The sequence below is a fragment of the Scomber scombrus genome, chromosome 10, assembly GCF_963691925.1.
Source record: "Scomber scombrus chromosome 10, fScoSco1.1, whole genome shotgun sequence".
Taxonomy (NCBI): domain Eukaryota; kingdom Metazoa; phylum Chordata; class Actinopteri; order Scombriformes; family Scombridae; genus Scomber; species Scomber scombrus.
In genome coordinates this window covers 3204607-3348208 of record NC_084979.1, presented here as the reverse complement: position 1 = coordinate 3348208, position 143602 = coordinate 3204607, and the positions used below count along the sequence as shown (strand labels likewise).

At 40.0% G+C, this 143602-nt stretch overlaps 10 protein-coding genes and 3 non-coding genes across 16 annotated transcripts; 8 read left to right on the top strand and 5 right to left on the bottom strand.

Moving 5' to 3' along the window:
* Positions 1-8365: 8365 nt before the first annotated feature.
* On the bottom strand, positions 8366-11665 carry crebzf (CREB/ATF bZIP transcription factor). Its single transcript, XM_062427649.1, has 3 exons — positions 11481-11665; positions 8955-10029; positions 8366-8534 (listed from the first exon to the last, which is right to left on the bottom strand). Exon 2 carries the CDS (start codon positions 9971-9973, stop codon positions 9188-9190), a length of 786 nt encoding a protein of 261 aa, XP_062283633.1. The 5' UTR covers positions 9974-10029; positions 11481-11665; the 3' UTR covers positions 8366-8534; positions 8955-9187.
* Positions 11666-12769: 1104 nt separating this feature from the next.
* las1l (LAS1 like ribosome biogenesis factor) lies at positions 12770-15732 on the bottom strand. Its single transcript, XM_062427334.1, has one exon. The coding sequence runs from the start codon at positions 15461-15463 to the stop codon at positions 13754-13756; it is 1710 nt and encodes a 569-aa protein (XP_062283318.1). The 5' UTR covers positions 15464-15732; the 3' UTR covers positions 12770-13753.
* A 395-nt stretch (positions 15733-16127) lies between these two features.
* haus7 (HAUS augmin-like complex, subunit 7) lies at positions 16128-21697 on the top strand. Its single transcript, XM_062427581.1, has 9 exons — positions 16128-16403; positions 17164-17279; positions 17370-17431; positions 17581-17642; positions 18335-18525; positions 19815-19929; positions 20805-21017; positions 21129-21240; positions 21357-21697. The coding sequence occupies exons 1-9, from the start codon at positions 16287-16289 to the stop codon at positions 21416-21418; spliced, it is 1050 nt and encodes a 349-aa protein (XP_062283565.1). The 5' UTR covers positions 16128-16286; the 3' UTR covers positions 21419-21697.
* Positions 21698-22763: 1066 nt separating this feature from the next.
* mrpl49 (mitochondrial ribosomal protein L49) lies at positions 22764-23504 on the bottom strand. The gene has a single exon (XM_062427625.1). It carries the CDS (start codon positions 23484-23486, stop codon positions 22959-22961), a length of 528 nt encoding a protein of 175 aa, XP_062283609.1. The 5' UTR covers positions 23487-23504; the 3' UTR covers positions 22764-22958.
* Positions 23505-23819: 315 nt separating this feature from the next.
* Positions 23820-25178, top strand: LOC133987268 (THAP domain-containing protein 2-like). The gene is made up of 4 exons (XM_062426572.1): positions 23820-23902; positions 24150-24342; positions 24416-24517; positions 24769-25178. The coding sequence occupies exons 1-4, from the start codon at positions 23823-23825 to the stop codon at positions 24943-24945; spliced, it is 552 nt and encodes a 183-aa protein (XP_062282556.1). The 5' UTR covers positions 23820-23822; the 3' UTR covers positions 24946-25178.
* Positions 25179-34361: 9183 nt separating this feature from the next.
* Positions 34362-39079, top strand: si:dkey-93l1.9 (uncharacterized protein LOC562339 homolog). Its single transcript, XM_062427668.1, has 4 exons — positions 34362-34493; positions 36354-36588; positions 38283-38418; positions 38504-39079. The coding sequence occupies exons 1-4, from the start codon at positions 34431-34433 to the stop codon at positions 38568-38570; spliced, it is 501 nt and encodes a 166-aa protein (XP_062283652.1). The 5' UTR covers positions 34362-34430; the 3' UTR covers positions 38571-39079.
* A 481-nt stretch (positions 39080-39560) lies between these two features.
* Positions 39561-45376, bottom strand: emd (emerin). Its single transcript, XM_062427719.1, has 7 exons — positions 45289-45376; positions 44560-44638; positions 43455-43550; positions 41888-41922; positions 41767-41792; positions 40404-40463; positions 39561-40312 (listed from the first exon to the last, which is right to left on the bottom strand). Exons 2-7 carry the CDS (start codon positions 44636-44638, stop codon positions 40114-40116), a joined length of 495 nt encoding a protein of 164 aa, XP_062283703.1. The 5' UTR covers positions 45289-45376; the 3' UTR covers positions 39561-40113.
* A 1905-nt stretch (positions 45377-47281) lies between these two features.
* On the bottom strand, positions 47282-101307 carry flna (filamin A, alpha (actin binding protein 280)). Of its 4 annotated transcripts, XM_062426553.1 has the most exons (49): positions 101293-101307; positions 92375-92857; positions 76229-76483; positions 74909-75006; positions 73341-73488; positions 72909-73027; positions 71908-71985; positions 70931-71093; positions 70644-70844; positions 67829-67966; positions 66779-66905; positions 66561-66697; positions 66248-66444; positions 65977-66090; positions 65668-65811; positions 65454-65577; positions 64846-65006; positions 64638-64728; positions 64080-64249; positions 63369-63486; positions 62979-63091; positions 62583-62732; positions 61528-61846; positions 61166-61339; positions 60892-61054; positions 60637-60797; positions 60176-60343; positions 59933-60056; positions 59622-59778; positions 59344-59533; positions 57570-57593; positions 56788-57035; positions 55687-55761; positions 54689-54788; positions 54457-54597; positions 54225-54353; positions 53894-54067; positions 53579-53740; positions 53284-53487; positions 53027-53179; positions 52813-52935; positions 51867-52133; positions 51630-51767; positions 51251-51366; positions 50179-50311; positions 49881-50057; positions 49569-49787; positions 49264-49461; positions 47282-48772 (listed from the first exon to the last, which is right to left on the bottom strand). In XM_062426553.1, the coding sequence occupies exons 2-49, from the start codon at positions 92742-92744 to the stop codon at positions 48588-48590; spliced, it is 7638 nt and encodes a 2545-aa protein (XP_062282537.1). In that variant the 5' UTR covers positions 92745-92857; positions 101293-101307; the 3' UTR covers positions 47282-48587. The 4 variants fall into 4 exon arrangements, with proteins under 4 accessions (XP_062282537.1, XP_062282539.1, XP_062282540.1 ...); XM_062426555.1 differs by lacking the exons at positions 55687-55761; positions 101293-101307 and having other exon boundaries at positions 92375-92675; XM_062426556.1 differs by lacking the exons at positions 57570-57593; positions 101293-101307 and having other exon boundaries at positions 92375-92675.
* Positions 101308-125255: 23948 nt separating this feature from the next.
* rpl10 (ribosomal protein L10) lies at positions 125256-129115 on the top strand. Its single transcript, XM_062426872.1, has 6 exons — positions 125256-125375; positions 126360-126418; positions 126909-127016; positions 128070-128208; positions 128366-128528; positions 128898-129115. The coding sequence occupies exons 1-6, from the start codon at positions 125353-125355 to the stop codon at positions 129051-129053; spliced, it is 648 nt and encodes a 215-aa protein (XP_062282856.1). The 5' UTR covers positions 125256-125352; the 3' UTR covers positions 129054-129115.
* On the top strand, positions 126593-126725 carry LOC133989402 (small nucleolar RNA SNORA70). Its single transcript, XR_009926541.1, has one exon. It is a non-coding gene; the product is annotated as a small nucleolar RNA SNORA70 (small nucleolar RNA).
* LOC133989404 (small nucleolar RNA SNORA70) lies at positions 127873-128005 on the top strand. Its single transcript, XR_009926543.1, has one exon. It is a non-coding gene; the product is annotated as a small nucleolar RNA SNORA70 (small nucleolar RNA).
* LOC133989403 (small nucleolar RNA SNORA70) lies at positions 128667-128799 on the top strand. The gene has a single exon (XR_009926542.1). It is a non-coding gene; the product is annotated as a small nucleolar RNA SNORA70 (small nucleolar RNA).
* Positions 129116-132364: 3249 nt separating the features above from the next.
* On the top strand, positions 132365-139731 carry dnase1l1 (deoxyribonuclease I-like 1). The gene is made up of 9 exons (XM_062426871.1): positions 132365-132396; positions 135117-135301; positions 136239-136327; positions 136460-136549; positions 137014-137126; positions 137234-137346; positions 137482-137639; positions 138876-138972; positions 139333-139731. The coding sequence occupies exons 2-9, from the start codon at positions 135143-135145 to the stop codon at positions 139447-139449; spliced, it is 936 nt and encodes a 311-aa protein (XP_062282855.1). The 5' UTR covers positions 132365-132396; positions 135117-135142; the 3' UTR covers positions 139450-139731.
* Positions 139732-143602: the final 3871 nt, after the last annotated feature.

Genomic DNA, 143602 nt, shown 5'->3' with positions numbered 1-143602 from the left:
CATCTCTCTCTCAGTCACTCGGTCCGTTCTGTTTGTTTGATTCCTTTTCTTCGACTCGCTTTTTGTCTCGTCTAGTCCCTCGCGGTCTTTCGTTGGTGGGTGTGTGAAGCATTAACCCTTTAAATGCCATCAAACACACAAATGCACAGGCGATGGCCCTTTAAGACTAACATGCACTCACCTCTAAACCCCGCTCCCGCCCCACGTGCCATCGGGTCGTCTCTCATCGTGTGCCCGGAGCCCCTCTCCATGAGTATTTTGGACAGGGACGTTGTTTCATTTGACGTGTTGGGTCTGGTCATTTTTCCAGAGAAGGTTAGAACTTTAAAAAAAACAAACACTGTTTAATGTTGAAAAGCAACCAATTAATTCAATCAGGCCTGTGTCTAATGTCAGTGTTTGGTTTCAGCTGCTGAAATCTATCAGGTATAACCAATGAGAGCTCATGTGTCATCGTGTCAGATACTGTGCGTTCCCTACCATCATGATGTCCAATTAGAACAGCTGAGAGTTACATGAGAAGATCAGTACTCATATCTATTGGGAGCGGTACTGATCTTCTCCTCTAACCTTTGTCAAGAAAGTGAAGAAACATCTTTTCCAAAAATCCTTAATTTTTCCTTTAAGGATTATTTTAAAGGTATCCAAAGTAATAGGGTGTAACAAAGTGAATGAACACACCCCAAAAACAATGTAATCTAACCCCAAAAAGCATTTCGATAAGCGCCCATGTGACGAAGGGTGCCACGCTCGTGACATCAGACACCTCCACCGTCAGCTCCACCTTAACATTCCATGGAACATACATTCCAAAAACCTGCATCACATTCCAAAACCCCGGGGCTGTGAGCGCGCCCTCTTGTAATCCCATGTTGCACTAGGTGTGGGTGAACCGCTGACTTCATGTTGCCCTGGAAGCGCAACTGCAATGCAATGCAAACCTTGGAAAAGCCCCCCTTCTCAAACTCACCCACCCAACCAATCACACACACACACACACACCACCAACTATCCTCATCCCCCACCTTCCCCTCAGTTATCTCCTTGTCGACTTCCCTCTGAGTTCTCAACTGGTCCCACCACCAGATAAAGGCAAGGGCAGACAATATGCAACAGACTGCCAACGTCGACACGTGTACCCAGATTAGAAATACGGTGTATAACAGGGACGATCACACATGCAAAACACAGCGAGAGAACATGTCTGTCCTGCTAGTTCTGTTTTCAGGATGCGCGCAGGGCTCTCTGGGAACAACCTTACCTGTACAGAACTCTGTCTTCTTGAATGCTCATCATCATCGCCGCCACCTGAGCCTGACCCCGTCCGCAGGCGGGTGGTGACATTGTATTGGTCTGTCTGTTTTGAAGCATGCATTTGGTATCATTAATGTCACTCTATGTGTTGGTAAATCATTTAGGCTACTGTCACTACTGTGTGCTATGATCTCTCCACATCTGCTCTCTTCCCCTCTCGCTCTCTCTCTCTCTCACACACACACACACACACACACACACACAAACATATCCTGTTCAAGTCTAACCTATTCTATTTCAGCACCTCTTAGCACAGCTCTATCAGTGCTTTCTGCGGTATACAACACACAAACACACACACACAGACACGCACACAAACACACACACACACACACATGCGTACATACACCCAACAGGCGGATTAATCTACAGTGGTGTAAATTTGACTGTCCAGTTCCAGCCATTTCTGTCCATCCGTCCAGCCACGTTATATCATGATGTTGTGAAATAGTTCACAGAAGGCAAAACACAATGTGAAAAAGAATATATTATATTTATCAAAAATTATAAATTGTACAACTGCACCACTACTGTACAGATTGCCCCAAACGTGCACATGTGCATCTTTGATTTACAGGTACTATGTTCCTGTTACACTTTTTTTATGTTTCTTTCTTTTAATCCTATTGCTTTTTGTAAAGAGAGGAACAACAAAATGGAAGCGCTTGTATATTATTATTATTATGATTATTATTGATTTTCTCCACCAGTGCTCCCACTGATGGGAAAAAGACAGTTGCACATTCTCCTGAGCATATTCTGAGGGCTGTGTTTTCTGTCCATTGAACAGCCCTTGAAGCGTGCAGAGGTATAGAGATGCTTATAGTCTCTTAAGACCAGAGACACCACTCTGTAAATAGGGAACAGGAGATACAAATGTACCTCATTATGATCTACAGGACTGGACAAAGTGGGGAACCCGGGGAGGATGGAGAACCGGAGGGTGATGCAGAGCTACAGACTGCAGAAGTGCAATGCATCCATGGCGTGCATTGTTTAGGCTGCTCTTTTAGATCTGCTACAAGTATTTACTGCCATGTTACAATGGGAAGACATTTAAGGTTTTACATTATTCATTATACATACTGTTGTAAATATTGTGTGCGGAATGGTCACCCTTCTGGCACAATGCAGTGCTGTTCTGCAGACAGAAAATGCAGCCTTAACTGTGCTGAAATGATGAAAAAAAGACCAAAAAAAAAAAAAAAAAAACCTAAACATAAAGACTATTGAATATATTAAAGAGTTACCTGCCTGTTATTTAAGCGAATAAATATATATGAGAAAGAACACACCTGTATACTGTAGACTAAATCTGTATGGAAATCTAAGAGAATTTAATGGGAATTAAGTCCAACACCTTTTGTCTGTATGAAAGAAAAAATACATCAAAGTATTCTACAATAATAACTTTGACAAAGTCTGTGTGGTACTGTGTTGTTTGTTCACACTGATACAAGAACGTACTCATGGCTGGATTTACCATACGGGCAATCTGGGCAAAAAGAAAATATGTGCACTTTTCTATCGTCAGACTTCACAGCGAAACGACACAAGGCTCGACTCTTTCTCTTTATGTAGATAATTATGGTCACTGTCAGAAATCTTATATGTCTAAAACTAAATATGGAGTTACAAGGTTTCCACCTGACAGCAGCGTTATCCAATCAGAATAAAATCTAAATTATAGCATTACAGGGGCAATGGCAGTATTAATCTAGTCTTGACCATGTTTACATTTGATAAGTAATAGTAATAGTTTTTTACTGAGCATACATATACATACATAACATAACATATTGAGCCCACTTCTCATTGTAATAAGAATGTATATTTTCCAGCTTCACACAAATGTAGTTTTGCTCATTCTTAACAATGATAAATCTTCAGGTGCACATCACTTTACCACAAGAAAGGTGGGCCCCAACCAACACAGCTGTCATGGTGAAGGTGCCTTTTTCTAACAGAGCCTTTTCATAGCAGATGTTATGATTTGTGAAATACAGGTATAATTATTAACATTCAAAATTGCTTCCATTCAGGTGTCAATCAATCGATTCCATTCAGGTGTTTCACTTCCAGACTGGCTTGGTAAGATAGAGCAAGAAGTTCAACCCACAGGTAGCTCAGCCTGAGCCCAATATTTTGGCATTGAAGTTAATATCTATGTCTCGCCTGCATGTCGTTACTTAGTTTTTAAGGATCTGTGAGTGTTTGACAAATGTATGCGCAGACAGATCTTTTGGTATTCTACAGGGGTGTAAACTCATCATGGGTGAAAAAGATGACAACTTGTGAACTTACCAGGGAGGTCCAAAGGCATGCCAAACCAGGAAGAACATTTTTAAATATCAGCTTTAAAATGTGGATTTACAGTTAATTTTAGCATGAGGATAAAAGGGGGAAAAAATCACCCTAGAATTAATGTAATCTTACTGCTACAATAGTAACGTAAGAAGGACATCAGGTCAGAGGGCACACAGTCAAGAGAACAGACCTGGGTCCAAGATTGTTTTAAGTGCATGGCATACACTATACAGTAAAGTTCATCAAATAAAATAAAAACACTATCAAATGTAAAACAGAGCTTATGTTATATTTTTGTAGAGAGAGAGAGAGAGAGAGAGAGACACACCTGGATTAATGCAAAAAATATATTTTAAGCTTTTTTAAAGGTTGCACCTAAATCGAACTCCCCACCTGCAATTTGTAAAAAATCTTACTTATTTAATGAGTTTGACTAATTTTCATAATTTCATAACAAAAAAGGTTATAATTCTGAAATAGGCTATATTGTATGTGGGTATGTATTAATAAGTTTCATTCTGATTGAATAACTTTATTTTGTCCCCATTCAACTGTGGTGCCTAACACACATCCACCCATATTTAGGTTTTTAAGAAATGTCACATAGGCTTGTTTATGTTGCAAACTGGGCTGACTAGTAAAGAAAACATATGGTATAAAATAGAGATGTCATTGTTATAATGAATCAATAATCGGTTAGTTACCGTTAATAATTAAACCGATTAAAAACATATTAACAGAGAATGCAGAGGACGAGTGTGCGTGCAGTACGCGGCTGTGCGTCCAGGTGGAGCCTTCTACTTATTAATGAGATTGAGGTACAGGTGTGTTTGGTGACCGCCCGTACGGGCCGCACAAACTAAAACAAACGCACCTCCATGCCTTCCGAGCTAGAATAAAGTCACAGCGTGCGCAGATCTGTTCACTGTGACAGTGTGCTGAATGAATATCTTTTAGAGATGGCAGTAAATAAACTGCTAAAATCGGGGAGACAGTATTTCAGTCGATCCATCAGTTTTATTTATACAGCGCCGAATCATAACAAAAGGCACTTTACATATAGAGCAGGTCTAGACTGTACTCGTTCATGTAATTTGTGCGTCTGTTGCCGCTGAGCAGCTGTTTCCAGCAGCTGGATTAAAATGATCTACAGTGAACACACTCAATATTGGTCGGCTAAACGTGAACTTGCCACCTTGACCTCTTACAACAGTAACATGCTGCTTACAGATTGATGCATTAGTATTAATTAATTGTAATATGCTGTTTTCTATCTCTTTGCAGAATAAGACTAAAAGCTTCCCCAACCCCTCTGCATTATCCTGCTTAGTGTAGCATCGTTCGCGTGATTAGTTACACCTGTGCCTTTTCTGATTTGACGTGTCAACACGTTATGAAAAACATTAGTTATGGCTTTATAACCAAATGTATAGTGCATTCTTTCTATTTACCGAACTCTCATTGTGGAACCTGTGTATCTAATAACACTGATTATGGCTGTGATGTTTTCATGTTCATGATGTTCAATGGCACACCTGAATTGAATGCAACCTTTATTAATATAATAGTTCCACCTGTCATGATAAATGTCAGTTGGTTTATAGATGCAGCCCCAAAATTGATCTCATCCCATGATTGTCAATTACAATTAAATACAGCAGATGTGCTGAGCAACAAAGTAATGTGGATGTAACTTTTGTGTGTAAAGTGTATTTTGTAAGTATATAACCTTTCAGTGCCGTTCACAGTAGACATCTTAACTCAATTACTCCAGTGATCAATATGCACAGTACCAAGGGCATCCTCTATCAACAATGTGTATGTAGTTGTGTGCTTAAACCCATGAATATGCTCATTTCTATGCATAAGAATTCAATTTTAAATATAGATGTTTGACATTGTGGGGGCGTTTCTGTATGTGAACAAACATACAACCATCATTAACAGGTAGGCTTTATTGAGGTCATTGCATGAAGTTGTGTGTTTGTATGTTTAACACTTACTTTGTTTATACAGACATGTCCATCATACAGTTACAGGCCCAGTACCCTGATATCAGATCAGCTGACTGGAATTCAGCATCCAATTTTATTTCTTGCACTTGTACTTTTCCTACAGTGAAATATCAAAAATATTACTTAGGACATGTGTGCACTGTTGACTGATTGTAGCACAACTTTTAGACTGACACCTTGTCAGGAAGTGTCAAAACTTTATGTAGTTGAAAATGATGCAGCGCTCTCTGCCTAGACCTGCAAATGGGAATCATTTCTGCACCAAGCCAAGCATCAATAAATAACATCCCATGTATAAATGCTGGAGGTGAACTCTGACCCCTCTGTGTTCAGCACCTACTTGCTTCAGCAAAACACACAATTCTGTCAGGTGACTCCTGCAGCTTAAATCATACATTGAAACTAAACTTTTTTCAGTCAAGCCAAAATACTTTTTGTCAAATTCAGTGAATATCCTCTCATGGTGTGCTGGCTGTCCCTTCTGTATGTGCACTAAGAACAGTATACATTCATGGGACTGGTTCTGTAAATAGATATGTAAACACACTGGCTCAGCATGCACCACAAAACACTACTCCAGCCAATCAGCAGGGGGGGTTCACGCTTGTGCACAGACAGGACAGGGAAGTCATCAGATCAGCTATCTGTGAGGACATGACAGTCTCCTGTCTCCAGCAGTCATTGAATGTTGGAGTAGGGCTTACAAAGTGGAGAGAGGCTGTTGTCAATTAACATAGAAAGCCTTTTCTCACAGTACAGAAACACTTCTATTTTATTAAATATATCAATCCACAATGAACCTAAACATCTCATAGAAGTTACTCTATAACTGACACATAGCTCTGTATTCTACATATTTTTCTTTAGGTTGTTGCCTTGCCAATGTGTCCATTAATCTGGGGGGCAGAGGAAGGAGCACAAAGAGGGTTGGAGGTACTTGGGTATTTGGTTAAAATAAACATTTTTCTCCATAATGGCACTCTTCCTTAACTGTTCTTCCAAACACCTGAGGAGCTGAAAACAAGCTGAGCCATGGGGACGTCATATATATTTCTTTCAAAAAACAAAATTGTCAATTTTGTCTCGCAGTAATTTAAACACAAGAAACTGGGATTTAGGATTTCCTTATTCTAATATTATTCCAATGACACCTACCATCCACACATCATCTGTCAACTTCACAGTTAATGCAAAGAGGCCATTTATAATCTGTCATTACAGCGACTGTTACATTTACATTGTCTAACATATGTTTTTGGTAGCTTCTGACAATTCATGGTTTTTTTCCTAATCTTTCATGTAGATGATGACATTCTGCATCTCAGAGCTTTTATTGTTCAGGTTTTAGCCCACATGCTACAAGTCACACAAGCTAACAAAAACAGGATTTGTTCTGAATGCATTTCTGCTGTATGGAAGTCAATGAAATTTAAAACTAAACAGGAAGTGAGGTAATCAGAGGACAGCATGTACTTTATATTTGTCATAGTGTAGTAGTGCAGTTGGAAAGAGGTTCCTCTGAAGTCTTGGGGGGGGGGGGCTAAATAATGACAGGAAGCTCTGAAACATGAGTTAGCCAACTAAAACTGCCTGAACTTCTATCTCCTTTATAAATGTGTAAATAAACTGTCGTGCGTCTAAAATTATATCATGAACATAAACTGAGGATGGAAACCTGATTTTAACATCCAGTACCTTGTTCCCATACTGCGTTATTTATGCAGTAACTAAAGATCCAAACAATGTTAGGACTATGTATAATATTCTCTAATTCCAATGGTTATCAATGTTAAATGTTTTTAAAATGTGTCTTCATAAATTGTTTTTTTAAAAACAATTATTTGCCTTGATTCTTACATTTGCAGTGTTATTTCATGTTTTTACCAGTGCTACAATTAGTTCAATTACTGTAAATGTTCAGCTCTCAAGGTCTGCATGGATAAAGAAAAGATGTGCTATGATTCTTACATCATAGCCAATCTTAAACAAATTGATACGGAGAGCCATTGTAAAGTTGTTGTTGTGCTATTAAAGGAACACTTCAATAATCTGTAAAATATGCTTATTTGCTTTGTCTTTGATGGGAAGATCTATACTGCTTCCACATCTGTGTAATACATGAAATGAGTGCAGTAGAGAGTAACTGCATTGGCGCATAAGGATAACTATGACAAAAACATAAAGAGCGTGTTATTCACTGGGCTGGTTACCACTTTAAAACAAGCGGTTTGTCTATACACTCTGATTTTTAAAGCAATTTTAAAAAATAGCTTGAATATGAATGTGAAGTATTTGTGACTTGAAGTAAATGGGTTAAAACATGGACAGGTGGACACTGTGTGCTTTGTACTTCCATCAAATGAGGTCTTTTGTTTTGACAACCTTTACCAGACTTGACCCAAATGTTGAGGAAAAGTAACACCTTTATCGGCAGAGAGCTTGCTGTTTAGAAAGAGAAGAAGAGATGCATTAATATCAACAGTACAGAACAAGACAGAGTAAATATTTGTAACTGAAACATAATGAAAATATTTATTTGTCATTTCGTCATTTATCTCAAACAATATGTATTCAAAATTATATATACATGTACATTACACTTGGACAAAATGGCAATTTCACCACTCATTCAGAATGTATTTAGTGCATACATTCCAATTTTTCAATATATACAAGACATAATTCTACAACGTATAGCATTACTCAGAGTAATGGAGCAGCTGTAATCAGCCCCCAAACAATATGCTGCATGAGCTGTGCTGACAGGATGTATAGATGTGGAGTATTGGTAAAATGGAATCACGTATACCGTTTGTTACCGATACTACCTTTAAAAAAATAGCAGGCCACGTTGGCAGCAGCTTGTCCAGCCTCTTCCCCTTCCACCAGCAGAATCCACTTTAGCATAAAGAAAAATAGGTGGCGCTAAATGAAAGTATTCTTTGTACAATGGTGCTGGTTCACAAAGAGATCAATTCATACCAAAACAAAGTATATGCACTTTTTTTTCTCTTTTCTTTTACTATTATTGAGTTTCCAATTTGAAAGCTGATTCGAGATCACTCTTTGTGGACCTTCACCTTCATTGTAACATTTTTATGCCATTGCATTTAACTTTACTCTTACTTACAAGTTGATATCAAATAATTTCTTAGAGGAATAACTCAACCAAAAAGAATAAAAGTACTCAAAATCCACTAACTAGGAAAAGAACTTTGTGAATAAAAATACAAGTACTGAAAAGGTCACTGCTGAACGCCTCAAGCCAGTTAAACACAAAACAAAACAAAAACAAATCTTTTCTTGTCTGATCCTTACCATGGAGTCAAGCAGGTAAAGGTGTTCAGAAAGCCACTCATCCCGCATGGTAGATCAACCATTACCTAGAAGAAACTGTCGACAAGGTTTAGCAGTAACGTGTACTCAAACCATTACACAAAAAAAACATGCACATTCAGCAGTTCTCAGGTAATCTTAACTAGTTCAACAGCGTTCTTCCACCCTCAAGTGGTTCAGTCTCAATATCGGAAAACAGAGAGAAGTACTTGACCCTACATTTTGAGTGATGTGCTTGCACTCTCTGCACACTTAGTGCAGAACTCCACTGAGACGTGGTTTCTGTCCACATGCAGACACACGCCGCCAGATGTCTCCTTCTCTTCCACTTTCACACGCTTCCTTGGCAAAGCATAGTCATGGTCATTCGGATCAGGCCCCTGGAAAAGCGAGGAAGATAATTTCATCCCATTCACACCGCTCAGCCTTGACAAGAGCTGGGCTAACATGCTCTCATTGGCCAGCACAGCCCTTAGGTACCTGGTCTCATCTTCAAGCTCTTGCACTCTCTTGGTCAGCTGAGAATTTTCCTGTTTGAGAATGTTGTTTTCCACCGATATGACGCCAACTTTCTTCTCCAGGCTGGTGACATACTCCTTCTTCTTGAGACGATTCAATCTGGCAGCGATGGCGTTTTTGTTGATCATTTGACGTGATTGGTTTTGTTTGTTTTTGATCTTCACGTCTGACGACATTCTCTCTGGAGATGAGGCTGATGAAGCTTCGGCCCCAGAATCTTCACATTGGGCACTGTACACACCAAGGTCCGCCAACTCCATATCGAAGAGCGAGGAGGCTGCATCTCTTTCAAGTGTCCATTTTATGTCTTCAACTCCAAATAGGTCATCTAGCTCTATTCCTGCAGTGTCAATGTCATCAGTTAGGAACCCCTCTGATGAACTCGGGAGATCTTCTATGGTTTCTACTGCGTCTACCACTTCAACCTGCAGGGGCTGCACATCGGAGTTGTTGAGAGCACGGCCTCTTCTTCTGGTGATCATTGTGGTTTGTTTAAGAGGGTCACAAGGACGTTGTGTAGAGGATATGGAGTCCTCACCTGAGAGAACAAAGAGAATACACTGTTAGCATATGATGCTGCAGCAATTTACTGTACACTGATATACAATAAGCTATGATTTTAGTCACTGTAACTCGATAAAGGCTATTAAATCAGATGTGAGGGCTGTCCTGCATTACATAAAGTAACTTGGCCACTAGAAATAAACAAGACTTTAAGCCTTTTACGTTGGATGAATCTATATCTCAATGTAGCTTCAGTGCTAACTTGTGGTTGTCTTTTTTTGCCTACAAAACATTTATGTTAAAAGTTATGTAACATTGTATTCACTAAAGTTGGCATGACCTTGCATGCTGGCATGTAGATTACCTTCAAATATTACTTCATTATATTCAGTGTGCAATAGTAGTGATTTCAGACCCTTTTTAGGGGTGCTCATGCACCACTAAATTTGATCTCAGCACCCCTAAAAAGAAATTATTGTATTTTTCCCCAAAAATTATTTTATACAACTTTAATTATTTTGCAAGCCTGTCTGTTAGAGATGGAACAAAGACTTATGCTACAGGTTCAAATGGTTTTATTTTAACAGGTTTAATGTACTTTGGATAGTTCTGTCATTAATATATAATCTTTCTCTCAGGGTTCATTAATTATCTTAGAGTCCTCTCTGTAGAAATCTGTGATTGTTTATTCTGAACCATTATTATTATACATTATAGTAGACCACTCTACTATGTATTATTATTATTATTATTATTATTATGTCTTGTTGGAATTTCGGGTATTCAGTGAAATGAGTAGTTTAACAGGGGGTTGGAACACTTGCAGGGCATTGTATGTCACATTCTCATTATAGCAGCTGAGCCCCCCCTAAAGGTCTGATCCTAGAATCGTCCCTAGTGTTCTACATTACACATAAGGCGTTTGGATTGATGATTAAATCGTTTTGGGTTATGTCACCTCTCTCCCAGCGGAAGTGTATGTCGGCTAAACGTAGGTAAGACGTTTGGTCCACACTTAAGCGAGGCCGCAACTTGATAGCAATAGCACCAACGATAGCCTAACACAATGCTTTCCAACGAATTCCCCATGACAGACATAAGCCTCACTATAAATCAGTTTTTAGTTGTGTTGTTTCTAGTGCAGAGGTAATAATTCAACCTGCAAAGAACGCAAACGCTCTTTAATAACGTTACGTTAAGCGCTCTACGTTTATCTTGCACACAAAGGCCCAATTCCCCTCATAATTATCGTGTCCCATGCCAAGGTCTATTTAATGTCGGTAACTTAAACAGTAAAATAAACAGCTACTATCAATACAAATGTGATATTGTCTTGCGTATTTAGTAGCAAGTTGTCAACTAGTTAAAGAAAAACAACAAATTCCCGCGCAGTTTTCGTTAGCTAGCAGCTAAGTGAAGCTAACATGAGGCGCTAAGCGACATGACGCAGCATGTTTTAACAACGACGCTCCTTAAACAACTTACCGTCCAGTTTGAAAAACAAAACAAAACAAATGCAGTGATGAGTACTACGATACAGTACTTCCAATGGAATGTGCTGGTTATCGGACACTTCCCAAACTGCCTCAGCTTGAAGAAAAGAGGACGACGAAGAAGTCAACCAGCTGAAGTGCAAACCGTAGTCCACCCACCGAGACGCTTCTTTCTCGTCTTCTTCTTCTTATCGTCCTGCTGACATCCAGCTGGAACATTACCGCCACCTTCTGCTCCGGGGTGAGGATCAGACAATCTTCCTCTGTCTCTCTCTCTTTCTAAACTACAATTTATTCCCCATGCTTCACCTAGTGTAAAATCACTATCATGTCAGCCACTCTAGCACCAAGAAACTTCCAGATAAATCATTCAAAATAAAATCCTCACTGCTGTTTACTCAATGGAGTCCATTTCAAAATAATGCAGCCAGTCAGTAAACAGCACAGATTAAAACCTCAACATGACAAACCATAAACTTCATAAAGCATTTATACTGTATCTTTGAGATGTTTTTTGATAATGCAGTACTCTTTTACTGTCACTTTTTTGCACACAGAGTATTTTATTATTATTTATTACATACATATGTTTTATTAGTACAACTTTTGGGTATTTTTAGTAATAGGTTTTTTTTATTTTTCTCCATTGGATAGACAGATATATGTTTGTATGTGATGTTGAGTGTGGATGTAGCTGATGTAAACCAAGCAATGTCCTGTTAAGGATCAATAAAGTATCCATGTATCTATCTATTATTACTGTATGTTGATTGTATTCATGACATTACTTTTACAATGTATTCAGTCTGACGCAGAAGCTTTTTATATTTTTCATGTCATTGTGAAAATATGCAAAAAAAATCATTAAATAGTTAAATTGTCATTTATTCTTGTATCTTTTGTTTTGTGTTGTCATTAAATGTTGTCTAATTCTGGTTTTACTCAGCTGGTTGGGTCCCCATTGAAAGAGTTACTGACTATGTCTAATGAACAGCCCTAATAAATATCAATCAATCAATCAATCAATCAATCTTTATTTGTATAGCACCAAATCACAACAAAGTCATCTCAAGGCACTTTACACATAGAGCAGGTCTAAACCGTACTCTTCAGATATATAGCCAATAACTTCAAATATATACGTTATTTTAGCATTCAGAAGAAGTCTTGGATCTGGATCACAAGATACATTTCTTCAGAAATGTGCAAAACAAACAGTGACAAACATAATTGGTTTGGTAAGTAAAGAAATCACCTGTTAATTTGAATGTACTGCTGCTGTCAGTCTGAATGCCCTTGTGATTGTATGTGATGTGTTTGTGTCTTTTTGCTTTGTACTGTTTGTTATTGTACTGTTTTATGTTTCAATATTGACCTACTGAAGGGGACTGCGGATGAAAACGTACTATACTACTACATGGCAGAAATGTTACCCTCTAAAAGAACACCATCATATTCCTTTAGTGAGAAAGTGTTTTATTGAACAGAAGTGCGTGCAAGAAAACGTGTTACACAAAACCACCTTGTGCTGTTGCCATTACAATACCTCACTTGTCAGATGTTACAACTAAAAGACTCCCCAAACTCTCCACAGAGACTGACAACTGTGTTAACCATGAAAGGGAACTTACATGAAAGTTATAATAATAAAAAAGAGAACCCCACTGTGCTTTCAATACACCATCATAATGAATGCATATTCCAGATGTACCTCATATTCTTGCCTTACAAAAAAAATAATTTCTGCACTATAGTGTCAGTTCTGCCTTTGCCACATATTGTCTGCCACTGCAGACAGCAGCAGCTTTCAAAATAAATTAATATGCCGATTATTTTTCTCAATTTACTGATTTATCATTTTGTCAATAAAATGTCAGAAAATTCCAAAAGTTTAAATGGACTATGATATTAGAGCTCAATTGAAAGAAAATGTATCTGCAGCTCTTTTATTAGTCAAAAAAATGGGGCGTTTAAGAGAGCACCTTGGGATTTCATGAAGTTAAAATCAGCATTTTTCAGTATTATTGAAATATCAATTATCCAGAAAATAATCAGCAGATTGATAACCAATTATTATTATTTCTACCAACCCTTAATGATGTAAAACAAAGAAAAGCAACTCTTAAACAACAAGCTGTTCAGTACTGTAGTTAATGTATTTTGACCCCCCCCCCCCCCCCCCGAATGTCAAAGCAACAGAAAGCACAAGTTTAACAATGTGCCAGAATCTACAGGCTTCTATATTTCACAGCATTACAACACCACTCAGAAAAGTTGCAGTCCAGATTTCAGTTTGCCGACATCATTGTGGTTCCAAACGAGACCACCGGCTGTTTTCACAGATGCCAAGGCTCCTGGGACACTGTGTGGCGCGGTGGTCTCCATCTCCATCGGCTGGTCAAAGACAGTCATTGTTGAGTAGTTGCCCACCATGAGGCACGAAGGGTCATCTGACTGTCCTGGGACTTTACCAAGAGGATAATTCTTCCATAATACTTTATCGGCGCACACCTGCCACGGAGAACCTCTGAGCAGCTTTGCTTTTTCAGCCTGAACATCTGACCACCTGTGCTCCTGGGTGGACTTCCCTCTGTCCGGTTCAGCCAGAGACAAATGACTGTAGCGCCTCGAACGCTGCAGCTTCTCGTGCAAACTCTCCAGCGTGTATATAGGCTGTTGCTTCTGCTCTGAGGATGGATCACCTTCTGAATATTCCGTCTGCGTGTAGATGGAGCAGAGCTGGACCAGCCTCTGCCGAGTCTCCAGAGGCAGCGGATGCTCCATGTCGTCCAGGATTAACTGGAGCATGTGAGGCGTGCTGAAACAGGGAGCTTCCAGACATGCGGAGAGCAGCTGCTGCCACCTCAGCTGGATTCGGTTCACAAAAATCCTGTCCTTCATCCTGGCTTTCCTCTGCGCCTTTGTTTCAAAGTGGTACTCAAATTTGTTGCTGTTACAGAAGAGGATCTCTGAAATCCAAGCAGAAATGTAGAAAGCTCTGTGATTATTCTCCTCTTTGGAGAGAAGCTTCAGTTCAACGAAGAGCTTCTCTAGAAGGAGGTGGATGAAGGACGGCGAGTTGAGCATCTTCAGCAGGGGCAGCCAAAAACGCAGGAACGTCTGGGGGAGCCTGGGACTGGCATTATCAGACATGTCGCAGCCTAATGTTTGCAGTTGTTCAACAGTCGGAATGAGAAATCCGTCTTCTAAAAGCACGTCAACCAGAAAATCACTGGACTCCACAGATAACTGCTTGATCTCACCAAGGATCCAGCTCATTTCTGCAAAGGGGGCAGGCCACAAGCTCTTATCTTTGCATCCAGGAAGCTTGTCAAAAGCCTGGAACTTCTCCTTCTCATAAGATATCAGAAGTTCTCTTACGTTCTTGTAGGTTTCCATTTCTTTTTGCCTGGCAATGAGCTCATCGTCTTTCAGTTTCAGATCTTCTTCATCCTCTCCATCTGACTGCGACTCCCAGTCCTCATTAGAACCTCCACCCAGCTGTCTGGACCAGTATTCCTGCTGGAGCCACTCCAAAACCACCTTACACCCCTTTCGACACCATTTCAAAGTAGGGAGCTTCCGATGTGTGAAATCGTGCCTCAGGTCTACAACCCACTCTGGGATGTTTAAGTTCCCAGCCAGGCGTCGCAGCGGTCTAGCAATCTTCCCTTGTTGCCGTTCAGTGATCAGGTTCACAAACCTCACCAGGGCCATCCCATACAGCAGAACCAGGTCAGCTCCGGCCATCTCTCCAGACCTGTCCAGAGCCTGGCACCTCACCAAGTCCGCTGTGCACTCCACTGCTACAGGCGTGCTACTGGCATACCTCCCCTTCCATGCTGAGATCCTCTGTAGAGCATACCTCTGTAAACCAGGGTCCTGGGAGTAAAGATACTCCAACACCTGATCCCACTCAGCTTTGTTGACCCAGGCAACCACATGGCGCTTCTTCTCCGAGCTTTTTTTCTTCATTTTAACAGCGGAGGAGTACGTTAGACTTACGGTGGCAATTTGAACACATAAAGAACTAAAACGTATAGTAACTGATGTCGTATGGCAGTCACTCTCCTCAGCAAAGCATGAAATAGCTTTATGCTGCTACGCAAGAGCTAGCGATTGTATCTCATCCGGAATAGACCCACCGCCTTCCTCTTCTTCCTCTTCTCTGATGTTTACCGTCATATGGCACCCATGTGGTTTTATTACTGCCACCTGCTGGAATCAGACAGCTCCTACACTACCCCGGCTATTTAGTTATTTCAACTTTATCCAGACTTATTTGTTGACATTTCACATTGGACTTGGACATAAGAAAGAGCATTAACAAACAACAACAACAAAAACAATCAATGTCATGTAATTTTATGGCAGCAGTAAGTAAAAAGACAATGCAATAACAAACTATAAAATTTACAAAATAGAGTGGATTTTAGGAGAAATAGGGGAGGAAACAGAAAAGAGAGGATGACCAGACCAGGAAATAAACTTAGACGCGACTCTTCACACTATTGGGAAGCATCCCAACTGGACTTTGTGTGCATGGTCAGGGACCAGAAACAGTGGAACACGTAGGCTACTTGTTAACAGCAGAAAATATACATCAGAAAGAAAGGAAATGATGGAGAGAATGAGAATATCGGGAATAACAGGAGCAGGTTTAAAGGGCAAATTGGAGGGTGTGGAGAGAGGACTAGTTAGAAAGTAGGAGAACAGGATTGATAGGAAATCTAACCAACCAGACACTACAGGAGCTAACTATGTCCAGAAGGTGGCAGTAATGCAACACTGAGGATGAATGTTGCCGTTAAATATACCAAAGAAGAAGAAGTATCGCTGCATTTGGCCGGCTACAAAAATGGCGGGTGTTTTGACAGAAAAACAACTCGCACAACGCGTTTATAATGCTTTACAGGTAAAAAAACAAACAAAAAAAGTTTAATTCATGTCGAAATGATTTTACACAGATGACATTAGGCTACTTTGTCTGTGTGGAGCCAGTGGTGAGATTTAGTTGTTTGCCAAGTTAAGTGTTAGCTTCCGTCGATGTTGTGTAAACAACATAGTGAGGGTGTCTTATCATTTAGTGGTTTCTTGCTTTTTGTCTTTTAAATGATACTTCCACCTTACAGTCTCTTAAAGGACAGGTTGGCAGTTTTTTAAGTCTGTCAGGAGTTCAAATGAACATTGAACCATGTTTTTCTAGCTGTAGTCATTCGTCCTGTTCATACTGACCATTAGAAGACCCCTTCATAATGCAGTGATGAGGACTAAATCCACAGTCCTCCATCTGTGTAAACATGTTTTTTAAAAAGTTGATCTGAAGCTAGTATGAAGCTTCAGTCGTCCAAATGAGTCAAATCAAGTCTTCTATGTTTCAACGATACAGTGTTTTTAGTGCCAAAGTCTTTTTGTTACTATACTTCCACCACAGCTCAACAGAGAAACACTAAGAGGGAATTTGATGCTAAAAAGACTGTAAATGTATCAGATATCACTTGATATGACTAACTCAGACTGCTTAAGCTGAATAGAAGCTGATCATCTACTTTTAAATGACTGTGTGGAGACACTGGATTTTGTCCTCCATCACTTAACATTAAAACACCTAGTATATTACTGTTAATTTAAAATCGTCTTTAAATTGAATATCTTGTCTATATTAATCTGTCCAGGCTGGGTCTTGTCCCTTGGTGGAAGGTCTGCATCTACACGAGACAGACACCATGCTGCAGCTGCTGTGCACTCCCTCTCAGCACCGGACAGACATACTGGCATGGATCTGCAGCAGGTTAACAAAAAAAAGGCTCTAAAAAGCAAAGCACCCATCTAAACCAGGTGGTAACTGTACATAAAATAACCATTGCTTCTACCTTTACAGCATCAACCCAAACTTTGCCAGCTCCACGGCAAGATCCAAAGATCCAGATATGCTGACTAAAGGTAACATGTTGTTTTGTTTGTTTTCAGGGGATTACCTTTCTATACAGTTTATGGTTAACAATTGTGGATGTATTTTGATAGAAGCCTTGTGGAGGATAGTGTGAAAGTAACTCATTATACTGCTGTGGTCTGGGTTTTTTTTTTTACAGAGATGGCCATGCTTGGACAAGAGCTGATTCTGTGCAAAGCCGACGACCTGGACCTGATCAGGGTGAGAGGATACATAAAACTCTTATAGATGTTACTGATATGTATTAGTTGGACAGAAAAGACAATCAAGGCTATATATACGCTGACATTAGAGTATAGCAGATATAGTAATATCAGCAAACATGGGACTGTAGTTAACAAGAAATACATTCAGAAATACAAAGGATGTTTTTGAGGTCATTTAAGGCTTTTTAAACCTATAGCTGGATTGCTCTGGTCAGTCAAATCAGTGGTTCTCTCTAATTACCAAATTTAAGAGAGCCTTATTAAAAATGTTTGTGTGTTGTCTGTTTATGTAAAGAAAAATCAGTATTAGCTGAAAAAATCTACTTGATCTCTTGTATATATGTTGTCTGTTTTAGTGGACATTCATAGTGACAGCAGCCCTCTGTTGGGGGAATAAAAAAGGGGGCAGTGCTGGTGGGGGTCATGTTCTTTCAGGTAGTGCTGAGACAATTCATGTAATCCAGTTTGAGTAATGGATCAGTGAGTTTGAATGCAGACACCAAAGCACTTCACAGCAGCTCATAATACAACAATGAAGCACTTCTGGAAATGATCCTAGTGACAAACATTTTATCCTCATCCAATAATCTCCAGGCTAAAGTTGAGTTTTGTCAGAGCTTCACAGACACAATAACCAGAAAACATACTTCATTTTGTCTTTGTATTTTTCTGACTCGGTTCATCCAGGGTGATGCGAGTGCTCGCCGGCAGCTCCAGTTCCTGGAGCAGCTTCTAACTCTAGTTCCGGGCTGCCAGACGTCTGCCGCTCACAATGTGGATACCGAAGCGCTGCTGAACGAGCTGTTCGCTACCGACAATCTGCCTCACCTCACACAAATGCTCAGACCTACATTTGACCCCTGGCCTGCAAACATCAAGTATGTGTTCACTCTTTTAATAACCCTACTACACACATGATGTTCCCTCTCCCTGTTTTTATCTAGAAAGGCTGTTTTTTGCATTCCTCTGCTCAAAGTGGGACGTTTCTGTCCTCATTGAAAACACCTACAAGAAGGATTTGTGACGTCATATCTAGTCTGGAAGCCAATCCTGGTCCAGTATTCAACTTCCACAAGTGTGATGTGGAAACACTTGACATTGAAGAAGGAGACATCTTCTGTAAAGTAGTTAAACTTTTGAATTGAGAAGGACAAAAAAGCATATTCCAGAATTTGTAATGATAGGGGAGGAGTAGATACCATTTTAAGGATTGTAACAAGTTAATTGTTAAATTTCAGACCCGCATTATAATTAATAGTTGTTTTTTAAATCCGGCCTTTTATCACACAACAAGTTAGCTTTTCTCAGCTGTGAGAGTTCATGACCTTAGTAGAAGTTGTACTTTGATCAAATAAGTAAATGTGGGCTTAAAGGTGAAGTGTGTAGAAATTGAGTATAATCATAAGTATGTTTTAATTAGTGTCTAATCAGCTAAAAATAAAAATGGTGTTTTTGTTACCTTAAAATGAGCCCTTTATATCTACATAGGGAGCGGGTCCTCTTCCACAGAGGCTGCCATATTGCACCGCCATGTTTCTACAGTAGCCCAGAATAGACAAACTGTAGAGAGGACCTTTTTGGGATGTCTGCAGCCTCACTGCTAGATGCCACTAAATTCTACACGCTGGTCCTTTAAAGATACATTTCCACCACTATAAAAATGACTTCTGCAACAAACAGACTTTACAGTGAAGCAGGAGACATCTGCTTGTGTGTCCAGCTGTTAAACTTTAAAAATGAACTACATTTTCAGTTTATATCGTTTTAACAGTTACATTTTATACAATCACAAATACACACACAACAGACACTGTCATCTACTGCCAGGTGAAATGCTGGATGTCATTCAAAACAAAAATAGGAAGGAAATGGGCTAGTTGATTGAGTGGGGGTGGGGTTGGGGGGGGTCCATCGTGTCCATAGCTGTCCTTTTGAGATACCCTCACTCAGAGGGAGTGTCCCTTCACTTCACAACTTGCTTTTTGCTATTTGCTAATAATATTTGTAATAAATATGTCTTGTTTTTATTCATTTTAACTGGTATTTTTTCAAGATATATACTTTATATAGATCTTAAAACATGTCTGGGGGGAATGTTTTAAGTTTGCCAGCAGCGCTAGTACCTTTTATATATATTTATCTCACTGTTTTTTTCCTTACCTCACAGGGCTTTACGCAAGGGCAACACGTCATCCTGTCAGAAGACCTCTCAAGAAGAGGGTGCTGATGTTGCTGCCCTCCTGCAGTCTACTCAGTCAGTACTGGAGCAGCTACAGTCACAGGTAGGGCTGGGTATTGTTAAGGGTTATGGGGATTTCGATTCTTTAGGTCACAATTCGTTTCGATATCGATTCAATTCGATATTGATTTAAATGCTTCGATATCAATTCAGTAATAAGTAGAAATACACAAATAATTCATTAGAGTACCTGTTGGTAATTTTAAAATAATGATTTATTTTCATGCCCATATGAACAGCCATGGTATAACTCATGACATTTATGAGCAATAAAACATCTGAAAATCGCGCCAATAAGCGACAACACAGAGCTATAAGGACGCTTTGCTCTCACACGCGCTGCGTTTATAGTCACACAAACACACACACACACAGTCGCTCTCTAGTGCGCGCTCTTGCTCGTTTACTCCAGATTCTGGGAGATTACGTCTCATTTGCGGGCGTCATGGAGACGCTATCAATATGCAGGAGACTTCCGGAACTTCCGGGACAGTTGGGATGTCTGATAATGACAATTGCCGGTACTTTCTCCGTTAATCCCCGTTCATTTATTGTCTCGGTCAACAAGTTTGCTTCGGTTGCCATGTTGTTGTTGTTGTTGTTTGGTCGAGCGCAGCCTCCGTCCGTACAACGCCAATCACACAAAGGTGTTGCTCACTGCGCCCCCCACTGGCCAGGGGCTTGAATCGATTCAGAGGATTTAATGAATCGATATTGAATTGGGAAAAAATATATTGCAATGCATTGATGAATCGATATTTTTACCCATCCCTAGTCACAGGTATGTTGTCCATGTGGTCTATGATCACTAAACTATCATACAACCTTCTAGCATCCATGTTAAATGACTCGTTGTCGTTTGGAGCTGTATGTGAAAGTGCCGTGTCTTCCTCTGTCTACCCCTCCGTTCACCTACAGTGTGAGTTCCTGACAAATGAGCCACAGAGTCCCGCAGTCTTCCCTCCCAATGCATTGCACGTGGCGGCGCGCGACCTCCAGCAGATGATGGCTACTTTCGGACGCGTTTACGAGACAAACCTGAGAGCTTACTGCAACAGAGACCCGCCCAACTTCAGCAGCGAGGCCGACGTCTTCCAGAGAGTACACCGACTGCTGCTGGCCTGCAATACGGTAAGAAGTCACACACATGTAAAAAAAAAAAAAAAAAAAAAAAAAAAAAAACAGGTGCTGACATATGCCAAAAAAAAATTCTCTTAACGCCTCGTGTTCTTTTTTTATCAGGAGCTGGAAATGCTGAGTGAAATATCAGAAGCATCTTTGTCCATGAGTGAGGAAGTGAGGCATCTACAAACACAGCCTCGCTACTGGAGCGGACAAGACAAGCACACATTACGTAAGTGTATATTCTCTCTCACGTGAACACACACACACACCCACACACACACACACACACACACACACACACACATATATAGGATTTGTGACATTGCCGTTCATGTATCTTCCCAGCGGACCAGTTGGAGAAACTAACCAGGAGATATGGAGACTTTCTCACCCGGCTTCAACCCTGATGACATCATACAGCGCAACACGCAACACCAGCATCAACACCAACTTAACCTCCAACCATCAAGTTGAATGTTACTGCTGAAGTGAACAAAGCACTCTTAGTATTGCAGTAATTATTCTAGGAGGGGTCTCATCACTCTGTCTTTGTGTCATAGAGGAAACTAACACCGTATATGCACTGGATCCAGCTGCACCACATATGAAGGCACATTCATAATACATGCATATATGAATGCATATTTTTTTATCTCCCCAAACATGGAGCTTTTGCTAAATGATGGTGTGAGTGGACCCCCCCCCCCCCCCCCCCCCCCCCCCCCCAGCTAGGATTGGGGGCTGTTTGGACCTTCCTCTGTCATCACTCACTCTAAATATCAATAAACATACTGACGATATTATATTTTGCAAAGTGATGTCGGATCATAAAATAATGATGTAATCTGCACAATCATCACTATTTCATACTCGCTCCTTTGTTTAACAGTAACAAATGTGTCAATTATATTACTAAATACATTTTTTTATATTGTGTCACTTTCTCAACAGGTTTGTCTGCTAATTTATTCTTTTGCTTGATTTTCTGATCAGCATCAATTAGTCCATTGATAGATTAATAATCCTCAATGTTTTTATAGTCAATTAATCATTTTTAAGTTTTTAATCGAGGGGAAAATTTACTTTTATATTATCAGTAAAGAATTTCAATAAACACTGGTTCAGGCTTTCTCCTGAGGCTCTGCTGCTTTTTATTACTTAAAATTAAATGTGGATTCACTGAATGGGACATTCTTTTTTTTCTATCTATTGAGTTTTGAACTGTCTGCTACACTACATTTTGTTGTAGTAGTAATAATAGTATAGCTATATTTAGCTATAAATTTGACATTTATTAAGTTTATACATTTTCAGTTGTTAGGAAGTGATAATAGGTGATAATTCTACTTTGTTTATTACTGATGTCGTACTAAGTGGTGGTGGAGTACTGTGGTAAATTATATTGAATGGTGTTCCTAATATTTTGCCCCTCTCATAATGAAGTGGGAAAAATATTAGAAACACCATTTGATATAATGCACCCTGATACACCACCATCATCCACTATGACCTCAGTAATAAACAAAGGAAAACTGTCACCTTCCTAATAATGTTAACAAAACCTGAAAATGTATAAACATCACAAATGTACAGGTTATTCTAATAAAGAGGCCAGTGAGTGTACATAGAGTAGAGTATACTTTTGGACATGACTTACATACACCTATAATGCAGAAACGAGGACAAATGTCTATATGTATATTTCACAGCTGCTCAGACAGCAATAAGCATACAACCAGCTGTGGGTTTAACTATTATGTCATATTTATTACATATTTCACACCTTATGATCCCATAGCTTCAACACGTCTCTGATTTCAAAAAGAGTTCAGTAGTTCATCACAGGTTGTAATGTGAGAACAGAGCTGTAGGACACATTTACACAGTATTGACATCGAGTTCTTTCATGGTTCAGCTCTCTGACCCGGACCAGTCCTGTTGGGTTGTTTAGAATCCTTTACTGGTCAACCACTCCTTCAGCTCCTTATCAAAATGACCTTTGACCTTCAGGGTCATGGTGACCTCATTGACCTGTGTTGGCAGCTCTTTGCCCGTCAGCTCCTTCAGGTACTGCTTCACGTTCTTCTCCAGAGCCCAAATGTCCCCCTCTACTTTCCGTATCAGCGTAGTCGTGCGGTTCCCATTGGTCATGTCGGTGTACACGGGGATGTTGTGCATGCGGGAGCGGCGGATCATGTAGGGCAGAGCAGGCGGGGAGGCTGGCGGTGGGCTCCAGCCAGACGGGGCTGGCCCGGTGTGCTGAGGCGGAGCGGGGACCCGTGACGGTGGGATGAGACGCTCTACGAACTTGTATTCCTCCGCAGACTCTACTATCACCGGCTTGTGTTCTTCTGCTGCAGCGCTACAGACGAGCCTGAGGCCGACAGTAGCGACAGGTGAACGGCTGTGAGGGCTGAAGGAGGCTCGCAGCGCTCTGCGGAGCACCGCGGACTGAACACCGAAGTAAGCCGCCATGTTGGCATGTGTAGAGGAAGTGAGATCGTCCCGGAAATGGTCGATTTTTTTCTCCCTCTCCGAACTTTATTTACAAAAGTAGGTTAGACATATGCCTAAAGCGCCGCCATATTGGTACAGGGCTAACAGAGTTAAGAGGTACTCCACAATCTCAAAGTAGAATTATTCACTGAAATCTCAACCGATTACCAAACGGTTTGATTTGTTAAAAACGTCACACATGTAGCTATGACACAGGATGCTTGGATATTTTAAAAATGCCGGTTTCACTACCCAAATACAAATTCTACTTCATGTTTTCAACAGACAATCTTCTGACAAAACTAAAAAAAAAAGATGCCGGACTTTTGTGCCGCTTATGGATGTTCCAATGAGCGGAACATACAAACCAGATCCAGTGGAATCACTTTTCACAGGTAAGGTGTAAGTAAGGGATAATATCGAGTGAGCAGGTTGTTAAATAGTGAAATAAACCCCGGCAGGACACAATATAACCAGACCTTAGACTGCAGTGATTGACCAGTTAGAAGATTAATGATAGATATTTGATGTATTTAATATGTGTATGTATTATGTACTTAACCTTAATGTGAAGGATTCTTTTTTCTTGTATGTTGTAGACAATTCTTTTACATCTCTGGCTACTTTTCTCACATTTTTAAGGTTTCCCAAAGACAACAGTTTAAGGAGACAATGGGAACGGGCAGTGAAACGGAAAGGTTTTGTGGCAAGTGAGAGGTCCTTGCTCTGCAGTGAGCACTTTAAAGCAAATGATTTTGACAGGACAGGGCAGACTGTCCGGCTGAGACATGGAGTCAAACCATCTGTCTTTAACTTCCCATCTCGTTTACAAAAGGTATGTGTGCCATTTGGCTAAATAATTCATTCATTCGTGTCTGTGATTCATATGTCTGTTTCTTACATTTTAGCAAGTACCATCAATGACCACACAAGCATCGAGGAAAGCTGAAGAGAGCCTGCCAGTGGACTTGCCTCGGCATTTCCAGGAAGCTGAACCTCAGTCTAATGTTGTAAGTATTTGCATGTAATATTTCTCAAACACATGAGAGCATCAAGGCCCTGATCATAATAATACCACTCATTTTAGACACACTCAAATACACCCGAGCATACATTAAAACAAATTGTAGTTGTATGAAAACGCTCATACCCAAGGTGCCAGCAGTGGGATTGAGGGATGAGATTAAGAATGTGGGCCAGCTACATCTGTGAGTGATGAGTTATAAACATCACTCAATATTTTCCTCCCTCTTTCCACTAGGACCACAATTATGCTTTGCCTGCTTCTCCCGATGCTCTAAAGGCCAGACTAAATGAAGCTCTGGCTAGAGTGGAGAGTCTGGAGCACGAGAAGAGGAATTGCTTGATCCGGGAGCGTAGGGCGAAGAAAAATGTTCAGGCTCTTCTTGAGGGTTTGAGGTCAACGTTGACACCTTGATGCTGATGATACCTGAGCTGTATGTCTGCACCTACCGGTTTAGCGGAGATCACTTGGAGGTTCTCTTTAATTCAATCAGAGCATCAGGTAGGGCTGGAACAACAATCCATCTGCTGGCCAGTTCCAGAGCATCTTCCGGCGTCTGATGGTCCGGTGTGGTGTCTCACCAAGTTGACGAGGCAACGTGGCGGCACAGGATGGCACAGTGTCCCTGTCTGCTGTAGAGATGTCCTCTGGAGAGCTAGATCACCCATTTGCCAACATTGCAGCCATCATGTGTGACCACAGCTACCTTCCCAAGAACTTTGGTGGTCTTGTGGACAATGCTCTGGTGTACATTGCAGGATTTGTTGTTGGCAGGTTCTGAGAAGGCTCTATTGTGATGTGTGCCTTGCCAAGTAAAAGACGGCATACCCACGTCATTCGATGAGAGCCACCACCACCTTCTTGTGCTGAAAAAAAATGGTGGGCTGATGATACCATCGGATGGCACAGTGAAGGTGGTGAAAGCAGCAGAGCGGGTGATTCGCCAGGTCCAATCAGGATAGACGTAATGCTGTGAAGTGAACATGATTGGTGTTGAATTCTAGCAGGGCTGTAATGTAATAGAAATCATGCGACTTTGACGTTATAATGTCATCAGTGGGGGCGGGAAAATAGTCACACAGGAAGTACCCCTTGAAGTCCACTCAAAAAGTGTCCCACATTACTTTAATCCAGTATACAAAAGACACGCCAGGGGAAAAATTCAAATAAAGTAAAACACATCAAATAAAGAGGATCATAGAGTCATATTCATTTTGTTGAACACACAAGATGTTTTACTGTTTCTATTTAAAAGTCCTCTTAGTGATGCCATGTTGCTTTATTTATGAATAAAACTGTCAAAAGTTTGGTTTAGAGTCTGTCCATTCTTTCTTATGAATGAGATTTTTTCCTAGAAACAAAACAAGTTGTTCAAAATATGTTCTTTTCATAGATCTGGATGTTTTTTCAGTTTTTCTTTTAATAAAATGCTGTACATCTAACCAAAGCAGCGATAAAATAAGTGACATAATGTTTCATCTTGTCACAGACTGTACAGTAATATTCAATATTAATTCTAAATATTTGTATTTTTTTATTTTTTTTGCTTGCTTGTTTGTTTGTTTTTTTGCTTGGTATTTTCTATGTAGAATTTATAATGAAACATCTTTGACCTCGTTATTTAGACAAAACTTGTCTCCAACAAGCCAAGTTTTCCACCAATTGGTGTCACCAAAAAGGGAGGTCCAAAAGAATCTTGATGGGGGCAGAGCTACAGTTCGTATGTAGTTCCTGATGTATTCATTCAAGCATTTGTTCTCTGTAATGCCAAATTCTCCAAGGAATATATCACTATTGAATGGATCAATCATCGTTAAATCTACATTTAATGAACCTCTAAGAAGCTGCTGCACAGCATCAATAATCAGTGCATACTCTACACGCTCTACACACATGACTGTTCTCCCTCCTATCCAACAAACTACATCTTTAAATTTGCAGACGACACCACAGCGCTTGGCCTCATCTCAAACAACCATGAGTCTGCTTACAGGAGGGAAGTAGATAACCCGGCAGTCTGGTGGACTGATCACAACCTCAGTCTGAACATCAAGAAGACGAAAGTGATAACTGGGACTTCCGGAGGTCGTGTCGTGTCGTGTCGGTGCAACCATCCCCCGCTCTACGTCAGCTGTGAGGAGGAGGAGCGATTCACCTGCTTTAAGTTCCTCGACCTTACAGCGACAGAGATGCTGTCCTGGGACACCATCAAAGCTTCAGTCATTGGGAAAGCCCAGCAACGCCTCTTCTATCTCAGGAAACTGAGAAGAGAAAATCTACCACAGAGGCTGCTGATCAACTTTTACAGCTGTGCCATAGAGCGTGTGCTGACATACTCCGGAGCTGCCTGGTTCTTCAGCTCTACGAAGGCCGAACAGGCAGCCATACAGAGAGTCATCAAAACAGCTGGCAAGATCATTGGGACTGAGCCGCCAGACATTACAACCATCTCCACCTCCCACTGCCTGCCTCAAGGACTCTTCTCACCCTGCCCACTGACTGGACCGACTGACCGATGTACCATCTCTACATCATGACTAATAATGAACAAGATGTACTTAATTATTTACAAATATAAACATACACAGCCCAACACAAAAACAGAGTTTCTATATTTATATTTTTAAAATTATTTTTAAAAAGTTATATGCATAAAGTATTTTATTTTATTCATAAGAAAAATGTTAGAAAGTTAAGATACAGGAGAAACACAATATAGCTAGAGAGACACCTCCCACAAAAGACGTCTGTTTTGAGATACAGAAAAACAAAAAAGCTCGAAAACTCATCTCACGTGTGAAAGATTATTGATTGTCCTTATCCATCTTATCCAGGTCCTTACAGACACTTCAAATTACAGAGAAAATCAATAGGTATTTTGTTTTTACACTACATCTCAATCACCCATTCACACACATTCATACACTGATGGCAGGAGCTACCACACAGGGTGCCAACCTGCTCATCAGGAGGAAACTAACCATTCATACACATTCATACACCGTTGGCACAGCAACGGAAGCAATTAACTAACGGGGTTAAGCATCTTCCCCAAGGACACATGGACATGTGGACTAGAGGAGCTGGGAATCAAACCACCAATCTTCCAATTGGTGGACAACCGCTCTTCCTCCTGAGCCACAACCGTTAATGATAAAAGTAGAGCGCTGAATTTAACCATAGTCTTGCTTGCATATTGAAGTATGCATAATATTCACACATGTTCTTCAGTTCCTTAATGTTCCATAATTTGTCTGATTTTGACATGGCCTCTTCCGTTTTTCATATATCATGTATGCAATGAGGAAACAGACTAAAATCATGACCAAAGCACTTCCAGACACCTAGAATGGACAATCAACAAAGAGTTCAATAAGACACAGAACCACAGAATGTTCATTAACACTGTCACATAAACAATCAGAGTCTGGTGGTTTTACACATCAATTTCTGACATTTTTCAAAACAAACACAATCATACTTGTTCTTACCTGAGACCAAATATACAACCTGTGTGAATACTTCAGTAGTTCCTCTGTAGAGTAAATTGTGGTGTTGGCTGGTTTACACCAGTTTAGATAGGTTTTGTCAGCTGCTACAAATGTGCCTGGCCAGTCTGAGAACGCACAGACGAGGAATTGGCCATTAAGCAACGTCAGGGCAGTCCATAATAAAACAGTGGCAATAATATTACTTATAACTTCCGATCTTATACTGAATCCACGAATCCACAGCATCAGCAGAGACGACGCAACAGCAGGAATGAGAAAAAACAGAAACACAAATATCTTGTTCCATTTAGGATCACAAGGGCAGGCAAATTCCACCTCCAAAATCTTCTCCAAAGCAACGAGGAGGAAGAGAGAAGCCAGATTTGACCCTACAGGGCTTTTTTCTAACTCCTCCTGGAATCCTGTGATCAGGCGGTCCTCTGCTCCCATTATGACTTCTACACAAAAAGAAAAAAGAGCAATATTTCTGAATGATTCAGACATTTTTGCACTTTTTACTGCCATTTTGATGTTGCAGAGGAAGAAAGACAAAGTGGATATGTTCATGTTTGACTCGAGGCTTTCAAGGCACATTTAATGGAACAAAGAGTAATTAAAAAGTTTTCTGCCTCCACTTTGATGGAGCTTAAGTGAAAGAAGATCCATAGTAAAATAACAAATGTATTTTTAGGGAATAGGTCAAATCAATTTGATGCAAATGTCAGTTTTCACAACATTTGCATTGGATGGCAGAAAAAAGTCATTTTAAAGAAAAATTAGGAGCCAAAAACACAAATTCATTAGAATTTTTGACTCTATTTTTTGAAGTTTGTACAGACCAAAGAAAAGAAACTAGATTTAAATTGTCTTATTATTATTATTATTATCTGAAAATTATATTGTCAAACAATAGTGAATTTGATTAGCCTTAATATGGAGAAGATAACTCATATTTTTAAGACTTTCATTTATTAACTGCATCAGTAAATGTGTTGTAAGATGAAGATTTTCAAAGGTGGCATACACAACCATTTATGTATCTCACAAAAGAAATGCACATTACAAACCTACACTCTGGAATAAATGAGTAACAACTGTGTCCCAGTTTGTAATTGTGCGTTAAAGATTAAACATAAAAAGTAAGATGTACCAACCTTTAGGTTTAGGTCCGATTCCTCAAGTGAAGCTCTTTTGACGGCTCGGTGTGAAAACAAGTTGTGTCCCTGCCGCTTCTTTCTTTTGTATGGTGGTTTTGATTTGTGCTCTTAGGTGTGACAAGATCTATATGAGTGTGTCTCACGCCTCTTGGTTAAAAGTGAAAGTTAATGAGACATCTTTGACTGTTCTGCAGATATTGTGCTGAACATTTACAGTAACAGATGTGACACTCAAGTCTGTTTGTGGCTGTTATCACGTTAGCTTACTCAGCTAAAAATGCAGTCACTATTTTTAGTACTAATGCCAAATACTGATATTTTCAATGAAGTTCCAAACTCTCAGGAATTACAATGAAGACAGCTTTACAATGATAAATACAATTATTAATAATTCCTCCTAGAAAGAAAACATACAGAGGCCCTCAAGGCTGGACAGAAATCAGCTCATGAAACCACAGGAGGACTACAGCTTTCAAAGGAGCCCATTATCTACTGCCTCAACCATCACAACTTTGGTAAATAGTATTGCATACAGTGTTTAATATTATTATAGATATTATATCAACAATATATTCTAAATACATTTTAAAAATCAAATACACATTCAGCTGTCGTCAAGCATCCTCTTCACATAGTCTTCATTATAAATCCTTTATCATTTTGTTATCCTGTTATTGTATACGCAATCTATCCTTTAGTCTATCCTTCTGTCCATCCTTTGACAAGGATCCCTCCTCCATTACTTTCTGACGTTTCTCCCCATTTTTCCCTGTGAAAAGATTTTTAGGGAGTTCGTGCTTATTCTAATCGAAGGTCTAAGGACAGAGGATGTATTTTAGCTGTACAGACTAAAGCTTCCTGAGTCAAATTTGTGATTTGTGATATATATACAAATACAAATACATACAAATTATAATTGACTTGACTTGATCAATGTGCTTACATCAACTGAGCATGCTTACATTACCAGTAAATGTTATTATAATAAGATGAGATGGTGGAAACTTGAATACTCGGGTGTCTATGATGAGATTTAACGTGATGTAATATTGATGTAATCGATGGTATTTGCGTGATACCGTGAAGTCTCGATTGACTGTGAAAGAAACGGTTGTCTAACAGCTCCTGGTTGTCTGCGGTTAACCTTCGCGCTCTGCTCAGAGTTCAACATGAGAACTGACACTTACAAAAGGTCAATTTCACTTTCTGTGTGATTGAGATGCAAACTACAGCATGTACTTGACAATAATCAGCATACGATTTCATTATGTTCTAGTGTACATGAAAGTGTACAATCCTGTTATTTTCTAATGTTCCCAAATGTTGAAAATACATGTGAACTGAAAATAGATGGTAGTTAAAAACTTTCTGTATTCCAGTCAGATCATCAAACTGTTCACTGAGAGGAAGAGGAAGAAAGTGAGGAGCATTGTCAATGACAGCTCTCATCTTCTCTCTGGCCAATTAGAGCTTTTATGCTCTAGGAGGCGCTACAGAGTTCCTTTGGCAACCAGGAATATTTATAAGAAATCTTTTATCCCAAGTGCAATTCATATTTAAAACACTTCCAAGTGATCAATACACACACAGGAACTATAATTCACTTATATTTTATCCTTTACATATTTTTATGTATTTATGTATTTTAGGAATGATTTTATGGAGTTAATGGATTCTATTGATCTTACAGTATGTCATTTCTGTCTGCTGTGTGTCTGTTATTGTTAAGCCAAAGACAATTTTCCACCATGATGGACAAATATTGATGGGCCGTGCAGAAAGAGGTGTTTGTAAGTAAATTGTCTCTCCTTACAGCAGTATTTGTGTAACTGATTGTTGGCCACTAGAGGGCAGAAGAACTCCAAAATCAGCCAACAGATAGACGGTCTGGGTACAGTACATCTAACATTGTAGTATCATCCCACTGGAATAGAGTTTCTGGCCTCCTGCTGCATGAAAGTCCAAGATTTACTCACTTTATCTCCATGTTTTGGTTTCCAACTCAGTTCATCAGGTAAGCTCACAGCTGGCCGGGGAAAAAGAAGCAGCTGTCTGAAGCCATTCCCAGTCAAATTTGGGAGAAAATAACAGAGGAACAAATATTGGAATTGAAGAATTAAAGAGTAATGTGTGGTTTTGAAGATCTTCCTGTTTCTATCTATAATAAGGCACCTTTGTAATATTGATACTTCTTCAACATCCTCTATTTTTTGTTTTGTGTTTTGGACATTAGGACATTGAGGTATTGGACAAGGAGAATTAGGGTGCTCTTGTGTCACTTTTCTTTCTACACATATTCAGGGAGAACGATGGTTAAAACAGAGAGCAGAACAAAGCAGCAGACCAAATCCGCTTCCCTGCAAAAATTAATTTAAAAGGACACAAAGCCTAAATGTTCATCAGCTCTGTAATATAAACGACCATATTTGGTAAAAAAGCAGATTTTTCAGTTAATTTATTCTTTGACAGAAGACATTTTTTTCTCACCTGAGATAAAACATGATATTTGTGTGAACGAACCATGAGTTCCTCTGATGATCCTGTCATGTTGGTTGGTGTACTGTACACCATTTCAGATATGTGTTGTCAACCTCGACAAATGTGCCTGGCCACTTTGTCATTAGACAGACAAAGTACTGGCAATCAAGGAAAATGATAAGAAGCCACAGCACGGGAGGTAAAAGACTGATCTAGGATTTGTTGGAATCCCTTCTTACAGCATTTATGGATTGACATGATCAGCACCAGCCTAGCCTTCACTCTATAGCCTTGTACTAGATGAAGTGTTTTGGCAGTCTACGACTATGTTCAAGATTTTGTTTTGAGATTCATGTGGCTGCCAACCACATTATTTTTGTTTATTTTTATTGATTTATGTTGTTTGTGCTTTGGTTTTCAACATTATTTCTTTTGTTTATCTTGTGTTTATTTGTGCTTTGGTTTCTTTTGGTTTTGGTTATCCTTTACAGTTGCTGAGAGCTGCCGGTGGCGGTCCTGGTGTTCCGGTGGTGGTTTCCCCTTTTTGTGTGTGTGTGTGTGTGTGCGTGTGTGCGTGCGCTGTGTACTCCCCCCTTTTCTTTGATTTTGGGGTGATTTGTGTTTTCTCCTGGGATTCCTCACACCCCCTCTCTGACTCACATCCCCCCACTGGTGGGTCTCAGCATCGACCATGTCCCCTTTAGTTTGCTTTTTTTTTTAACGATGTGATTGGCTTATGGCTTATGGCTTTTTAATAACTATGACATATGTAATAAATAGATTTTTGTTCAATTGGAACCACATCCTCTGTGTCTCTGATTCAATAAAACTAACCTTAGTGCCTTTTGGTTGTTTATTACAACACTTAGTAAATCCTTAGGTGGCGTAGTACTACTTTTGGAGACCTGGGGTCATTAAGTACACACTCACTCTCCCTCGCGCATGCCACATATATAAGTAATGATGAACATACAAGTTCTGATGAATTGAACTGAAAATATAGACAAATGAGGTAATATGATTTTTAAAAAATGAACAGCATTTAAATATCAACTGTCCAACATATTAATTTAAAAAACACAATTAAAGACTTCAAAGAATTAAAGAATTAAATGATTTACATTTTTAAATGTTATTATCAGAACTGCCCAGCCGTGCATAGGGTGTAGAAACTCCCCTATTCTTATTTTTCCCCCTATTTGTTTTCTTGTTACAAGACATATTTTATTGTTGGGAAAGTGTCATGATTCATCTGGAGAGGATTTCTGTTGGATGTAATTGTAGCCTATGCCTTTAATCCTCAACACTGAAGAATCACACTAACCCTTTCTCTCTCTCTTTCTCTCAAAACCAAAATAGATACAGAAAGTGTCAACTTTGAAAAAAAGACAAAAACATTCACACATACGAATCATTCTTGTTGCCATGTGATGTAACGAGTTACATTAATGTGTTATTGGTAATAAATAGGAATGTAGGAATAAGGCATTTGTTAAAAAATGTAGGCTTCTAAATACAGTTTTAACGGGTGTAGAAAATAGTGGCCCACCCACAAAAGTCCACTCTTTTTAAAAATTCTGCCTTCACCACTGCTTACATGCCCAAATATGGGCATATCCAACACATCTATAATATACAAAATGTACTCTATAGACAAAACATTGCTTAGACGACACTCAGAACCACGATATATCAAACCTCTGACTCCAGTTACCTTTACCCCATTCAGGGAAAACAGTCAAAGACATATCTGACCTCGGCTGCTATAGCAACACTATGCCTCCTGTTTTCCCCAAAAGGAGCAGACTCACTGCTTACCACTATCTCAAGGAGAGACAGTGTCTAAACCCAATATTTGGTGTGGCCTTGCTATGACCGCAAAGCCTAGTTTGACCCAGTGCATATTAGTTATGGAAAATTCACTAACAACATCTATGCCTCGACACAAGTTGACTGCAGAGAGAGTGCCTTGGACTTTGATATTGGGTTTTACTATTTGTTTGGACATGCACTGTGATTTTTTGGAACTTATATACACAGGTGTATTTCTTCCTAAATCATGCAAATCTAAAAAATCTTAAAAATGTTTTTTGTTTGTGCAATAAAACGTATAGTTGGTCTGGAAACCTTTTGAGGCCACTTCATGAAGGATCATCAGAATGCAGAAATGTCTTCTAGCAAAACAAGCAACCGGAAGTCCAATAAATATTTATGTTTCATCAAATCTGCTGGCACTAAGCAAACCTAGGAAGGCTTAGACCCTGGTATATGAGTACTGGTTGGTTTGTGGGGCTCTGGGAGCTGTAACAAAGCCATCACACTACATGCACTATCTTGTCACAAGTATCTATAAATAGATAGTTCCTTATTTTTTTGGGAACTAAAGAGCCCTCATGAATTTCAGAGAAGACAGAATTGAATTTTATAAAGTCCTAAGCTCTTTGTATTATTCACTGTGGGACAAAACTAAAACCCTTTAAAACCATAAACACAAGCATTTTATTGTTTCGAAGTGAAGAGAAAAGTGAGATGTTACACTGTAACTAAAGCACGTCTCAACAAGTTCAACTAGAGAGAGAGAGAGAAACAGAGACAGATAGTAGGAGGGGTCTTTGTCAATGTCCCTGTATGTAACTGGAGGAGTTGTTTGACTTGTTAGTCCCGCTCTACTCCCTCAACTTTCTCACTGAGTAGTCCACTGAGCTCTGAGGCTCCATTCCAGAGCAACAGGAAGAAGGACAGTTTCCTGATAGCTGCTGTGGAGCAGAGGAGGATGGCAGGAGTGGACAGAAAGAACGAAGAGGACTTACCTCTGAATACACTGGGTGACATAGAGGTAAGCAGAGCAGACAACCCCCCCCCCCCCCCCCCCCCCCCCCCCAATTACTGTTTTCCTGTATTCTCTACAGCAGCGTGGCCAACCAGGCCCCATATTGCTCTCATTCAGGGCCATGGGTAGATCAGTACCCAACACCATTGTATTGTACTCAGATGCAAAATTTTCCTTAACCCTCATGTTGTCCTCCTGGGTCAATTTTGTGATAATCCATCAACATGTTTTCCTTTGATCTGAAATGTAATTTCTGCTCTTTTTTAACTCAAGAATGAAGTGCGATAATTTAAATGAGACCACAATTAACCATCATTTCTTAAAATAAGTGTAAAACTTGTGGTAATAAGTTGGAATGAAGTTGGCTAAAAAAAGGTCTGACGCAGATTTGGGTGATCATTTATGCCTTATGCTTTATAAACAGTCAAAACTCGCAGGGTCGACAGGAAGGTTTAAACTGACCTTTAGTAACTGTTCATTGTGCAGGTATGTTTATTAAGTTAAGTTTAAGTTTTAATTGGTTCATAATAATTGTGTACAGTTACTTAATAACAGAGGATGAATAAAGCTTGATAAGATTTAGAAATTGGTGACAGCACACATGTTTACAACGTCCAGGTCAACAGAGGAACTACAAGGTGAATACAGACCCAGGGAAGTTCATTGGTATTCAGTCTACTGTATGTAGCACTGAGACCTGTTCATTCTGATAGACTTACATTAGTCAAAAGTGTCCTGTGCTGGTCCTAGTTTACATTAAGGCAAAAGTGTGAACAGAAAAGTTGTGAACCACTGCTGGTAGAGCTCATTGATAACAGATTGATGTCATGTACATTCATTCAATCTTATATTGTAATACAAATATTATGAAATGAATCAGCGATCATCATGGCACCCATATTGATGACCCACTAGTGCTCTAAAGTAATGGTTTCCAACTTTTCCTGGTTTGCAACCCCTTAAAACAAAGATATGCTTATGTATGCTTAACTGCCTCAATCAGTTCCTTTTGATTATTAGTGGTAAGAAGTTTAATATGTTTCACTTGTTTTGTTTGAATACTTTTAAAATACAAGAAACACCTCAATTCTCGAGTAGTAATTTGCAAGAATAAAAATAAAAATAATTAAATTAACATAACTACATGACTCGCTCCTTCCTAAGAGACCCCGTCCCCTATTTGAAATCTAGCCTAAAGTTTGTTTAAATGAATGTCAGGAATGACATAACCCAGTGTGAAACCAGTGTTTCTCTTCATACTTGTCAGCTGTGCACTGAGATGAATGAAAGCTTTGACTCAGAGAGAGTTGTACCCAGGCGTGACATTTCGTCTACCTGTGATTGGTCAAAGCCCTGAAACAAAGCCTGTGGCAGTGATGTGGTGTACACAAGGTGGCAAACAAAACACACATTTTCTCTCAGTGGTGCAGAGGGAGTGGGAGGTAATGACACTGTGGTCATGATGCTTTTTCTACCCAGAGCAACCGTTTGCTTATCTGTACTGACAGTTTCATTATCTGACACACAGAGTCAGTTTCATTTCATTCTGTCTGCACATGCATGTATCAGCTCATGTGATAAATTGTGAACTTTCTTGAGTTCATGTGCGCCAGAACATGTTGTGCCTCTCTCTTTGATCCGGGTGAGTCATCACCTGTGAGTCTGCCGCTCCCTCTTCATTACAGCCACACCTGTTAACAGAGTACATAGTAACAAGATACAAGAACACTTCTCTGTGTTTAGAACAAACCAGAGTAAGGCAGGGACTTGGCCACATGTATAGAGAACAATCACACTTTCGAAATAGAAGATTGACATTGATCTGCATGTTCTCTCAGTCCTAACCTCTCCTTTCTTACCTGGCAGGCAGCTACAGCCATCTCTGGAAAACCACTTCGCCCCATCAACATAAATCACTATGCCACTAAGAAGAGTGCGGCTCAGAGCATGCTGGACGTCGCCTTGCTGATGGCCAACTCCTCCCAACTGAAGACCGTTCTATATGTGGGGCCTCATTACCGTTTCTACATCCCCGTCATCGTCCTGCTATCTCTGTCCATCGCTTTACAGGTCACTGTGGGGCTGCTGCTCGTCTTTATTGGCAAGTGACTCAAACTTTTTGCACCCCTGTTGAAATTATATATTTCATTCTGGTATGTGATATTAACGCACAGGATTGCTCAGAAAGGCAGTCAGCTAAGTATGCAGTGTAAAGAGGCTGACTTGTGCATGTTAAGTGTAACTACAACACTACATACCTGTAACACCAAACACTACAAGACACAACAGACACATGGTGCTTTATATAATCTGGCTCTGATTAGGGAAATAGTGAAAGCCAGTTTGACATAGTGGCCAAACCCTGTAATTACATCACGTGACGCTGTTGGGCTGAAAAAGATCTTTTTCAGGAAACCTACATTGTGAAAGAGACATCTGTAAATCAGAGAATCCGTTTTTTTTTTGTGTGTCATAACCGCCACGAAATGATTCATTTGATGATTTATCAGAATTTGCTCCGTTCAGTCTGATCACATTTCAAAAGACTAGAAGAGCTGTACAGTTTCATCTTTTTATCCCTATTCAAATTAGCTGGAGGGCTAAACCAAATGTTGGCAGTCTCTGAAGTCTCTAGTAAGCATGCTCCACGGACACATTGTTTTCATCCAGGTTTTGTTTTTTTGTTTTTTACAGCAGGAAGTGGCTTTTTTTTGCTTCATGCACCACTGAGCAACTTTCCTAGGAATGAACAAGGCCATGCCTCCAACACTGTTTCTGATTCTCTTACATTAATGGGTTATGTTGACTAACTCTACACATGATGTTGTAGTATTAACTCGCACTAGGTTCCCTTCCACACTAAGCTAAGCTAAGGGTCAGTGAAAAATAACGGTTGGCAAGATGAACAGTTTTATGAGTTTTAAAAGCAGCATCATGTTTGTTAAAATGACATTTGCACCATTTTAAAAACAAAAGTAAGACTGAATGCTCCTGAAAATGTCAAATGGTGTAACCACAAAAGAATGATAAATATGAAATATTTATCCACCTACAGTGTATTTAAGTGGACTTATAAAAATAATGACTTTATTTTTAAAAATAAAATAAAAGTAAATGGTTCCCCAGATGAAATGTAATATATAGAACAATTGTATTCCATTACCTTTATTTAATATAAAAGTTATAATGTAAGATCATGCCAAACTAGTTGATATGGTGTTTTATTGAGAATTTACTGTTTTTAAGCAAGTTGAATTATTTGGTACAAAGTTTTTATGGTTACACCACTTAGACATTTTTGCCACAATCCTCTAATATATTCTCTCAAAATGGATTAAAAGCAGAAATTTGATGCTGGGTACACAAAAAAAGAATGTGTGCAAGTTATTCATACGTTTATTTTCTAATTTTAACCCTTTAAATTTGACTAGACACAAAAAATGTCATTGACCTCTAAGCAGCAGCTGTCTGCACAATAGCTTCAGATTGATCATATAAACATGTATTATTCTCATCTGGCATATCATCAATAGAGTGAATTAGTGTAAATCCCGAAATGACTATATTACAGTTTAGATTACCCAGAACTCACATTATGTATTTTGTTTAGACTTCCACTTTTACCACCAACATTGTTAAGTTCTTTCATTCACTGTCTTTTTTTTTGTATTCCTTAACTAATCTTAAACTAAACTTTCAAAGTGCATCAGATTGCTATCTGTTGTCTTTCTGTCTCTCATCATCTTCTAATATAGCTAATTAGCTTGTTGTCATTGTTCGATTCTGTGCCTGCAGTGAAGTACGATCTGAACGACATGAGGAAACACACCAAGCTCAACTGGATGAACAACGTAGCCACAGTCTTAGTCTTCTTCACGGTCCTCGTCAACATCTTCATCACAGCACTCGGCTTTGAGGGTCAGGCTGTGAGGTAAGGCAGTGTGACGGAGTCTTACACAGAGCTGCCTCTCTTACTGTTGTAATTAATGACATCTTCTTCTTGTTGTTTTATTTAGCAGGGTGATGCCGGAGGCTCAATTTCTACCACTGCCCTCAGACGTCAACAAGACTGTTGGCGTCTAGACCAGTCTGATCAAAAATAAGACTTTTCTTTGTTCACCTGTATTGAGTCTTGGAATAGGCTGGGAGAGCTGTCAATCTGGGTTTTAGGGGGGTACAAAAGCCTACTTGGACAGGCATTGACCCCCGATACCTCCCCTGTCCCACCGGTGATGGGACACAGGGCCACATAAGCTCAGGATGGCCAAGTAAAGCCTCATCCTGAGTGACCAACGACATAAACCCAGTTCTGGATCACAGCTATCGATTGAAGACTTTATCTCAACCTAAAACCTCAGTTTGAATATTTACCTTTTTGTGCTTTGAGTAGAGCAACAACTTTTGCATTGTTGAGGTACTATAAACCTAACTTAAATGTTCTATGGTGTAAATATAACAGTACTATATAGTGTTTCCTGTCATACAGACATCATTCTTTGGTTTTTGATAGGTCATGATGTGGAGCAGAACTAACCTGCATAATATGCTGAATATGCAACTCCATAGGACCCCATAAATCCTTTTTATTTTTTATTTTTATAAATAAATAAAGTTTTTGGGAGACATAAATCCAATCAATGGTTCTGACCTTTCCTTGTCTTGTTGTTCTCATAAAACAAATAATTGTTTTATACAATTAAATATATATAGTTAACTGGCTTCTTTATTAGGTACACCTGTGCAATGTAACTTTATCCAATACAACAGCTCTGCTCTAAATTCTGTACGAAGTTTATACAGTTCCAGTATTCCAGTGTATCTAATGAAGTGGCTGGTGGCTGTATAAAGTCTATAGTTCTTAGTTCCAGGTAAAGTGAGGATGGCTCCCTGTTCTGTAGAGCAGGGGCCTGGTGTGGAGGACAGCTCAACGGCTTCAGCTGACAAAAAGTCTGTTGTTCCATATAATACCATCATCATTTATATCTCACATTTAAAAACAAACAAATCACATCTTTTAAGCAATTTAAACACACGACGCATAGCTAGAAAAACACTAGAAACATTTAATGCAAGACAGCAAAGACATTACAGGATGAGGCTAAGAATATTATACTTATTGTCTTATTGTCAACAAATCCCATGAAGAGACCAATGATGTGTTAATCTGTCAAAACTTTAGGATTTCTCTACTCTGTTGCACTCAGCACCAAGCCCATTGGTTCCTACTGTTAAAAACATGTCACAGAAAGATCACAGCATTGTAGCTTTTAACAGTACTCAAACAGGAAGTAGTACATTTAACTACAGTGTGTGTTCTTAGTAATGAAGAAACATGTCACCCATTACAACAGTGAGGCTCATTGATGCGTTTTTAATCGTTTTTGCAACAACAATGGAGCTTTATGTCACAGAGGAATACGACGAATCAGGATGTAGATACACATAATACTTAATAAGATCAAATCATTGTTGGTTGGTGTGAGATTTGTTGACAATCAAAGAAAAGTGAAACTCTCCAGCCATTAAAATGTCATGGAATGTGATATTTCTTTACTAACAACTGTCAAACTTTTGAGGAAGATGAATAAATGAAGATGAATAAGATGAATGGAGACGACCTTTGAACCTATCGATCGCGGAGCCCCAGAATGTTTTCTTCACTGTTCATCACGTGGAAGTAGGTGTAGTAGAAAACAGCCGCTAACACAGCTAACAGTAGCATCAGTCGAATCATCTTCCGCACGCAGCCTCCGGACTTTCTGATGGGCTCCCTGGGTCGTGCGGTGCTGTGGTTGACCGTTGTGCTACTGCTCCGGATAGATGGCCTGCAGTGTGAGAGGAAGAAGAGGAGATTTAGACAAAGGGGCGTGAACTCATTTGTTCAAACACACCGCTGGTTTACACTATGACACTCACTCTGTGTCTTGATCGGATTCCTCGTCTTCGTCTGGCTCAGCGTTGCCTCTTCGTTTCAGCCTGGGTGGAGAAATACTTGCTTACAAATCATGTAAATATAAGTATAGTGTGTACAGGGGACACAACAAAGTGAAATAAACAACTCGGAAAGTCATAAAAAAGCCTTCATTTTATGTCAATTGGTTGTCTGCACTACTAATGTACAATATAAAGTCTGCTTCTGCACTTATCTAATCTTGGTACTGTCTTGTAGAAGGACCCTGTGTCATAATGTTGTTTTAAGACTTTAAATACATCATTTACTTGACAACTTAAGAACCGAGTTTAATTTTTTTTATACAAAACAAACCTACTACTAAAATATGACTCATGGTTCAGTGCAAACAGTCAGATTCTTACATTTATTTTTGTCGTAATTCCTCAAATAACACTTCAAATAACCTGTTTTTCTACAATAGTCAGGTGCCCAAATGATCATTGAAGTAGGCTTTTTTTGCCAAAATTATTCCTCCTGTATTAAAGGTGCAGTGTGTAGGATTTAGGTGCATCTAGTGGTGGGGTTACTCCTCCCCCTCCCCTTCCAAGCATCTAGGACAGGAATATCCAAACTGTTTCATAAGGGTTCATGTGGCTGCAGGTTTTCATTCCAACCAAGCAGGATCACACCAGGTTTGACTCATTTAATCAACTGATCTCAGTCTTCAGAGAGTTGATTGATCGAATTGTGTGCTGTTTATTGGTTGGAACAAAAAACCTGCAGACACACGACCCTTAATGAAAGAGTTTGGACATGCTTGGTGTAGGAGAACCTACGATGGCTGTGAAACTGGCAAAAATTAGGCATATAGCCCTCTCTGGAGCCAGTGTTTGGTTTTTCTGTTCTAGGCTACTGTAGAAACACAGTGGTGCAATATGGCGACCTCTGTTGAAGAGGTAGATATAAAGGGCTCATTCTAACAAAAACAAAGTGATTCTTAATTTCAGGCGATTACACACTAATTAAAATATATTATATTCAATTTCTGCCAAGTCCATCCCGCTACTAAATTCTACATACTGCACCTTTAAAATATCCCCTTTCAAATGCATTTTCAGTGTTAAGTGATGGCAGTAATACTCCCCAACACCTGTAAACACACTTCAATGTGTGATTTCCTGTTTGAATAAAAAATCTGAAAAATTCTACTTCCTCTTCATATTTCTAAATAAAGCGTCTGACACCCAGAACAGTACAGTACTCCAACTTGTGTGTGTGTGTGTGTGTGTGTGTGTGTGTGTGTGTGTGTGTGTGTGTGTGTGTGTGTGTGTGTGTGTGTGTGTGTGTGTGTGTGTGTGTGTGTGCGTGTGCTAAAACTGTACTCACATGTCTGCATAACCTTCGTGTCTAACCTGTGAAAATGAAAGCAGAGCGGTTTGTGAGATGATTTCCAGTCACAGAGCAGAGGCCACTAACACAGAGGGATATACAGACAATCAGGACTCACCGGATTGTGGTATGTCATGTAAGTAATAACCTCCTCTGTAAAGAAAGAAAACACATCAGACCACAGCTGTATTTGACTCTCTTGTGCATTATTTTTCTTAAGAATATGACAAGGTGGTAACAAGACAATCAACAAGAGGGATTAAGAAATATATTTGAGCTGTGCTCTGTAGATGGCACTGTCGTCTACTCTTCCAGTGACTCATGAGTTGCACAAAGCAGGACCCAAGTGTATGTTTAGTGATATGAAAGAAATCATTTGGTGCCAGATTGGATCACCTGGAGAGAGAAACCTAACCCTAACCTTAACCTAACCGTGACCACAGTAGTGAGAGTTCGTCTCTCTCTCTCCGTCTAATCCAATTTATCATTTACTGTAAGGAATTTGGCATGAAGGGTTGAAGTCATGGCTGGAGTTGAGCAAGAGAAGAAATCACCCTTAAAGGGCCAACACACGTACAGAACTTAACCCTTACATACTATTCAGGGTTAAATTTGACCCAATTTTGACATTTTTAGAGCATGAAAAACACCCGTAACACCTTTTATTTCTTCTTAACTTCTCCAAATGTGACCTAGAATATACAAAATTGGAATATTTCAACTTTTAAAAACATTTTTGTGCAGCTGATACACATTTTTATGTAGTTTTTTAGTATTTGATCCTTATTTATTTAAAAAAAATAAAATACTAATACTAGGACCTCCATAAACAAAAAGAATGAAATCTAAAGAATATTGAATTTCAGAAATTTGGCCAATTATGAGGGTGAAAGTCAGAATATGAGCAGTATGTGAGAGTTAGCATAAGGCAAAAAAAAAAAAAAAGAACTACACGCCTGTACCCTCATTCATATAGTATACACAGAAAAGGGGTGAAATATATTCTTTATGATTAAAATGAGCATGGAAAAAGGATAATGTTACTGTATCTGATCATTTAGACAAATACAGCTGTTTAGTTGTATTTTTCTCTTGCTCCCCTCCAGCCATGACTCTATATATATGTAATATATTAGTATTTCTTCTGCAACCTTTTTATATTTTTTGGAGCATGCTCACTTGATTTTGAGTTTAGTCCATTGTTGAAGCACTACCTTTTTCTTCTCCTAATCCACATCATTAAAGCCTGGAAGGATAGAAGACAGCACCATGTACCTGTGCCTGGTTGGTTATTCCCAAACAAACACCAGACTGCAGGTTTGACTAATAAAGCTCCGGGCGTCGAGGTTTGTGGTTTCACATCTACATACACACCTGTCATTATAATTACTGTCATTACAAGAATGTTGTTATGTAGGATTGGCTCTTCTATTGTTTGTCAGGTTTAAGGCGGCGGAGGATAATTGTCAGGATTGGAGTCATTCATACTGTACTTTTTACAGTCAGCACCAACCAATCCTCATCCATCATTTAAACTCTAATACCAAGTGTCAAATTTTGATATTTTTTTGCCAGCTGTGACACACTGACAGCTTGAAGTTTGGCATTCATTCAAACATTATAGACTCACAAATGAACGATCAAACAAAGTGATAAGCAGGCCAGCAGACTGAGGAGCATCCTACCTTCCTCTCTGTAGTAGGTCTTATCAGAGGAGGGTTTAGCCGGGGCTTCCTTCATCGCCTTTTCAAGCTTCTTCTCATACAGCTTTCGAGTAGAGTCTATAAAGGTTCACACAAACACATCAGCAACGCTTCACAAACAAAACACGCAAATGTAGATAAGTCTTCATCATCTAAGAGCTGAATTTAATACAATAAATCATAATTTGTGGGCTAGTGTTAAAGGTTTTATTTGATCTTATTCATTTGGAATTCCGCCTTAAATAGAGGTTAAAGCACGATTAGGCCTATTTACTCCGAATTATGAGTAAAAACAAAACACTGGAAGTCAAAGAATAGATAAAGAGGAAGGAAGGAAGAACTAGTAACACTTGGTGGAGTAGTGTAATGTGGGACACCTAAGCTCCAGTGCATTTATCTCTTTTTCTACCACATTGAAGTGAACATGATTGGTGTTGAATCCAAGCAGGGGTGTCATATAATAGAAATCATGTGACTTTATAGGTCTTATATCATAAATGGGGGCAGGAAAATAGCCCTTATGAAGTCTACTTAAGGGTCAGTGACATATGATTTATACAAAATCAATATTAAGGATATAAACTTTTCATGAATAAAACAATGTTCTTAATTTTTAAATTATGTTTTTAATGTATATGTGTGCATCAAATGATGCATAAGCCTAAAAGCTTAAGCCTAAAAAAGAGTCCCAGAGTTCACCGCGAACCGTCCCACATTTAAAAAATCCACAAATTCTAAAATCATTTGGCACAAGGAACACTAATATATGTGTCACTTTCTCTTTGAGTACAACATCTACAAATGACCTTCTGATTAAACAAGGAAACATCTTGAGGATTTCATAATGATATAAGGGGTTGATATAATGTATTGGATTCATATGTAAATATAGTACACAAGTCAGAATGGCAAGAAGTGTCCCACATGACCCTACTCCACCCTCGTAATGCTTTGAAACAAGATGAAATGAACAGTCAAACAATGGCAGCAATGAATGGAAATAACATGTACAGGAACATGGAGATGGATGCAGTATAAGTACACATAGTATATCTGTCTTTATTATTAATAATTCACTTTTTCTTACCCACTATGGGTCCATGTTTGATGTCATACTGAGCGAGCAACTGGGCGATCTCCTCATCACTTTTCTCACTTAAAGACATCTATAGATAGATAGATAGATAGATAGATAGATAGATGGATAGATGGATAGATGGATAGATGGATAGATGGATAGATGGATAGATAGATAGATAGATAGATAGATGGATAGATAGATAGATAGATAGATAGATAGATAGATAGATAGATAGATAGATAGATAGATAGATGGATAGATGATAGATAGATAGATAGATAGATAGATAGATAGATAGATAGATAGATGGATAGATGGATAGATAGATAGATAGATAGATAGATAGATAGATGGATAGATGGATAGATAGATAGAGCATGGAGAGGGAGGAAAGGGAGGAGACTGAGTTCTGCCCGCCAGGCTGTGATCCAGAAATCAAACTTGAGGAACTGAATAAAACCACAGCGGCAACATTTGAAAATTGAAGCAAAGAATTTCGACGTTACATCCAAAATGTTTCTAAAATGCAAAACAACCCGTTTCCACTCTATGGATGTACAGCAACATTTATTTCTATACATCGATAATAAAACTGTTAAAAGTGCGCACACGGCAGAGAAGAGTAGCGAACTGAAAGGATTTTCATTTTTTAACGCAAGAGAGAGAGAGAGAGAAAAGAGGAAAGAAAACAAGGAATATATTTCGTTTAAATAGAAATGAGAGGAATGACTTTACCTTTGTAGAAGCGTTAAGTGTTCTGGGGTTGAGAATGTGTCTGAAGGCAGGACGCGGTTGAGCAGGATTCAGCAGTGAAGTGGGCGTAACCTCTGGCAACATCTGGACGACGTAACATGGCACAGCTTCAGATTATAGAGCAGACCTACTACGTTCCTGCTCTGCTGGTTCAAAAATGACATTTTGTTGCTACAACTCGAGTAAAGACAGTCATTTTTTACATGCTCTGAATTCTTTAAAACAATCTTTACAATTCCACTACCTGCACTTAAAAACAACCAATAGGCTTTCAGGTTTTTAAAACAGCTAGAACGCAGCAGTTTATCTGATGCTCAATGTTATAATAATAGTTCAATGATATCAGTATAAACTTTTTCCTCACAGTAAACACTGGAATAGGCAACATACATTGGAAATATTATTTGAAAATTAATGATTTCCTTTAAAAGTTAATATTTCTTGTATCTAAGTTTATTTGAACCCTTAAACAGACAATGTGCATGAGGAGATACAGACTCTTTAACACCCTGTTAGGATGATTGGTTAAAGGTGGTTGTTTAATTGTATATGTGCCTTGAATTGGTAAACTTGTGGTAGGTTTTCACTTTGACAGAAATAATAAAAACCAGTTAAGAAACTAAATAAAACATTCAATTGTCGTGTTTTATACCTTAACATGGGCTTTTATGAGTTGTAACTCCAAATGAGATAACTGGTATCATCAAATTATGTTTTTTACATCTCATTTTCCACTCCTGCCTGTTTAAGGGTTAAATTAAATTTCATTTATCACACAAATAACATCTAAAGAAGTTGGCTATATCAATCACATTTCTGCACCCAGCAGATTTCCTTAAATGTTCATAACAATTATACATTTTTTTTTTTTTAGTTTTTAGTAAGATCTGCATTACAAAATAATTGCACTTGTAAATTATACATTTATTTATTTGATGTGTTCTGGGATTGATGTGGAACATAGATGTGAAATGCTGCGTGGGACTTTGATTCACTGATGAAAAAAAACAGCATCTAAAGACTAAGATGAGACGTCTGAAGCGTTGAATGAAATAAAAAACCTCAAAGCCATCGTGACTGTGATCATCCTCAACGCTTTGAGACCTGCTTTTATACATCCATGTATCTACGTGTGTGGTTTTCTGTTCATCTTCATGGTTTTGCATGTGTGTACAAACCAAATATAGTTGGAAAAAAAAACACATCCTGCTACTACAGCTCAAATAAATATGACCCACACATAGTTTACAAGAGATATCAAACATCATTCCCTCTTTTTTATTAGTGGATTCAAAACTGATTTGACAGTCTCTCTCTGAAGCTGTTTGATCAGCATTTAGACTTAGCACAAGACTCTTGAGAAAAAAGTTGGTCTTAATTATAGAATTTAAACAAACAGCTTCATGAATAAAGCTGACCTATTGCTCAAGATTCAGTGTAAACCATGTGTTAGGAGGTATTACGTAAGACTTTCCATAAGAAGTGCTCTCCTGCAGCGGCCCCTGGAGGTAGAAAGTGAGTCAGACCTAATAAGGAGTCATTTTTCCAGGAAGGGCGTTGGCCGCACGCTCCAGTAATGTACACATTCTAAACCCTGGAAACTTTCCTTCATGCTTTATTAAAGTTACCTCGACCTTCACATTTAGATTAAAACGATATAATGACTACATGTAAGGATACCGATGAATTTGATCAATGTTGTGTTTGATCTGTTTTGTATTGGTCATATTTTGGATGGTAGGAGACACAAAACACACAGCCGTTAGATTGACAGAAAAATACTTAGACAATTTTATTGTGTATCAAAATACTGTCTTACAAACACTTTAAAAGCCTTTTTTTTATTTTATTTAGGACATTTTTTTGTTCTGAAATATTGGTTAGGCACAAAGCGAGCTGGAAGCATGAAGGGAGGGGTGGGTGGCAGCTGAAGGGGTGAGATACAAACACTGAGCAGAAAAAAAACAAAGCAACATGTTCTCTTTTTGTTTTTTGGTTGTCGGACGTGACAAATCACAACATCATCTTCAGCCCTTCTGTCCAGCACAACTTTAGAAACTTCCCTTTTTAAAAACCTTTTAATTTATATTGCAAAAAAAAAGTTCCTTAACTCAAAAAGCGACCCAACGCGAGCCGCCCCGTTGCGTTTGACGTCCCTCTGAAAACAGAGGCTTCTCATAGTTTTACAACCCAATGAACACGCGGAGCACATGTTGGTGTGCGAGTAAAGCTACTTGTGAAATGTGTCTCTCTCTTTTTCACATGTCACCCCTACCTTTCTTCTCTTAACTACTCCAAATCCATACTACGGTTTTAAAAAAAAAAAAAACAGCAGTGCCTAAAACTGGATCATACTAGCAGCAGGTAAAACAACCGGGGTTAGTTAAAAAGAATCATGAACAACACACGCTAGAGTGGACTGGGCCAGTGCTGAGCATTTACTGAGCATAAACACTACAAAAACGACCCCTATATAAGTAACAGGCAAAGCCGCTCAGATGACTTTTACATGGACAATTAAAGGTGTCGCACCAAAGAGTGTAAAAGAGCTCTTTCACACATTTTTACATACAAACCAATAGGTCGGGAGGGCACGTTACTTTTGACACTCTTTGGCTAAAGTCCTGTGATTGTTCATATAGAAGCCTGCATAAAACTGAATCCATTATTTATGTGAATAAGTGTAACTCCTCCAGTGTAAACAGTAACCTTCCATCCAATGCTAGGCTCAGTGAGGCCAAAATCTACTGCTGCTACACTAAGCTATTCTTTCATTCTACACTAGGCTGTGTACTAATGTCCGCTTACAGTATGTCCATGACTGGAAATGTAATAAGCCTAAAAGGCACAATTGACTGCTAGTTTACAGTAATAAAAAAAAAAAAAGGTGCATCTTTCTCATCCCGAGAATTTACTGAAGGACACGATTAGCGGAAGAGTTAATAACCACGATGATTGACGGGGAGTGTTCGATGTTTACGCGTTCATCTTTGGGATATAATAGTGGACTGGGTCATTAACAGTGAAAATGTTTGTTTTTAAAAAGACATCTGGACACATACAGAATTCTGGCTGAGGGGTTAAATAGTTACAAAACAAGGCAAAAAAAAAAAAAAAAAAAAAAAGAGCCAGACATTTTTAATAATTTGTAACACATGGGAGGGATTTGGAGCTGTAAACAATGATCAGTTAGATTCTAAATAGATTTTTTTCAGTTGTTTTTAAAACAGTGGTATCATAAGTTTCTGATTGTGAAGCTGGTGGGGGTGGGTTGGTTGTTTTTAGACAGTGATGTGGTAAGGGCTGCCGGGGATGTGGTCATCACCCCACTTGACCACTAGGATGTACTCTCCCTTCTCTTTGAGCTGGTAGCTGACGTTGTACAGACGGTTGCCCAAATGTTTCACTAGGATTTCCTCGCAGGGGACCTTGGGGCCGTCCACACCGACCAGAAGCATGTTACGACCTGTGGATAGAGACGAAAGATGAGTATCTACATCAGTATGTGATTGTTAGTTTATTGCCATACTGTACTATTAAAATATGGCATCAAATTGGTGCCTCAATCCTTAGCTAAAGTTTAATTTGGAAATGCAATAGGTTACAGATTACTAGTTAATGTAACCTTTGATTTCATCAGTAACTGTAATTTAATGACATGTTTTCTCAGTAACTGGAACAGATTACACTTACATTTATTTAGTCATTAAATTACATAACGCTGTTAGGTGTAACTAGTTACTCCCCAACACTGGACGAGTGAGCTTTATTGAAAAGGGGGAAAAAGTTCTCCAAGACTAATAACTGTCAGTTATATAAGTGTTGAAGCAGCTTGAAGTTGGTGAATGGCACAAATTCATTGAAGTTGAACTGAATGAAAGTGAAGTAAAAGGGGAAAATGTACATGGAGATGAACAAAAGTATACAAAATAGATGAAGAATGACCATCAAACACACCTGCTTTGCTGCAGTCCACACTGAAGCTGTTTTTCTGTCCGATGAAGCCCTTGGTCAGGCCCAGACCTTTAGCCACCACCTTGCTGGCATCTGACTGGGGTGGAGCACCCGCCTGAGAACAGGTGATGGCACGGGTCAAAGGGTCAACCATGACAGACGAGGTTTCATGCATACTGTGGCTGGACACGAGCTTGGAACCTGGAAGATAGAAAAGAGTTTGTTCATTTTAGAGACATTTACATTCAGTATTTATCATATTTTTTCTTATTTTATATCAAATGTATTACACTCAAGATCTTCCTCACCAGTGATCTTGGCTTTGAAGGGGCTTCCGACGATGTGGTACGGGCCGCCGTATTTGATGGAGATGAGATAGTTGCCAGGGGCCATTGGGGTGTATGTGACCCTGTAGCCCTCGGGGCATTCCACACAGTCCATCTTCACCTTGGAGGGGCCGTCGATGGTCACGGCCAAAGCTCCGGGGCCAGCGTTTGTTGTGTTCACTATAAACTCACATGCGGTTCCTGCGAGAAAAAACAACACAGAGGACGAATGAGTGGATGACGATGGAGATTTTTGTTTTTCTTTTCCACTCTGTAGAAAGGCAGTGTGTTTACCTGTGGTGCCTCCCTCCAACCCTGCTCCATATGCAGACACCATGCCAGGGTCTCCAGCCTGGCCCGTCTCTCCGACGCGGATCTTAAACGGACTACCGGGGATGTGACTTCCATTGAACTTCACATCAATAAGATAGAGACCGTTCTCTCTGGGGATGAACCGCACTGCGTACTTATCTATACAAACAGGAGGGCAAACATAAGGAATGTGGAAAGATATCCTCTCTCAAAATTCTCTAACATCATTTCAGTGGAGTCAGGTGTTCGGATGAGTTTCGACGACCCTCCCCGTGGTTACCTTGGTCGATCTCGGTGACGCAGCACTCTTCGAGCGCTCCGGATGGGCTGTGGACCTTTGCGTCGATCACACCCTTCGCTCCGTTAAGGCTGACAGCGAATGACGCTGGCTGGTTCACCTTCAAGCCCGACTCCTGCTCGACAACACATACTCACACACTCAACACTGTATCACCATTATTCAATAAAGCAAATGACTATAGAATCCGACGTTTCTCCTGATGATTCTGTTCAATATTTAACGGCATCGTTATAGCGACAATTGTTGCTACTATTTAGCTTACCTGGGGGTCGCTAACAAGGCTAAAGAGGAGGGCTGCACAGTGAAAAGGCAGAGAAAGAAAGTGTTTGTGTGAGTTAAAGAAGACAGAGGGAAAAAATGTCCAAAGTGTATCAATGAGTGTATTTATTTGTGTGAGCGTATCAGAGCTGTATGTATAAATTAATGTGTATTTATGAGGGTCAGTATTGTATGAAAGCTTTAATGAGTGTGAACAGTGACAGAGAGGAAAAACAGCCCATGTCAGACCTCTTTAACCCTTTAGCGCCCCGTGTCACTTTCAAGAGGTGGGAGGCTGTTGGGAGCCTTTAGAATGAGGCACGAGAAACACACACAGTCCTCTAGTATCCCAGAAGCCCTTGCACTGCCCAACAACGCAGCAGCCGCTGATCCTATTCCTGGAGCTCTGATCTCATTTTATACTATAATCATCCTGGTCTACTAAGACTTTCACTACTCTGTTATTTATTTAAGTCAAACCAAAATATTTCATTTCACTTGTTAAATATACTTTTGTTACCAACTCCACACTATGAAAATCCTTCTGATCTGAAAATATTTGTCTACTGTGTAAAACAGTAATCACTCAACATTAAACTTTTAGAACTTATGTCTAATTATAAGTCTCTTGCATTGTACTGAATTGTACAATAAACAGACTTCATGACTTTAATCCCATATAGTACAAAAAGTCTACTGCTTTGTTGCTCTTCAGCTTGGCTGCTGCATTGTGGGCAGTGTACTGTGGCCTGGCGTGTGCGCACACGGATGTGTGTGTGTCTCAGAGCCTCACCTGAAGACTGGCAACAGTGAGGCGACGGGCGTCATCTGACGGTGAAGCCACGGGGACGATGAAGGGGCTGTCAGGGATGTGCTCCTCATTGAAACGGATCGACACCTCGTAGTCTCCTACAGGACGATTAATGTCCAGTCAGAGTCACTCAGACACGAACACAAATAGAAAAAACGCTGGCAGGGTTTCATAGCACACTTACACGCATCAGATTTTATCATTAGAAGACAATCAAGCATTTATGCTACGTTACCAATTGCCACACATGGAGGATAGTGAATTAGCTTTTAACAACAGAGTTGATTTGAATGTATTTCAGTGTTTTTAAAGAAATATCCAGCATGCTTTCAGTTTTTACTTTCCCTCTCTCCTCTCTTACCAGGCTCCTGTACGATGTAGGACACTCCGCTGGAGCCATCCTTGCGGTCCTCGAAGGCAATTTCAGCCTTGCTCGGTCCCTCCACAGCGATACTGAGACCTCCTGCTCCAGCCTCCCTCGTCCAGATACTGAACTCAGCTGAACACAACGCAGGCGCCAAAACAGTGTCAGGTACCAGCATGGAAAACAACAACATCTCAGCGCACACAATAATAATAATCCAGGTAATAAACCAACCTGGTACTCCAGCCTCTGCTCTCTCCAGACCCGGCCCTCCAGCACGGACCTTATGTGCGCCTCCCTCGCCCAGGGGTCCGACGGTGAACTGGAACGGGCTGCCGGGCACGTGCACGCCGTTGTACTTCACACACACTGTGTGTACGCCGGTCTCGGTGGGGACGAAACGAATGCAGTAGGTGTTGTTCTCTCCCTCCATAATGTCAGCCTTGTGAATCTGACCAGACGGGCTGGTCACCTGAGCTGTCATGTCTGCTATGCTGATCTCTGAAGAGGCAGAGAGACAGATGTTTGAGTCACTGAAAACATATGCATAAAGTGAGACTATAGGACTTTTGTTAAACAGTAAAATATATCCTTTTATTTCCTAAGACTGTCTTGAGTCATTTGCTTTAAGGGTACAGCTCTACATTTTGATAGCACGCTCATGTACACTAAATATGAAGCTAGAGCCAGCAGTTAGCGTAGTTAGCTAAACTAAGCACTTAGCTTAGTTTAGCAGTTAGCGTAGTTAGCTAAACTAAGCACTTAGCTTAGTTTAGCTAACTACCCTAACTGCTGGCTCTAGCTTCATATTTAGTGAGCTAGACTAAACTAAGCACTTAGCCAAAGATAATACATTATATCTGGTTTGTTTGTATAGAGATAAAAATCAAAAGTGTAACAATTTGTGCTATCTGACCAAGAAACAGTCCATAACACCCTGTAAATGCTCAAATTAAATACATATCTGTAACATGCAAAAATATAGTTTTATAGTTCACAAGTGGAATAAAATGTGGTTTATTGTTTCAACCTGTCATTTAGCAGAACTAAAGTAATGCTGACTGCTAAAACATAACTTTACAATTAGCACAAGTTACACATCTAACAAAGCTCACAAACAGAGTCATTATATGGAGTTTCTACCACAGTGTGCAGTGTCATTATTTCCTGTTTTACTCACCTGGGATCTTGAGGCTGAGGTCGCACTGGCTGCCAACATTGGCGACTGATGCTGCTCTCTTCTTCCTGGTAATGCTCTCCTTCATCCTGCCCTCGCCTGTTACCTTCACTGTGAATGCACTCCCTACACACACACACAATCATTCATTTTCAGTTTAGTTATTCAAAACATCATCACTCTGTTCTGTAATCTGTGGATAATTTAGGGTAAGCACCTGGAACGTGTTGGTCAGCGAACTTAATGTTGATGATGTAATTGCCAGGTTCAGTGGGGCAGTAGGTGACCTTACAGGTGCCGTCCTCCTGGTCCTCAGTGTTGATGTCCACTTTACTGGGTCCCTCAATGGACAGGCTCAGACCGCCATAGCCTGTATGGAATAAATAGTGAGTTGAAATGTCAAGTCTGGATGCCTTAAAATAAAAATTTAACAACTCTTTTAAACAGCGTAAGTATTTTTTATCAAGCATGTACCAGCATCACGAGTGTCGATGATGAACTCTGCGGGCTCAAAGGTCCTGGCCTCGCTCAGGCCCCGCCCACTGACACGCACACGGCTGGCATCGCCGATCTCCGATTGGTTGATCATAACAGAGATGGGGCTGCTGGGAATATGACGGCCGTTCTTCTTGATGTTCACCAGATGTTCTCCAATCTCCTTAGGAACAAATGAGATACCTGCAACAGACACAACGCATAGGGTTAAAAATATAACAGCTGACGAGCAAACAGCCTTTTCCAGTCGATTTATCCTCGCTCACACACTCACCAACATGTCCGTTACGCAGCATCTTCAGCAGACAGGGCTCCTCGCGGCCTGAAGGCGTGGTGAGTGAGGCGGTCAGCTGGCTGAGGTCCAGCTCACCGATGTCCAGTGGAATATCTGCGGCGGATCCCACCTTCAGATGGGACATCCTCATGGAGTCATCACCTGGAGACACAGCAGTGACAGCCCAGTTAGGTACTACTTACTTACTTTTTGAAGGGTTACAAAAAGATCAGGCCAATGTTAGAATTGTGTCCATGTGATCGAATTACATATTCTCAGTAAATTACACAAAGATTTGAGGATAAATGATATTACCAGTAATCCTAGCAGAGAAGGGGCTGCCAGGGATGTGCTTGTCATTGTATTTGACCAGGATGCTGTAGTCTCCTGGCAGGACGGGCAGGTAGGACACAGTGCATGTCCCATCCTGGTTGTCCAGACAGCTGATGTCAGCCTTGGATGGACCCTCGATGGCCAGTGACAGACCACCTACACGGACACGACATGAACAGATGTTTTTATGTGATTACATTTGTCATTTTTAGCCTTCTCTTCTGCTACCTTCTTTAAGTCATGACTACTAAACATTAAAAGTAATCAGAAAGTATTCTAGTCAGGTGTATACTGCCATGTGAGTGCTACGTACCCTCCCCAGCATCCTTAGTGTTAACAGTGAAAACAGCAGGCTTGTTGACAGTGCCATGGATGAGGCCAGGGCCATAGGCGCTGACATTACCACTGTTCATGTAGTCCACGTAGAACTGTAGGGGACTTCCTGTGAACGACAACAGATAGAAGAGGAAAGAATAGTGAGTTGTGAAGCCATTTTCCAAAATCCTCAAGGATTAGTGAAAAAGCTTCAAAAAGGGATGGTGTACCAGGGATGTGGATTCCATCATATTTGATGTCCATCTCATGCAGACCGGCCTCAGTTGGAGCATACTTGACGGTAACCGTGCCATCTTTGTTGTCTGTGATGTCAGGCTTGGCCACCTTGCCTGATGGCATTCGGACCTCACCTTAAGTTTCAGACACAAAGATAACAGTAAGATAAAAGCAACCCGGAAGACATCACTGAAGACCAGGGTTCAATCTGTCTGCGGTCATTACCTGTGATCTCTCCCTTTTGGATGGTGAATGGGATGACCAGGTCGAACGGTCTCAGCCCTGCCACATCCAGGCCGTTCATGCCCATTGGTCTGTCTGTCGCCTGGGAGACAGAGGGTCAGAAGTCAATAACACTATTGTTGAAAAGACTGCAGTGATGGGTGTGGTTAGGACAACAGAACACAGTGCAGGATAGAGGGGTAAAAGCTTCAGAACACCAAAAAAACAAAAAAAAAAACAAAATGGGATGAGACAATCATGAGAAGAAGTGACTGACAATGAGGGATGACAATGGTGATCATGGTCGTGATGATGACACCGACACACAACTGTGAGAGAGAGAATGAGATGAGGACAAAAACACTGGTAGGTCAGGGGAGAAGGAAGAAATACAGTTAATGTGGAGCAGCTTAAATGCCCATAATGATGATTTTCCTAAGTGAGTTGACATGGAGCACTGCTGAACTGTTTAATTTCAAAATTCAAACACTCAGGAGTGCCTTTTTTTGTTACTGTGCAGCTCTGTTGCACTTTCCATGTGTTTAAAGGAATCCTGGTTACGAGACGAACGGACAGAATGGAGGGAGTGAAATGAGAGAAAAAGCCCTCTCAGAGATGAAACACCTGCAATGAGAGACAGCAGACACTGACGCAGGCTGATGAAGGGAGGCCATGTGTGATGATGAAGGTAAGAGGGAGAGAGAGAGAGGGGGAGGCCATGTGTGATGATGAAGGTAAGAGAGAGAGAGAGAGAGAGAGAGAGAGAGAGAGAGAGAGAGAGAGAGAGAGAGAGAGAGAGAGAGAGAGAGAGAGAGAGAGAGAGAGAGAGAGAGAGAGAGAGAGAGAGAGAGAGAGAGAGAGAGAGAGAGAGAGAGAGAGAGAGAGAGAGAACCCAGGGATGTTGAATAAAATGGAGTTAATGATTGAGAGGGATGAGAGAGGCTGGAGACAGAGGTTTGTTTTTGTTTTTTGTTTTTTTGTTGTTTTTTTTTTTTAGGTACCCAGGGCTGTTGTGCGTAGTACTGGGGCATTTGGCTCTGCTGCATGAGCTGGTCTGATGGAGCTCCTTCCAGTGCCTGAGGGGGGGATGGGTAGGGGTGGTGTAGGGGATGGAGAGGGTAAAAAAAAAGATGGAAGGGATTGAAGGGGAATAAAACAGTAGTCAGAGTGATTTTGAATACATGTGGCGCCACCAGGACCCAATCACGAAGCTTCTGTAGGGAGAAACAGTGTCGGCCAATACCAGTGTTTCATTAATAAGCTGTAAGCCTCACTGTGTGGATGAGACTAGGATCATTCTCATATGTGTAAGGCAACATCAGGCTTGACTTAAACATTGCTTTCTTGTTCTTTGTAAAACAAAATATAACAAATACACAGATATAAATGTACTAAATTATTATTTATGAAAAGAATGGTCTCCAAAACCAGGTAGGCCGATTGTCACTGATGTATGGATCCAACTATTTGAATCAGCAGATGTAAATATTTATGCTATTCTGCAGGGTGAGAGAAAAAGATAATGACAATATGCATATCTCCTCTAACTGTAACTGTGTTTAATATTGAGAGGGAAAACAAATAACTACATATCCGGCATGGTGACTTGACATTGAAATATCAGATAGAAAATATTGTTGGTGAACTGGATGGCAGATTGCAAGCCCTGTTTTTTCCCCTCTGAGATGTAGACAAAGAACAGTTGAAGGCTACTTCTACTCTGAGCCCCCTGACTCCTTGTTCATGTCCTGATTATGCCTTCAGGTTCATAATGAGTGATAATCACAACACTAACTACTGAATTCTGTATGATAAAGTGTCTTTGCTTTGCTTGCAGTGTTCTCATGAAGTCTGCCATTACCTAAAAATCAAGACACTTCTGCAACTCTGTAACTTCAAGACCATTTCCTGTTTGTTCTCTGCCTGATTGTGACCACTTCCACTGAGCTTGCTTATTGTTAGTTTTAGACATCAACTCTGACATTGTCTGCTCTCGTCATTTTCTTTCTGTCGTTTCGCTAAACTGTTAACAGAGTGTTGCAGTCAATAAGGACATGATGCTCCGCCAACCTACCCTGTATAAATCAAAGGTTAACACTCACCGTGACTTGGAAGGGACTGTTGGGGATGTGCTCCCCTCCGAAACGGACGCAGATGACATACTCGCCAGGCTGCGGCGCCGTGTAGAAGATGTCAAATGTGCCGTCCTCATTTTCTACAACGTCCACGTCAAGCTCCGCCCCCTCGGGCGTGCACACGCTGCACGTCACTTTGCCTTTACCAGCAGCCTTGGCGTCCACAGTGATGACTGTTTGTTCGCCAATCTGGATGGTTGGGCCGACACCAGCGCCTGAAGAATTTAGAAGAAAGTCAGCTGTGAGATATGTAAATATTTTTTTTTATATTTTTTAATATTATATGAGACGCTCCCTTTCACACACTCAACATTCAGCATGCACATTCCACAACCATGAGACCAGGTTAAAGTTGGATGAAATCCAGTCGTGTTATATCCATCAACTCTATATTGTTACCATTGATTCATGTTATTATCAAACCACTTCCATGTAGAACTGAAAACTAGATTAGCCAACGTGCCATTCCACCATGCCATCCTGCCTACTCTGTTAGTCCATTAGTCTGTCCAATTAAAAATATGAAAGAAGAAAAAACGAACAGTTAGGAGACAGGAAGTAGAAAAATGAGCTGGGAGGATAAAAAAAACCGTAGGGGAGAGAGAAACATAAGAAAAGATGTTCAGAAAGTATAGAGAGAAGATGGGAGATTCCGTTGAAAGCTGGTGCCACTATCCTCCATGCTAACAGAAAATACAGAGACAGCAGAGCAGTTCCCTCTACATTATAAAGTCATTCAGTAGGCTTACCTAAACCGTGACCGCCGATTGAGACTGATAATAGGAACAGTGAGAAGCAGGGGAGCGAGAGAAAAAAAAGTGACAAGACAGTCAGGTGGGGGTGGGGGTGGTGGGAGGCAATAACTGTGCTCCAAACACTTGGATGAAAACAAACGGTGATGGTGGGTTGTGAAGCAGGGGGGGGGGGGGTGGTGTGTATGTGTGTGTGTACAGCGGGGACTGGGGCGAGGGGGGTGTGTGGGGTGTGTGGGGTGTGGGGGTAACTGAGGAGCACAGCGAGGAATACAACATACCAGTGGATGAAAAATAAGATATGAGCAGCAGGTATGCTGACAGAACAGTTTTCACTTTCACAGATGTGAGTGTTGATATTTGATCTCCTCTGAGGACTTTAAAAAAAGAAAACTTATAATATGATGCTCTGACTACTGTGAATCGCATCAAAGCTGGTACAGAATTCAATGTTACTGGAAAAAGAAAATACGGGAATAAATTTGTTTATTTTAAAGAAACAGTTGAACCTTTTAGGAAATGCACTTTGCTTTCTTGTCAAGGTTTAGATAAGAAAAAAAAACAATACAAAACATTTAAAAAAATAAATATCTGGGTTCTAAAGATGAAGCTGTAGCAAGCAGCCAGTTAGCTTAGCATAAAGACAGGAAGTTGAAACCGGTAAACAGCTAGCCTGGCTCTGTCCAAAGTTATCAAAATCCACTAGAACCTCTAAACACACCAATTTAAAACTTAATATCTTGTTTGTTTAATCAAAAAAAATCGCCACAGTTTGTTGCTTTTATACTTGAGATAACAGTTAGCTGTTGGTCTGGTATGACCACTAGCTTTTGGTGGATAATGTAAGCAAACCTTAATGTTAGCTAAGAGATATTGCTTTGCAAATTACTCTTTGGTTTTCATACATTTAAAAAAAAAAACAGACAGCATGTAAATAAGGGAGCTTTCGTTTCTTCCTGCTTCTAGGTTTCATGCTAAGCTAACAGTCTCTTGGCTCTGGCTTCATATTTAGCAAACAGATATAACAGTGATATCAATTTCATCTAACGCTCATCAAGAAAGTGAATAAGTGCATTTCGTAAAATAAATTCATAATATAAATCATGTAAAACGGGAGAATAACACAAGATTTTTTTAAAAATACCATTTTCTGTGAAACAACGTTCTCAAATTATTTTTTGTTTTGTTAATTGCTTTGAGAGTGATTTGTGTTTTCTATAACAAAAAAAGTTAATATACCGTATATATTTTGCAGGTTGAGCACATTGAAACACTAGAATGAATTTTTCCGCAGTAAGCAAAGACAATGTGTGAGAAGTTTATAATTCCTATTCAAGTACTTCAAAATAGGAACTATCCTCTGAGCTGCCCTCGTTTGCAATAGAACTTCGCTGACTGTAAAATGTGGTGAACGGCAGGAAGAAGCAACAACATCTGGATATATGGGGACATAAATTCAAAGTGAAAATCTGATCTGCCTCTGAAAAATATGGGTGTTTTTTGGTATAAGTAGGTAACCAAAAGTAAAAGGCTTTGTAATAATCCAGAGGCATTCATGATGACTTATAATTGTGACTGTATTGTATATAACAGTAAATATCATTACCACGCAGAATGACTTTTGTATAGGACGAGTCACTAGGATAATAAGGGACAGGAGAGAAATTAACCAACACAATGGATTTTGAGAAAATTGCCACTTCTGCCAGGTATGATGTTCCTACTATATGATGACAAATGCATGTACAGTGGTCTAGCTTTTTGTACATACCTGTGACAGTACACTTGCTGGCATCTCCTGTGGGCAGGGCCCTGATACGGTAGGGTGAATATGGGATCTCATCCCCTCCGTACTTAATAAGGATGGTGTATCTACCAGTCATGTCTGGCACATAGGACACCAGGTAGGTTCCGTCATGGTTGTCACGGATGTTGGCCTTCTTAGGCTTCCCCTCTGGATCCTGCAGGAGCATAACATTTCAAAATGTTTATCAAGATAATCTAGAATAATAGTTTATTTTATTACATGAATCCCATGTGTGTACTAACAGTGATCTGCACTGCCAGAAGTCCCTCGCCAGCGTCTTTGGCATCGATGGTGAACTCAACAGGCAGAGAGGCGGGCACCCCAGTGGTGTTGAGGCCAGGTCCACTGGCACGCACCTTACTGGCATCATGGGTGGGAAGCACCTTCACCTTGTATGGGCTAACAGAGGGAGAGAGGGGAAGACTGATTGTACACAGACAGATAACACTGAAGAGGAATAAATATTTAGATGTTAAAGACATTTTGAGTGTTAGTTATCATACAAAGAATCCATGCAGGTGTTCTATCCATGCAGTGTCTGTATGTGTGTTACCTGCGTGGGATCTCCTCATCAGCATATAATACGTTAATGGAATATGGGCCCTCCCTGGTTGGAACATAGTTGACGGTGTGAGTTTGGTCGCCGTTATCCACGACTTCCAAAGGCTCCACCACACCTAAACTCACACGCAGAAAGAGTTTTAGTTAAATAAATAATGTTAAAAGTGTTTAAATGCTGACTTTATAGGATTCTTGAGTTTTAATCATGAATATATACAGAAACATTAGAACACACCTTTGGGTCCTTGCACGCGGACCTGCAGTGGGGCCACTCCAGCTTTGGAGGCGTCCACTGTGAATGCCTGAGGGACATTGGCTCTGACATTGTTGCCCAGCCCTGGACCCTGGCACTTGACCTTCGTGCTGTCCACTGTGTCACTGACGGGCACAGAGAAGGGACTTCCTGAAGAGATGAAACATGAAAAGAGTTAAGGTTATGTTCTTTATCATACGGAAGCTGTAAACTTTTTCCGAGTCCTGTCCGAAATCTGGACTGATTCAGAGATAATCTAACAGCAGAAGAAAGAGTAAATCCTCATGTCACCTGTTAAAAAGGAGCCTTTCATTTGCAACCGGGTCATTGAAAAAGGAACTTACTCAGGGTTAGACTCATTAAATACCACATAACAACAATAAAACATTATGACAATAATACAGAAAAGTTGCAATTACTTTCCAGCTGCAACAGTTCATTACCTTTGATGGGCTGTCCTCCGTAAGTGATGTTGAGGTTGTATTTGCCTGTCTCGTAGGGGACGTACTCCACACTGCAGCTGCCGTCCTTGTTGTCAGTGCAGGACATTTTTGCCTCTGATGGACCCTCCATTGCCAGACCAAGACCACCAGTCCCAGCTCCCCTGTAGAGGTGAGGAAATACTGTTACATTTGTGTTTTTTCCATCTCACTGAACTGTGAGCCTGCCCTAAGCTGTGAGCTCTAGGTCTTACTTACCGGGTCTCCACTGTGAACTTGTTGGGTTTGTTGGTGATGCCTCCTTTCAGACCAGGGCCGTGCACACGTACGCGAGCTGGATCACAGCCTTCAGTGACGCCAACACGGAATGGACTCTTAGGCACTGGAGAGCCATCGTAGCAAACCTCCACATTGTGTGGGCCTGAAGCATACACAGAAAATATCGGTTTCAAACTCATCTATCACAGAATTCAAGTCTCTAAACCTACAGCAATCTTACAAATTCTGCAGATGTTGTTATGTTGTAACTCACCCTCCTCGTAGGGAGTGTATTCTACACTGTATGTTCCATCTCTAAGATCGGTGATCAGGGCATCCGTATGGCTGCCAGATGGGTTGCTGATGAGAGTTTTGATGTGGTCGCCTCCGGACTGTGTGAGAGCACGAGCATCCACAGTAAAATCTGTGGTCGCCTCGCGGAAAACACCTAAAATACACAACATGTTGGTGAAATGTTGATGAAAAGCTTGAACAGACTCGGATTACATAATATTACATGTAGAGATGCCCTGATCCAATTTCCAATACCTCAACTCAGGGTATCTGTAGGTACAGAGTCCTAGCAAAGAGCAACATCTAAACTATTTTAATCTACTGCACTTTAGGGTACTTTACCTTTGCCCTCCACTCCAGGTCCGAACACACGGACACCACTGGCATCGACCGCAGGCTCCACGTTGAGCCGAGCAGGGAAGTTTGGCACATCCTGGCCACCATAGCGGATGGTGAGGGTGTATGAGCCAGGGTAGAGAGGGATGTAGGTGATGGTGTATGTCCCGTCTCCATTATCCTGGATGTGAACCTCAGCCTCAGTGCCGCTGTCTGAGATGATCTCAATGGTCAACTCAGCCGGGCCGGCGTTGGTACAGTCCACGATGAACTCCCCTGTCTCCCCGACCTTGGCACGCTCCAAGCCTGGGCCAGAGCAGCGGACCTGAGATGAGAGGAGAGTAGAGATGGAGATAAATGATCAACGATTCACAACTGTGTCAGCAACAGAATTACACACTTTTTCAAGTTTGTGGTTGCTGCACCACATGTCAACACCGAGAGTTAGTTGTTTTCTTTTTAACACTGTTTTACATACAAACATTTCAAGTCACGACGGTTTACATAACCTTTTGCTTTCACACAGCACAGTTTATCACTGACAGTTTGTTTGCATGCATTTTGGTTAACATTCTGTCTTGAACATTTCTTGCTTGCATAAATTACTTTCTGCCCTTTTGTTTTTCATAAATACAAATTCATCTTCCCCTGGCCAAAAGAAGCGGTGCCAGTAAAGTTGGCCTCTTATTGTGGCAATACTGTGGCGGGCAGGAAGTGGAAGAGGCCAACTGGGTGTGCCAGACTTTTGGGACCAAGTTAAATTTAAGTTTAGTTGTTTTTCTTGGTCGTAAATAGGTTTTTGATTTAAATATTTGTTGATATTAAGGTTCATTTGTGATATAGAGTTAATTGTTTATTCCTGCTCCCATTGTATGTGTGTGTAGGCTAGACTTTCTGCATATAAACCCTCCCTTTGTGTCATTATGCAGGTCAGTTATATTGAGTTCAGTTTAGGTTGCTGTTTGTTTGTCTTGAAGTTACTTTGCTCTAGTAACTGACAATGTTACACATATTATTCATTTACAGTATAACAATATTGTCTGCCAATAACTGTAGCCAACCTTGGAGGGGTCTGTGGCAGGATAAGCGGTGGGGTTGAAAGGTGATCCTGGGATCGGAACTCCATCATAGGTCAGTTCAACCTGGTATGGCCCCGCCTCCCGAGGGATGAACTTCAACTGACTGGTCTCTGGGCTCAGGCCTGGCTCAACCTGCAAGACATTTGAACAGGATTTGACCAATTAGGGAAAAAAATACTTAGATTATCATTCTGTATGTGTCATATCTTAAAGATTACAAATTACATCTATATATTAATCTTAATTCAAATACATAGTTTTAAAAAAAAAAAGCCAGAAGCTGTGAGAGGACTACATTTGGTCTCAAAATAGATCTTTTTTTTTTCTGAGGGAAATAAATCAAAATTAAATGTGTGTCAATTCAAAAATGTGCCATACCTTACTGGTCACTGGTTTCCCTGATGGTGAAGTCACCTTGGCTGCGACTTTGCCCTGACCGCCAGCACCCTTTGATTTCACAGTCACCTCCTGATCTTTGCCTACAGTCATTTCTACAATGACACACAGAGCGAAGAGAGTGCTGCAGAGTTCAAAACAGACTGATCCAGTTGGAAAAAATGGATAGAAAAACGCTGATATTCAAGATATTGCATTGTACAGTTGTGTATTTTACAAAGACAATACTCAATAAGTGGATGATGCTGATAACTGAACGTACTATTCAGCTCTGCTCACATACTGTATGTTAAACACAGAAATGATGCTATATATAAAGAGTTCAAAATGTGCAGAGAGAGTGAATGAGAGGTATGACTGGAAGGTACATACTGCCTCCCAGGCCTGTGACGTTGATCTTGCTGAGGTCCAGTGTTGGCGCCACAGCAACGTTGAAGGGACTCTTGGGAATATTATCTCCACCATAGGTCACAGCAACTCCCAGAGGACCCTGGAGCAAGAAATGGGAGGAGTACCACAGACAAATTATTATGTAGGGAAGGGTGGTAGAAAACCTAAACTTAGCTTGACCACCAACATCAAACAAAGCCTTTTTCTGACTGAACAAATAAACTAAATATCTGTCCATGATTAAATCAGCTAGAAGAATAACTAACTAAGAATAATTAACAATAACATTTGGGGAAATCTGCTTATTTGCCTTCTTACCAAGAGTTAGTGGAGAGCATTGATACTTATGTCCATTTGTTAACTATGTTGATTAGCTTAGCCTAGCATAAAGACTAGAAACAGGGTAAACAGCTAAGCTAACTAGCTAACTATTTTTTGTCTTGGTGCACCGCAAGCTTGCCAGGTAAACAGTGAAAGCTCCATAAAGTCCCTTCGTCCAACTACTGGCAGAGCCAAGCTAGCCATTTCCCCTTTGTTCCTGTATTTATGCTCAGCTATGCTAATAGTCACTTGGTTCTAGCTTCATACTTAACACACAAGAGTGGAATCAATCTTGACAAGAAAGTGAATAAGTATATGTCCCAAAATGTCCAGCTATTATTAGTTCCACATTTTTTTTATCATTGTGTGTACCTGCTGCACAGGTGTGTATTTCACAGTGTGTGTGTTGTCATGGTTGTTGATGATTTCAAAGTCCTTGACAGCCTCCGCTTTGGTTGGACCACTGAAGTTGCAGTCCAGATTTGCCTTTCCTGCTCCTTTAGTGTTCACGGTGAAATGAGTGGGCTTGCTTAATTCAACACCTATGAGAGACACACAGAAGATTAATATGAGTTCATGTGAATTTGAACTAAATTTACTAATTTTCATAATCTCTCATAATTTCTCTAAACTCCATTTCCAACAGCACAGTGATCCAACACCAAGAGGTATTAAGAATATACTATATTTACTCTTTTAATGATGTTGTAATGCAATTCTCTGGCTTACAGGTAATTAGCTAAACATCATTTCGGTTGTGTTTAATTTAGGTTTGATAGCAAAAAAGAAAAATTGAGCAGTTGGCATGAGTAGTGATGGTCACAACAGCTTCACGTGGAAAATGGAAAGAAAGTTGCATGTTTAAGTGTGGAGTTCAATAAAAACATAAAAATATTTCACACTGAACAACCTACTGAATAGTGTTCTTACCACTGCGGCTGAGTCCTGGTCCCTCAGCTTTGACTTTGCTTGAATCATGAGCAGGATCCACTTTGACCCTGATGGGTGTCATTGGAATAGCCTGAAAAACACAAACATAAGGATACTAGTCTTCAAACATACGTACACAGACAACGCTATCCTATGAAAAATGATACATGCACATTCTTTCATTCATAAAAAAAACGGACAAACTCACCTGATCAGCAAAGAGGACCATGATGGTGTAGCTGCCTGCTCCAGGAGGAGTGTATTTGACAGTAAATGTGTCGTTGTCATTCCTAATGATGTCAAAGTCGATGTCAGCCTCTGCTGGTCCCACCACTCCGGGGGCGCACTTGATTCCAATGCTGATATCACCTGAGGGCAGGAGCCAAAACTCAATATAACACACCTTACACTTATGATTTAATGGGAAAGACATATTAAATACACCCAAGAAGAAAATGTAGTCCTAAGATTTGGACCTTTAAATTTATTTTTTGGCCACTTGGGGCCAGCAGAACCATCTGAAACACAACATTAATATATTGTTGCTGTATGAAGTTGGCCATTTATATGTTTGCAAGAGAAGGAGCAACATTAGCATTCATTTGAAGTCATAATTCTCTCCCCAAAACCTGAGGGTAATATCTGGCTTTTTGTCTGTTAAATGCCTTCTTTACTAGGTAGTGGCTAACTTTGTATATCTACCTTTTGGTGCTGGGCAGGAAACCTTTATATGTTTTATAAAACATCAATTAGGCAGTGATAAATAATACTGTGACTTATTGTGTGATAGAATGCAACTGTATAATGTGGCTTTACCTTGACCAGCCTCTGCGCAGTCGACGGTGAAGTATGTTGGCTCAAAGGCCTTCAGGCCGGTCTTGGCCACCCCAGGTCCTGATACCTTCACCTTGTTTGGATGACAGCCTGCCCCGATATTCATCTGTGGTCAAAGCACAATGGCAAAAGAGACATTTCTGTAAAAAATGTCTGAACAACAACATGCTCTGTATGTGTCCGTAAGTGTACTCACCCTGAATGGGCTGTCTGGGATGTTAACACTTCCCCAAGAGACCAGGACAGTGTGTTTTAAGGGTTTACGGGGTGTGTAAGTACAGCTGTATGTGCCATTCCCATTATCCTTAACCTGGACATCCACAGGAGTGCCTTCAACATCCTGTAGAGATGTGGAAAACCAAAGAGTTAAATAAGAGAAAACTTTTAAGTGGAATCAAACATGTAACATATGGAGACACTGATGCTTGAGGGACCGGGTCAGGGTCAGATAATCCTACACGTGCATTAGATTCTTGTTCGTAAGCTTAAACATACACAGCCCTACCTGAGCCAGAATCTTCAGAGGAGCTTTTCCTCCTTGCTTGGCATCAACTGTGAACTCAGTGGGCTTTCCAACAGCCAAACCACTGCTTTGAAGGCCTGGACCGAATGCCTTAACCTGGAAAACACACATTCATTGAGCTGATTAGGAACATGGTTATACATTATGAACAGAAACTGCTCTCTGTGACCAATAACATCTCTAAAAGGAATAACTGATATTCATTTTATGATGTATGTCTGGCAAAAGTTGTCGTTTGTCCACATGTGCATACCTTGTCAGGGTAGAAGTCTTTTGGTGGTGGGTTGACAATCTCAGCCATGAAGGGAGAGTGCTGGATGTCCTCATTCTTGCAGAGCACATGCACTGCGTACTCTCCAGCCTCTGTGGGCCAGTAGCGCACATCACAAGATCCATCACCCTTGTCATCACATTCGATCTTGGCCTGAGATGGACCTTCCACAGAGAAAGCTGAACAGGGGGAAAAATACAGCAAACTTAGAAGAGCTTTTGATACTTGCAGAAACGCATACTTTCAGGATTCTTCTGCCATATGTATATTTGTTTTATTTCTCAGGCTTCCTTACCTAGTGTACCGATGTTGTCTCCAACAGCTTCCACCACAAAGTCGGCAGATTTGCCAACCACACCGCCCTCCAGTCCTGGACCCCAGGCCCTCACCTTCTGCGGGCCGGCCTCAGCACCAATCTTGACCTCAATGGGACTAAATGGAGCAAAGACGGTCAGTCACAATGAAAAGTCAATTTGGTTGAGTTGTAGTATTTGTTTCTGCACAAGAGTGTACCTGCGGGGAATGTGCTGTCCTCCCCAAGTAATGGTGATGGTATATGTTCCAGGTGTGGTGGGGTAATACTCAAATTCGAAGACACCATCTCCAACATCTTTCCTTTTACATGGCTCCTCAAGACCCTCTGCAAACACATTGATACACATTAGTTCTTTTTAATCTGCTACATTTTTGGAGCCATGTTAAAAAATGTTTTCTTGTTTTATGTGCAAGGCATAATGAGTATATCATCAGCATACAGGGGAGTACATATGGTTCACCATTTCAACTGGGTATAATAACAGACAGCTACTAGAAGTTTATGAGGGTTAAACCTTTACTTCATTGAATCTTTAACCTGTGGACAGTGCAACATGCTTTTAAAACAACATATATCAGCAAGTCCTACCCATGTTAAAGGGTCTTAGTTTTGTTTCCCCTTTCAACTACACTAAGGTCAACGTCCACATGCTGTAAAGCCTTTTGAAGTAAATTGGTGGTTTTGGGCTAACTTCAAAAACACTATAAAGCTCGTACGACCAGTTTTGCCAAAAAATGGGATTTTCTTTCTAAATCTGGTGAATTTTAAAATCCTTCAACAAGTAATATTAATTTAATAATGATAATAATAACTGCAAATGATGACGTTTCAATTCATTTCGATCAAGTTTTCAATCTTTCACTCTTTTGGTCTGACAATGCTGGATACAGTCAACGTCTTAGCAAGCAATGTTTATTCCCATATGAAGCAGAAATGTACATTAATTTGGAGCCACCTTGTGTATGCAAGTCTAATATTAACTTTCTTTTAGCTCAGTTTTGGTCTTCACCTCCTAAGGGAAACATCTGGCTCTATAGGTGGTAAATGCTTCACTATATTCACCAGCTAGTCTCTAACTTTGTCTGCCATTTGTGAGATGCAGGTATAAAAAGCAGCTTATTGTAGCTAGAAACAATGCCGATAAGACTGGTGAGAAATAAGGGTTCATAATCTGCTTGCAGTATATCAGACTGTACCGTAGATGGAGCATGAGTAAAGTCAAGACTTGTGTTTGCAGTATAACTCACTGGGCCCCTTGATGGAGACTTTGAGCTCTCCAGTGCCGGCTCCTTTGGTGTAAACCTTGAAGTCCGCAGTCTCCTTCACCCTCAGGCCCTTTGGCTGCAAACCACGACCCTTAGCTCTGCAGAGGGTGGGGTTACATGCTGCAGAGAGACACACGAAAAGAAAGAGTGAGTGAGAAACAGAAATACAGACAACAGCTCTCAGTGTTATGACTCCAACATTATGACCACATGTGAGTTCAATGGTTTCAGTAGGGATAGAAGGAATGAGCTGTGGGGTGAATGATATAAAACCAAAATAAATTTCCATCCGAACAGTATGTCAATCACGCTTAAAGATTGTTGGAAGGCTTTCAGTGCTTTTCAACTGTCCTTTCTCTCTCTCCTCATACCCTCCACACCCCTCATGTGCCTCTTTATCTCTCTATATTTACCCGCAGAGTGAATTCTATCTTCAAAGGGGAAGTGGAATATCCTTCATATCTCCTGATAATGTATAAAATAGGACGTGCTGAGTCACAGTTGGATGGCCCTGCAGGAAGCAAGCTATTGACTACAGGCACAAGATATCTTACAGGGAGGGGACTATTAAGCACTCTGTTGGTTAAGAAAAATATTATTTTGAAAATGTATTTTAACGCCAGAAGGTCATGTCACATAAACAACCCTAGCATAAAAACTATAACAAATGATAAATGGCCAAATGGGCCAAATGGATTGAAAGACATGGAGTCTAGTGAGGTGCATTACAGGAACATCTAAGATCCAGCAATTTTGGAGCTTAATGCAAGTTAGGATATCTTGACATTTGCTGCTTCAATTTTGACCATTCTTTTTAATCTGTCTCACTTAGTTATAAGTATTAAACATTGAACCACAAAAGCAACAAAAAACTGAATATCATTGATCTTCTCATTAAAATGAATACAAATTTAATTCATCATATCCTGGAAAATTCCAGGCTTGGCGTCATGTCTCATTGATTCATAACCTTATGCTATAAATTTCCCAACAAGGCATCATCTCACAACATGAGCTAACATGCTGAAGGTTTTAATTGTTCTTTACAGTAGGATTATTGCAACTGGCAATTGCTTTATAGATATAGATATAAAGGCCCTGTAAACTTCTTTTCTTTATTACTTTCTTATTATGAGTGATGGGATCTAACACGAACACACTTACTTTCTGCCAAAGTTATATATTATATTATATTATATAAACAGTTTTGGCTGTTTCATACGAGCTAGTTCAGTAGTTGACTTTTTTCTATTGTCATTGGTTTGAAGTGGGTGGGTCTCGTGTTATAAACTTCAGTGCACCATTTGATGTAGATCCTGTTCACAGTGTGGGTTGTTTAGCTACTGCCACACCACACCCACACAGTTCTGATGTAGCAGATTAGGCTTTCAACTAGATTGGTAGGTAGATTGATAAGTTTTCCTCATTGTAATCATTCCTCCCATTCATACAGGCTATCAAAATGTGCTTTCACTGCTGACACTTCATATTAGCTTCAGATCAACTTTTAAATACATTTTTACACAGAAGGAGGACTGTGGATTTAGTCCTCCATCACTTCCATTGAAATAGCATTATGAAGGGATCTTCTAATGGTCAGTATGAACAGGAGGAATCATTACAGCAAGAAAAACAGTTTTCAGAGATCATTTGGATGTCTGACTGTTGTTTTAAGACATACTTTAAAATGTATTTTCAGGTGGATGAAAAAACCCAACATCCAAATTACAAACTTAATCAAAATGTTTTGATATTGCCAATATTTCGGATTATTTGTAAGTTTCCACCAAAATTCATACAATTATTAACACTAAAACTCATATCTGTACATGAGTAAAATAACAACACATTGCTTCTGATGGACACACCCAATCCAAGTCAAAGGTTGTGGTTTATTTAAGATAGGGACTTTTCTACTTCCTAGAAAACATGACCACATGTGAGCTGGAGCAAATGAGGCATCACACACTTCAGTAGTCTCCCATTAAAATGTGGGAAAAATGGTTAGGAAGTGAAGTGAGGTGGCATGTATGAACAGGAGAGTATTTCTTCATGGATGTGTTGAAAACTCCTAATATGGCGACACAACTCTGGAGATGCTTGAGTCATTACACGTTTAACTTTCAGTTTGATTTTACCGATAGATGACACACACATAAAGCAAATCCACAGAGGGAAATTAGTCACCAAAACGTGCCATTCTAGAAAACACACACGCAAAGTAAAAACAGTGGAGTTAAATATCTAACATGGGCATGCATGCAACAACACACACACACACACAGACACACACGCAGACACACGCTCGCACACGTTGGGTACCCAAGAGAGATCCCAGGAAACAGGAAATGACAGCAGAAGGAAGAGGCCGTTCCAGAAGAGAGAGGACAGATACCACCAGGCCTCTATCAAAGAGAAGAGGGGAACTAGGGAGTGGGAGAGAGAGAGAGAGAGAGAGAGAAGAAAGAGGACACCACTTCCAGTAAAGTGGCAGGAAAAGACAAGCCAAAGCATTACACACAATTGAAGAGAAAACAGCAGAGAGAGCAAATATTTAAAAAGGTAGAAAAGCCTTTAAGAGTCAAAGTGGATTTGGTTGCAGTTGATAGTCATTATAGGCTGAGATTCTAGACTTCTATAAATATAATTTAGGTGATTTAAAGGTAAAGAATTGAACATTAAAAGCATAGAATGTCACTGTGACATCCTTTATAGAGTGATTTGTAGTGCTGCTGTAATAGGAGTGGATCTCCTGAGGTATTGAATGTATAACTACTTCTCAGCGGGACAGTCTTACCTTCTCCCACGTCGACTGTGAAGGGGCTCCTGTTGATCGCGCCACCCGCGAAGGTGACGTAGACGATGTGCTGGCCCTCCAGGGTGGGTTTGTAGGTACAGCGGTAGCTACTGTTGCCCTTGTCCTCGATGGCGCAAGTCACCGTGTTCTTCTTACCGGTAGGATCCATGATCACCACCTCCACCTCCCCGACACCAGCTCCTGAGACGAGGAGTAGAATAGAAAACACATGAGTGTAGTAAGAGTTCAAATATATGCACGCAGGCTTCTTCGATCCGTGTCCTTACCTGCTGTGTAGACGTCAAAGTAGGTGGACTTGTTGGCGATGTTCCCTGAGAGCTCGATACCCGGTCCCTGGGCTGTGGCCTTGGTGGAGTCTCCCTGAGCCATGCCGACCTCCACCTCGAAGGGGCTCTTAGAGATGTGCTGCCCTGCGAACAACACCGTCACCTACAAAGACGAAAGAAGGGAGTGAAAATTGTTTTCTGGTAGCGAAGCTCGCTTTTTTTGTCCCCTTATTTGACATCAAGCGTTAGGATATCAGTATAATTGATATGTTATTTATTATTTTCCCTTTATTAAGTGGCTCTAGCTTGAGATCTGAGAGGACAGGTACAGATCACCTTAGAGAGAGTTCATTTTCCACTGGAGCCCAACTGTCTACGTAATGTTGTATTCTTTAATAACTGCTGCTATGCAGTCATCACTTACAGACCTTTGCACAATAGTCTTTATTGGATTAAGATTGAGTGATTTGGTTTCAGCTCTTGATTATAAAAGATCCAGTAAATAGGGGTTGATGTAAAGTTTGAAGGAGTATTTATTTAATGATATTTATGCTGTAAACATCACCTCACTGACTCCATGAAGACAGAGAGGTGGTAATTAAATGTGCGCACTTATGTAAGCGACAGAGATGGAGTGTGTGAGTGAAAGAAAAAATGTATTCTTTTTTTGGTACTTTTGCTTAGATTTTGATGAAACAAATACGTTTTTTTATTCCATGTATTATTCTTCCTTGTCAAAACCGGGATCCTACCTTACCCACAATGCAGCTTAACTGCCAAAAGTTGGGTCAGATTTACACTAGTAAACAGCTAATGTAACCTGAGCAGGGATAAGGAGTATGGAGAGTATGATGTCAGTATATGGGGGTGTGTTTCTCTCAGCAGCTCAAACTCTGAGCCCCTGACTCTTGACTTCCAGCGTCCCCTGGCCCACACTGGTCACATCACCGTCATGTAAGATCTGAAAATAAGCTTACCTTGTGCATGCCTGTGACTTTCGGGGTGTAGTAGACAGCGTAGGTGCGGTTCTTATCATTGTTGGCTGTCACTTTAGCCTGAAGAGAAATTTAAAAAAAGAAGAAGTGAGCAACATGGTATGTCACAGTACATGAGATTATCTTATAGTGGCTTCCAACAATTCTCATATTCAGTAACTGGTTAGAGCCCGACCGATATATTGGTCAGCCAATTTTATCGCAGATATATCAGATAATAAGCGTATATGTTGTCCGATATGTACCCATATCTTTTCAAGTTATATAGGGAGCATTTAATGTACATTTGATCCCTTTTCTAAATTCAATTTAAATATATATTTACATGTTTTTTTTGTTATTTAGTTAGTTTAGTTACTTCTAGTTATTTATAATTATTAAATTCCCGTTGTAGTTTACGGTTTCAGTGCGTTGATGTCATTTTATACAATAAAGTTTATAGTCAAACTTTAAACGTCATGCCTTCATCACATATCTTTATCATAAGTGTTTGATAACTACATTTAAGGGATCAATGCAAAAAATGTATGTTTATGTCTATGTTCTTTATATATAAAATTATTGGCTGACATATCGATATCGGAATTTTTTTACTCCTTAATATTGGTATCGGACCCAAAAATCCAGTATCGGTCGGCCCTACAACTGGTTGAGCAGGGCTGACGACAAGCAACCCAAGCCACTTAAGACAAAACTTTATAATATTCATATTTAATCATACCATAGTTAACACAGCATGTTTGTATACCACTTTACATAAATCACTTTACTTTCCCCCCCCCCCCCAAGTTTTAACCATAACCATAGCTTCATTATAGCTCCAACATGCCGATCCCTAACTGTTTACATAGTGAAACAATTACCTAGTTATACTACCAATGGTGCCAAAAAAACAAACATGACTCATCATATACAAACACTTTCATGGGTCATCATAACCCATGTAATAAAGACTAAACACTGTCAAGCTACCAGTGTCTCACCTCCTCTCTGTGTCCTGCGGGGTCCTCCACGTAAACCAGGACCTCGCCCATGCCTGCGCTGATGGTCTCCACGGTGAACACAGCCTTCTTCATCACAACATTACCTGTAGGCTCAACACCTGCAGAGAGGAAGGAGTTGGGACAGTACATTCAAAAAACATTTCCTGTTTATATTTATTATACCTTATATAAAAATTGACTGACTGCAGTGCCAACTTAATACATGCTATTTAACATCTATATCACATTTTAGGCATTATGGAGAGCAATTTGCAAAGATTTGATGTAAACATGGTCTAAGCTGATCCAGCTGCCCAACTCAAATCAACTGCATTTGCTTGCTTTCTTCTTGAAATCCAGTTACAGATGTGTTTGTGTGTGTGTGTGTGTGTGTGTGTGTGTGTGTGTGTGTGTGTGTGTGTGTGCGTGTACCTGGCCCATAGGCACGAGCCTTCTTGGGGTTGAGTTTGGGTCGCAGTGGTGCGCCAGGCTTCAGTTTAGCCTTGGGGAACTGGGACAGGTAAGTCATGACTGAATGTTCGTCCACATTGGGGTCAACAATCTCCTCTGGGGTGATCACCTGAGAGAGCAAGACAAGACCAAAATGATGATAATGAAAGGCCAGTTTTTACTTCCTCTATTTATTTGCTGATGAAAAAGAACAGAGGCTACAGCTGTACCGCCTGAAGGAAGGCTTGATAAGTTGCCATGGAGACCACACAAATAAACTAGTGCCGTGATTTAGCCTAACCACATACCAACCTCTACTCTCTACTCAGAAAGTACCTGAGACAAACTTACATGGAAAGCCAGCAGGCGCCCACTCATTGGCTAATTTTAAAAGCCACAGAGACAACAGGGGAAAGGACAGACTCAGTTTCTTAGCAGAAGCACAACTAAAGCCGGAAACAGCGGCGACCACAGAGCCAACTGTCAGCACGCTATGCCGTGCCAGCACTGTGCCAATCATACCAACACTACACTGTCACTCAGCAGCGTGGCCCGAGAAACAAAGCGACATTTGTTTAAATCCATTTGAAATCTCCCTATTAAATGTTGAACTTTTCTTTCTGGATACACACTAATGGGATAAAATGTTTGACTTCAGGCTGTGTTGATTCTCTACATGATGTCTTATTGAACATCCTACATATCTAAGCACTGCTTTAATGTGTTGATTAGGTTGTGTCCAATGTAGAATACAATTTAAATAGAGATGGTCAAACTATGCATGCCAGTCATGAGTCTGGATGGTATTCTGTATTTTTCTTATTGTTGGCAAAACCCATACTGGTCAATGACGTGTTCGTGTGTCCATGTGGTTTAGTCAAATTTAAAGGGGTTAAAATGTGAAAATAAACGTATGAATAACTTGCACACCCTTGCTTGTGGACCCAGCATCACATTCCTGCTTTTAATCCATTTTGAGAGAACATATTAGAGGATTATGGCAAAAATGTCTAAGTGGTGTAACCATAAAAACGTTGTACCAAATAATTCAACTTGCTTAAAAACTCTTACATTATTATTTTTTTATATTAAAGGTAATGGAATACAATTGTTCTATATATTACATTTAATCTGGGGAATCATGTACATCAGGAACCATTTACCCTTTTAAAATGGTGTAATGTTGTGGTTACACCATTTGACATTTTCAGGAGCATTCAGTCTTACTTTTTGTAAAAGAAAATGGTGCAAATGTCATTTCAAATGATATAAAACCAACAAAAATACTAAATGTACATGTTAACAAACCTGATGCTGCTTTTAAAACTATTTTAAAGATATTTTTTAATTGCTCATCTTATTTGTCACTGACCCAACTTACAAATAAATGTGTGTCTAAAGTCTAATATATCCGCAACTCCAGAACTTAATATTAGTGATGCCCCTTTTAAAGATTGACATCGTCAGTAGTAAACAGTGGTCGCAAAGTATTAAGAGACCGATCAACACATTGTTGCTTTTGATTTTTTGGAAATGTTTTTTTATTTTACCTGTGGGATACCCAACCAGTCGTCAGCTTGCTGCATGGCCTCACGGGCGTTGTCCACTGGTTTGGTCTGATCCCACTGGTCCCAGTCAGGACACAGACCTGAAGAAAAGAGTGAAGGTGAGTTGGACACGTGAAAAGATGTCATAACAAAACATATTTTACATTTTGTCTTGCTAAGTGGATTCATGAACAGCGTCAGGGAGTGAAGTGCAGTATTTCTGTTGGATTAAGGAACATTAAAGTTGACCTGAACTTCACTACTAAAAGAAACCGAGAGCTTCTTTTGTTACAGTCAAGCCGTCTAATTATGGCCAAAATGTTACAGCCTTGACGACGTCTAGCAGATAAAGGGAGAATGCAAAACATGCAAAGTAATCTTTCTTTGAAGGTGAATGTGCAGCTGTTGTAGTTAGATATGGAGCCATACATATGTCTTCATGACTCCTCAAGATGTCTACCCTTGAATTTATCCATTGTATCTTATGATATTCTTTTATTATCACAAAAGCTGCCTTGGCAATGTATCTACGTAAGCAGTCTATTTACTTGATCATTGACTAAAATCCGAGGGTTGTTATTTTTGGACACTGCTGGACATCTTTTACTGGAGGGAAATAAAAGCTTTTCTTGAAGTCTTATCTGTTGTTCAGGGCCGTTGGAGATCCACAGGTATGCCAAACATTCCAAGCATGTAAACAGAAACCTCATTTATCCTTCACTTTCCCCCTCACCTATATCTCTCCCTCCTCTTACTCCCCTCCTTTACGGGACCATAATGGGAAGGTTAAGTACTCCCCACCTCCTCTCTAGTCTGCTCAGCTCATCATCAAACCTGCCCTAATGTTTTACTCTCAGACAGATGAGAATTACGCATTCACGCTTTCCCTGACCTGACCTCAGGTCTGCAGCTGTCAATCACTGTCGTAAGCAGAAACGTTAAACGCTAAAAGACACACTAAGACTCAACTTGGACGTCACAACACTAGAGAAAATTTTATTTTTTTAATGTCTAACATGCTTACTAACATCCAAGATTTGTGCAACCGAAATGTATAAAACCTTACAAAGCAACAGACCAGTGTTTTGGTGACCCTGACCAATCTGTTATCCTCCAGAGATAAATGGGTTCAGGGCACTTGATACTTGGCTGGTGTTCATTTCAGACCCTGGCTGTGGGGGAACACATGTACACCACACACACACCCACACATTCTGGTGGTTCACCTCCACTGACCCATGGAAGACACAAAACACCCCCCACCTCTGCATATACACACAAATCCCTCTCCGTGACACAAGAATACAAAGATATTCCCCTCACCTGGAGCACAGCTGTCGACCAGGGCACCCAGGGCCCGGCCCGTCTGCCAGTCCCGGTTGAAGTTGGTGATGGGAAGCTCGGGCAGTTTGTTCTGGATCCATCCTAACAGCCTCTGCTTAGGTGTCTTCTGCCTGCCGCCGTCGTCTGTCTCCTCATCCTCATCCCACATAGGCATGGAGATGGAGTAGTGCAGGATCAAGGTCCATATCAGACCCAAGATCAGCTTCAGATTTCCATCAACAATGGCTTTAGAGTCTGGGAGAGTGGGAGAGAGAGATAGGGAGATAGAGAGAGAGAAAGAAGATTTTAAGTCCTGTTATTCCGTTTATTTTAACCCACACAACAATGTTAAGATGAAACCCTCCTTCAAAACACAGTTGCATTCAAAAGAATCATAACGGTGTGAAAAACAGATGAGAAAAGAGTAATGATTTGGGATGATATTTGATCATTCTCTGCCTTACTGTCAGTGTTTTAGTAAGAAGGTTCTGCAATGATCTCACTCTGGAGTCTATCTGCTATCTAATCTAAAGCTAAAAACGGGGAGTTGGGTGCATACCTAGGAATCATCGACCATGGTCTGGTCTGGGGAAAGATAGTAGTAGTGTATGTTGACTTCCAACAAGGTACTTTATAGCCTATTGGACATGACAGTACTGAGACTGCACTGATAAAAGGTGTCTAATGAGGTTCATCTGAATACTGATTCAAGCGAAACATCAGTTCTTGGGTTGCTTAATGTTAGCACATTCTTTAAAAGACAGGTGGTCTGTTGAGAATGGACTGTCCCGAGTTGGTTCAGGTCATACATCGAAGGCAGGAGCTATGTTGTTGCCACTGGTGATTATAAACAGTCCCTCAGGGTTCAATTCTAGGCCTCTTGTTATTCACCCTCCCTTTAGAAAAGCCAAAATATAAGATTGCTTATCATTGCTATGCAGACGATACACTAATTTACAGAGCCCAGGTCCCTTTGACTCACAGTGTCAATGCTTAGAGGAAGTAAATAGCTGGATGCAGTGAAATGTCCTTCAATTACATAAACACAAGACAGAAATAAGTGTATTAAGCAACAAGGAGTAAAGACAAAAAACTTCTAGATTGATTCCACAACTATAAAGACAAATGCTCAAGTTAGAAATGTAAAATCTCAAACAAACATAGGGATTTACAGATCTCATGTCCAGACAAGATTTAGAGACAGCGTATATTCTAACAGGACTATTAGACAACTTTAGAAAACTGTTGCCAGAGTTGTAGCGAGAACCAGGAGAACAGAGCATAAGTTATTAGCCCTGTACTCACAAGTTTACACTGCCGTCCAATGAGATATTTAATATGAAGCAGATACATTGCTGCTGGTTTATCAAATGCATACTAACATATACTTCTTTCCCATCTTAATTTAAAACAACTTCCATTCTACTTTGCCTACTCCATAAGTTTAATTGTTTAAGTTCACTCTGCTTTTTTTCCTTTTTTTTTCTTTTTAAAACTAATTTAATTTTCCTTTCTACTGTATTTTATAAAAACACTGTTTGTTAATACAACAGGTTTTGGATAATTAATTACCAATTTTAAGCCTTGACAATTTTAAACCTTCCCTTTACAAACAGAGAGCAGTCCATATTGCCATATAAAGATGCAATGCCATATCTAAGTAACATGTCAGTTTACTCTAAATTACATCTGAGGCATTTCTCTGTGTTCAGACAGAGCCACATATACCACTGCAAGCAGAGGAGAAAGTGATGCAACCAGAAGCTAGTCCAGGCATGAGGGAGAGAACCACATACACACCATCCAACACAGCATGCACAAACATGTTGCGCAGCATGCAGTTGATCAGGAAGGATGATTACTCAGGGCCAGTTATGAAGAAAGGGTGGAGTAGCATGTGTGTGTGTGTGTGTGTGTGTGTCCTAATTGAGAATGATTACAGCAGAACCAGGGTCAAAGGGTTAAAGGTCTGGTTCTTGTAGGTATTTGAAGATTGTTGCTGATGGATATACTGAAATGATGTACAGATAGGCCTCAGGCTCTCTGCAGCGGGTCTGTAAAGTCAAAGTTTTGGGTCTGGTAATATAGACATGCATGTGAATCCCACATCTGACAGCAGATGTGTCCAGTTTGCAGTTTGCCTGTGATTTCAGACTTGTCAACACTCAGATAAGGGATCCAGAAGGCCTGACAACAGATAGAACGAGGCTGTAAAAACATCATCTTTGGGCAAGGAAGAGGCTTTAGTGTATTCTGGTTCAGCACCGTTCACAATGTCACATTAATTTGTTGTGTCATTGTTGTCTAGACTGGAATAAATGTTGGTAGCAGCAGCATTGTTGTCCTGAATGATCCTAAAGTGAGCCCCTTTTTTTTCCCTGAAATGTTTTTGCATGAGAGTGCTGGGGCTGCAGTTGGGGGCTGGGGCTACTGAAAAGGCTGAATATTTAAAGCCTGCAGGAGGAGGGTCTGAAACCTATTTGGCCAAGAGTTATGAGAAAGAGTTTGAGGACAAAGTCGAGATAGATGGAGGTCTTAACCAAAGGAGGGTGGGGGAGATTTAATGCATGTTGAAGATGAGGAGTGACACAGCAGTCAAGTAATGAAATGAGGTGAGAAACAGAAAGCAGAGAAAAAACATCCAAGTTATACATCAGATGCCATTAAATTAGATGAGTTCTTTGCCTACATGCAGAACCACATCTGGGACATTTCTAAGTCCATCTCAGTTGGCTGAGTCTGAGTTCGAGGTCCAACAAAGAGCAAAGTTGGCAAAGATGCCAACCCTGTGATACATGATGTCAGCTGCTCCCAGTGGAAAAATATACTCCAAAAAATGGTAATAAAAACAGAGCAGGGTCAGAAGAAAAGGCCTATTTGGATGACCCATTACCTTGGGAACTTTTAGTGAGCTGGATCATAATAGCAACCAAGGGGCAACTCAGTCCACTCTGGAAGGGTAGGAAAAAAGAAAAAGAGGAGAGGAAACAGGGAAAAGCCAAGAAGCGAGAGACGTGAGACAAAGTAAGTGATTATAAGGGAGAGAAGGAATGCAGGAAAGAGGTGGGAACAAGACAGAGAAATGTTGCCTAAAGACAGAGATAAACTGACATCTATATTTTCATTTGTACTCATAGGAGGGTGTGTGCACATGTGTATCACAGGTCAGTACTTGCAGTAGGAATGCAGGTCAGCTAAAGCAGGGGTGTGCCACATAGTAGTGGTCTATCAGCTGCCACAACAAAACACACTAGAATGAGACCACAACATTACCAGAACAATAGCAGAAAAGGCCACAGCAGATGAAATGAAGGATTATTATAATGGTCGATTTTGAATAGTTGATCGCGAGTTTCCAGTTTTCTGTCGACAGATTGATCACCGTTTTTTGGACCTCAACAACAACAATAACTAGGAAATTGCGGCGTGAATGAATGCTGGCTGTTGAAAGCCTGATGCTAGCCTGATGAAGAAGCTGATGAAGGAGTATGAATGAGGCGGAAAAGTGGGAAATGGGTGGGTCATATTAGGAGATCTCAATCAGCTTGTGTTGAATATTTTCAAAAAGTATGAATAGAATTTCAAAGTAAAATAAAACTGCTAATTCATTAAAGATGGCGAAAGGGATAAAGGACACAAATTATAGAGTGAGCAATGAAAGACGTTCCAATGGAAGTTTTAAAGCAGGAACTTGAATGATTTCCTTTCATTGTCTTTGTTGGAATAAAGATAAATCATCAAGGGATGTAAGTTGATCAGCTAAGGCTTTTAATTTGAAAAACAAGCCTTATCTTGAGCGTTCTGTTAGGAGAGAACTTTTGTGGGGCTTTTATTTTGAAAACATAGCCTCATCCTGAGTTGAGTTCTTTGTTAACATAGTTAGCGTCTGGGGCTTTTATTTTTTATTTAGAAAAACTAGATCATTCCCTAGTTTCCTGTTAACATACAATGACCATTGGGGATTTTATTTTGAAAATTGGAAATGACACTGTGTGTGTGTGTGTGTGTGTGTGTGTGTGTGTGTGTGTGTGTGTGTGTGTGTGCGTGCGTGCAGCATTACAAAGTAATATAATGATGTCATATTAAATGCTGCACACTATGCATGATTTTTGTATTAATTTGAATGGAAAACAACAGATTACACCACATTTCAAACATTTAACACTACAGCAAATTTCAACCAACACACACACACACACACATAACCAAAAACTTATCGGGCGACTCTGAACAGGCCATAGGCAGTGCTTTATAAACTGACTTCCATTGAAGACCATTTAACGAACGATCATATTTTATAGACCGTTTACGCAAAAACGCGACTTTCAAAATTAAAAGTTAGATTGATTTGTTTAGTAAAAAATGTTTTGCCTTGCAGTTACAGCTCCCAGCCAGCAGGGGGTGCCACAGCCTCCTCAGCACCCCACACAGCATCTGTGTGTATATGTGTGTCAATATTTGTGTCTGCATGCGTGTCAGTACATGCGCAAGACACAAACTGCTGGGGATTTAATCGCCTAACAACAATCAGCTGTGTGTGACTGTATATTGATCAGAACTAGTAATAAACCACAGAGAGCCCTCGAAGTAGACACCAGCGTTCAAAAACCGCAGATCGTATTCTTCGTATGTCCTCACGTGCATGTCAGCATCTAAAACTTTGCTGAAGATGTAGATGTATCGACATATCTGAAATAAGACAAATCTGTCTGTGTTTTGATGTGTAAATCGAGTATGAGAAGTAAAAACTAGTTAGCTACAAGGGTTGAAAAAGGGATCATTGGGTGACATCACAGGTCATATGACACTAAGGAGCGCTACACACCCTTTATAAACTTAAAAAAGTATACAATTCATAAAACTAAGATTTCAAAAAGTTGAAGGATAGTTGAAAGTCTTGGGAACTGTTTAAAGTTTAAATGACGTCTGTAGTTGAAAGTATACAGAAGGTAGCTTTGAAGAGGACATGAAGAGCGTTCCCATTCTTGCTTAGATTGTAAAAATTAAAAACATCTTAAAATTTTAAAAAGGTAAAAGATGAATAAAGCTTAGAAGAACAATTGCGTGAACATGAATGAATGCATTCATACTAATCATCAAAGCTGTCCAGCTCTGAACATCATCTCAGCTGTCTTCCTCCTCCTCCTCCTCCTCCTCCTTCTCATGGACCTTGTTAGGACATTAAAGTGCTCGCAATTTCTGATAATGTGTGTATACGTGTTGCTCTTTGATTCATGCCTCTTACACACAAAACCATTAAAAATGCAAGGAATCTGCCAGCATTCCCGGCAGACCACAGCGTACCAAGTCTAACAGAGCCCATATACGGACACAGACTGCTGCAGACTCTCCCTGTGCTGACTCATACCCCCCCCCACCACTCTTTGTACGAGTGTGTTTTGTGTGTGTGTGTGTGTGTGTGTGAGAGAGAAGGAAAGAGATGGAGTCAACTGAATGTGGAGGCTTTTGTATGGAGTTTGTGCGCGTCTGTGGTTGATCCTCCTTTTTGCCCCAAAAACTCCCATGACTCATCTGGTTGGCTCGTCGCTGCGGCCTTCCCCCCGCTGACATTACTATGACATCATAGCAACCCCTGACCCGTAGCCTGACCCCCATCCCAGCATCACAGGGAGGGAGGGGGGGGGGGGAGGAAAGAGGTCAAAGCGCAGAGAAGAACGTCAGCGGGAGGAAAAGGTTTAGGTTATACCGCAACATCTGGAGCAGATTAGATGTGAGATGTTGTAAGACGAAGAGTGAAACAGTAAGTGTGGTTGGGGACGTTCCTGATAGACCTGGAGTCTTTCCCTTACCTGTCCATCACTCATTGTATCCTTGTGTGCATGGATCTGATATAGATATATATATATTTTGAGTCTGTGAGAAGAACCAATACATGACATTGAATCTCTTTACAAGTCAATCCTGTCTATTGATTTCAATTGTCAATTCAAATCCAGATAAACACAATAAAAACCAAATAATGGTCCAGCCACACTAGAAAGAGGCAGCATCCCTATGTTCTAGCAACACATGTGGGTGTGGAAGCTTGTGATGTAGAGACTTCATACTGTTCTTTTGTAGAGAAGTTTATAATAGTCTATAATATAGATATTATAGAGATTAAATAAAAGCCGATGGTGCAACGCAGCTGAGACGGCTTGCTTTCGGTCTACGGCGATTAAGTAGCCTCAAACACCAACACCCATATCAATTAGGGGTGCGCACGTGATGCGAGCGCACGGAATAATATCTGAAACGTATCCTCGCGAAGCAGCGTTTCTGAGCGCGTGCTCGACCCTCCCGACACGCTCGCAACCGCTCAATAGTCAAGTTGACTTCTGAGAAGTTTGGAGGCGGGGGGTGGAGGCTCATTTGATTGGTCGCTTTTGAATACTGGCCATGACCTTTCATGGTTCGGTTTTGATCACTGGCACGGTCGAAGATATGCAGCTGCCCAACGGAACTAAAGGAGAAGTAAATAACGATATTTAGAAGCTGATCTCCAACGCTTGTTTATTTGAAACATCGACTTTTATCAGTTTATAAACAGAATAAAGGTTTCACTAATCTGAAACTGTGTTGTAATGACTGTCTGGAGTCTCTTTATTCATGTAGTTCTGATTTGACTAGTTTAAGTATGGTGGGTTTTTTGATCCAGATCCTTTTGCTATGACGTGTAACACTTCTTCCTAAGTAGTGAAAATGAAACAAAAAACACAATCATCTGCTAAATATCATTATTAATGTCTCCCTGTGTTCTCTCAGGCTACGTGTCAGTGATCACACTCATCGCTGCTGTGTTCCTGCAGACTGCATTTTTTGCACGCATAGCAGAAATTCTCCCTCGTGTCGTGAGGATGCTTTTCCGCTCACGGATATTGTTCTGTACATTCGTATCACATGCACACGCCTGATTTTGTACATTTTTACATGCGCAGGTTTTGAGACTAGTTAAATGCCAAAATGCATGTACAAGTTAATCAAATCTGAATAAAACTCAAAATAGCTGCAATTCTTTTTAATCGAACCGATTTCACAATAAAATGTAACTACTTTAGACGCTGTTGTGCAATCCTTTACTGTAGTCTCAAGCTACAATATTAATATATGATTATAATAATAGTCAAATATTGGCCAATGTTGGCCTTACATCATCTCTTGGATTAAACTGCGTTAGAGATTACAGTGGTAGTGAGCTCAATAGCAGTAGTGATGGATTACATTGTAATGTAGCACACCCAACCATTCTCATCCTCTCAGTACTCTCCACATGTACGGTGTAAAGCACCGAGTCAGTGGAACTGTATCATGTTTTGAGAGTGCATACTTTACATTAAGTCATACTGTGACCTAGGTCTAGCGATACAATGGTGCCCACACACACACACACACACACACACACACACACCCCCTCTCTCTCAGACATGCCTGGAAAAAAAGGGGGAGGGGTTGGAGTGACCCAAACACAGTCAGACAGAACACTTTGAGGAAATGTCACACATTCCATGCTGCCCTTATCACTCACTACTTTAATATAGCAGCTTCTGCAGTATTCTGTGTGCTTTATGTTCCCACAAAACCAAGCAAGATAAAAAAAAAAGTAGGATAGGAAACTAACTTCAAACACAAATGTGACCCAAAAAAAATCTCTCCTCCTTTAAATCTCTGAACATTTGCTTCACGATTGCAACACAAATTCAGCTTGTAGTCTCGAACATCCAGAAACTGAAAATCTTTGACCTGGAGCTCTCTCTTCTTTCCCTCCCACCTCTCCTCTCCTCCCTCCCTCCCTCCCTCGAACGCCAAGCAACAAGCCACACTGGAGCTACTACACTTCCTCCTCTTCCTTTCTACTCCTTCCAGTCATCCCTCCCTCCCTCCCTCCCTCCCTCCGCTCTCCTTCTCTTCACTCCCCTCCGATTGGAAAAAAAGTTCCTCCTGGTTTTTTAGCCTTAAAAGGGCAGAAGCAAACTGGATCTTGGCAGCTATCCCATTCCCTGGGCTCTGGTTACAGACAGGGGGGAGGAGGAAGAGGGAGGACAGGACAAGGGGAAGCAAGGGGGAAGGAGAGGGAGGGGAGGGTAGAAGGAGGGGGGGTGGAGAGCCAAGAAAGAAGAGAGAAAGAGAGGGAGAGAGAGAAAAAAAAAGGCAGCGAAAAGTGCTGTGTGGGACATTTTTAAAGCCCGCACTGACAACAGCACCGGCTGAGGATAGGCTCAGATATGTTAATCTGGGTGAGGACACCAGATAGGCTGTAAGAAATATGAGGTTTGGAGGGGATAGGGGGAGAAGAAATAAAGAAGGAGAGGCGAGAAGAAAGAGACAGACTAGGAAGGAGGCTGAGGAGGTGAGGGGAGGAGACGGTACCCGCATAAAATGATGAATGGGGAGGTTTAATAAATACCATGTGGCTTTAATCAACTGTTTGTTTCCTGGAAGCATCGGAGGACTACGATCGACCATAAGAGCAGAGTTTGGGTTTCCAAGTAATTAATAGTTCTTGGCCTGGCAAAAATGATTCAGGTCTGGAAAAGTAGATCCCCTCCAGACGCGTTTCTGGCACCGGAACCCAGGCAGTGTGTGTGTGTGTGTGTGTTTGTAGGTTAAAAAGAAGAAAAAAAAAACTTGTAACATAATAAGAGAAAGAAAAGCACAACAAGCAACAACTGCACATTTTTGTGATTATGTAAAAAAAAAAAAAAAAAAAAAGGAAAAAAAAGTTGCTTTATTTTATGTCTGCTTGTTCAGTCTGAACATGAGGCATGGGGTGTCGGGGCATGTTTCCAACTCTGTGATGTAATGCAATAGCCTGAATACCACTGTGCTGAATGGGGAATGCGCACTCCGCTAATCCTCAGTATCCACTTGACCAATCCCCTTTGGCCCGCGCGGACAGGAAGTTATGCTAATGATAATGAGCTGGCAGGAAGTGATCCATTTTGACCTAACTGAACATCTAAACTCTCCGTTATCTCACTCCTGCGGTCGACATTCCTCTCTGCGCTACGCTACACGACTCACCCTTCTCAGCTTTTATGTCGCTTCTGAAGACGGAGAGATTAAACGCGATGCTGTATGACATCGCTGACGTCGGCGGTCTCTACATAAACAAACTATTTCCCCAAGATTTCCCTGTAGGACTGTGTAGTGCCTTCTCATTATCCGATGACTGATGTCGGAGTCGAGGCAGCTGCCTGAGCATTGTTGCTGTGATAACCCAAGAATTCTAGTTTATACGTAAGGGGACATTACATATTATCACCATATAAAGCTGATATGGTGAACAGCTGCCTATTTAGACAACGAGGAGTTACAGTGAGTCAACCTGATGAATCCAAGTCCAATATTCCCTTTCCTTTAACTCAGACTGATACCACTTCTGTTAAAAATATCAGGCGGCTTGGCGGCTGAATGTTCCGTTATCCATCAGGTAGTCGCCAGCTTTGTCGGCTGTTTGGTGACTGGGCAGGTAGCGTACCGTGGATTAATCAGAGCTTTTATTTTGCTGACTTAAGCTGCCTGCTGCTGTTAGAAACAATGCTGATGAGAGCAGTGAGAGGGAGGCGTAACTAGGGCTGCAACTAAGTGTTATTTTTATTATTGACCAATCTGTCGATAATTTTATAGATTAATCAATTAGAGATTTGGGCTATAAAATGCCAGAAAATGGTGACAAAATGGGATGCAACCTTAAATATTTTATCATAAGAAAAAGTGTGTAACACAAAGATATTGAGTTCATGTTTAATAAGCGGGAACCAGAGAATTTTCAATTGATTTTGAGTCAAAACGATTAATCAATCATCAAAATAGTTAGCAAATCATTTCCTACCAATCGACTGATCAACTACTCATTGGAGCTTTAATACAAACAGTGAAGTTTCAGAACATGGAACCAAAATAAGGCTTAAAGACACTAAACAGCTCAGCGTTGAAGGAAACTGCAGATAATTCTCTGTGAAACACCTTACAAATAGACATTACAAATAGTCATTGAACCCATTAGTAATATACCAGATTTAGCATTATAAATATGACCATACATACACTGAGGCTCTAGAAATACGTCAATGCCTCAGTGATTGTGTCATGCCATTTATAGCCTACTAAGCTGCCTGGTTGTTTTGGTTGGTAATTTCCAAGCAATGTTAATATAAATAAACAGCAGGACTGCCTTACAATGTTAGATTTACAATAGTCTTTCATCAGTTTGACTAAGTGGCTCGATCTGTTAAGTATTTCCTTCACTGGAGTAATCAGATACAAACAGTCCCATTTGCTTATTTAATCCATAAACGGTTTAATTGATTTCCTGGCAGGACGTACTCCATTACTGATTGATATAGCAATATCAAATTGCATATTATGCGATTGAAGAGCTCATTCATGTCACCCACTGCTACTCTAAATCATTAATGATGGACTGATTGCTTAGTGAATCTTTTTAGGCTTCAAATCTGTGTTCATACTTGCATGTTGCTGCCACAGCTCAATAAAAGCTGCTCATCTGTACACTTTTGCATATCGAGCTTTAACATCTGCTGCTGTCCCGAACTACTGTCTGAAATACTTCTGATCAACACACTGAATCAGCACCTCTCTGTGACCCCGCCTGGTTTTATTCTTTATTTTTCTGTACAACATACAGCAGTAATGGGTCATCAATAGTCTATTTTCATCAGTTGCCGACACAGCTGGAGCATGCAGCGTGTGCTTGACACCGCTGTTTATAGGACATTATCATTCATAAGTGTGGATGCTCACATCGTTATTTTTACAGTTATAGTTATTGTTCTTAGTGTGGACGGCCTTTTACATAACTTCTCTCTGTATTTTTAAGGTGAATAGGATACACTGATGTATAAGACGCACCACACTTTTAAATTAAAAAAAAAAAAAATCACGTTAAGTTGCATCTTATGCACCGTTTTTTTTAATGGTATACATTGGGCCACAAGCAGGTATTGACAGTTAATGGGAAGCATCATTCTGCTATCAAATGCACATTATCACAGATGCATCCACAAAGTAGTGAGTGTTGAACAATCCAAGCAGTGAAGTGTGGAAGGATTTATTGTCAGACCTACCAGATCTACCAGTGTGTTAGTGACTCTTTTTATACTTTTTTATAAAAGTATAAAAAGAGTCACTAATCTTGTCAGGTATGGTGCTTTGTCCATCTGTTCAAATCTAATAAACGAGGTATATCAGTGCAGGTAGACAGTCAAAACTGAATTACTGTCATTCCCACAAACATACACTTGACACACTCTCCCCCCCAATTGCAACACACCAAGTTGGCCTGCATGCAATACCTCACAGAAAAGACAATGCATTCAAGGAAATGCTCAGTGGTCTGATTAGCCACAACTGAGCCACATATGAGCTCTCTTTTGATGACTCTTATCAAGCCGTAGGTCTAACTCCACGTCTTTTTCTAAGGCTCGATTGACAACAGCTCCTCTAACCCTTGTTTTCCAACCCTTTATTAGTAATATAACACGCATTTCATTATTATGCAACTATGTTACTGGAGGAGAAAGCCCGTCTGTTGCCACACAGATGTCTGTCTCAACCTGCACTCTCTGCCCCTAGGCAACAACAGGAGAGCAACCAGGTACAGAAGTTACACCACAGCTCTGTTCATTTCACATCCTGCCCATGTGGATGATGGGAAGAATTTGGCACAATCATTTAAAAACATTCCCCCCCCCAAGTCCACACAGGTTCGGTTAAGCACAGATAAAGTGTTATGTAGTGTTTTTTTAAATAGGGGCCGGGTCGCTGATGGTGTGGAGCAAATACGCTGCTGACAAGGAATGAAAATCAGCGCAATGAAAACAATGTTTAATGACTAACAGTCTTTGTCTGCTCGACAGCTAGTGTGTGTCAGTGCCTTGTATTGTGCATCAACACAAACAAACAGGATGATGCCAAGTGGAATGATTGAGCTTGTTCAAACAGAGGTGTGATGAGCACAGTGGAATACACACGCAACACACATGCACAGGAGAGCACAACAGGAATGTCCTCACTGGACGGATGCAAGATTTGGATTAGTTTGACTTAAAAAAAAAAGAACAATAATCACAGAAAACTAGATCTACAGACACATAGAAGCTGAGCCATGATGGACAATCTGATCAGTGCTTCAAGTAAGACACCTCATTCAGTCCACTGCCTGCTAGATGGCAGCCTTGCTACTCTAACTTTCCTGTTGACTGAATACATGCGAGTTCTCCTCTGGATTTATTAGTAATCACTTGTCTGCTGCCGGTGCCAGATCATGTGAGGTTTTTGTCAAAACTGCAGAAAGAGACATTACCTGTTGGTTTGAAAAACATCATTACAGTGAACACTAACCTGCAGTGTGTGTGCTGGGAATGTGACGTGATGTGTGTGTCACTGCGGTCGACTGCTGCAGGGCAACAGCTGAGTTTAATAGTTGAGATTGTCTGACTTAAACGACCTCAAAAACCTAACAGAGTAACAAGCTGATCCAAGGGTGGCAGGCTAGACTAATCGAAACTAGAAAAAAACAGAAGGTGGCTCCATTGCAAGTAATGACCCTGATCTGAGTGATGGTATTGACACATGTGAGAGCATTGTGATTAAAACCAGAGACACTGATAAGCAAGCTCCTCAGTCCAGTTTGGGTGTTTTTAAAGAGCTATTCTGATATTCAATTAATTGTTTAAAGCAATGCAGTGCTAGACTAGCCTCACAGCTACTGTGGCTGTGATTGCTCTTTGGTTAATGGATGGGAGACAACAAAAAAAAGCACCTGCCTGGCCTGCCAGAATGATTACCGCCAAGTGGCACTCACCTCTGTAGTGATGTGCTTTAAACAGCTGGTTCAAACCCACTAATGATTGCCTATCATTCCAACTGATCAAAAGGAAGACGCCATAGCACACGCCATCCACGCCACCCTATCTCACCTGGACAAGAAAGGGAGCTATATGAGATTACTGTTCGTTGACTACAGTCGAGCATTTAGGTTCCACCAGGCTCGTAACGAAGCCCGAAGACTGAGGATCGAACACCTCAACTCTACATATGGATCCTTGATTTCCGTACGAGCAAACCCCACGTTGTGATGATAGCGGACACACCTCTTCTACCCTCATCCCTAACCCCAGGACTGTGTTTTGAGCCCCAGTACAACAATCACTTTGCCACTTTCTACTCCACCATCATCCAGTTTGCTGACGACACAGCTGTGGTGGGTCTGATCGCAGATAACAAAGAAAAGGCTTACCTGAAGGAAATATAGGACCTGACCTGCTTGTGTCACAACAACCTACTCATGAGCGTCAACAAGCCTTAAGAGCTGATAGTGGAATTCGAGAAGAAGCAGAGGAGGAACTACGCCCCCGTTATATCAACAAGTCCTCAGTGAAGAGGGTTGATAACTTCAAGTACCTCGATGTCCACATCAACGAGGGCCTGACCTGGGTCCTGCATACTGAGTCAATGGTGAGAAAGGCATGGCAGAGACTGTTTCATCTAAGACATTTGAGGAAATTCTGGGTATCCACTCAAATACTGAGGAATTTCTACTCACACACCATTGGGAGCCTCCTGACAGGGAAAATCACTGCCTGGTATGGAAACAGTACCTAACAGGACCACAAAGCACTGCAAAGAGTGGTTCATTCAGTGCTTTACCCTGCCAAGAGTATATTTACACCAGGCATTGGTGCAGAAATAAGGCTGAGAGAATCATTAAGGATCCCAACCACCTGAATATTGGCCTTTTGTCCCCACTGCACCTGGGATGAAGGTACAGGAAACACTAGGCCAGAACTGAGAGGCTCATTAAGAGCTTCTACCCTCAGGCCAATAGGATCCTAAAGGAGGTCACTGCCTAATACTGCCCCCCTCCCCCTCCAATCACACACATTTATGTATCATATTCATTACAATTCTTATTAGGGCTGACACCTCCTGGTCAGTTGGTCGATTGGTTGGTCAATATGCTTTTGTCTGACCACATTTTCATTGGTCGGACAATCTCTGGTGTTACACCCTGACCTAATCCAGGTGCTACATCTAGGGTTTAGGAAAAAAAGATTGCTTGTGGGTAAATCTGTTTATAAATCTGGTTTACATATCAGCATAGTAAGTACTGGAGTGTGAACTTCTGGCGTCTCTTGAGTAACTCACCGTTACACTGGGCACTGTTGCATATCGGTCCATTTATAGTAAGCAAGCAAAATTGAAAAGAGAAATGAAAGAAGTCTGGACATAAAGATTTGATTTTAAAAAAACTAGAAAGTCGTATGTTATGAAAATGACTTCAAGAACAACAAAAAAAAATGCAGATTTAGAGTTAAAAGTAAACTTGTTAAAAGAAAAGAAAAAGAGAAAGGCAGAGACTTTGTGCATCACGCTAAACAGTGATGGCAGTTTGGTAATTTGTGGTGAGGGTTGCTGGCTGGGTGTGTCCATTTTCTGCAATGAAAAAAGGAAGTTAAAGACGAGAGCAGGCTCCTCTCTCATCTTCAGATTAAACGAGTCAAAAGGGGGCAGCTAGGATGAGGGTGAGTCAGCAGGAGTCACAGACAGACAGAGCTAAGCAGGATGGCTCATTGCTGCCTGGTACTGCACCCTGAATACCAGCAATGTGTTTAATTAAGCACACAATGAGCTGGCATTAATATCAGAAAATACAGGAGAATTCAGGAATGGGTGAGAGATCTGCAGCCAAAATTAATCTAAAAAAAAATAAGAAGACAGATGGCACAATACGTGTGAAAATGGGGTTTTTTGCATGAATGTTCTATCATCAACCACACCTAAAAAAAAAGCAGAAGATGCCCCACCTCTTCCTTTCTCGGTTTAGGATACTGTAGTGTTTAACATGAAACTGTGAAGTCACCTCACCTGTTGGCTGCAGAGGGAAGCAGTTAACATGCATGTGGGCAACAAAAAGTGAGTAAAAAGTTTTCCCCGACCACATCCTTTCTGTTGATAAAGATTTTATCTCAGAGAGGAAGAGTGTTGTTGTTGTCTGTCTTTGACGGCGTGGGAAAAGTAAAATATCATAAAATCTTTATGCAATCTCACATACTAAATGAGATTAAAATTGGAGACTCTTGGAAAAGCAGTTTGAGAGCTTCTCATTTACTCTGTATGGCTATAAAGATGATATAATGCTAACACATGCAGGCTATATTCTACTAGCACTGAATCACAGCTCAGCAGAAAATGACTTTAATTTACATGTAGTTTGATAAACAACTTCAAAATCACCAGTATTGTGAGCAGGCAAGCAGCTGCATGTAGGCAAAGCCCATTAAACCCAGTTTAATGCCACTGAGTGTGAGCCAAGTCCTGTCTAATGCTGTGGAGACCCAACCCCAGCCCACTGCACGACATGAGCACAGACAATAGCCCTGTGTCTCTTTCTGTGTGTGTGAGTGTGTGTGTGTGTGTGTGTGTGTAGGATCAACTCTCCTGTCCTACTAGGCCTGAATTACACCCTGGACTGCAAATTTTGGCTTGGACCGGCCCAACCCAGCCCGGCTCAGGCAGCAGGGGAACACAGAAATCCTGGGGCCTCGCACAGAGCAGTCAAGACCCCTTCCTCCCCAAAACAATCCGCCTCAAAAATCTGGACAGCCGGAGACAAAAGCGCTGCGCCCCTGGACGCTGGACGCTTGGGGAAACGCCTGCTTTTCTCACTGAAAACACACTCAGTAATGTTACCAACACTGGCAACTTTCCTGTAGGCTTATCTAACAAGCGATCACAGGAGAGAGAGAAAGTGAACTCACGAGTGTTTTCACAAGTATTTCTTTACAACAAGACAGTGGGGTTTTTTTTTTTTACTACTGGGCATCAAGATGTTTAACTTTAATCTGTCAGGGACTCTGCAGGCAGCTACATCCACATCCACGTTTACATGAGCTGTCCTTTAAATGATCACCATCTATGTGACAGAATGAGTGTTGAGCTCAAGCTGAAAACTTCAAACCAAACATACAGCTCTACAAATAAAGAAGGAGAAAGGAGTAAGCCAGCTGATTGAAGGTGGAGACATACTGGCACTCATTCATTACACTCAGCGTGGTTTTGTGGTGTGTGTGTGTGTGTGTGTGTGTGTGTGTGTATGTGTGTGCACGGACTCATCTGACCCACCTATGGACACCAACTTGATGTTCTCCTTGTCCAGGAACTCCAGCGCCACCGACACGTTCTCCAGCTGCATCTGGCGGAAGGTGGGCCTCTGGTTGTACTTTCTGAACATCTTCTTCTGGGACAGGACCTCCAGAAGCCCGATGAGCCGCAGCCCGTCGCCGAGGTCCGTCTGCAAGTTGCCGATTCGCTTGTTGACACATTTCAGATGCTCGTTACACCATCGGGTGAAGGTGTTCTGCTGGATTTTCTTCCACGGCGCATCCTCGGCCAGGTCCTTCTCCGTGGCGGGCATTTCTGCGTCCTTGTCCGTGGAGAGAGCGTTGGGAGCGGGCGCGGCGCTCTGGTGGAGCCGGGGGTGGGAACCACTCATTTTTATGGTCTCGGCTGTCTCTCGGTTCGCTGACTTTTTTCTGGGTGGAGTCTGTTCAACTTGCTTTGGCCGCTCCCTCTCTCTTTTTCTCACTCACTGCTGCTGGAGCTCGTCTGCGTTAAGGAGAAAAAGAAAAAGAAAGAAAAGGAGAGAGTGACTTATAGCCTGGAGATAGAGATTTCGCAAAAAAGAAAGTAGGCGGTTATGGCACTTGGAAAAAAGGAGGAAAAAAAAGGGAGTCATTTTTGGATAAAACTACACAAGCGATAGGCTGCACTGCACAACGAGGCAGCTCCAGCCAATGATTAACTTCTTCATGTCCAGGAATCCCCGATCCTGACCATAAACTGACCCACATTATACACAGCTGTGTCTTCATCTAAATAGATGGCAGCTTCTTCTTTTTTCGTTGTAACAGTTATTAAAGACGATGGGGGAGAGACAACAGTGGAAAAAGTCCAGTCAGCACAAATCCCCAACACATAATCACATTTTCCAATTACTAACATGACTATTATTGTCCCTTCTGTCGTCTTGTATGCTGATATTGGGCAGTAAAGTCATCCACTTCAAGTCTATTGCAGTGTGATTATAGACCTACTCATACTGTAGGAAAAACAACAGTAGAAACCCTTCATTTGTACTTTAAAGGAACCTTAATGTTAATGTTTACAGGTGCAAACACACCAAACATGGAGATAATTAACATATTGAAATAAATGAAGGTATATTCCTGAGTTGTTGTTTTTTTTTTTTTTGCATAGTTTGAAGGGAGACCCCGCTCAAAACTGCCCAAAACCATGAAAACCACCTCTAAATTTCACCTTGAAAAAATTAAGGCCTTCAGATGCATAAATCTAGTAGAGTGGGTTTTCGGTCACTTTCAAGGTTTTATGTTTCTTTTCTTTTCTTTTTGTGCCTATCATTTACACACACATAAACACACATTGTCTCAGGTCACTTTTGGAGACATTAGATAGAAAATACATTCCTTCCCTAGAGACTTACCCTATCTCTAACTTAACCATAACCGCTACTTACCTAAACTTAACTCTGACTTTAACCTTAACCGCCGACCCAAAAAAGCTGCTTTTTCCAGATCGGGGACACGGCTTTTGTCCCCAGTTGAAAAAGCTGTCCTTAATTAACGTGTCTTTAGTCTGAAATTTGTCCCCGGAAGTTGCCGATGACATACCCCCTTGTTCCCTCTCAATCATTTTCTGCGGACAGCGTTCATGGGTCCCAGGAGGCAGTGAAATAAATATTTGAGATATCAGAAGGATGAAAGCATCACTGTCTCCCCATAAGGCCACAGCACAGAGTTGTGTTTGTTTGTGTTTGCTGGCTTGTATGCACGATTTCTTCAGCTTTCCCTCTCCGTGCACTGGTCCATACTCTGCTTATTTGTGCTACGTGTGCAGTATATCTTTTTCAGAGTCTAAATTTCTGTCTTCATTTATGTGCATGTCTGTGTGTGTGACGTCACTGCGCTGTGTGTGTGTGTGTGTGCAGCCTTATGTTTCAAGAGGTTACAGTGCAGATCAGCCACTATCAGACACTAGAGCGTCTAGACATCTGCCTCCTCTGTTTGTCCTCTCTGCACTGACCAAACAGCTGCATGAGATCACACGCTGAGTCTGCACTATATGACCTGCTAATGACAGCTACTCATGACACAGCGAGTTTGACAGACACTCATTTTCCTGCATTTTTCTTAATTTTCACTAAAATCTCTTGGAGAGTTTTGCATTTAATTATTTGTACTCAAGAATAAATCTCAGGTTCTTCTCTTCTGAGCATTAGAGACACATTTTCATTTCTTTCCTTCTGGTTCGTCAGACAGAATCACAAGAGAGCGGAGATTAAGAGGGAATGAGGTGACAAATATTACAATCCAGATGTCTTGCACATGCTGCCATTGCTGTTTCTGTCCTGTTTTGATACAACAGAAACAACATATTGTAATATTTAAAGGGGCAGTCCGCTGCCAATGTTTCACTTAAAGGTCAGTTTACTCATCAGAGAAGACGGCTCCGTTCTTTTGGAAACAGTGTTCAGTGAGGAAGCTTTTTAAAGTCTGAGAAAAATAACTCTGATGAGCTGGAGCTGAGACTTCAAAGATCTGACAGAAAAAAACCTGCATTATAAATTAGGTGCATGGACTTTTAAAGATGAGGACATTTAACAAGGAGAGATGCTATTGGGCTGCATCATGGAAATGGTAATATCCAGCATTTCTGAAGCTTGACTTATAATAGAAAATAAAAGTTGGGATATTTTATACTCTGCTGCATTGATTTTGACCATTAAAAAAAAAAGTAGACAAAATCTCAACACACGCAAGCAAAGCAAAGTTTTTCTCTCTGAATGAATAGCAGAACAGCAGTAGCTGTAAAGACAGAAAGAGGGAGAGAGAGAGAGAGAGAGAGAGAGAGAGAGAGAGAGAGAGAGAGAGAGAGAGAGAGAGAGAGAGAGGGAGGGAGAGAGAGAGAGAGAGAGAGAGAGGAGAGAGAGAGAGAGAGAGAGAGAGAGAGAGAGAGAGAGAGAGATGTGACTCTGCAGCTTTTTTGACTAAATATGGAGCTCAGTGCCAGGAGCCACAGTGTAGCCAGCAGCCATCAAGAATGCTTTGCCTTTGTCTGTGTGTGTGTTTGTGTGTCTGGTCAAGAGAGAATCTGAAGAATGCCCCTCACCCCTTAGCAACCCTAGAGCCCCCTGCCTTAATAACACCCCAATAAAAGAACCCTATTAATGTAACACACACACACACACACACACATACTGGCATCAGCATGCTTTTACATTCACTGGGCCATTTAAAACAATAGAACAATACAATTAGATAGTTTTAAGTAACTCCGGCCTCGGTAGGTGTGTAATTTAGTCCATTTCACAACTTTCATTACATACAATCTTGTCACAATTTACAGGCTTTGTCCATAATAAAAATTTAACACGTATGACGACAGTGGATTCGAATTGTGGCAGAGCAGAAAACAAGGCAGATTAACAACAGTGCCTGAAACACAGAGAATTTACTGAAGAGGAAAAAGAAGGCTCAGACAGCAAACAGAAATAGAAATGTTTGGAGTGGTCATCCATGGGTTCAGTTCATACTGCGGATTATAATAAAGTGCTGCCTGGAAGTCAGAGAGAGTTGAGTAAAGTGGTGAAATATACGCTGCCAGCAGGGTATTGTTTCACTGGAATTTGCCAAATAAACAGGAGACAAAAGTCGGGGCGGGGACAGAAAGAGCTGACCAAGACACATTAAAATGTCTCAGTGTCTGATGACCATACCGATATCGCTGTCTTTTGACTCCATCTAGTGTTCATTCATTGTACTACAATTCCTCTTTTTTTCCCACTACTTCTCTGTTCAGTGTTATGGAATCCTGTTACACCTATGTCATGTCCTCTTGACCTCTTTGCTTGTCTGAATGCATCAACTCTTCTTTTTCTCTCCTCTCTAATTGTTATCTGGACTCATTCTGAACAGAACTTTCTTTGGATCTCACTTCATTAAACACCTGACATGTGGAGGCTCAAATTTTATATTTGGGCATCCTGGTGGGCTTGTAATTAAGACCCATATGTCCCCTATGGCATGTCATATAGAAATTTCCTGTTTTTAATCATTGAACTATTGACACTTCATTCTAAGATTTTACATATAAAACATGTCAAATATGATGCAGCACTTTACTATTAAACTTCCTGGTAGTGTATAGAGTAGAGCATACTTTGGCTGCAGCTTGAGAAATTACAACAATATGTAATAATATCCTATTACACAATATATTGTTAATAATATTACTTTAAAAGGAGTGTTTTTGGCTTTTGATACTTTAAGTATATTTTGCTGATGAAACTTAGTTACTTTTACTGCAGGTAAAAAAAAGAATGAAAATGCACCACTTTTACTTGTAACACAGTATTCTTACGCTGCAGTATTGCTACTTTAATTTACATCCAAAATATTGGTTTTCAAAAGAGAGATCCTCCAGTAAGCTACTCAAAAGCCTTTGGGACCTGGGTCAAAAGGTCACTTATGTAAGCTGGAACTAGACATGAAGTTAAAGAAAGTTTCAAAAATCATAAAGTATGCCAGTGTTGACTTTAAGGAAAGCCAAAAACCAAGGGTTGAGCTAAGCACTGAGTAACAGACCCAGATCCTGCTCTGTTATTTTACATTAAGTCTACATGTCAGGCTTCTGGCCAAAGCTTACAACAGCAGCATAAGCTTCATTTCCTGGATTACAAGAAACCCAAAGGGTGGAGTTCACAGTTTAGGGTATTAGTGTCCTTTCACTATGTCTTTGTGAGGTAGAATGACGTGATAAGAACATAAAAACAGAAAAAAGCATATTTTAAAGAGCAAATACAGTGAGGAGAGAGCTTTTACTGACCTGGAAGTATATGACTACATATAGAATAAATATGACTGTGAGGAATATGTGCTGTATTTAATTTGATATTAGTTTAGATTGTTACTTGTTCAAATGAATGCAAACTAAATTGCCTCTGCACTCCAGTGATACTATTATTACAATATCAACCGCTATGTCTACAGTATCTCACCATCACTTACCACACCCGATCAGCCACAAGCTAAACAGAGCATAGCAGAGCAAAGGAAGTTAGATGAATGCTGCACAAAACACTGCTAACCACATACACACACACACACAGAGAGAAAGAGTGATGCGAGGAGAGGCAGCGAGCGAGTCAAATGCACAGATTAGAGCAATGCTACGGTTTTCCCCTTCCCTGCATGCATGTGTTTCGGTGGCACTTTGGTGAAAGTAGGCCAAGCAGTGTCAAATAACGACAGGTTTTTGCCCTGGTTATCTACATCTCACACTGTCTATGCCAGCACCCCGGCTTCATTTTCTCTCCAGAGCTGTCATCACGTCTTTATTATCAAGCTGTTATCAAACCATGACTCTGTTATAAGTTTTTTTTTTTTCTTCCTCAAATGTTGGCCTTCCAGAGTCAGTGGAGCTACTGTAAACATGTAAAGCCTGTAAATCTGAAAACACACTTTTCCCTTCAACCGCGTTTTAGATGAAGGGCGTACAGGAATGTTAGGACCTCAGTGTGAAATCACCTGTCAGAATAAGGTTGGAAACCACTGCTCTGCTGAAGGTTACATTCACTCTGAGAAGAAAAGAAGAAGCACATTCCACAGCTCCTCACCAAAGAAGTCAAAAAGAGAGAAGAAACACTGATGATGAGGATGATGAGGATGATGAGGACGATGAGGACGATGACGACATCTTGTGACAGATAGAATCACTACTTCCATTAGAGACAGTTGTATTGGGGACATTCCTGCTGTAAACATATTAACGCCTGTAATACAAGTCATCTTATTAGATTTACCTGATGGAAGGACCCATCCAGTCACATGAAGAATAACTATATTAGCTATATTAGGAGTCTCATTTCAGAACAGTAACCTTCATCATTATACACAAGCCCCTCAGTACCATAGACTGTATATATAATGGACGTAACATCCATGACATCACCCATTGGTTTGTGGACTGCTGCTTGGAAGCGAATAGTATCGGATCTGAGCAGCGCCATCTTGAAAATTTCAGGTGCATGCTGGGATAAAAAAAAAAAACACGGATTCTACTTATATGGGCATCAGGAGGAGCATGAGGCGCCCTCCTGAACCTGTGAACCAATCAACCTGTCAATCACGACGTAGCCACGCCCTAATGCATACCCTGCTTTATCGTCACATATAAAATCAGGGAGGCCAAAATGTCCCAAATGAACATCATACTGCATTGAAGAAGGCTTTAAACTAGCGATTGAGACCATAAACACATTTTGAAAACGTTTACTAGTTAGAAATCAAGTGAGAAGTTGGTGAATTCTCCATTGACTTGTATAGAGACGGAAGTCCTTTTGACACCAAAACGGTCGCCCCCTGGTGGCCTTTTGATAGAATGCAGTTTTAAGTTACTTCCGCGTTCGCATCATTTCAGAGGACCGGAGCATCTTTAAGGTGTTCTCATAAATTATGTTTTAAACCCCAACATGTGCCATAAGTGTATAAAAACATTATGACAATGTATTTACTGTTTTGTAGAACAACTATTAGGTGAAAACAAGAAACATTATAAAATGTGTATTAGAACAGCATAGTCCCTTGTTTCCTGTCTAATGATACAGTATTTTATTTTGAAACCTCTTGTCTTTATGTTCTGGCTTCCCATTGTCAGGTAGCAGTTGCTTTTGGTCATGAAACATAGAAGGGCATCACATTAACTTCACTTTGTCTTTGCATAAGAAACACAATATATTTGTAGGCGGCTACATGCTTTCCTATTCCCTGCTTCCTTCCTATTCCAGCCTGCACTTCACTGTCACAAATGATAAAAGTAGCATTTTTGATATAAGAAATATCGAATTGTATAAGGATCAAGAACATGTGGTTTCTATGTGTTACAGAAGTACAGAGCTGCTTCTCACACCTGACAGTGGGTCTCTTTTCTAAAGCCCCCTGACTCAGGTTCCTTTCGTTACTGAACACTATCAAATAATAAATCAAGTTTTATTTATAGCCTCTGGCACTTTTAAAAAGACACTTACAAAGTGCTTCACACACACACACACACACACACACACACACACACACACACACACACACACACACACACACACACACACACACACATTCAAAATTCAAACAACTGGATTAACCAAAAAGTATAATTTACAATATAAAATATAACTGATGAAACCAAGACACTGCGAGAATATCGGTAATATCTTACAGTGTATAATATAACAGAGAGAAACGGTCCAAAAATTTACCCGTGTCTAATATTATGAGGTTTAAAACACTGACCAGGGTCATCATTATACATCACACTACATCTCCATCATTAAACATATTCCATAAGTGCTGATTACACAACACATTTAAACATCAACGGAGCTTCTTTAGACATCCAAGCACGTTTTTTTCAAACAAGTTATCTTGATTTATAGGTGTGAAATAGTTTCTAGCACTGTCTCTTAAGTGGCACTGATCTCTAAGGGCCCAAAGTGCAACATTATACCCACTTCAGCACTCTCAATCATACAGTATAGACTATCACAAAAATAAAACCTTTCGGGTACATTAGGGTAATGTGGGACACTTTTTGCAATTCTGACTTGTATTCCATATTTACATATGACTCCAGTATATTATATCAACACCTTCATTATGAAATGAGATGTTTCCTTGTTAAATCTCAAGACAATTTTTAGATATTGTACTCAAAAGGAAAATGGCAGTTATATTAATATTGATGTTCCATGTGCCAAATGGTTTCAGAATTTGTGGATTTTGTAATGTGGGACACAAGTTTTTAAGCTTAGAAATACTTTGATGTATACAAAGTGCCTTATCTAACAAAACACTCTGAAATGTGCGCACCCATATTTGGTCATTTAATTTAGTAGCCTAGGCCTACAATTATTTTTTCTTTCTTTGTCAGATAAGTTAAAACAACTAAAATTGAATAGAACAAGAGCTTAGTTGTCCCACATTAGTCAATGTCCCACATTGCCCTAATCCACCATACATAATTATAGGATGTCTGTTGCTCTATATTCAGGGTTAAAAATGAAAGCATCATAATCCGCTGCTATCTTGTTATCAGTGATGATTATCTTCAGTTAAATATGATTAAACGGCCTGAACAGAAGTGTCTCGCGCGTGTGAGTGCGCGCAGTGAGCACGCGCTTGCACCCCCCCCCCCCCCCCCCCCCCCCCCCCCCCCCCCTCGTCTCGAGGTGTGAGACCCGCTCCCGGCGGCGGAGGGCGCCAGCGGCTACTACTCGGCCCCCCCGGTAAAAAAAAAAAAAAACACTGTCCGTGTATTACCTTATTTGGTGTGTAGCCCCCTAATTGTAGCTAAGCCAACACCGGAGAGATGCTTCAGTCCACTGCTGCTGTTACGTGCACGCGCAAAAAGCGTGATCGTGCGAGATAGCCCATAAACAAATCAATGCAGGAATGAAGTGAGACGGATGGATGATCTCCAGGCAAGGACTACACTACATCTACTGCGGTGATGTTCTGACCACAGCGGGGTCAACAACAAAAAAGGTTTCACTAGAAGCTGAAGTATGTGTGACGGCGCCAAATCATCTAATAAAACAGCGTTAAAGCTTTAGAGACAGTTTAAAAAATGAAAAAAGAAAAGTTAGCGGTGCTCGAGGCGTGGCGCTCACACTCTTCACAGAGCTGTCACACATTATCATACATGACAGAAAACTTCATGACACCCATACACAGACACTGCAATCAAACTCACGCCACTTTGTTCTACTTTATACTAAACTATATGCAGATTTAAGTCAAAAGCAATCATGTGACAGAAAATCTCCCACAGTGACAACACAAGCACTCTCTCTCTCTCTCTCTTTCTTTCTTTCTTTCTCTCTCTCTCTCTCTCTCTCTCTCTCTCTCTTTCTCTCTTTCTCTCTTTCTTTCTCTCTCTCTCTCTCTCATTCACATCAACAAGACACAACTTACATGTGTTCTGTAGTCTATGGTCTTGGGGTGTGTGTGTGTCCGGTGTCTTTGCGGTCCTCTCCCAGTCAGTGCAGCCTGCAGTTACTTCGGTCACAGAGCGTGTGTGTGTGTGTGTGTGTGTGTGTGTATGTGTGCTGCACCGAGGTCCCGGACCTCCCTCCCCACGCGCAGTCCCGGTGAGGGGAAATGGGTGTATTGGTTGTACTGGTGGCGCAAAAGGAAAGAAAGAGATAGTCCCTCCGCTCTTTTGCTCTTTTCTACCTCTGCTTCCCCTCGTCCTCTCTCTCTCTCTGTCTTCTACCGTGAGAGCCTTAATTGGTAAGGGGGTAAAGCATCAGAGGTGCAGGGGGTGTAACTCACTCTCTTTCTCCTCTGCGCCTCTTTCTTTTTTTTCTCCTTTTTTTTCAGAGGTGACGTCATGACCGCGCCTTCAGGATTTTAAAGGTATGATGTCACCGGCCCGTGTAGTGCCCCTATCACTCCCATCTTTCTTTTATTTTTCCCTGTGGGTATGTGCGTGCGTGTGCGTGTGCGAGTGCGAGTGTGTATCAGTGTCTGGTTGTGTGTGTGTGTGTGTGTGTGTGTGTGTGTGTGTGTGTGTGTGTGTGTGTGTGTGTGTGTGTGTGTGTGTGTGTGTGTGTGTGTGTATGTGTGTGTGTGTGTGTGCATGTTTTTCTACCTTTTGAGGGAACCACTTTCAGTTGAAGCCTTGTGAGGACATTTCTGCGTTGTGAGGACACTTTGGTCAGTCCTCACAACTAAAAAGGGCAATTTGAGGTTTAAGACTTACTTTTAGGGTTAAGTTTAGAATAGGGTTTAGGCTCAGTTTAGGGTAAAGGTTGGGTTGAGGCATTTAGTTGTCATGGTTAAAATGAGGGTAAGGAGTTAGGAATGCATTATGTCAATGAGTGTCCTCATAATGATATAAAAACAGACGTGTGTGTGTGCGTGTGCGTGCGTGTAACAGAGAAAGGTAGCTCCTCTCATCTCTCTGCACCCTCTGTCCTCTCTTTCCTGTTATCTGTTGTTGTCGTTCAGGCAGGCCGGTGAACATGGCAAGCTGTATTTCTCTAAGTCAAACCCTTATCCGACTGACTCGACACGGGGGTGGGAGAGGTGTGTATGTGTGTGTGTGTGTGTGTGTGTGCGTGCGTGTGTGCGCGCGCTTGTGTGTGTTAGTGCTCTCCAGCTGAGTATTGGCTCAGGAAGCAAGAATGTTCGGAGTCTGCTGTGCCCTCTACTTACAGTTCATCAGTCTGGTGGGAGGATGAAGGGAGGAGGAGGAAGAGAAGAGGGGAGGTGGAGAGGTTGGAGAGGTTAAAGTGAGAGTGGATGAGAATAAATAGAGACCAAACATAAACAAAATCTGTGTAGTATCACTATAAAAAACTATAACTCTCAACCTTCAACAATGTGTCTGTCACATGCTGTTGTGGGTTTATAGAAATCTAATAAAACATTTATTACAATTGAACATTTGGGAAAATCTGTTCTTGCAATCTTTCTTTAGTATCTTACACAAAACATTGTACACAAATACCACAGAGTAATGCAGGGCAAAGAGAAAAGAGAGGAGACAGAGAGAGAAGGGAAGGCAGAGAGGTGGAGGAGGTTGGGTGAAAGAAGGGGGTGGAGGTTGTTGAACCTTTAAAAAAACACAATTTAACTTTAACTTATCAGCTTGTCCCTTTAACCCCCATTCATTTTGTTACGTATGAGTGAGTCATGAAGTACTCTCTCTCTCTCTCTCTCTCTCTCTCTCTCTCTCTCTCTCTCTCTCTCTCTCTCTCTCTCTCTCTCTCCCTCGCTCTCTCTCTGTGTGTGTGTGTGTGTGTGTGTGTGTGTGTGTGTGTGTGTGTTTGTGTGTTTGTGTGTGTGTGTGTGTGTGTGTGTGTGTGTGTGTCTGTGTGTGTGTAACACAATTCAACCAGGAGGAGAAAGTGCATATCTTACTGCACAGTATGTATGCCACAACCTGAGGGACAGTGAATGACCTAATACTATAATACTACTATAATCAATACCATAGGCTAATACTGTAATACTACTATAATTAATACCATAGGTTAATACTATAATACTACTATAATCAATACCATAGGCTAATACTGTAATACTACTATAATTAATACCATAGGTTAATACTATAATACTACTATAATTAATACCATAGGTTAATACTGTAATACTACTATAATCAATACCATAGGTTAATACTATAATATTACTATAATTAATACCATAGGTTAATACTATAATACTACTATAATTGATACTATAATTAATATATGTCAGTCTTATTGTCTTAATGTTATGTTAATATATCAATATTGGTGTCGCTCATGTGCCAATAAAGCAAATGTGATTTTGATTGTGTGTGTGTGTGTGTGTGTGTGTGTGTGTGTGTGTGTGTGTGTGTGTGTGTGTGTGTGTGTGTGTGTGTGTGTGTGTGTGTGTGTGTGTGTAACAAAATTCAACTCTAAAATCAAAGGTTTGAAAGAGATCAATGACCTCTCTAAATTAAAAATACTCCTAAGACAAGGAGAAAGTGCATATGTTTCTGCCCAATATGCCACAACCTGAGGGACAGTGAATGACCTAATACTATAATACTACTATAATCAATACCATAGGCTAATACTATAATACTACTATAATCAATACCATAGGCTAATACTATAATACTACTATAATCAATACCATAGGCTAATACTGTAATACTACTATAATCAATACCATAGGCTAATACTATAATACTACTATAATCAATACCATAGGCTAATACTGTAATACTACTATAATCAATACCATAGGCTAATACTATAATACTACTATAATCAATACCATAGGCTAATACTGTAATACTACTATAATCAATACCATAGGCTAATACTATAATACTACTATAATCAATACCATAGGCTAATACTATAATACTACTATAATCAATACCATAGGCTAATACTGTAATACTACTATAATCAATACCATAGGCTAATACTATAATACTACTATAATCAATACCATAGGCTAATACTATAATACTACTATAATCAATACCATAGGCTAATACTATAATACTACTATAATCAATACCATAGGCTAATACTGTAATACTACTATAATCAATACCATAGGCTAATACTATAATACTACTATAATCAATACCATAGGCTAATACTATAATACTACTATAATCAATACCATAGGCTAATACTGTAATACTACTATAATCAATACCATAGGCTAATACTATAATACTACTATAATCAATACCATAGGCTAATACTGTAATACTACTATAATCAATACCATAGGCTAATACTGTAATACTACTATAATCAATACCATAGGCTAATACTGTAATACTACTATAATCAATACCATAGGCTAATACTATAATACTACTATAATCAATACCATAGGCTAATACTGTAATACTACTATAATCAATACCATAGGCTAATACTGTAATACTACTATAATCAATACCATAGGCTAATACTATAATTAATACTATAATTAATACCATAGGCTAATACTATAATTAATACTATAATTAATACCATAGGCTAATACTATAATTAATACTATAATTAATACCATAAGCTAATACTATAATGAATACTATAATTAATACTATAATTAATACTATAATTAATACGATAAATATATGTCAGTATAACTGTCTTCATGTTATGTTATTCTATCAATATTGTTCTTGCGACATATATGCCAATAAAGCAACTGTGATTTTGATTTGTGTGTGTGTGTGTGTGTGTGTGTGTGTGTGTGTGTGTGTGTGTGTGTGTGTGTGTGTGCGTGCGTGCGTGTGTGTTTGAATTGATTAGAGCCAGATGTTTGCGGTTGTGGTTGCGAGCACGTCCAGTTGGTCAGTGACATCATCTGCATGCAGCTTGTTGAAGTTACATCCCCAGAGACTTATTTGTTGGGATAAACACACAAACACACACACACACACACACACACACACACACCACTGCGCTCTCTACAGCAGCCACTTCTTTGGCGATGTCATATCTACATCCTTGCGATGAGATACTGTTCACTGTATTCATGTTCCTTGTTTAGTTATGTGATAAAGTGAAATGAGGTGGTGAGGTGGTTAGGTACAAGTTGACATTGACCAGTTGATTTTATTTATATAGCCCAAAAGTCACAATTCACAAGTTTACTTCAAGGGGTTACACAATCTGTACACACACTCTATCCTTAAACCCTCAATTTACAAGTGAAAGTATACAAGTGAAATGTGTTCATGGGAACAGTGTTATGAGGACACAGAAAATAATGAAGTAATGTAGATTTATGATGTATGAACCATCTTCTTTGAGGGGAAACAAAATATTCATGATTACTTCCAGGTTTGGTTCCATTTAGCACCTTGAGTTAATCATGAGCTATTTATTAAAATCCCCTTCACACATGTGGTAAACATATAAATACTCTGTTTTGAGTAAACTGTGTCTGATATGACTTTTCCAGAAAAAAGTCCAATTACTTTGTTTGTCTGTTTGTTTGTAAAACTTCTTCAATTGCAAAATGCTCCTTCTCCTTCATTGTAAAAATCCACAATTTATAAATATGTAAATATTATTTATTTTAAAAAGTTGAACAGCTACTTCTCAGCAACGGCTACTGGCAAATATGTCGCCTTCCTTCCCTTTGTTTGTCCTTTTTGACTCCAGCCATGTGTTGTGTGTCATGTGAGTGACATTTACTCATTCTTTATTCTGTTTGTTTGTTCTCACATCATTCTTATTCATATTTTTGCTTCTGTTTTCAATGCTTGCCTCTTTTATATAATACTACTTTAAGCGTTCTTTGCAGAGCTTGAACCACACACACGCATGCACGTGCACATACATTGAAAAAGAAGTCATCTCTGCGTCACATACACTCAGCCTACTTCACCATCCATTAGAATTTGAATCTAACAAGTTGCATACTGGACATGATCAACAAAAAAACTAGTTGTGACGTCACACGCCATGAACTGTAAACATACACCATTCTGCATGGAGAAGAGAACGTCATTCAACTAAAGGAACAAGAAGAAAAACACATTTTTGAGTGAAGCGGGACTTCAACCCTCCTGTTGTCCTCGAGTCAAGGAAGTAAGGGAGGAAGGAAGAAGGAAGGAAAGGAGTGAGGAAAGGAACGAAGGAAGGGAGGAAGAAGGAAGGAAGGAAGGAAGGAAAGGAGGGAGGAAAGGAAGGAAGGAAGGGAGGAAGAAGGAAGGAAGGAAAGGAGGGAGGAAAGGAACGAAGGAAGGGAGGAAGAAGGAAGAAGGAAGGAAAGGAAGGAGGGAAGGATGAAGGAAGGAAGGGAGGAAAGAAGGAAGTAAAGGAGGGAGGAAGGAAGGAAATAAGGAAGGAAGGACAGGAGGGAGGAAGGAAGGGAGGAAAGGAAAGAAGGAAGGGAGGAAGGAATGAAGGACAGAGGAAAGAAGGAAGGAAGGAAGGAAGGTAGGAGAGAGGGAGGAAGAAGGAAGGAAAGGAGGAAGGAAGGGAGGGAGGAAGGAAGGAAAGGAGGAAGGACAGATGGAAGGAAGGAAGGAAGGGAGGAAAGAAGGAACAGTCAAAACAGACGGGGTCAATTTGACCCGGGAGGACGACACAAAGGTTAAAGGAAGTTAGGAGAAATGAGATTTAGGTGCATTTAACATACTGCACTGTTTTTTTTCTTTTTTTGATCATCCTTTCAAGAACCACATCCTCCACTTTGTTCATAACGCGCGCAAAGCGAGCACTTTATAGACAAGAAAAGTGACACGGATCCCAGAGTGAGACAACGTGAACGTCATTCACAGTGTGGGTCAAATTAAAGTCCTCTTTGATGGACGTTGATAGCTGATAGTTAAAAGTTGAACAAGTGATAATAGAGAGAGAGAAGAGGTTTCATATACAAGTATTTGACTAAATTCTGGAAAAAAACCAAAGAGAAATGATGGAGATTTCCTCTCACAGCATCGGTTAAGATTAAAGTGACTATCTCCTCTAGGACTTATGTATCTACATATGAGAATAGCTTGTTGAGTTGTAAAGCAAAAGATGAATCAAACTGGTTCCAGATAGAGGTCGGTTAACTCCTTTATGATTTGGCCTAAAATCACCACAACAGAAACATTATCCTTTAATTACTAATGACAGAATACGAAGGAAAATACCGCATACATCTGGCTGGTGCCACTTCTAAAATCCCTCTCAGGCACCTTTTTGAAGCAGTAATGGAATTTTGGAACAAAACATCAGAAGAACCTTTACAGCCACAGCATAGCTATAAAATAGTAATATGTGTTAATGATGATACTGGAAATACTGGGTATGAAGTAATATAGTTCTGAGATCCAATGTAAGATCAAAACTGATTTTGGAGAAGAGCCTTGACCGGTTTTATGTTCTATCACAAGATGATATGTAATGATACCATGTGTTTCTATGTTTTTACAACATTTCTGTAAAGCATACATGAGAGACTCCTCCTAAAGTAACTGCTGTGATGTTTTATTGACAGAATGCTCCTTTTTTTTTACATTGTAAGTCTAGGCTGTAAAATAAATCAGTATCAGGGTCGTTACAAAATACAGGGTATATGGGTATATTTTAGTATGATTATACAGTTTAATACGGAAGCTTATTGCATTCATTCAATAAAAAAAAATACAGATCCTGTTTTTCTGAGTAATTTTTTTGGATCAGTTTTTCTGAGTAATTTTTTTCCTGTTTTTCTGAGTAATTTTTTTTGGATCAGTTTTTCTGAGTAATTATTTCTGTTTTTCTGAGTATTTTTTTTTTTCCTGTTTTTCTGAGTAATTTTTTTTTTCCTGTTTTTCTGAGTAATTTTTTCCCCTTGTTTTTCTGAGTAATTTTTTCCCCTTGTTTTTCTGAGTAATTTTTTCCCCTTGTTTTTCTGAGTAATTTTTTCCCCTTGTTTTTCTGAGTAATTTTTTCTCTACTTCGAAATCTCGCGATAACACCTCACTTGCAAGTGACTCCTGCAGCTCCTGCTCCTGCTATGACCCGTCTTCAGCTCTCTACTCCACCGGGGTCAATTAAGAAGAATACAACCATTTAAAAAAAAAAAAAAAACATACACAGGTCAAAAATGTACATTGCACATAAAAAGATGCATTTGTGTTTTTCTATTAGTCAAATAAAGTGAGATGATAGTACTTTGTCCTCTTTGACTTGGTAATTTGTGATGTTCCACCGTTTTATATTTTCGGAACAGTTTAAACAGTATTTGATAAAAAACTAAAATATATCCACCTATATGAAAATAGTTCCTCCTTTCTACTTATACTTAAAAATTGGTGGAATAACATCCAACTGATTCTTTTTGAAGTGTTAAACATGTGAACAGCTGATTTCTCTTCCTCTGACATTAGACTGATTATTGTTGCTTTTACAACAGCTGAGAGGGTAACATCATCTCTGTTGATCGATGTGATCTCACACGGCGGATAGTGGCAAAGACTGAGTCTGTACAACATTTACAAAGAAGGATGTAAAAGGGCACGAACAGAAATAAATTCAGAGACAGTAGTTTAATATCAGGGAGTCTGAGGCCGTCTGACTGCCTCATAACAAAGCTGCTCTCTGTTAGCCGGTTAAAGAGATAAAGAGATAAATTGCTTAACTGGAAGTGATAGAGGAGACTGTCCATTGTGGTCCTCTGGCTCATCCTTTCTGCTTCTTGTTTGCCTCTAAACACACACACACACACACACACACACACACACACACACACACACACACACACACACACACACACACACACACACACACACACACACACACACACACACACACACATATAAATATGCATTAAGTCACTGCCATCATGATTGCACTCAGACACAAAGCCTGAGCTCTTAGATTAGACCCATAAACAGCACATTAAACCCCTCTTGCAGGTAATTAAACAAATATGTACCCATTCCTCGCTCCCCCATCCCCCCAAAGGCACTGACTCAAAGGCACACACACACACACACACACACACACACACACACACACGCACACGCACACGCACACACACGCACGCACACAAACACACACACATATAAAAGTGGCTCTCATATGACAAAGCGGAGTAAATATGGAAAAAACGTTACTCATTAAATGGAATGGAGTCCCTTTTTTAGCCATGTGCAATATGGAGCGGCTTTTATGACCAGCTGTAGCAGACAAGTAAAGTTACACACTGAAACAGCACTTAAAGAAAAGAGGGCTGAGGGATTGAGGAACGGCCATAAACGTGTGACCGAGATGAAGCGACAGTGAGCAAGGCTTAATGACGGCTCTTAACACGTAAGCGAGGCAGCAATGGAACCCCAAGGGCTCCTTGTCACTGAAGCTCATGTCCCCTAAACAACTTCTATTTTATTCTGATTGGATAACGCTGCTGTCAGGTGGAAACCTTGTAACTCCATATTTTTTTAGCCCGACAAAAAAAAAAAGAGATGGGGTCCCATGATTGAGGGCCCCTTTATGCTCAAGGGCCTTGCCCAGGACTTGCCCAGATTGCCGATCTGGGCATGCACATACACGCACAAGACCCAATAAAGAGGAATTATAAGTGGCTTTATTGAGGGTTAATAACACATATACCAGTGCTTCATAAATGAGCTATAAGCCATTAATAAGAATAACTTTTGCTTTGCCAGGTTGTGAATAATCCCTTTGACTGGTTCATTGGACCTGGAGCACAACTTTTATTAATGACTTGCTAAGATTTATAACTTCAGACTCAATAGCTTAGAAGAATATAAGAAACCTACTTAGATAAACCTCATACATGTATTGATTTATTTAAATGGGGGTGTTATCATGTCAGGTCATTTCATGTAAAACCAGGTTCAACTTTTGCTACAACGCAGTGCAACATGTGAGTCGCTGTGTTGACCAATCACATGCATCCCAGTGTACAATCCTGTACACTGGGAGGTCATTCTTGGGGTTTGCATGTTTTTCACCGGGCCTTCGCATGGGTCTGCTCTACTTGCTCCGGTTTCCTCCCATTGTCAAAAACACGTATGATAGGTCAGTGCCCCTTGATCAAGGCACTAATATAGAACTGGAGTTGGGATGGGCTAAATGCAGAGGATGAATTTCACTGTACAACTTTTATGTGTGACAAATAAATACAGTACTTTTTAGAATGCAGTTTACCTCAAGATCATTATAGTGGAATATATATATATAATAGTTTGCTGCTGTGATAACTTTCCAGAGTTGTAAAATCTCTCTCTGGCTGTGCAGTGTTTTGATGTCCGATAAGCCACCGAACACATTACTTTGTTACTCCAACTAGAGTTCCTGGATTGTATTTCATTGTCTTACCAGTACTGTAACACACTAAAAAAAATGGAGCCAGATAAACAGTGATGGCGGCTGGTCTACTGAGGATGTCAGGTCATTCAGTTACAGTAGTCTAAGCAGATGTCGGGATAAAATGTCATGGCCTAATTGTCTTCAATAGGAATGCTCACCCAACCTTTGGCACATTCGGTGTGTATCTATAAACATGAGGGCTATATTGAATACTTATGGAGTCAAATTTTCGCCATCAGAATTAAAATGAGCTTAACAACTGAATTAAACACAAAATGTTCCGAAACTGAGATGAGCTGAACAGTAAAACCTCTGTTCAGCTAACACAGACTACCAAAGAACAAATGCTAATCGTCATTACAGCCCAAACCACCACTTAGAGCCTCCTACACCTGCGCACACACTCCCGCACACTTAATATGTGGTATCAGCTCTTAGCACAAGCACAGTACTGTACTAAAAAGTACAGTGAGGATTTGAAGTTATAAAACCCAGTCAGGACCGGGGCAGAGTAATCACACTGACTCACCAAGCAAGCAGACTCTGATGTCTGCCGCAGTCTGAGTCACACGCGCTCCGGAGGTCAGAACTCCAGGAATAATTAGATGTTAGCAAGTGTACTGTATTTGTATGGTGGGTGTGCATACAAGAAACATCCTACGCATGCTCTGGAACACATTATGAGTGATGTTTCCTGGGTTCATGGGGTGTTTCGGGTCTCACGACATCGTACGCTCTTGCCCGGGCGACCCAGCGACATAAGTCCACCCTCTTTATCCGCAGTCATCCGGAGGCTCTCTCTGCTGCCTCGGCTGCAGCCCCGATGGCTGTTTTATTCAGAGACTCGCTCGTGTCCAGCAGGGTGTAGACTGTGGAGAGAGCGGTTGACTTTACTGCATGTGTGTGTGTGTGCTGTGTGTCATGGAAAATGTGTTAATATCTCTTGCAGGAGCTTCCTCCAAGAAAACCCCTATGAATGTACATATGTGTGTGTGTGTGTGTGTGTCTGTGTGTGTGTGTGTGTGTGTGTGTGTGTGTGTGTGTGTGTGTGTGTGTGTGTGTGTGTGTGTGTGTGTGTGTGTATGTGTGTGTGCGCGTGCCCTGGTGGAAAGTGTGTTTCATTGTCTTTTCTGAATATTACCACACCATGCAGATCGAGAGGTAATCAGGCTATTGGCATACTTATATGCTGGGCATATGTGTGAGTATGATGTGTGTGTGTGTGTGTGTGTGTGTGTGTGTGTGTGTGTGTGGGTGTGTGTGTGTGTGTGTGTGTGTGTGTGTGTGTGTGCGTGTGTGTGTGTGTGTGTGTGTGTGTGTGTGTGCCAGCTACAGTTGAACCAGCTGGTCAGAACTGAAGGCTCGGCAAGGTGACTCAACAGAAAGTTGCTACGTGGCTTCATATGGTCTAAACTACACACACACACACACACACACGCACACGCACGTACATGCTCATACACACACACATAATGTGACTGTACTTCATCTGGTCTCTGGCCTTTATTTCTCTCTGATCTCTTTCAGTGTTTACACCCAGATCTCTTTTACTGTATTTTTCAGGGCCTGTTGTGAGATCCTGTAATGAAAGTAAAAAAATGTCCTTAGAAAGATTCACATCAAATCCATTCAGCCCCTCATCACTCTGAATCAAACAGACTTCAACACTTCAGATTCTAACATGCGTATTTAAAGAACATATAGATGTAAAGAGAGACGTGCTTAGAAAAGGCATAGGCTTTATGTTGTAATGAGTTGCTTTATTATGGTTAATATATAACTTATTAATGCTTTATACACCACTAGAGGTTCCAAGAGATTTGACTGATTCTTTTACTGTAACATAGAGGACTTTTTCACATCATTTTCACATCCAAATGTTTAAAAACAGTCCGAGAAATTGGATGATCTGGTCAATCTGTCAATCAATCAATCAATCAATCAAACTTTATTTATATAGCAGCTTTCATACAGGTTAATGTAGTCACACAATTGATTGACAAGCTGATAATAGTACAGAAAAGGTCATAAGTAGACATTTCATTTTAAGCAGTAAAAAACGAAAAAGTTTGGAAACCACTAATTTAAAAGAGTAAACGCAGCATTGTGAGTCTGGTTCATATGTAAAGGTAAGCTGTGTGAGTTTTGAACCTCTATCAGTTCAATGGAAGGATGCTTTTAAAATCACATCACCGTGTTGCCAAGAAACAAATCAACATTCAACAAAACAGCTCTGCAACAGAGGAAGGAAATGTATTCATCAGGTATTTTTAGGAAATAATGAACGTAACCATAACACTGGATGCTTACAAGAAAGAAATTCCAGAGGATACATTTTTTTATTCGTGGTGGATTGTTCAGAACACGTGGGGCTGGGTGACGTTGTACGCATTACATCATTATGAAAATATCATCATCATCAAAATTTAGTTTATGTTCAACACCTAACATGAACACACAAAAACACATTCTAATGAGTAAAAGAAGAACACATCAAGACGTCTGTGTCTGATGTAAAGTATAAAATATAAGTGAGTAATAGTTCCTGATTCCACAGAATACACGATACTTACATATGTAAATTGCTAATAACAAGCATGACATAGTACAAAGTGGTTAGAAAAGATACTAAAGACAGAAAGGAGGCCAAAAGATACAAATTCAAGTAGTTTGTCTTATCGAGCTCTAAATGTAACATCTGTCTCAGACACAGCTGTATCTGAGACAGATGTAAATGATTTGTGATGTCTGGTGTTACATGTGTTAATCATCTCGGAATTTGTCTGAAAAAAATCTATTAGATGATGGAATAAATCAGGCTGATAAACGCACAGCTGTCGGTAAAAATACATGTGAGTTATTTATTTATGTTGGAAATTGAAGGAAAATTCAAAACATGGAAGATGAGCCATAATACTTATTTTACTGACAAGGATATGATGATTATCTAATGCCATGCCAGTGTTTGTGAAAACCATACCATGATATATGGGTGAATGATGTTTTTTTGTGTCCATGTGGTGTAGTCAAATTTAAAGGGTTCAAATGGGAAAATAAACGTATAAATAACTTGCACACATTCTTTTTTTGTGGACCCAGCATCAAATTTCTGCTTTTAATCCATTTTTAGAGAATATATTAGAGGATTATGGCAAAAATGTCTAAGTGGTGTAACCATAAAAACTTATGGTAAATATTACATTTCATCTGGGGAATCATGGAGATCAGGAACCATTTAGTCATTATTAGTATAAGTCCACTTAAATACACTCTAGGAGGATAAAATATGTAATATTTATCATTCTTTTGTGGTTACACCATTTGACATTTTCAGGATATTCAGTCTTACTTTTGGTAAAAAATGGTGCAAATGTCATTTCAAATGATATAAAACCAACAAAAATACTAAATACACATTTTAACAAACCTGATGCTGCTTTTAAAACTAGTTTTAACTGATTTTTGAATTGCTCATCTTGCCAACACTTATTTGTCACTGACCCAAATGCAGATTTTCCATCTTTACGCTGTAGTTATGATTGTGAATATATATGAATTGTAGAAAAAAAATATTTTCATTGCAGCAGGAAGCTAAATAAATCTTTCATGCACTATCTTTTGATGGCAAGCCCCACAGGAGGACCCTGTGAAGATTAAATAAACACTTTGGCCTCACTTGGAGCGGGAAGTGAGGAGGAGAGATGGACAGAAGGACATTTCAGCCACTCTAGTAACTCTGCTCTCTCTTTATCTTTTCACTCCCTCTCTGTCCATATTAAGAAAATCACACAGATTGGAGGAGAGCAGGGCTCACAGAAATCTGGACCTCTTCCCAGATCTTTAGTTCCTGTTGGATAATGAGTACATGGGGCTGAGGCAGGATGTGTGTATGTGTGTTTGCGTGTGTGTGCATGCATTCCAAATGGATATTGAAATTAGACAGGGGTGCTCCGCATCAACACAACACATTCACGGTCTTTAAAAGGAGACTCGACTGAACTGAATGAATCAGAGTACAAGAATCTATCGCTAGTAGCTGCTGACGATTTCGCACACGTTAGACGTGCACGCGACCAACAATCAAACACAATACAGCTGTCCATCATCGCTAAGATACAGAACAGCTGGGAAGTGATGTAAGAGCAGCTCTGAGGAGGGTGGTCTCTGTCCGACCGAATCCCCCTTTCAAGTATTGTCTAAACTCTGCTCTATAAAGCTTCTTAATCCCTTCTACCCGGCTGTTAATTTAGGTTTGGGACATTTAACAACCTGGGAGCGCACATACACAAGTACATTTAAACAGTCCGACGCCCTTCTCAAACACAGCCTTTTAAGGTAAGCTCTCCCTTCCTCTCTCTCTCTCTCTCTCTCTCTCCTCTCTCTCTCTCTCCTCTCTCTCTTTCTCTCTCTCTCTCTCTCTCTCTCTCTCTCTCTCTCTCTCTCTCTCTCTCTCTCTCTCTCTCTCTCTCTCTCTCTTTCTCTCTGCCTCTCTGTCTCTCTCTCCCCTCTCTGTCTTTGCCTCCTCTTGCTTGTTTCTATCAATTTCAGCCCCCCCCCCCCCCCCCCCCCCCCCTCCTCATTGTGTTTGCAGTTTTCTTATTTTCTGGCTCTTTCCCCAAGAAAGCACTGCTCGATTCCCTCATGACCAAGTTCTCCCCTCTTGGGTCTTGTACTCTCTTGAGCTAAACAGAGACGGAGCTTGAGAACAGTCGAACAGACCAAATGAGAGGGAAAAAAAAGAAGGAAAAAAAAGAAGAAGCAAAGCAAACAAGCGAGATGCTTGCAGCGATGCAGGGAGATGACCTCTGGATATGAGTGTGTCGGCCTGGTTTCTGCAGGGTGGCAGCAGCAGTGTGTTTTCATTTGGTTGGATTCTAGGGCGAGATGTCCTAAATTTGGGTCAGGGGCTGCAAATGAAGACGAAGAACCTCAAGGCTGAATGCAGTTTGGTGGCTGCTGCGTGTGTTTGCGCGCGTGTGTGTGCGGTATAGAGATGGATGGAGAGATGGGCTCCAGTAGTTTTGTCCATATAAGGGGGGGAGGAATGTGGAGAGAGAGAGAGAGAGACAGCAGCTATGAATGACTGATCTCCCTCTCACTCTCCCTCCCTCCCTCTATCTGCCCCCTCTTTGCTCCTCTAAATTTCTCGCTTTAAATCTTCCTTTTGGACTCTCTTCTTTCTTCTTCTTCTTCTTTTTTGCTTTCATGTGTGCACACAAAACATACATAATCCTAATGTGGGACAAGTATGCACAGGCATATACATATATTTCTCACACACACATACACACACACACACACACATACACATACACAGACAGAGTAGTGTTTCACAGGGTGCATGATCTCAATGACATCATTATGACCCTGCTGGATCACAGACTTCTCAGTTATGTGTGTATGACTGTGTGTGTGTGTGTGTGTGTGTGTGTGTGTGTATGTGTGTGTCAGACAGTGAGAGAGGCTCCTCTTACTCATCCAGGTGACAGTGTGTTTGTGATTCATGCTCATTGCATCACCGCCGCAGAACAACACAGGTACGGCACACAAACTCCCGAGCACTTCACACCTGTATGGCTCATTTACTGGATGTGTGTGTGTGTGTGTGTGTGTGTGTGTGTGTGTATGTGTGTATTCCTGTAATCCCTTTCTCTCAGTCATCCGCCTGAGCCTCGCTGCATGAGCGCACGATGAAATATAAGGTGACAGCCGTCCTCCTCACCTGCGTCTGGACTGGATTCACTAGAACCAGATGTGAAGGGGAAACAAATAATGATGTCATGCCAGATGAATTGCAACCAAAAGAATGCATTTGAAACGATGCATTCCTTCTGTGCGTTTGCGTGAGTGTGAGTGTGTGTGTGTGCGTGGGGGGGGTGGGTGTTGCAAGACGCAGAGAGAGAGTGAATGTTTGTGTGTGTGTATGTGTGTGAGTAAGTGTGAGTATGTGTGTGTGTGTGTGTGTGTGTGTGGTGGGGGTGGCTTGAAATCAAAAACCATTTCCATTTAGAGAAGATAAAAGAAGCCTGGGAGAGAAGGGGAAGGGGATGAAGTCCAAAAAAACAGTATTTTGCCTCTCCTCTGGTTGACCCTCGTGAGCCGCCTGACTTCGGCTCCACACCTCACTCCTTTCTCATCCAATCATCCCCTCCACTCGTTTTCCCTTTCATTTCCCTCAGCCTCTACCAGTCTCTCAAAACATGGAGCATGATACACCAATGTCATGCCATTGATTTAATATGTTGTTATTAATAATTATAATAATAATAATAATAATAATAATAATAATAATAATAATAATAATAATAATAATAATAATAATATTAACTTTATATGAAACAGTATGAATGGAAAACAATTGAAACTAATTCACATAAGGACTAAAAATGATAGTAAAAGAAAATAAATGAAAAATAACAAGAACAAATCACATCAAACCTAGATTACTAGATAAAAGACAATGGATATAGCTGGATCTACCATATGGGCAATCTGGGGCCCTCAAGCAGAAAGGGGCCCCTCAATTATGGGAGACAAAAAAAGTGTTCATTTCTGTTCTTTGATTTTGTTTTTTTGTTGTTGGGCTTCATAGAAATACGACTCAAGCCTTGACAGACTCTCTTGATGTTGATAATTATCGTCGCCGTCGGAAACCTGGTACGTTCAAAGCAAAATATGGAGTTACAAGGTTTCCACCTGACGGCAGCGTTATCCAAACAGAATAAAATAAAAGTAGTTTCTTATAAAAATGAAATCTCATTATTGACTGTTTTATTTGACAGTTTGATGTCTGGGCAAGTGATGATTGGTTAGCAGACCACAATGCACTGTGGGTAGGTTGTATCAACGAGTGTGTGAGAAAAATTGATCATCTAGCAGAAAATGGACCGCAAAAAATGAGGAAGAGGAGTTTGGACAAATCCATCTTTGGATTAAAGTGAATTATAACCATAAAACATTTGAATTAAAGCCAGGCTGAAGAGATTGTTTTATTGTTTTAAAGAGAATAATGCGTAGAAAACGCCACGAAGCACATGGGACCAAATTAAAACAGTAAAAATGATAAATAAATCACTGAAAAAACGACTTACCATGTGTTTTTTAAGATGAACTTGCTGCACTAATCTCCTCAGGAAAGTCATCCCAGAGTCTCAGAGGCCTGACAGCACAGAATCCATCATGTCTGTGTTTAAGTCTCAATGTTGGAACATCGACAAGAGAAGAATCTGAGGCTGTCACAGGGGGAAAGGGGGAGATGAGGCAATGAGAGGTCAAGAATATCACTTGGGGTGAGGCTCTTTAAGGCTTTAAAAAGCTAAAAACAGGAGATTAGACAATGGCGTAAAGTTAAACAAGAGTGATTTTAAAAATAGCAGAGCTTGTAGAAAAAAAATGTGCATTTAGTTGTGTTAAAAAGACAAGTTGAGGGTTTTGTGGTAACTACAGTTTCTGTTAGTGTCTAGTGATATATACACACACTGTAATTCTTCTAAATAAAGAACAGAGGAGAGGAGAGAGAGGAGGCTTAGAGATCAGAGGCAGGAAGTTACCTACAGTGGATCACGTTGTTATTAAGTCTATTGTTATACGTCTGCTTTATTAACAATTTGATGAAGTCTGTGTGTTTCCTGTGAGGCCCTGTAATCTATGTTCATACTCTGTCTCTTTCTCTCTCTCTCACACACACACACACACACACACACACACACACACACACACACAAACACACATATCCTGAGTGAACTGGGATGACATCATATGATCTCATTACTGAAGCAGTTGAGCCTGACACACAGACCGGCAGAGACATGACCTGCAGAGCAAAAGGAGAGAGAGAGAGAGAGAGAGAGAGAGAGAGAGAGAGAGGAGAGAGAGAGAGAGAGAGACAGAGAGAGAGAGAGAGAGAGAGAGAGAGAGAGAGAGAGAGAGAGAGAGGAGAGAGAGAGAGAAAGAGAGAGAGAGAGAGAGAGAGAGAGAGAGGCAGTATTACAATATATAATGTTATTTAACATTTTCTGTAACTTATAGGAGTTTTGACGTCTGTCTTGTTTGTCGTTTGTTGGAGCTCGATTCATTTTTGTTTTCCCTGGAGTCCCTTTTTTTAAATCATCTTCAATTCTTTGCCCTATTTCACATGTACTTTGACAACACATGAATGTACATGTTATGCCAATAAAACTAAATGAAACTTGGAGAGGGGGTGGGGTGGGGGTGGGGGGGGAGTAGGTAGGCATGTCTCAACAGAATTCAGGAGATACGGTTGGTTGCTGAGAACCGATAAGACGATCTCCCTATCAACATTTTACTCCGAATATTGATAAATGTCCTATCTTTCTGCTCCATGATGCTGGCTGATGTGTAAAGAGATCATTCCAGTGAGTGACGTGAAGGAATTTTGATGGATAGAAAAAGACACAAAAAACAAACAAACTGAGAACAAATGATAAGGAAGATGGTACGGAGGATCCAGTCGGACTCGTTTGTTTATGTTTTCTGAGGCCTCGGTCTCCATGGGGACGCTTTATTTTCACTTCCCGATCAACAATGCGGGCACCAAATGCCCACTCAGCAAAATAAATCCCTTGTTTCTCAGTTCGCTGTGTACCATCCAGATACTGTCTTGTGACTTGTCGATGGTTTAAGTCTGAGCTTCTCTTGTTAAGAACAAATCACCTTCAAATTTCAATAAAATGCACACACGTGTTGTTTCTCTCTGACTCTGTAATACAGCTGTACTATTGAGAGTTCAGACTTATTCCTTTGTAGGTCTGCTCAACTGTTTGGTAGAGGTCACTGTGTCATGATATCTGGTCAAAAACCAAATCTATTTAACCCAAACTTTTTGGGCAATCTTTACCAGTTGTATGAGGCATGAAATGTACAAAAGGACCATCAGATTGCGCTATGGTTGCTAGATACAGGCCATGCTAGTGTACTACCAACGAAGAAAAACACAAGACCAAAATCAAGCTGGAGACATTTTTGAAGTTGAGTTTAATTTTTTCATCTCTCAGAGGGTTTATTGATTTATTTTGCCCGTGTTTTTTGTTGTCATGGCCACAAAGCGGTAGCATTTTCTTGGTGTGACCTACAAAGGGAACATCATTTCCTAATGACAATAAATAATGTGTTAGTGGTCTCTAAATACTCATTTTAAAGTTCGGGCACAAAACACAAACAGGGGGAAATTGTTTATTTGTTGTGGACTATTTTCATCAGCGGATGAATCCTCATTTAGTGCTGAGTATTTCTGGCAGCAGGTGAAATAAACTACAATGTGTATTTTCATGTAGGCCTGTCACCATAACTACTTTTATTGGATGATATATTGTCTCAGAAATGATCACGATAAACAATATTATTGTCATTTGAAGATCATTTTATACCACTGATATAAGGATAATATAATAGCTTAATAATGCAAGAGGGGTGGGGGGCGCTACACTTCAGTAAAAACACAGACTATCATTATGGTTGGGGACAGAGTTATTTACCTTTAATTCTTCTACAGTCTCCACTCAGGACGTACACAGTGAGGAATGGAGGACACTACTTGTTTAGCCAATGTGACATGAATAGTCTCTTAGCTGCTAATGTGAAGTGTGGCAATATTGAAGTGAAAAAAAAGAAAAAAAAGGTCATGTCCATGTATCATATGATAAGTCTATATATAGACATGATGATGTTGATAATTACATTATTGTACCTTAAGTCGATATTAAGTCGACTTACTTGAGACAGAATATTAAACTGCAGCATTCAGCATCCATATTAAAGGGCCTCGGCTTTGTTAAAGAAAGAAAAATAGCTTTGATATGAGCACACACACTGCCCTGGTCCTACCAGAGGTGTGTTGTATGGTAACTAGGTTGCTCGACTGTACAACAGTGGAGGCGATACTCAGAGAAAATGAGTGAAATGTAAACAGGGACTGAACCCAGTCAGAGCCGGTTGCACAATTCCCTACAGAGCAAACTTTGCTGTAGGTGATGACATGAGAAGCTTTTCCTCAGTCTTTTCATTCTTTCTTTCTTAATGGAACACTTTTAAAGCTTTCTGATATTCATTTTAACCAGCTTTTAACTACAGATGGATGGGTGGAGTTTACCATGTAGTACATTATGACTGACACTATGTTTGGTCAAGTTATAAATTGATTTATTAAAAAGCTCAATGACTGACAGCGTACTCAACTCTATCTGAAATGTGTGACTTGTACTTTCTAACCTCACCCATCTCTGTATGCACCCCCTCTCTATCTGAGCTCTATCCTCAAGTGACTCATGCTCTCCTTTTATTCTTTCTTGCAATCCATTCTTTAAAATGAGGAAGTGGAGAAAGTGGTGCTGCTGACCCCTCCTTGTTGCAATGTCCATCATGTCGGCCTTCTGTTTTGCACACTCTCACACACACACACGCACACACACACACACGCTCACACACACACACGCGCGCACACAAACACACACACACTCAAACACCTTGCTGCAGGTTTAAATTGACTTTGACTCTCATATATTAAAGTTAAATACAATCTAACTCTCCACAGTAAAACACTTAACACCCCCACCCACACATAGACAGACACACTTCCGTTTTACCGAGTAACACAGTGGGTGTTAGCAACCACACCCTCATGTATAAGTCACACTGGTCACTGGGTAGGTTCTCTCTCTCTCTCTCTCTCTCTCTGTGTGTGTGTGTGTGTGTGTGTGTGTGTTTCTGTCTCTCTCTCTCTCTCTCTGTGTGTGTGTGTGTGTGTGTGTGTGTGTGTGTGTGTGTGTGTGTGTGTGTGTGTGTGTGTGTGCGTGTGTGTGTGTGTGTGTAAGGGTGGGGTTGACAGTATGAGTAATTCTTCAAGATGATTCATTTAAGCTTAATTTTGGGTGACAAGATAGCATCAAATAAGAAGAGGAACCCCACAGAAGTCATTGTTTTAATTTTTGTAACTTGTAGCTTTCTATAAATTGTACAGGAATGAGAATGGTATCAATCTCCCCTTCAACGCCTTGGCAAAACATCCCCGAAAACTGTTTAAATCTCTTGTCTAACCAGTTCATGTATTTTAGTAAAGCAAACAGTGGATGTTCCTTAGTTTTTGGATCAAAGTGGGAAAATGTAGCCGTGCTTTAAAAGTCTGGCTGATAAGCTAGAAGGCTATTTCTGTGGAAATGTGTGTGGGTGTGTGTTAGTGTCCGAAGCTTTGTGTGTGTTCTGTGTGTTCTGTCATTGGTCATTAGAAACAGGCACATACTGTAGGACCATTTTTGGTGGTCCCTTTGCTCCCTTTCCATCGTCATGCTTGCCCTTCAAGTGAGGTTTAGCTCAGACGCAGGAAAGTCTGTCGGAGTTTGAGACAAAACACAAAGGACTAGACAGAGATACGAAGGCATCCCACAACTGATAGCTGACCTTCACAAGAGTTTTCACAGGGATCCAAGTCAGAGTTCAGTGTCTTTCCTGACTCAGATATCGGCTTTATGTTTAAGTAGCTCACCAAGGAGTGGCAGTGTGTTGCCACTTCCTAATCAGAATTGAGATTAATTGACTTTTTGTTTGAGAAAGATATGGAAATCATTTCTTAATTCTGTCTGCAGTCTGTTATTTTATTCGTGCAGGTGCATTAAGGTCTGTCAAGCAGTCTCTTATAATTATGACCATAAACTTACAATGCGCAAGTCAAAGTGTGAAAGCCTGAGCAGCAGCTTATACAAACTGAATGCTAAAGAGGTGTGAGAAGACCAAATGTGATGTCTGGGCTGATGAGACAATCATAAATAACCCAAACACATCTTTCACCTTAAAAGTTAAATAGCAATTCTGCTTTTGTTGAGTGAATTCAGAGCAGCTCTCAGCCTAAGTAGAGCTAGAACAAGGCCAAGAGTCCTTACATTCCCCAGCCAAAGAGTAGCATTTGTTCTGCATTAACAAGAGTATATGATAGATAAGAATTAGTAATAGTAGTAGTGAGCAGAGAAGCAGGGGGGTACTTAATATGGTGAAACAGTGCCATCTAGTGGCTCATTTGTAGATTGCATTGGAAAACTGAACTGACCTCAGGATGTCTACTAGGAGGATGTACCTGGAAGGCCTTGTTCACTGCAGATGTTTTGACATATGCTGGAAAAGTACAGTATCACAGGAGTAATAAATCACATTAACATTTCAGTTTTCCAAGTTTGTTCACTGGAATGGCTTATTTGGAAACTTGAAGTGGTGGTGGTGATTATTTATTAGGTAAACATAGCAATACTGTAAAATCCATTACAAGTATCAGTTCTGTTCAGAAGTATTGTGAGCGATATATATTTAAATAATCAAAAGTAAAAGTAGTCCTTAAGCAGAATGAGAGATATAATATAGTGGTGAGAGATAATTTGCGTGTTCAAACCTTTTTGCATTCAACAGAAGGAAGCAGATCAACAGGCCAAAATGAAAGCAGCGAAAAGGTTTCAGGATTTACATAGGTAAGTCATATCAGCTACTTTAATTCTGTTTACAGAAGGAGTGAGACCAATCACACACTTTATCATCACAAAACCTGTGGTATTTGTCCTTTATTGGATTTTAATGAAAATCAGTGTGTATGTTCAGGGCATGGTGTTCAATGTCTCCACTAAGTTTATTCAAGATTTTTTAAAGGCATCTTGACATATGAGCAAATATGTGATTGGCAAAACCCATTTGCAACGATCAATATGGTGCTTCAGATTTTGGTTAATAATCACCCTCAGAGCAATCACACCAGTTTAGGTGAAATTCTGTCCACTGGGTTTTTTCAAATATACATTTGTGGTAATTGTGGTGCCCCCTATGGGTCGGGCTTAAAATGTATTGATAGAATTGTTCCCAATTATGGACTGAACCCATGTACCAAGATGTATGATGACTGGACAAATGGTTAATGAGTTATGGCCAATAAGCGCTAAGCCCTGCCCTTTAAGACGATATTTTGGTTGATGACCAATCTTGATCTTTGTAATAGAGGATGTATGCCAAATTTGGTATTGATCGAGCCAAAAATACAAAAGTTCTATTCATTTGACGGTTTTTCAGTTTATGGAAATTATCAAAAAATACATCATGGTGGACTTTTATGGTCCAGAGGCTTTTTTGTAGAGCACATATGTCAAAATTCAGATCAATCGGATTTGATGGTGAGGAGTGTGTCACTTACAGCGCCACCCTGTGGCTGATTGAGCTCATATTTCTTATGAAGTACATGCACATCTTTTTCAGTTATTGTGCCAAGTGTCCTGGTTTTAATCTTACAGCAATTTGAGCTGGTACAGAATAAAAATATTACTATTATTACTAATACTGCTACTACTGCTACCACTACTACTACTAATGCTATTATTACCACTACTACACTACTACACTACTACTACTACTGCTACCACTACTACTACTAATGCTATTATTACCACTACTACACTACTACTACTACTGCTACTTCTACCTCTACTAGTACTACTAATGCTGCTACTACTGCTGCTAGTACTACTTTGTTTTGTTATGTTATTAGTAACACCTGTACTTTTCCTGCTATGAAAATTAAAATATGTCTGCTGTGAAACAGGCCTCATTATATAAATACTAGTATATTAAGTAAAGCAGTCTCAAGCTACACATCATGTTGACAATAGTCAATATGAGTGATATATTATTATATTATTGGATCAGAGTTATTCATTTTAAAGCAACATGTCCATGTTGTAGACTATAGTGTCGTGGATAATTTGAATTTCTTTGCTCAGTTGATTTACTGTGTTTTATATGTAAGATCTTTAGTAACTATAGAAACAGTACAATATTTCTCTCTGAAATATAGTGTATTACATGTTTTAATAAAATAGTCTACTAAAATACACATAGGCCTACACCATTGTACTTTATTCCAGTAGGCTATTAAGTGAGAGCAGTTGTACTGTTGTTAATTACAGTAGTGATTTTTTTTGCAGTGTAACATCAAACAGCAGTTAAATGGCCTCTTCGACCTCTGCCAATTATTGTAAAGCCTAATTTAATCCTCTCCATACAGAGTAGGCCCGAGAAAGCTAAGGTAAATCATAAAATATAGCTAAAAATACATGTAGGCTAACCTTACTGCCTACATAAAACAAACAGTGAGGTTACACAATTCAATACACCTGTATGAACACACCCATGTGTACTTAAATTGTGGGCCTAAACTGGCTGAAGAGGCCTGTTAGTAATATAAATCTATTTATAACTTGTCAAAAAAAAGGAAACTGCACATTTCCAGTGAATACGTCAGTTCTGTAATAATAAGTCACTAGTGGCTGTAACGGTGGATCTCTGGCCCAAGTTATCGTCATGTAAAACTACACTTCCCAGAATTCAGTTGAAATTGTCAACTGCCATTAAATGAATTTTTACAAAAAACGCATTTACATTTATTTTTTATTTTATATATTTATATAACACCTGATGCATTTAGAAGTAAAAAAAAATAATGCGTTTAAGAATATAAAATAATTTGACTTCAGACATGCCGTGTCCATATGACGTAGCGGAAGTCTCTTCAGCTTCCTTTCCTCCATTAGGTGAGTGCGTGGTGGCAGCCCGTTTTCTTCGGCTCTGTATTAAGTAGGCAGATTTAAAGTTATTTTTCAATAAACGGAGCCCGGGTTTCCTAAATAACATCATTTTATTTGTTAATTTACAGATTGCAACCATGGGCCGCCGACCAGCCCGCTGGTAAGTTGTGTGTTAAACGCTTTCTTATCATGAGCGAGTGAGCCTCGGCAGGAGGAAAATGGCAGCGGCGCGCAGTCCTCACCATGTGGACTGTTCACTGTGTTAGCATGCAGGCCGTGTGACACACTGCGCTGTCATTATAGTGCTGTAATACACATATGTTTGCGTTAGCTTGTGGCGTTAACTACTATATGTTTAGAGAGTCTCACTAAACAATTCAACCAATACGAAACGCTAGTTTGGTGTAAGAGGCTTCAGCTAACGGCTAACATAATGCTAGCGCTAGCATACCGGTGTCAAACTTATAACATCTGCTTGACTTTACACGTAAACACACAACACATATAAACTACGTTGTTTGTTCATACTGGATGTAGTTTTCTGGTATGAATTTCTACCTAAACTTGCAAATATGTAGTGACTTATAAAGCCGGCTATTATATTCATTAACATTAATCAGTGGTCACAATTACACTCATATCTCTGAAATCCTGTTTATATCTGTGCCTTTAACACCTTAACACCTTTTAATGTTGTATTTAAATAGTGAATACAGCTGCTGTGGGACTATCAGATTATACTGTCAGCACATTGTTAATAAAGAAGTAGACTGGCAACAAGTTTCATGTAAAAGCTATAATTAAAATTAAGCATGATTCATCTTATTCCTCTGTGCCATAGAGGCCATAAGGTTATACTGGCCGACAAATACTAATTAAATCACCAACTGCGTATCAATTCGCCTCTGAAAGTAGTCCTCCTGTTTGAGTAACATTGAAAGCCAAAGTAGTAACAAATAGGCTTAGGGCTGTTTCAATGCTACAAACAGGTGTAAAGTCAAATTAACACATTAGTTTTGATCTTTCAGTGGAGTTTATTAACAATAACAAATGTATATCTTTTTAAAAAATAAGTTACACCAGCAGTAAAATTGATGCAGTGATTTGTGAGAGATGGTTACATTCAACACTTTGTCTTCCACAGCTACAGATACTGCAAGAACAAGCCCTACCCCAAGTCCCGCTTCTGTAGGGGTGTGCCTGGTAAGCAGCTCCCACTGTTTTGTTCCACATCAGTGTTTTCCAGAATTAGTTATAACGTGATCAGTGCAACATAATTAAGCTGTAAAGTGTCAAAGATCAGTGCCTTGTTTTTTCTGCTCAGCATTTTAAAAGAGATTTATATGGTGATGTTTTGTCTTCAGTGGAATGTGAATCCTGCAGCTTATTAAGCCGACCAGTTGTGCTCTGGTGCGTTTCTGGTGTGCAATGGCTGCAGACAGTAACTCTGTGGTTGTGTATGTCCTCAGATGGGAAGTTCTGAGTGCTTTAAGGGACCATTGAGACAAACTGGTGTCTATAGTATAAATTGATAACTCACTTTGTTCAAGCCAGTATGATTGTCTCTGATTCTGTTAGATACTTTGGAAAACATTTAGAAGCATTAATTTGTCTGTCGATGTATGCTTTCAGAACTGCTTTTTGCATCAGTGTTTAACATAATACTCACTGTTCTCCTGTTTGTCGTGTGTAGATCCTAAGATCAGGATCTTCGACTTGGGTAGGAAGAAGGCCAAGGTAGATGAGTTCCCTCTGTGCGGCCACATGGTCTCTGATGAGTATGAGCAGCTGTCCTCAGAAGGTGAGTTAAAGGAGCTCTGAACAAACACACACACAGCTTTCTATTTGGCTGTTGTTGCTCTTCACTTCACATCACATCTCCCTACAGGGATGCAGGAGATGTGAGGAAATAACATGATGAAGGAATTAAATTCATCAAATTGCCTAACATTATTTAGAGGAGACAGCAGCTACTCGTGAAACGCATCATGTAGAAATAATAGTGAGGTAACAGTTTAAAGGAATGACACTGGCCACCTGATAACTGCTGCTTCAATACTGATTATGGTTCTATTTCAGCATCACAGCAGTGACAAAAGTAACACAAATAGACAAAAAACAGGTGCAATAGAGAATTCAATGCTTTTAATTCAGAGGCCACAGGTGCATTAAGTGTTTTCACTCCCTTTCACAGCTGATCATTTGACTTGTCAACAGCAAAATAACATTAACACATGAACAATAATGATGGCTGCTTTCCATTTACTTGAGGCAGTTGATTGGCTGTAGTGTTGCACATGCTCAGACTCAGTCATGGCTCACTGGGACAATGAATAGAATGGAGTCATGCTTACTTACACCTGTGTTTTACTTGATTCTCATCTGCTGACTGTGGCTCTACACTTTCCTTTGAGTCAGTTGTATGAATATAAATATCTACCACTGTATCTGGTGCTGTCATTAATTACATGTCATGTGACACCTGTGAGTTTTCTCAACCCATAGCCGTTGTGGTGCAACATAAACTGATGATATCCTTAATAAAAACAACCAGTATAAAATGATCACATCCTCTAATGCTGCATTCGCTGGCATGCTGAAGTTGAGGCACTTGTGACAACTTTGTCACACATCTGTACTGCATTCATGACAAAACTTTGCAGCTTATTAAGCCGACTAGTCTCTCTGCAGTGTGATTCTGGTGTGCAAAGGCTGCAGACAGTAACTCTTTGGTTGTGTATGTCCTCAGCTGGGTGGTGCTGAGTGCTTTAAGGGACCACTGAGACAAAGTATTTATTCAGGGAGCTTCACAGGCTTTGATTCTGATTTTTCTTCTCTTCCACCCTCTCTGTAGCTCTGGAGGCTGCCCGTATCTGTGCTAACAAGTACATGGTGAAGACCTGCGGTAAAGATGGCTTCCACATCCGCATGCGTCTGCATCCCTTCCACGTCATCCGTATCAACAAAATGTTATCCTGTGCTGGAGCTGATAGGTGAGCATGAAAACAAAGTCCATTTACTGAGACTCCTGAGCTTTACAGATTAAAACAAGGGATGTGCTGAAACTTTTGATCAAATAAATATTAATGCCATCTTGTGCATTATTCATACATGAACCTTTGGCACTCGTCTCCATCTTCTGCTTCTTAGGCTCCAGACTGGAATGCGTGGTGCTTTTGGTAAACCCCAGGGCACCGTGGCCCGTGTGCACATTGGTCAGGTGATCATGTCCGTGCGTACCAAGGCCACAAACAAGGAGCACGTGATCGAGGCTCTGCGCAGAGCCAAGTTCAAGTTCCCCGGTCGCCAGAAGGTAAACGAGCAAGACACAAACCTCATGAAATCTTATTAGCCAGTTGTTTGTGACATTTTGTTCACAATTAAACACATGAAAGGAGTAAATATCAGCAGTGAGTTAGTCACACATCTGTACTGCATTCATGACAAAACTTTGCAGCTTATTAAGCCGACTAGTCTCTCTGCAGTGTGATTCTGGTGTGCAAAGGCTGCAGACAGTAACTCTTTGGTTGTGTATGTCCTCAGCTGGGTGGTGCTGAGTGCTTTAAGGGACCACTGAGACAAACTGCTTATTCAGGGAGCTTCACAGGCTTTGATTTTGTTAAGGTTATAATCACGCTTATTTTAAGCTTAAATTGACTGTCATTGTTCCTGTCACCTTCAGATCCATATCTCCAAGAAGTATGGCTTCACCAAGTTCAACGCCACCGACTTTGATGACATGATGGCCGAGAAGCGTTTGATTTCCGACGGCTGTGGAGTGAAGTACATCCCCAGTAGAGGCCCTCTGGCCCGCTGGAAGGCTCTTCACGCTGTCTAGAGCAGCAGCAGGCTTTCAGAGACCACAATAGACAACCAATAAAAGTGGGTTTGATTACAAAAGTGTCTGGTGATGGCTGATTCTTTTCCTATGCTAGCCAACTGCATCTAAACTTGGTAATACAGATAATGTTCAGACTGAAAGTATTGGGAGTTTGTGAATGGAGGTCTAGGAGCTGAAGTTTCTCTTTATTCATTTCTCTGGTGGAAGAGTACACATTCATCCCAAATCATCTCATGAAATTAGATTAAATAATGATGGAAAGTCTGATTTGATTTCAGTTTGTTTGAGCAATAAACCAGATGAGATTAGTCTAATTTACTTTAACTGTATGACAAAAAAACATCAGATCACACCAAAGACTCTTAATATTTATGTATTTGTATGTAATGGATATAATTAAGTAGTGGCTGTAGTTACCTCCTTGGACTTTACTGTTATAACATTGAGTAAAGATCACCTGTCAGGGTGTGACAGATTTTCAATCAAATGCATCTAATTCTTAAAGGTCCTACTGGTGCTTAAAATACAGCTTTGTGCTAAACTGAACCTGATTGGTCTGTTAAACCGAGAACAGGATCAGCTGACCTGCAGGTAAACCAGCTGTATGAAGTTACCATAAGACCTGCAGATGTGTCAGAGCAAGGCAACATAATGGTCTCTGCAACACACATTTTTCACTGCAGACATAATTGGTCATAGTAGAAATGACACCAACCAGGAACCCCAGTGAGTTATGACAGTGTGCCAACATATATGCACTGTGAGCCTCATACTGGAGCAGGCAAATAGACTTCAGTTAGACACCTGTGATATTCATACTGTCACATGTCAAAATGTCTACTGTGAAAAGTTAGATTTCTGTTTTCAGTCAGTTAAGATAGATCAGAGTTCCATTTGCATAAAAATAGAAACTGATATAGCTGCATATGAGGTAGCATACAGGGAGCATTTAAATGGACCTAACACCTACAGTGAAAACCTGTTACTGTCCTAGAATCAAGGATACCAAGAAATGATATCTGAAATATGAAAATAATATTCTTGATAAATTCCAATCTGGAATATAATCTGCCTATAAATCCATTCTTGTTCTCGTGGTCCTAGGTGCAGCATTCACTGCCACTCACCATAATATCCTCTTGACTTGGACCATCTTAAAATGTGGGTTGTTCCAGTGTCTCTGCTCTGAAATGGTTCAGGTCCTGCAGCACAGCTCATTTATTCTATTCCTAAAACAGGCATGTCCGAATTGTTTCATAAAGGGCCGTGGGCCTGCAGGTTTTGTTCCAGCCAATCGAGCACATGATTCGACCAATCAACTGTCTGAAGATTGAGATCAGTTGATTAAATAAGTCGAGCCTGGTGTACTCCTGCTTGGTTGGAATGAAAACCTGCAGCCACATGAACCTTTATTGAACAGTTCTGACATTCCTGGCCTACAGCCTGCAGCACTAAACCTGGTCAGCCCATTCACTACATGAGGTGCATTACTTCAACCAGCCAGTAGGTGGTGCAGCAGATATTGAATTCAACTAATACCAGAACCTGCTTACATTTTTAAATTCTGAACTTCCAGTTTCCACAGTGCAGCCTTTCAAATATCATATTTTAAATTATTATTATCTGTCATATAGACATCCAATCAACTTCTCTACCACATGTTCCTCATTGATTAATTAAGACGTTTTATTTCAGCTACGATCTTCAAGATTTAACTGAATTTAATACACCATCTATGATGTAATAACAGAGTATGAATTAGGCTTTTTAAAAACTCAATGATAGTTTTCAGATGTTTAAGATGATGTCATGGTTCCTAAGTATTAGCCCTTTCTGTGTATAGTATATGTATATATAATTTGATGATCCACCTTAGACCACATTTAACTTACAATGTACAAGTCAATGTTAGTTTAAAATAGGCATAATGTATCTATTTATTTTCTTGTGATGAACAGAACAGGCATGAGAGACTATATACACAATACACAAAATAATTACTAAAATATTCCTTAAAAAAAATCGTCTTTATTGAACAGAATATACAAGCAACCAGTCATTCCAGTTCATAAAATAAAAATAAATGAATGTGTATATAAAGAAAACACAATAGTCGCAATAGAAAGAAAGAAAATTAAATAAATAAAAGGCATAATTGACTAAGTTTGGAATTCTGAGTAGATTTTGATTACAGGTATACTTTCATTATATATAAAGACTCAAAATAATACTTTATATCAGTTTAAAATTGTTTTAATGAAGGGGGTTATTTAATGTTCTGGCTTTATTGATATGAAATTGATAATAAATAATTAATAATTAATAAACTAAATAGATTTTAGGTTTATAATGTTACAAATAATGTGGAGTAAATACTAAAGTCAATATAACATATAATGCAGTGAAATGCAGTATTCCATAGGTCCATATGTGTCCAAACTGTAGGTGTCATTGTATAAAATAAAGGATAGGATCAGTATGCTTCTACTTAAAACCACTTACACATACTGCTAGTGCTTGTGCCTTTCTTATTATTTTAAAATTGTATTATTTTTATTACAGATTAAGAAACATGGCAATATAATATTTTCTAAATTGGAAAACAATTTAATTCTATACTTAACATGCAATTTGAATATGAATCTTGTGCTGGTTTCACTTCTTCCTGCAATAAATGGAAACTTATTAGTAAGAGGTTATATTTAGACAGTCCACCCGGTTTCTCTTACACCCCACCCAACTACAAACCACACCTCCTTTCCTCTGCCTCTCCTTTACACACATACTTTTCAGAACTACACAATAGGAGGAAAGAAGTAAAACCAGACGCCAAATCACACCAAAACACAGTTTTCCACTTGCTTTTTCCATGTCATTTCACCCAAAGGTGTGCTTGGGTGTGTGATTGTGAGAAAAAGAGGAAATGAGAGGTACATTCCTTTTAGTTTCACACTGCAGTAGATGAGTTTTGGGGAACAACAACTGAATTTTTATACAGTTTGCTAAATTGTATCAACAGTTTATTAAGAGAGACGATGAAATATAAAATGACACATTTGTATACTGTAATTTGTTACGCCAGACAGCTGTTTCTCTGAACAGATGTGTTATGAATGGCATGAAGGTTTGTCTGACGTACCGATACATTTGTGAGCAGGGAAACCGGCTCACTAAGCTGTTAAAAGGAAACTCCGATACTATCAGCTGTACCCTGCAGTTTGACTTTTGGTGGATCAACAAGTCCCTCCCACAGGAAACAAGACAAGCCAACTCTACATTTCACAAGACAGGAGGCGGCAAGAAACAAAACAAGCCCACAAGTCAGAGAACAAACAAGCTGGTATGTTGCTGTTTTTACTTTTTCTTACTGTCAGGACTAATACGTGTTCCGGTGAATCAAGACAAAACTTCTCAGTGACTTTGTAATCTGAGAAGTGTGTGTGTGCCGGTGTGGGTCTGTGTGAGTGTGTGTGTGTGTGTGTGTGCCAGAGACAGAAACAAACAGTCAGAGAGGTGAAGACAGATTACTACACTCTGTAATAAGAGACTCTGTTGATTGTAAAAGCAGGAGATAAAGCATGAAAGTGTCTCACAGTGTTTTTTTGTGTTCGCCAAGTTGACAGAATTGACATGTCAGCAGGTTTGTAGCCAATGTCATTCCTCCTCTTCACAGTAACAGCATGCAGCTAGCAGGGAAATACATGTAGTGTCTTGGTGGAAAACAGAAGTGTAACTAGCAGCTGTTTAAACCACAGCTTAACATATTTCCCCATATTTTCTTTGACATCATGTTTCGGTTTACCCCTGACTCAGAGTAACCTCAAAATAGGCAGATCAGGAGCTGATACTGACCTCTGATCTGCCTCATATCGCTGTGTTCATGTTAATGTATGGTTGAGATAGAGGTGTGGCTGTGTGGTATAAATGAATGAATCTTATATCTTATGTGTGCATCTGTGTGGGAGGCTACAGGTACAGATAAGTGGATAGCAGCGAGTGAGCTTTTTAAGAATATGCCAGTTCTGTAATTGTAAGGCTTAATAAATAAAAAGTAACTGAAGTAATTAAGTTTAAAGCAACAGAATAATAATACATGCATGGTATTCTATCAATGGAAACACATGCAAACCCTTGGGTAATTGTGTATACAGCTACTTTTAGGAGATCTTTACAGCTGGTTATCAACTATTGACTGCTCAAAGGCCAACAAAGGTTGTTAGTTATTGAAGTTACATTTATTTAACTCTTGCAGTCTTTAATGAAATTGTTTGACATTGTGCGAAACACACTTATTCACTTTCTTGGCCAGAGTTGATGAGAATATTGATACCACTCTCTGTATTTAAATCTATAAAAATCACAAATTGTGTTCACATTTTATGTACAAGTTAAACAAACTACTTAATGTCAAACAGGTTATTATCAAGATATATTTGTTGTCTTTTTAGAGCACTGTCACATATTTATGAGCATGGACAAATCACATTTTTTTTGTCTATATCTGTGCATGCAACACATGTTTTGCTTTGATTCTTATTTAATGCGTTCATGTCAAATAAATTAAATTCATAATGAATCAAAACCAGCAGACTCCTGAATGTTGTAGGCTTGTTTCTGCCTCTCTACATATTTTGTATTATCAGAATATCAACTTGGAATCAGCAGGGAATTGTAGCCCAGAGCATATCATAATAAGCTGGGGAAGTAATTATGTGGTATGTGTGATCTGTCCGGTGTTACATAATGTTTGCTTTCATGAAAGGCTGACTAGAGTTATGACTGCATGTTTTCAATATTCCGATCACAAGTAAGAAAAAAACAAAAAAACCCAATACAAATTCTGTGTCTCAAATCACATACTGTTAGAATACTTCTGTGTAGTACACTGGGTACACCTGGTACTTTCTACATTTTGACAGGTTAGTGTTCTCTCAAATCAAACACAGCAGTTGTGCACTTAATACCAGAAATAACTATTAGCTAATTAGCAAGCTAACATTAATATAATATAATAAGCTAGTGTTAGGATTTGCATTATTGTTCACTGTACCAAATGATGAAACCTACTGATGGCTGATATGTGACAACAGTATAGTGGTGATTAATGCAAAAAAAAAAAAAAAAAACATAGTTCCATAGTTATACACTCAACTTTTGAGTTCATCATCCAGGTGCTTATAGTGCACTGCATTTTCCAATACTTCTCAATATCAGACATCCCAACTCTCCCGGAAGTTCCGGGAGTCTCCCGCATATTGATAGCGGCTCCCTGACGCCCGCAAATGAGACGTTATCGCCCGGTATCTGGAGTAAACGAGCAAGAGCGCGCACTAGAGAGTGACTGCGTGTGTTTGTGTGACTATAAATGCAGCGCGTGTGAGAGCAAAGCGTCCTTATAGCTCTGTGTTTCCTTATTAGCGCGATCGCCCCCCCCCAGGTGTTATCTGTTCGTACTAGTGTGTAAGATGAAATGTTACTAGAACTCCAGTCACTGAAGGACAGTGAGGTGAAGAACCTCTGACAGTCTAACACACAGTAAGTTGCATTATTTGCAATCTTATCCTGATATTAGAAGTCACCAAAAGTAGCAGGAACATTAGCTTTACCTGGAGCTCTGGTTCATTGCTTCATTCATTGGTTCATTGCAAATGTCATAAGATGGTGAAAAATGTTAATCACTGTTTCCCGCAGTTCTAGATAATGTCTTCAAATGTTTTGTTTTGTCCTGACCAACAGTGAACTGAAGATCTTGTGTTGCAAATTATTACAGATGACTAAAGAAACCATAAAAATTCACATTTGAGGAGCTGGAAGCAGAGAATTTTTTTCTTAAATAATGATTAGTCAATTATCAATATTTGGCGATTCATGTTAGAGTGTCAACAAATGATTTGATTGACTAATCATTGCCACATGGCTACCCATTACCCAGATAAAGTGATGATTAACTTAATTTCTAACAGTTTGAATAGAAGTTTTTCCAGCTTGTCAACCAGTTGTCAACTGTTAATGTTTAGTCAAATCAGATCTAACTTATGTGTTTTTTTCTTCATGTACAAGGTTACTGTCCCTTACTGCTTTGTGCCATGAGATCATCTTCCCTCCTCTTCCTCCTCCTCCTCTCCTTCCTTGTTGGTGTGTGTGATGCACGGGTGGCTTCACCTTTTAGAATATGTGCCTTCAACCTCCAAAGCTTTGGGGAATCCAAGTCCAACAAGGGTGATGTCATGAAAACTATTGTCAGGGTAAGACAAATATAGAGTTGGATTTGACTGAGATACTTTGATATTTGACCTCTGACTGTGACCAATAAATTACAGTGTATTTAATAATCTATAGGGGTATCAATGAAATAAGCTCTGGATATCTGTATTGAGACAAATAAATGATACAAAGTAAGAAGACCAGAAGTTAGGAAATAAGGAAGCAAAGTTAAAGTGTATGTTTTACACTGCATGCTTTTCTTATTATGCACTGTTGATGGAGTGATTACAGCAAGAAAAAAAAACAATTTCTTTTTTATATAAGGTGGATACAAAATAAAGTAAGAACATGTGCAAACCAATAAGAGCTAAAACCAAGCAACACATAACATATTGGATGAAAAGAAAGTGGACAAGAAGCACAAATGCAAAGTTTAGACCAATAAAAACCTGAATGTTGTTTTAAGAAAGACTTGAAAAATTGTGAATGCATCCTTTCACTTTAACCAGCACCCTTTATGAATTAGAATATATTTACAGGCAGTTGGATTTCTGACAGCAGAATTAATACAAAGTCAACATGATCCAATACATATTTCTCACAACAAGTAACTGTATTTACTACAGGAGTAGTGACTGTACTGAAGATGTAGAAACCTAGAGTAAAAAGTACTGTAAAAATTCTATGTCCATCCCAATGTCAAAAACAGATGTAAACAGTAAGTTAAATATGCAATTTGTTTGCTGGCTTGAAGATTGGTAGCTCTGAACTGATGGTCAAAGCTCTATGATAAAGCTTAAAAAGCCTCGCTTACATGTTATAGCTTGTTCCTCTGTGGGCACCTAGACAACAAACCAACAAGCAGCAACCCACAAAATGAAACATAAAAAGTTGAAACAGAAGATGACACAAAATGATTCACTATTATGTGTTACTACAGTGCCATTCACTGTTTCATTGCTGTACTATATGTTTCAGATCATTACCCGCTGTGATGTGTGTTTGCTCCAGGAAGTGAGAGACAGCAAACAAAAAGCTTTACCAAAGCTGCTTGTGGACCTCAACAGGTGATTGTTCACTGTGTTTCTTACACACACATACACACACACAAACACACACAAACACACACACAAACATTAACATATCACAGCAGTAGTAACAGTTATATCCACTTTTCTCAATGTTTCTTCAATTTCCAGCCATGATACTCAGCATGAGTATAAAGCTGTTGCCAGTGAGAGACTGGGCAGGTCAGAAGCATACCAGGAGCAGTATGTGTTTGTTTACAGGTGAGATTAGATGTATTTTTACATTGTGTATATGGGCTGGGTATCGTAAAATAACGATACCGGTACCTATCAAAATACCCCTTAAAATGATCATTCAGTACCCATTGTGTGAATAGAAGCATTAAATTCCATAAAATGCCACCATTCCTCCACATCCAAATTATTTGATATTTACACAAATGCACCTTGAAAGCCTTCAAATTATTAATAATTATTAGTCCAAGAAGGCTTGCGTTGATTGGATGTGAGCAAGTCCATACAAATAGTCGATTGCAAGTATCGTTTGACAGGAGGTGTTTCTATACTACTTGGTATAGATTTATTTCAGTTGATAACTTAAAGGTGTGGAGTACCAATACCCAGCCCTAACTGTGACACTTTTCAGCTTATAGTACCAAATGTTAAGACAGTTTGATACATGCTGTTATGTTTAAGTTGTGCTGCGTTTTTCTGAATGTGTGCAGGGCTGATACAGTGACAGTCACAGGCCAGTATCAATACCCTGATAATCGACCCGGAGATGTGGACGCTTTCGCCAGAGAGCCCTTTGTCGTCCGCTTCAAAGCCCCAAAGACAGGTCAGTTCACTGTTACCTAGGATTCTTATCTCAGATCATGAAAAGCATTAAATGTATGCATTTAAACACTGCGTTCTACATCCTCCCTCCAAAATCTATATATTCAGCCATAAAGGAGTTTGCTCTCATACCTCAGCATACCACCCCAACCAACACCACCAAGGAGTTAGATGCACTGTATGACGTTTTGCAACATGTGAAGAAGATGTGGAAAATTGAGGTAGAAGCTAATTTTGCTGAACGTGAATGGTAATCAGAATTGTAGGACACTTGAAATAACAGTGTCAAAGTGCAGGTGATTAAGATGTGTATGGACTAACCATCAGTATTGTTGTGTGCATGTGTATTTGGGCAGAATGTGATGCTTCTAGGGGACTTCAACGCCGGCTGCAGTTACCTTCCTAAGAAGTACAGGAAGAATGTGCGTCTGATTACAGACGAGACCCTCCATTGGCTCATTTCAGATAATGATGACACCACTGTGCGAGCGACCACCACCTGCGCCTACGACAGGTGAGCTCACACTCCTTAAAGCCTGGTCACACCGAAACATTAGTCAGTGGAAATGTGTGAAATTGTGTGTCTTGGCGTTTTCTATAATATGTCTTAGTATTCTAAGTGAGAAAAATGAGAGTAGGTTCACATTCTTTACAATGTTTAAAATCTGTCCGAAAACAACAGTCAGGAGCCTAAATGAACATTCATGCACGTTTTTCTTGCTATAATTATTCCTCCTGTTCATAGAGATCATTAAGAGATACCTGAACTTTTAATGTAAGTGACGGGGGATAAAATCCACAGTCCTGTTAATGTGTATTTAAAGGTTTATCTGAAGCTAATATGAAGCTTCAGCCATCCAAATGAGTCAAATCCAGTAGATATCTTTCAATTGTAGTCTTTTTTTATCCAAACTCTCTCTTTTTGTTACTATACCTCCACCTTAGCTGAACAGGAAATCAGTTACTAATGAAAATGATTTTTTTTAACCAAAAAGACCAACTGTGGAAGATATACTCTTAATTTGACTAACTGAGATAACTGAATCCCATATTAACTCCAGATGTACTTTTTAAATACATTTTTGCTCTCAACAAGGACTGTGGATTTTGGATTTGGAGGGGCTCTTCTAATGGTCAGTCTGAACACCAAGCAAAACCCCACCTTCAGTGTTCCTATCAACACCTGACTGCTGTTTCAATCAGCCGTCCCTCAAAAGAACACAAACACACACAAAACAAAACAGAAAACACAGCATAGGTCGAAAATGCAGGTGGAAAAATGACTTGTAGTTATATTTGACTTACAGACGCCATCTAGTGGCCGTATAAAGTAGGACCTGCAGAAGTGATGCAGTTCAGATATAAGGTAATAGATATAAGGTAATACATTTCTATATTAGGAGGAGATTGACAGTTGCCATGACGAAAATTACCCAACTTAAAGTTATCATTTTAATCCAGACTATGATCTTTCCCTAAATTTAACCAAGTGGATTTTGTACCTAAACCTAACCAGACTTTAACCACAGTGTTGTCATGCCATAAAACATCATTATTTTTTATGATTATTGTCTTTATAGGCAACATATTAGAAAACGCTCCTATGGGTCGATTTGTGCGTTGTACAATCAACCTTTTTGGTTGTTTTAATTATGACCACGTGTTTGTAAATTTGTGAACCTATATTTTAATGACTCATCACCCACAGGCAGTGAAACAGTGACAATGAGTTCATATTGTGTCTCAACAGGATTGTTGTAGACGGGGAAAGGTTTGCCAAAGCAGTTGTGCCTCTTTCAGCCAAACCGTTTGACTTCCCAACAGAATACCAACTTACAGAGGAGCAGGTAACAGGCTGTTTGTGTCTGTGTGTGTGTGTGTGTGTGTGTGTGTGTGTGTGTGTGTGAGAGAGAGAGAGAGAGAGAGAGAGAGAGCGAGAGAGAGAGAGAGAGAGAGAGAGAGAGAGAGAGAGAGAGAGAGAGAGAGAGAGAGAGAGAGAGAGAGAGAGAGAGAGAGAGAGAGAGAGAGAGAGAGAGAGAGAGAGAGAGAGAGAGAGAGAGAGAGAGAGAGAGAGAGAGAGAGAGAGAGAGAGAGAGTTGGTGTAAACATGTAAATGCAATTTAATAGACCGAACTAAAACACAGTCAAATGTGCAACATGCTGTTCTATAGACATGTGCTGAGGTTTGTTCTGGTGTTTGTACTCAGGCGCTGGACGTCAGTGATCATTACCCAGTGGAGGTCCTTCTGAGGAACATTGCATCCAAAGTCTCCTCCAGCCTGCTCCTCATCCTCTTCCTCCTCTTGACATTCATCTGCAGCTGAGACAACATGCAGTATATGTGTATGTGTGTGTGTGTGTTTGTGACTTAATTATTCACTTTCAGGGACACAAATTAGACTTATGTACAGTGGACTGGGGACTGTTTATGCAATTGAGGACAATAAAGCGGTGTCCCTAACTGGTAAAACACTGACTTTTGGGTCAGTGGTTAAGGTTAGGTTAGATTTAGGTGGGTAGTGGTTAGGGTAAGTCTTCAGGACATGAAAGTTAGTCTATGTACATACCCCAAAAGTGACTTAAACAAACCTGTGTGTGTGTGTGTGTGTGTGTGTGTGTGTGTGTGTGTGTGTGTGTGGTGATACACCCTCAACATGATCTAAAATAACCCTTTCTTTGGTTGTCTTCCATATGGAAACATTGTAGCTTGATAACAAATGTGGATTACTGTCAGCTCACTCTGAGGACAGTCTCCGGACAGTTTACCTCATGAACTGATGAAACATGTGGAGTCCAACATGCCAAATATCACTGATAACACTCTACTAACAGAAAATAACACAATTGTTCATTCAGTATTATGTAATTCACCACATTGCACATTTATCTTCCTGCTTGTCTGTGTGGGAATCCTCATTATGATTAAAGTATACAGAGCTTAGATGTTAGAATACAATGAACAAATCAGTAATGTGTTCTCTGAATGCATTTTTGTCCCTTTAATTTAGCAAAGTTGTACCTTTTTATAGACAGGATCAGGTGAACATGAGGTGCCTCAGAACACTGAACGTTGAGTTTTGATGGACAGGATGACATCAGACATAGTAGCCTACCAAAGTTTGTACAGTGTACAGTATGTGTTATCATATAAAATATATTTAAACATATTTAATTTATAACAAATACTCTGCTTAGGACAATAATGTATGTCTGAAATGGTTTTCCCCCTCATTAATTAATGCAGATTCTATAAATATGCAAATGTTTTCATTTCAAAAGTTGAACATCTTAACACAACATGTCTCTTCCTTCAGTATAAAGTCCATTCTCAGTGTTTGTGCACTGCAGGCTTCAGGTTTCCACATCATACTTGTGGAAGCTGCATACTGGATCAGGATTAGCTTACAAACTAGTTATTATATCACATATCATGCTTTTACATACATGACTAAAACTCAGAAGAAACTTTCCACTTTCAGCAGATGAATGTGGAAATAACCGTCATAATCTGTACATACATCATTATACACAGTGAAGCTCAAACATTTAACTATAGGAGCAAGAAGAAAGTGAGGTAAAGAGGAACGCCCCAAATACACACACAGAGGACTGGTAAAATCACGTAGCTATGTTTTGAAGGTCCACCAGGTTTATAGGTTTGTAGTGCAGAACCTTTATATATAAATGAATGTCTGTTACTTTCAAACCCATGCTGAGTTCACACTGCTGATTAAACCTGTCACCACCATATACATCTCTGTATGTCACACTATACAGAGTTTAATCTCATGTTGGGCACAGGTTATGATCACTGGTGTATTTGCCATTAAGAATACTGGAACAAAGGCAGGTGGACCATCAAAACATATCCTTCTTTACCGGTCTTCTCTGTGTGTCTGGTATTCAGGGTACTCATTAGTGAGCTGCATGTCTTTGCCTCTCACTGCCAGGGGGAGACAAAAGCTTTAACTAGGTAGCTAAAGTATTTTTATGTCTTAAATCATGTCCAGAGGGAAATCAATGCAACAGAATTGAGAAACTGAAATAATGGATCACATGAATTTGTAGTGTTTGGAACAATGTATAAAATGATTTCTTTGTAAAATGGAGCTAATATATAGAGGGAAATAATGAGGTGGTTTATTGACTTGTTAGCACTATATTGAATTCTGATGCCTCATATACAAACACCTTGTAAATACTGTTGAGATTTGGTTTTGGAATGATATATATAATAAATATTCTGTTTGGAGCAGTCTCTGTATTCTCAGGGTGAACAAACTGAGTTTTCTACTTTCTGAAACAGGTCTCAGGTTTTTGTGGATCCATTATTCCAAACCAAGTTAACTGACTCATGGATCTGTTATCTATCTATTCTAAGATTCTTATGGTGTGTGAACAATTTGGACTCTTAGGGCCTGATTTACTAAAGGTCTGCATGTGTAAAAACGTGTGCAAACTTGACATCAACCGCAAAAAATGTGCAAGCTGATCTACTAACGCAGCACACTGAGGTTTGCGTCTTTCAACTGTGCAAGATAGTACGCGCTGTCCATTTAGTACGTTTGTCATAATGAATGTAATATGAGGCGTTTTAACCCCAGTGTGCAAAATACAGAGAGGAGAAAATGCAAATATGTTATTTAGCACACGCATTGTGATTTACCAAACCTGAAGGTATTATTTCTGATGCTGACTGCGTCTATAAATAATACCTTTGAAGGACAGGTATTAACCAGCTGCTCACTGCTCACAGATGACTTCTGTTACTGTAGAGAGGAGGAGACAGAGGCACAATGACAGAATACACACAGGACGGAGTTTTTCCACCTGTGTTAATATTTTTGGAGTGGAATATTTTTGGTTTTACTAACAGCATTGACTTTGTCACTAATACTCTCCATATGTGGGTTTCTCTGGTAATATTAGTTTTTGTTATAACTCAATATATTAGTTAACCTCTTCCACTAGAACCTGATCACATTTCATTTTGCGCTTGCAGCTTTCTGCTCGTCCAAACTCTCCATAAAGACACAAAACCCTCATTTAAATACTGCTGTCTCCACCCTGTTGCACCTGTTTTCATTTATGCAGTTATTCTTAGTAGGTCATCCGCAAAACGCACGCAAACGAAACACGCAATCTATTGCACCGTGCACGCAATTTAGTACCCACTATTTGGGATCTTAGTAAATCAGGCCCTTAGTGTTTCCAGCTGGGGAAGATGTGTGTTAATTGGCTCCCAGCTGTGATAACTTGAGTTAATATTATTTGAATGCCGGTTCTTTCTAAACGAGCACATGAGTCAAAACAGGGGGATAGTGTTTATACTTATATTAGATCCAGTTATAAGGTGAAAGCAAACATTGGTAAGTGCCTAACAGGGGGCAACACTGGAATAATTTGTCAAAATAGGCCTATTCAAAAGCTTGATCATTTTTATCTTCCTAATTGACCTTCATATAGTGACAAAACATTTTTACATTTTCCCTCAAACGCAACAATAGTTTGTCTTGAAGGTCCAAACGTTTAAATAGCCAGAACTCCAGTTTGTATTACAGTCCTTTCTGAATGTTTAAACACTATCAGTGATTCTTGAAGCATTATCATTGAAACCATTGTAGCCAATGCATTTACCAAGTGTGTCAAACTCTCTGCTTTACACTCAGTTTGTAATTTTAACACATTTCTAGCAAAATTGTAAACATTGGTCTCTACATGTTACAATGTTTCTCAAACTGTCTTTCCACACTGACACGTGAAAACACTTTTTGAAAATCAGTTCACTTACAAACAGAGCTTGAGCTCTCTGTGCTGTGATGTTGATGAAGTCTTATGGCCAGATCCAAAAAGAAGGCAACATTTAGTCTAACCTTTTTTCTGTTCTGTTTTCCTAGCACATTTTTTTGTTTTCTTCTACTGTGCTTTTGTTGTTTTACGAGTGTTCAAACATTTTAATAAATAAATAAATAACTTTTCCCCCTTATTAGTATTGATACTTTGTTATGTTCAGAATACACATCCATACTTTACACATGTGGATACCTGTGTGTGTGTGTGTGTGTGTGTGTGTGTGTGTGTGTGTGTGTGTGTGTGTGTGTGTGTGTGTGTGTGTGTGTGTGTGTGTGTGTGTGTGTGTGTGCGTGCGCGCATGTTTATTACATGTATGACAAACTGCTGCCCTGCACACAGAAAAGTGTTCTTCATTTACTGTCAGAGTGTAGTTGGTGTTTTGTGTGCTTATTCAAATGATGGTTTGTGTCACTGTATTGATTCAAAAACACCTTTTAAGAGTTTGAAGAGTTTTGCAAGAATAGTTTGCTTTTGTAAGAGATGTATAATGTTTTGCTGATTTGGTGTAAGATTTTGTGTTTAGTGTGAAGAGTTTTGCAAAAACAGCCTCTAGTTTCAAAGATAGTGTCTAAACATTCAGGCAAAGTGTAATTGAGTGTGGGCAGACAACACAGTGGGTAATTA

Bases quoted from the DNA above. Each gene is read 5' to 3' on its own strand.
- crebzf (XM_062427649.1), bottom strand. From the start codon at position 9,973: ATGATCACCAGAAGAAGAGGCCGTGCTCTCAACAACTCCGATGTGCAG.
- las1l (XM_062427334.1), bottom strand. From the start codon at position 15,463: ATGAAGAAAAAAAGCTCGGAGAAGAAGCGCCATGTGGTTGCCTGGGTC.
- haus7 (XM_062427581.1), top strand. From the start codon at position 16,287: ATGTTGCCGTTAAATATACCAAAGAAGAAGAAGTATCGCTGCATTTGG. The intron at 17,280-17,369 runs GTTAACAAAAAA...CTACCTTTACAG, and splicing joins CTGGCATGGATCTGCAGCAG to CATCAACCCAAACTTTGCCA. The intron at 17,432-17,580 runs GTAACATGTTGT...TTTTTTTTACAG, and splicing joins TCCAGATATGCTGACTAAAG to AGATGGCCATGCTTGGACAA.
- mrpl49 (XM_062427625.1), bottom strand. From the start codon at position 23,486: ATGGCGGCTTACTTCGGTGTTCAGTCCGCGGTGCTCCGCAGAGCGCTG.
- LOC133987268 (XM_062426572.1), top strand. From the start codon at position 23,823: ATGCCGGACTTTTGTGCCGCTTATGGATGTTCCAATGAGCGGAACATA. The intron at 23,903-24,149 runs GTAAGGTGTAAG...CACATTTTTAAG, and splicing joins AGTGGAATCACTTTTCACAG to GTTTCCCAAAGACAACAGTT. The intron at 24,518-24,768 runs GTAAGTATTTGC...TCTTTCCACTAG, and splicing joins CTGAACCTCAGTCTAATGTT to GACCACAATTATGCTTTGCC.
- si:dkey-93l1.9 (XM_062427668.1), top strand. From the start codon at position 34,431: ATGGCAGGAGTGGACAGAAAGAACGAAGAGGACTTACCTCTGAATACA. The intron at 36,589-38,282 runs GCAAGTGACTCA...CTGTGCCTGCAG, and splicing joins GCTGCTGCTCGTCTTTATTG to TGAAGTACGATCTGAACGAC. The intron at 38,419-38,503 runs GTAAGGCAGTGT...TGTTTTATTTAG, and splicing joins TTTGAGGGTCAGGCTGTGAG to CAGGGTGATGCCGGAGGCTC.
- emd (XM_062427719.1), bottom strand. From the start codon at position 44,638: ATGTCTTTAAGTGAGAAAAGTGATGAGGAGATCGCCCAGTTGCTCGCT. The intron at 43,551-44,559 runs GTAAGAAAAAGT...GAACCTTTATAG, and splicing joins CAAACATGGACCCATAGTGG to ACTCTACTCGAAAGCTGTAT. The intron at 41,793-41,887 runs GTGAGTCCTGAT...TCATTTTCACAG, and splicing joins ACATGACATACCACAATCCG to GTTAGACACGAAGGTTATGC.
- flna (XM_062426553.1), bottom strand. From the start codon at position 92,744: ATGAGTGGTTCCCACCCCCGGCTCCACCAGAGCGCCGCGCCCGCTCCC. The intron at 73,028-73,340 runs GTACACGCACAC...TCCTCTCTGCAG, and splicing joins GGCTCGTGCCTATGGGCCAG to GTGTTGAGCCTACAGGTAAT. The intron at 54,354-54,456 runs GTACACCATCCC...TGTCGTTCACAG, and splicing joins TGATGGAATCCACATCCCTG to GAAGTCCCCTACAGTTCTAC.
- rpl10 (XM_062426872.1), top strand. From the start codon at position 125,353: ATGGGCCGCCGACCAGCCCGCTG. The intron at 127,017-128,069 runs GTGAGTTAAAGG...CCCTCTCTGTAG, and splicing joins TGAGCAGCTGTCCTCAGAAG to CTCTGGAGGCTGCCCGTATC. The intron at 128,529-128,897 runs GTAAACGAGCAA...TGTCACCTTCAG, and splicing joins AGTTCCCCGGTCGCCAGAAG to ATCCATATCTCCAAGAAGTA.
- dnase1l1 (XM_062426871.1), top strand. From the start codon at position 135,143: ATGAGATCATCTTCCCTCCTCTTCCTCCTCCTCCTCTCCTTCCTTGTT. The intron at 136,328-136,459 runs GTGATTGTTCAC...TTCAATTTCCAG, and splicing joins CTGCTTGTGGACCTCAACAG to CCATGATACTCAGCATGAGT. The intron at 137,347-137,481 runs GTAGAAGCTAAT...GTATTTGGGCAG, and splicing joins AGAAGATGTGGAAAATTGAG to AATGTGATGCTTCTAGGGGA.